The 128,884-nt window shown below is 40.8% G+C and overlaps 1 protein-coding gene and 1 pseudogene across 1 annotated transcript; one reads left to right on the top strand and one right to left on the bottom strand.

The window, feature by feature from the left end:
- Nucleotides 1-48,700: 48,700 nt before the first annotated feature.
- USP12 (ubiquitin specific peptidase 12) lies at nucleotides 48,701-96,074 on the top strand. Its single transcript, XM_011231045.3, has 7 exons — nucleotides 48,701-48,781; nucleotides 68,939-69,168; nucleotides 74,651-74,727; nucleotides 74,845-74,928; nucleotides 87,997-88,194; nucleotides 91,662-91,740; nucleotides 92,873-96,074. The coding sequence occupies exons 2-7, from the start codon at nucleotides 68,956-68,958 to the stop codon at nucleotides 92,972-92,974; spliced, it is 753 nt and encodes a 250-aa protein (XP_011229347.1). The 5' UTR covers nucleotides 48,701-48,781; nucleotides 68,939-68,955; the 3' UTR covers nucleotides 92,975-96,074.
- Nucleotides 96,075-117,083: 21,009 nt separating this feature from the next.
- LOC100468360 lies at nucleotides 117,084-117,758 on the bottom strand (annotated as a pseudogene).
- Between the last annotated feature and the right edge of the window lie 11,126 nt (nucleotides 117,759-128,884).

The following is a 128,884-nucleotide window of genomic DNA, read 5'->3' as shown; positions in this document are numbered from 1 at the left end:
ACCCCGGGCTGTGGGCGCGCGGATCGGCTCGGCGGTCCCCAGCTGGGGTCGGAGGTGGAAGGACGCGGAGGAGCGCCTTTCCATTTTCGTCAGGCGGTGCGTGGAGCGGGGAGGTGGCCCTGGGCGGGGGTGGGGGGTCCGCGGGCAGGAAGGCAGGGTCTCATTCCTGCCGGGAGAGGACGGAAGTCAAGTGCAGATTTCCTCCGCGCGCCTCTGGCGAGGCCGAGGCCCCCACCCGGTGCTTAGGGGAAGGGGGTGTGTGTGAAGGTGGAAACTTTAAATAAGTGCTGTTGAAAATGTTCCCATTTTCTACTCTTCCTGAGCAGCGAGCTCTCCGTTTTCCAACCATGTGTCCAGGTGGCAGTCTCGTCTTTGCGAATCCGCGTTCTTTGCGAAAACAGCTTAAGCTTCCCCGTCGATTGTTTATTTTAATACATCAGACACATCTGTGTGTGGCTGGAAGTATTTCTGTACAGGGACTGACTGTAAGGGGGGTTGTTTGCGTTTCGTTGGAGCATATAAATAGACTTTAAGGGAAAAGTGCTAATGCCTGTTGCAAAGTCCCGAATTAATTAAAGCAAAACGTGGGTGCGTTTAAACCTTGATGTTTTCGTGATTGGCTAGAAGGGCCATAGTTTTCCACACGGTGGGGCAAATTTGTTTCGTTAGCTCTTATGAGCTTAGATCTGGGGATCATAATTGTGAGCCCTCACACACAAAAAAGTTATTCTTTGCAATGTGGGCCTAGTGATTGTTATTAAAGACATCTGAAATCTTCTGCTCCATCTTACTAGCCCTTTTTGTGCACCCGATTGCGTAAGGAGATCCCCAAGCGATCTTCGATTTAAGGGTAGTACATTTTATATGCCTTTCTTTAAGGAGTGGTGAATCAGAAAGCTGCTTTATACTGCACGCTGAGGAACAGTACAAAAAAATGGCTGAAGTCAGGTGGGATTAAAATCTACAGTATTAAATCATGTTGAAGAGTGAATCGCTGAAGAATTCATTCCCCCATATGGATGTTTGTTCTTTCTCACAATTTACGTTTTAGGAAGTCATTGATATTAAAGGGACTATGTTAAATGATTTCCCAGGATCATTTAGATTAGTTATTTTTAGATATGCCAATTATTATCGTATTCTGTTTCAGAAGGAATGTGATAATTCTCTGGAAGTAATAATCTTGCCAGATTGCTGAGCTATACGGATTATCTGGTCATAGTTCATTGTCAAAGTCTCTTGCTTTGGGAGTGATGTGTTACTCTTTACTCACCATTCATTCACTCAAGTATGTAAGGTACATGCTTAGCACTTGCTAAGCGAGAGAGACTGGCTGAGTGCTGGGGGAGCAGTAGTGATCAGGGCAGTCCCTGCTTTCATGGTGTTTATGATCTGGTTGAGGGACACAAACAGTATTCAGGTAAACATATTAATAAATATATAGGCTCTAATTAGATTAGGAAAATGGGGAGAGATTTGCCAAGTCAAACGCTGAGTAAGGGATTCTGATCTGAAGAATGTCAGACTCCAGAGCTCTTGCTAGGGCTTTCACTTAAGTGCATTAATTGATTGCCTGTGGTGTGTGTGTATTGTTGGTGAATATGGAAACATCAGTGTCAAATACGATTGTTCCAAAAGTAGTGTTAGAATTGGGTGTGTCTGTAGTCATATTTGAATAAATTCTGATGCACTCCCAAAATAATGCTGAATATCTCAAAGTAATTTGTAATCGTATTCTTTAAAGAAGACTGCAAGCCATCATAGAATTAGAAAATTGTCAAGGAAAGTAAGGGTGTTTACCTTTATGCCTTTGTAGATGCTATTTTGGTAGGCTTTGAACACTCCCCCTTCACTTCTTGTCTGTTGAGTTCTTCCCTGTCTCTCAAGCTGGTAGCCTTACTTGGATAATCCTACTCCTGTCTATCCCCACCCTCTATCCCTCTCATAATTTCATGGAATTTTTGTAATCTCAATAGCATTTATGATATTTGCTGTGTTGTAAATTTTTTTCTTGTCTCCATATTAGAACTGTGAAGGCCTTAAGGGGAAGGACTGTTGTTTATTTCTGCAGTTTGGTGGATCACTAACTTCTGCAAACCAGAGAACAGCTTCCCAGAGTCCTTCATTTCTCCTACCCGAGTCTGGGGGAAGTGAGTTTGTTTAGCATGGATGAGGTTGGCGAGGGTGTGTGTGGAGTGGTAAAGACTGGGCGCTGGATCTAAAGAGAATGATACTACTACCCAGAGTCAACATCTGTGAAAATATTTATGATGAATTGGAATTTTATTTTAGAAATAGTAAGGTCTACCTGATTTTTTCATTTGTCAACTTAAGGTATCTGGGCAAATTGGCAGTGCGTTAATTGGATTAAGTAACTGTTAAAAACAAATCTCTTCAGATAGGTCTTATTCTAATTTATTTTTTTAAAGATTTTATTTATTTATTTGACAGAGATAGAGACAGCCAACGAGAGAGGGAACACAAGCAGGGGGAGTGGGAGAGGAAGAAGCAGGCTCACAGCAGAGGAGCCTGATGTGGGACTTGATCCCATAACGCCGGGATCACGCCCTGAGCCAAAGGGAGACGCTTAACCGCTGTGCCACCCAGGCGCCCCCAGATAGGTCTTATTCTAGGTCACTATTCTGCTAACATGTGAAAATCAGTTTTTCTTAAGTTACTGTTATAGCCTGACCTAAATGAGTGGTTCTGTTTCGATTGCAGTGAATAAATTTGCAAAGGTATCTCTAGAAATGCCTCTTGTTATTTGTCCATGAAATAATATATTTTCAGTATCATATGGTGTTTGTTTTGCCTCTGAAGTAGCTTCAGATTTCACATAGTAGCTACTTAATATTAAATAGTGTACTTAATAATTATGAAATGTTGGGGAAAGTGGCCAGATACGTATAAGAGGGGCCCAGGTTTGGAAATTGCGGTGGAAGTTGTAGAGCAGTTTTGGGTGGCCTAGGACTAGAAAGTGATAATATGGGTCACGGGCTCTTACACGAAGGCAGGTCCATAATCATTGTTAGCACCAACTGGGACCATTACGTCCCTTCCTGTTTGGGTTGGAGAAGTCATGGATGGGAAGAGATTGTTGAGGAAGGGGATTGGGTACAGGAGAAGTTAAGGGTAGAAGGTGGTAGATCCTGGCTGCTTGCCCACTCCCAGTCACAGCGGTGGCGGGGGGGGGGGGGGGCGTGTTGGTAGAGCCAGTGGAACGTGGTGAGGCCAAGGCCACAAGTCAGCTCTGTGTGGGTCTGACAGGTTTACTTCTTAAAAGCCTGTACTTAACACAGCACCCTACACGTGGTAACCTTTAATCTTCTTATGGAAGGAAAGTCGCAAGTGAAGCTGGCTATTTGTCTTTTCTCATTGTTTTGAGTCTCACTGGGGTCGCTCAGTTAAGAGTTAAGATGTGTGTAAGCTCAATGCGGTTCATCATCACTTCAGAGAGGAAGGGGACGAAGAACCCTCAAAGCCTGTGCCCTGTTGATTGCCCCCGGGGGTGGGGGGATGGCTGTGTGTGCGCGCACACGCTGCTGTCCTCTTCATGCAGTCCGAATATTGTACTACTAATAAAATGCTTTGTTCCTTTTCAGGAAATAGGGTGGATGTAATTCTTTTATTAGTAAAATAATTAATTTTTATTAATATTTTATTAGTAAAATAGTGCTTCTGTGATAAGAACATTCAAAGCAGGTTGCCATTGTTTTACTATATTTTGATGTTTTTACAATACACATTAATTTTAGACAGGAAAATTTCAAAAAGAATTTTTTTAATCATGTAAATGGTTAAATACTGATAATGTTTGAGCATGGTTTGAGGAGGCTTAGTGGAGAGAACATTCAGAATAAGTGTTATGAAAGTTTTATTTAAGCCTGCTAATCTGATTCTAGCTAAAATGCATTTTGGTTATTAAAAATTATGCATTCTCATTATAGAAAATTTGGAAAATATTTTGTAAAAAGCATTCAAAAACTCTTAAGCAAAAGAAAAATAACTACTATACCTCCTAGAGCATATTTTGTCTTTTTAAAAAATCTTAATTGAGCTTATACCCTAGATAAAATTTTCTGTTTCAGTTTTCCCCGTGAATGATTGTCTTGCTAGTTTTTAAATTTGTACAGTTGAGGATAAGCATGGAGAGTTTAATGTTTGAAATGATAATATGGCAAGATTGTTAATGCAGAAAAAGGTACAATGATGGGCTGCTAGGTTGTTGACAGGTTATTTATCAATTATTAGAGGATAAAATTAGTAGAAATGGACTTTTATAAAAGATGATGGGTTTATTCTAATCTTAGGCACTTATTAGTTATCACAAAGGTAAGACCATTGGGATTTGAAACTTTTAATATGCTTAAAAAGTATAGTTTTAAATACTATATTCAAGTGTGGGGATTGTGTCTAAAGACTGGTTTTATCTTATATGTTGTTTTGCTTGCCTTCTGCTTCTAGCTAATCTTTTTATAATAGATCTCAGAGCAGGTTAATTATTTACCCTATCATGATCCATGTGGCCAGCTTTAGCCAGACTTGATCACAACTTGTCTCGTTGTCTTATTTGATTCCAGGCTTTTGACCAGGCCCCCAGAGATGGAAAACCTCCATTTTGTTACTTGCGAGTTTCTTTCTTCCTGCCTTTGAAATAATTTTTATTTTAGTTCTCCTGAAACTTACTGTCTTAGGAAAGATTATTTAAGCACTTGTTTGCTTAGTAGCATTAATTCCTTTCTGGAAACCTTTATTTTTCCAGATTTAGGTAGTCTAATTTAGCTAGTCTAACCTAAAATCTAATTTACATTTTCTTTTAGTAGCTTAATTCTGGAAACTTAATATTTAATATTTTATTATATATCCTGTAGCATGGTATATTAAAAAGAGCAGTGGAACCAGAAGATAAATTCTACTTCACTATTTGACATTTAGATCTTTATATATGGGAAAATCTCTTAGAACTTTGAGCTGATTTTTCTCATCTGTGAAATAAAGGAATTAGATCAGACACTTTAATAACTATTTCTTGTAGTTTGTTTCCTTCCTGATCTAAAACTAAATACTTTGATCCCTTTAGAGTTTATAAATTATTATTGATATCATCAGTCTTTTGGAAGCGCTAATCATATTTTATCTATTAATTTTTTCTTCTTACTTTTTGACCACCTTCACCCCCTGCACCCCCACAACCACCAGTCTGTTCTCTGTATCTGAGTTTGGTGGTTTTTGTTTTTGTTTTTTTAAGATTCCATGTATGAAAGATCAAATGGTATTTGTCTTTCTCTGTCTGATTTACTTCACTTAGCATAATGCCCTCTAGATCCATCCAGGGTGTTGCATATGGCAAGAGTTCATTCTTTTTTCTGGCTGAGTTATATTCCATTGCATGTATATACCATAATTTCTTTTATCCATTCATCCATCGGTAGACACTTAGGTTGCTTCTGTGTCTTGGCTATTGTAAATAATGCTGCAGTGAACACAGGGGTTCAGATATCTCTTCGAGTAAGTGTTTTCATTCTCTTTAGATAAATACCTAGAAGTGGAATTGCAGGATCATGGTAGTTCTATTTTTAATTTTTTTGAGGAACTTCCATACTTTTACTATAGTGGTTGTACCAGTTTACATTCCCATAGTGCATAGAGGTTCCCTTTCCTTCATATCCTCACCAATACTTATTTCTTGTACTTTTGATAATACATTTTAACAGGTATGAGGTGTACCTCATTGTGGTTTTGATTTGCATTTCTTTGAGGATTAATGATGAGCATCTTTTCATATGCCTGTTGGCTATCTGTGTGTCTTTTGAAAAATGTTCAGATCTTGCCCATTTAAAAAAAAATCAGATTTTTTTTTTTTTTTGCTGTTGAGCTGTATGAGTGAGTTCTTTATGTATCTTGGATATTAGTCCCTTACCAGATACATGATTTGCAAATATTTCTCCCAATTAGTAGGTTGCATCCAATCATCTTTTAGATAATGTAAGGAACATAGAATTAGATATAGTTAAATATGAATTATGCCTAGTTTCCCAGTTTTGTTCATGGAAAATTACAGTCTAAAGTAAATACATATTTCTTCCTTTAAAAGCATTTAGAGGTGGTTACTGAGTGATATTGCCATTTAATTCATTAACAGGCTATTCTATGTAACTGTTTACTCATGTTTGGACATTTTTTCTTTCCCAATACCATTAAAACGAATTTTGAATTGGTACCCTTTTTTGAGAGTCTACATTTGTTTCCTTAGGTGTGAGTGTGACCTTGGACAAATTAATTTTCTGTGCCATGGTTTCCTTATCTGTAAAATGGGGATAAAATGATACCTGGTTCATAGTAATCACTCTGTAATGGTAGTGGTGGTTCTTTATTACCCCTCTAAAGTGATTTGCTCCCCTCAGTGTTCAAAGGACTCTCTGGCGCTACTGATTAATGTTAGCTCAAAAAATATCAGTAAGCAAAATTGAAATTTGTTTTATGAAATGCAATTACTGCAGTTCATTTTCATCACAAGAAACAGCTCGTTAATAATATATTCCTCGAAAGCACAGATTTATTTTGAAGTGAATTAGATTATGACATTGTAAACTAAGAATGGAGATGATCTTTCTGTTTTAAATAGTTTGTAGAAAGATTTTATTCCTTTTGTCTGGGAATAAAAATGGTCTAATTTGTGACATTCTCGAACATGTTTGAAAAGTTTAGATAGGTTGGAAATACTACTTTTAGAAGAAAAATCTTGCCTTATTTTTTATACTAGAAAAAAGCACCCCAACTTTTTGTCATTGTTAGAACAAGCTATGTGTATCAAAGTCAGCTTCAGGCTTTATTTCCTTTTATATTTTCCTATTTTTTCTGCCTCTGTCCTTTCCTGGAATAACATCTCTTGTTGGCCTGCCATTCAGTTACCCAGTCTGGTTTCCTATCTTGTCTAAAACCTATTCTCTCCTTATCTCATGGGCTGGAAGAGGATTATTTAAATATCTATAAAGTGCTTTAAGATTTTGTAAGAAAAGGGTAAATGCTAGATACTACGAACAGTTATATATGGGTTGCTGGGTTGAAAACTTGCAACCAGAGACACAGTGTTGTTGAAAATAACCTAAAACTAGAGTTTGATCATTTAAAATCTTATGCTTAGAATTTGTATGAGGAGGTAAGGGACACAGTTTATAGAAATAATTTGTTTTGGAAGAAAAACTGTTAAGTCTTTGCTTTCACAAAAGTACTCAGTCCAGAAGAATTTTGTGATAACGTCAAGTACAAGATATTTAATAGGAAACATAATTGTGTGAGGTGCTGTAACTTTTTGTAGTCCTGTGTGTTCACTGGCTTATGCTTTTCTGTTGCTTCTTTGTAAGACCATTAACTTTTTCTAAAAAACTGTTTAGTGTCTACGGAGTGTATAAGCTTGCCTAGACTCCCCATCTGTAGTAATCCACATGTCGAAGGCTGCATGCCAGTCAAAATTTATTTCCAACTTAAAACAAGAAGTGGATGTTTATTTCAGTGATAGCTGACAGATGTTCTTATTGAAATGCTTCTTAGGTGCAGGAATCATCCATGCATTTCCTACTTGTGAATACTGGTTTAAATCACAGTATCTTTTAGCTGAGTTAAAGTACTGTTGCCTTTAATTTTATTTTGGTGTTTTAGTGACCTAATAAGTCTTCTGCCTGATAGTGAGTAAGTGTTTTTCATGGGAGGTTGGGGAGGATTTTTTATAAGCCAATAGTGACGTGCTTTGTTTTTTTGGTTTTTTGGGGGGTTTTTTTTGGTAGAGAGTGTCTTTTCTTCAGTAAGTATTTTTAGGAAGTATTAATGGAATATTACGTTATATTAGGGTTTATGTGGGTACTGAGAATACAAAGATGGCAGATGATAAACCCTAGTCTTTACAGAGCTTCCCATTTAATGTGTCCCGAATGGGTTCTAGCTGTGCTGAGAATGTAATCCTTGTGGCCTCTGGGTAGCCAGAAGGCATTTGGATTGACCAGACTCCTTGACTAGTCATATCCAGGTGAGAACAGTCTTATCTGTATATTTTTGTGGGCTCTGCAGTAACTACTGTTTATGCATGCTGTGATGAGAAAAACGTTGGGAAAGAGGGTAGACATATAGAACAAAAGAGTGCAAGGAGATGGTTTTTCTGTAAGTAATGATACACACATGAGAAAGAGAAAGTGGTTCTCTCGTTAAGAAAGAAGAGGACTTCAGAGAAAGGCTTCACAGAAGAGATTTGAATTTTGTGAAATGAAGTCATTTATTGTGTAGACAAGAAGGGGTGGGATTCCAGATGTGAACAAAGGTATAGAGTCCTGGGATAATGTGCTACTTTTAGAATCTGTGGCTGGTTTGGCATGGAAGGAGTTCTGGGAGAAGTTAGGCTGGAGAGGAGGAAAGGACAGATGAATACATACCAAGAGAGTTTACCAACCATTGACTCTCATTAAAATATCATTAAAATATGTATTTAGCCTGAGAAAATATAAGTTCAGAGGAAAGTTGTAGGGATAATGAAACAATGGAATTGATCAAAATATGTCAGTAAATTTAGTTATATTGATTGTTAAAAGTTACATGTATTATTATTATTTTTTTTTTTAAAAAGATGACAGTAACAAGATGGGGTAGAATAGAAGGCTATTCAGTGGGTGGTTAAAACCTGACAAAGGTTTGATTCCCCTGAAAAACCCCAGTATTAGAAATTTTAAAGTTATATAGACATGTTAAAAATGAAGGATAGATAAATACACATGCACACAAGAAATGAATTTTCTTGCATCCAAATCAGCAGGAAATTAAACTGTATCACCCAAATTCTGAGGGCAGGAAAAGAGAAAAAGCAAGATGCAAAATTAAAAAAAAAAACAACAACAAAAAACCCAGAAAACCAAAATAAAGTGGAATAAGCCCTATTTCATTAATTACAATAAACCTAAATGGATTAAATTTATCTGTGTTATAGTGAAGGGACTATCAAATTGGATAAAAACCAAAATATCGCTAAATAAGAAACAGTCCTGTTACCGTACCTAAGAAAACCAACTATATAGATTGTTTTTGAGATTTTCAAGATCATTTCAAATTTACTTAGTCCTTTTTTTCTTAGCTTCATACTTTCTCATAACTCTTGTCTTGAAGATCCATTTAGGGTTAGGAAAGCTCAAGTAATATTAACCCCGTTTTCACAGATTGGAGAAATAGGCTTCAGGTCATCCCCACATCCACTAGGGATGAGGTCTGCATTTCTTGACCTCCAAATCCATAATGATATCTACAAGGCAATATGTTGAAACTTTCATGGTTGGGACAAAATTATTTTTCCTTCCTTTTTAAACAAGAGTTTGGAAATTTTCATCCCTAACTTCCAAACTTTCTGTGTGTGTGTGTGTGTGTGTGTGTATGTGTAGCTTTGAGTCCCACTTCATTAATTATTGGTACTTGGATTTCAGCTGTGAAATGGAATAGTCATTCCCATTAGATCGCATGAGAGGATGCATGTGAAATGAGATGATTCATGTAGACCTTCTCTGTGTTATAAATGGAACCTAAAGTCATTATGTGACCATTTTTGATAGGACTCCTTGTCCTCCTGAGGAGAGGATGGAAGGCACATTAAGGTGCCGTAGTCCAGGAATTGTAACAAGGCTCATGAGTTTGATTTCACAAAGCATAGTCATGTCAAAGTTTAAAAATGAACATTTTCAGGATCCCGGTCTTAGGATGCTCAGATGATGGATGAAGCAAAGTTTTAGGTTCTTCTTCTTTTTAAAGATCTTCGTAATGGTTCATAAATTCATGGTTAATAGAGGTTTGGGTTTTGTTTTTTGTTTTTTGGTTTTTTTCTGATGAGCTATCTGTGGGTTTGGCTCTCCTATTAACATACAGTTATTTGCTGAATTATTTGTGCTGTGAGGGAGCAGTTAACTTCTGATGTCAGCAGATGTTCTGTAATTCCCTTCTAGTAACTTTTTTAAAGGTCTAAAATTATGGAGAATAAATTTTGTTAATTTCTACAGTATTGGTCCACCTGGTTTTTTCAGGGATCCTTGACAAGAGAACTTTTGTAATTTTTTCAAATTAGGATCTTTTAAAGAGCCCATCTCAGCACAAATAAAGTAAGCAGTGAAGGGGCAAGGAGAGAATAAAATAAAAGCCTTCTGTTCTTTGGAATGGTAAATATGTTTGTAATATGAGATTCTGTAGACAAAAACATTTATTCTGATTAGTATGTGATTATCTCAGGCATTCTAACTGAAGAAGTTACTGTCTTTTTTCCCAGAATGTTGTTCCACAGTTGTTTTTGTTTTTGTTTTTTTGTTGATGTTGGAAAGATTCCCTAGTGTTTAATTTGCTTCCTGAAGATATTCATGCAGGATGATCATGGTGGTACCGTGGGGGTAGCAACTGGTACTTCTGAAGTTTGCATGAGGAAAATGTGTTTTGAAAGAGTAGGGGAAGAAGGGTGTTCTTGTTTCTGCAAAACAGGATATAATATTTAGAAGCTTTCCATCTTACAGCCTTGAGTGATGAAGCTTTGGTTCATATAGGAATAGGTGAGGAGTAGAAATGGCATGTTTCATCATTCTCTATTTGATGAACTTAGGGTATAATACTGATGATATTATCAGACTGATGGTTGTCAGGGTTATTTCTTTAAAGGTGAACAAATTTGGAAAAATTTTGAAATGCCAGAGGCTCAAAACTAGATAAAATTGATCAAAAACAAAACCAGAAATACTGTGCTTTGATTCTGCTAGGCAAATTTATTATTCCTGTTGTTAATTATTTGCGTGTTTCTTTAAAAGACCGTTCAATCTTTTTTTTTTTTTTTTTTACTAGTTTCTTAGTTTAGTAGTTAGTTTCATTTGTTTTTACCACATTTTTTAAATTTGAGGAGGTTTACATATCCCTCACAGGGAACCCAGTTCAACAAAGACCTGACCATGCCTGGCAAGCAGATGCCTGGACTTTGTCAGCTTTACAAAGAGAAAGTTGAAGGAAGCAATCTTCTGATTATTTTTTTCCTCCTGTGAAAATCAAGACTTAGCCTGTAACCACACTTTTATATTGGCAACATTGTCATCTTGTTTGAAGACGAGCTAGATTGCCCTTTTAAACTAACAAGTAAAATCTGTCACCTCTTTTGTTCTGTCTGTAATTTTATTGTTTCTGTTCCTTAAAGACTACGTGGCTGCCTGTCCTTAGGTCACTGGCTCTCCCGGCCCTCTGCTGTCCTGCTCTGCCAGCCTGCCTGCTTTAATTCTCTCCTGTGTCTCCCTTTCACTTCTGGAGCTAGACCGTTTCAGCCCTGACAGCCTGGCTTTGTTGTGATGTTCTTGCCATTTTCTGTTAGTGATGACTTAGATCATCTTAGCAGACTTTGGAAAGTTGAATGTGACTTCAGTAATTTTCACCTTTCCCAGAGAACTTAGATAATAGATTTCTTGGTGAGAATTTTTAGCATCCATGTTCATCAGGGATATTGGTCTGTAATTCTTTTTGGTGGGATATTTGTCTGGTTTTGGAGTCAAGGTTAATACTGACCTCATAGAATGAGTTTGGAAATTTTCCTTCTGTTTTTATTTTTTGAAACAGCTTCAGAAGAATAGGTATTACTTCTTCTTTAAATGTTTGGTAGAATTCCTCTGGGAAGCACTCTGGTCCTGGACTCTGTTGGGAGATTTTTGATGACTGCTTCAATTTCTTTGCTGATTATGAGCCTGTTCAGGTTTTCTATTTCTTCCTGTTTCAGTTTTGGTAGTTTATTTGTTTCTAGGAATGCATCCATTTCTTCCAGATTGCCTAATTTGTTGACATATAGTTCATAATATGTTCTTATAATTGTTTGTATTTCTTTGGTGTTGGTTGTGATCTTTCCTCTTTCATTTTTGATTTTATATATTTGGGTCCTTTCTCTTTTCTTTTTGATAAGTCTGGCTAGGGGTTTATCCATCTTATTAATTCCTTCAAAGAACCAGCTTCTAGTTTTGTTGGTCTGTTTTACTGTTCTTTTGATTTCTGCTTCATTGATTTCTGCTCTAATCTTTATTATTTCTCTTCTGCTGGACTTAGGCTTTAGTCGCTGTTCTTTCTCTATATCTTTTAGGTATAAGGTTAGGTTGTGTATTTGAGATTTTCTTGTTCCTTGAGAAAGGCTTGTATTGCTGTATACTAGGTGTAGATTTCTGTTCATTCTTTTTTTTTTTTTAATATTTTATTTATTTATTTGACAGAGAGAGAGAGCGACAGCCAGCGAGAGAGGGAACACAAGCAGGGGGAGTGGGAGAGGAAGCAGGCTCTCAGCAGAGGAGCCTGATATGGGGCTCGATCCCAGAACACCGGGATCACGCGCTGAGCTGAAGGCAGATGCTTAACAATTGAGCCACCTAGGCGCCCCAAGGTGTAGATTGCTAACATTTATTGAGTGGACTACTTTCTGGTGATGTTGTTAAGTAACCTCACAAATTGAGATCTTATCAATAAAGGTGAAAAAAGGGTTTGGACTTAGGCAAATTTATAGATGATAAATCTAGAATGAATTATTCAAGAAATGATATTTGGGTATGTTTTTGGTTGACATCAAAGTTAATAAGGCTCTCTTTAAATGTTACTTGGTACTGTAATAGGAAGAAGGCTGGCCTGAATAGGCGTGGCCCAGTTGAGAAGTGAAATTTAGTGATGGAACATTTGTAAAACCTCCAGGATTATATGCGTGGTAGACATGGAGTGGTTGGTAAATGTTGCCTTATTTTCCTTCTGTCATTTTTACAAACAAAGTATATTTAATATTGACTCTGAAATATGACGATGAGGTCACTTTTAGAAATGGAGTGGTAAATATGCTTTTTTAGATTAATAACTAATGAATTCTTTTGAGCTATCAAAATTAGAAATTCAAAAGTGAAATAAGTCTCTTAGGTTTAACTGTATATGTTGTTAAAAAATATGACATCTGATTACCTTGGAAACAATAGTTTCTTTTAATTTTACATTTCTAAAAAGTTAAAAAAAAAACCCATTTACTATTAAGTTTGAAGCTGTGTGAAGTAAAAAAAAAATTCATATTCTGCGAAGAGGAGAGGCAGCCTTTCCAGAGAGTTAACTGCTTGTGAGAGTCTGTGTGTTTGTGTAGATGTTACCCATGCACATACAAACGTTATGTTGTGTGTGTCACCTCCCCACCCCCAACAAAATCTGCAGATTGATTTGCAGCTTGCTCTTTTTACTTCATATATAATGGCTATTTTTCTTTGTCATTTGGTTGCTTCCTTCTAGGGCAAAACTGCTCATTTTAGTCTCCATTATTTCCAGTGTCTATTATATTAGACATTATACAGTCCTGTTGCACATTTTCATTTTCTTACACCCCAATTTTATCAGTTTCTTAGAGCTGCCCAAACAAATCGCCAAAATCTGTGTGGCTTAAAATCACAAAAGTGTATTGTCTCACAGTTCTGGAGGCCAGAAGTCCAACAGAGTTGGTTCCTTTGGAGGGCTGTGAAGAAAGTCCTCTCTGCCTTTCTTGAAGCTTGCAGTGTTTGCTGACAGTCTTTGGAATGTAGACGGATCCTGCCTTCATTTTTTTCAAGATTTTATTTATGTATTTGAAAGGGAGAGAGAGAGAGCACAAGCAGAGGCAGAGGGAGAAGCAGGCTTCCCGCTGAGCAGGGAGCCGGATGCGGATGTGGGGCTCCATCCCAGGACCCTGAGATCACGATCTGAGCTGAAGACAGATGCTTAACTGACTGAGCCATCCAGGCACCACCACCCCCCCTCCCCCGCCCGCCTTCATCTTTACTTGGCGTTTTCCCTCGTATTTCTGTCTCTTCCATCGCTGTCCCTCTGCACGTCTGTCTGTGTCCAAGTTTCCCCTTTTCGTAAAAAGACACCGCATTGGATTAGGCCCAGTCTAATGACCTGTAGCTTGATGACCTCTGTTAAGACCCTCTCTCCAAGTAAGATCATATTCTGAGGTCCTGGGGGCTAGGACTTCAGATGCCTTTATTGTGGGGTCACATTCATCCCACAACAGTGGTGGTGGAGCAGTCAGGCCCATTTTTGCAGTCAGAATCTGTGAATGGTCATGAAGTCAGCCTCTGTCCTAGACACTTGGGATGCAAAGCTCTTCACCTCTTTACCAGTCTTTTTTCTCAAAAGACTTGCAGCCTAGTTGGGAAGACCAGACTCACACATGGCAAGGTAAGCAGTGACACAGACTTCAGGCTTGTTGTTTAAATGGAAGACAGGCTGGCATTTGGAGCAGACAAAGCCTGGAGCAGCTGGAGGCTTTGGGAGTGGTGGAGAGGGGAGTTTGCTGCCATTCGGAAGGTAATAGGATGGACAACGAGGTTGGGGAAAGGGCTTTGGAGAGGAGGCGAGAATTATGAATGAATGAAAACAGCTAACAAACAAGAGTTTAGTGATTAAAATGACATAAGTAGTTGAATGCTTCAGTAATTTTGTCTTCAGATTTGTTAAACAGATTCAGTTGTATTGGTTTAGGCAAAAACCTGTGAAGGTTGTCTGGTAGTTTAAAAAAAAGCCGTGTGTGTGTGTGGTTAACAATCACACGTGTAGCCTACGGGACTCCTTTTTGCTACAGTGAGTTAATGAGAAGTACTTTTGATGCAGTGGGTAAAGGAAAGTGGGAGACATCATAAATAGGACACTCACGCCTTTCCTCTCCAGAGTAGTGGCAGAGAAAGAAGTCTGAAAACCTTTGGTCCTTTTCAGCTATGACACTCCTCCTGTTTTTGTTTTTGTTTTTTTAGCTTATTATATGTAAAACTTAACAAGCAAAAAAGGGATCAGAGGAAGTGGTTTCATAGAAAATTAATCTTAAAAAGTCAACAAAACCTGGTTACTATGGGTCAGTGGTTAGTAAAAATAACTTATGCAGAATATATTTTCATGGCAGATACTTGCTGCGAAGAAGCTTCACCAAGACCATTTTCATTTTAGACCACTTTATTATTTATTTTTTCTGAACAGCAACTGTAAAATCTGTGAAATGGGCCAATAGATAGTAGTATTCTGTTTCACAAATGAGAAAATGGACAAATAGCTTACTTCAGACTATGGGTATGATCAGTGATTTGGGATTAGGAATCTGCCTAATCCAGTGCTTTTGCCACTGGGCCGTACTGCTAGTAATGTGAATGTGGAGTTCCCCCGTCCCCTAGTACAACCACAGCATCATTTACTGCCTGCCCCCCCCCAATCTCCGAATTTCTTAATACCCTCAATCCAGTTATTGTTGAAATTGCCTCATTATCTCAGATGGTTTTACATAGCTGGGTCTGTACATTGCATTTGTACATTCTGTCTCTAAAGTATGGATCTCTCACCCCTTTTATAAATAACGGTTTTATCTATTGAAGAAATTTGGCGGTCCCATAGCTTTTCTCATGTTCTGCATTTTGCGGATTATATCCTTTTAGTGGTGTGTAGAATATCCCTCCATCCTGTGTATTTCTGTAAACGGGTAGATCTGGAGGCCTAATCCAGAATCCTTGTTTTTTGTTGTTGGTTTGGTTGGGTTTTTTTTTTTTTCCCAGCAGGGGTGGAATGAGTAAGTAGGTGGGTGGTGGTGAGAGGAATATATCATAATTAGTGTGTGCTTGTGTTTCCGTCACACGGGGAGGGACACACGTCTTCTCTTTTTGTGCCTGTGAAGTTGACGGGTTCAGGTGTTGTCAGCATGATTCCTCTTACGCAGCTCCCAGCAGCTTTTCACGTAATGATTTTTGCAACTGTTGTTAATAATTGCCTAAGATCCAGCATTTCATTAGAAGTTAAGAATAGAGTTTTAAATAGCTTTATCAGTTTTTTTATTTGAAGGAAATATTATAGAAAACATTTAGAGAGAATGTAGATCTATTGTTCATATCATGTTTAAAGCTACATAGATGGAGGGGGTGCCTGGGTGGCTCAGTCGTTAAGCGTCTGCCTTCAGCTCGGCACGATCTCAGGGTCCTGGGATCGAGACCCACATCAGGCTCCTCTGCTGGGAGCCTGCTTCTTCCTCTCCCACTCCCCCTGCTTGTGTTCCCTCTTTAAAAAAAAAAAAGCTACATAGATGTAAATTTCTTACAAATGCAGAATTTTTTTCATAATTGTACTCCCAAAGTAATAGGTTAAGTTTTATTTTTTTTTTATTTATTTATTTTTTTTTTAAAAGATTTTATTTATTTATTCGACAGAGATAGAGACAGCCAGGGAGAGAGGGAACACAAGCAGGGGGAGTGGGAGAGGAAGAAGCAGGCTCATAGCGGAGGAGCCTGACATGGGGCTCGATCCCAGAACGCCGGGATCACGCCCTGAGCCGAAGGCAGACGCTTAACCGCTGTGCCACCCAGGCGCCCCAATAGGTTAAGTTTTAAAATAAAGTTTAACTTTTTTCATACCTAAACATAATTTTGTGATATTACAAGTGGGTAAATACCTGGGATCCTAATAAAATTCTTGCATTTGAACTATTATAAGACTTGGCTCTTGTACACTAATGCTAGACAAAGTGGTTTTTCTTTTATTTTCCCCTTTTTAATATGTTCTGTTTTCAACTCGTGTACTTGTTATAATAACTCTTGTTATTAAAGCAACTTCAAATTTTTAAGCATATGATTGAGAATGCTAGATGAACTAACCAGGTGCAGTTACTTTTAGGCTATTAGAGTGCATTGATTTCTGTTGTAATGTTTGAAATGGACTAGAAATTTGTGTGTATGTAACATTACCACCAATTTAGTGGCTGAAAACAACATAAACTTATCCTGTCGTTCTGGAGGCCAGAAGTTTGAAATGGGTCTCACTGGGCTAAAATCAAGGTGTCCGTGGAGCTCTGGTCTCTTCTGGAGGCTCTAGGGGTGAGACTCTTTCCTTTCCTTTTCCTGCTTGTGGAGGCCAGTCTCGTTTCTGGGCTGGTGGCTCCTCCGTTTTACAAAGCTAGAGACAGTTGGTCAGTCTTTCTCATGTCACATGATCCTGACCCTGACTCTCCTGCCAACCTCTTGCACTAACAAGGACCCTTGTGATTGCATTGGGCCTATTTGCGAAATGCATGATAACCTCCCGTCTTAAGGTCAGTTGATTAGCAACCTTAACCACCTCCCCCCCCCCCCCCCCCCCCCCGCATCATGTAACCTAGCATATTCTCAGGTTCTGAGGATTAGTGATGTGGACATTTGTGGGGTGGGGGGGTGGTGCTATTATTTTGCTGTGACCATAGTGTGTGTACATTTTTAACCTTAAAAAGTAAAGCCAGCATTATATTAAATTAGAAAATTTGTTCCTGATATGCTTGTAATGAAGTTTGTGCTCTGGTGAAGTATTAGAAAGGAGTGGAGTGGATTAGTAAACGTAGGCCTTTTGCACTGAGTGGGTGTTCAAAGGTCATTGGCTGTTGTAACTGTAGGAGTAGAAATGTGAATTTTTACTTCAAGAACTGTTGGCACATCACCGATCTTAGCAGGAGAAATGTAAAGATGCAACAATGCATTTAAAGTGTGCCATTCAGTGGGTTTTGTACATTGTCAGAGTTGTACAGCTCCGACCAGCATCAGTTTGCAACATTCCTGTCACCTCTACTATAAAGCGAGTGTTGTGTCTTCCCAGAATTCATGTGTTGAAAATGATGGATATTTAGGAGGACACTTGCTGTCATGAGCACTGGGTGTTGTATTTAAGTGATGAATCACTGAATTCTAGTCCTGAAGCCAATATTACACTCTATGTTAACTAACTAGAATTTAAATAAAAAATTGGGGGGAAAATAAAAGAAAATGATGGAGGTGATATATTAGAAGGTGGGGCTTTGAGAGGTGATTAATTCATGAGGGTGGAGCCCTCGCAAATGGGATTACTGTCCTTAGAAAAGAGACCCCAGAGTCTGCTGCCTTTCTGCCATGTGAGGATTCAACAAGAAGTTAGTAGTGTGCCATTTGGAAGAGGGCTCTCACCAGAACTCAGCTGGGCTGGTGTAATCCAGGATGTCCAGCCTCAGAACCATGAGAAGTAAATGTGTGTTGTTTAAGCCACCCAGACTGTCGTGATTTGTTACAGCAGCTGGAGCAGGGGAAGGCATGTACCTTAAAATAGCTACATTAATCTACTTGAATCCAGTTACCAAGGATTTATAAATTTTTTCCCTGACTCTTGTCTTTTTTTCCTCCTGTATTCCCCCTTTACTGCTTTCTTTTGCATAGAGTGAATGTTTTCTAATGTAGCATTTTATTTTCATTATTGATTTTTTTTACTGTGTGTGTGTGTATATATATATAATATATATATATATATTTCGTGGTTGCTCTAGAGTTTACCATATGCATTTTAAATGATCAGAATCAATTTCAGATTTATTCTGGCTTAATTCCAGTAAAATAGAGGGATTACTCCTTTGTGGGCCTATTTTCTTTCCCCCCCCTTTTGTGACATTATTTTTGTACATACTACATCTGTTAATGTTATAAACTCATCAATACATGGTTAAAATTAGTATTTTACCATTTTGATTTCCTAAGCCCATTGCCCATTATAGCTTTGCTGTACCTACCCACCTCTTTTGTGTGTTATTCATATGTATATTACATGTGTATTACATATATATATATTATAATTCCAGCAATACTTTATATACATATTATCTTATGTAATTGCTTTTTAAATCAGTTAAGAGAGGAAAGGAGGAAAACAATGTGCTTATAATGGTCTTTGTAGTGAAACAGTTACCATTACAGGTCTTTGTTTGTTTTATTCATGTGGGCTTGTATTCCTGAGGTCACTTGCTTTCAGCCTGGACAGCCTCCTAAATTTAGTATTTCTTGTAAGTGTGGCTGCTAGCAAAAAAATTGTCAAGTTTTCTTTTTCTCTTTTCCTTTCTTTTCTCTGAGAAAGTCTTTACTTTACAGTTAGTTTGAAAGCTTTGCCAGACATGGTATTCTTGGATGATAGTTGTTTTCTTTGAGCACTGTGAGTAGGTTTACCCCACTGCCTTCTCCTTGCCATTGTTCCTGCTGAGAAGTCAGCTGTTAATCCTATTGATGGTCCGTTGTAAGTGAGGACTCCTTTCTTGCTGCTTTCAAGATTTTCTCCTTGTCTTTGACTTTCAGTGCCTGTTTGTGGGTCTCTTTGTGTTCATGACCTATATATTCTTAAATTCTAGTTTATGTTAAATGTTTCTGCCTTTCAGTTGGAAGTATTGCTTTTTTTATTTTGACATTACAGTTATACTGTATCAACTTTTTAACTCAGAATGATGAGATTCAGAATTGTTTTGTCTTAGCTGAGAATATATTATAGTTAAATATCACAAACATTCTCACAGAAGGCATTTATAAGAAAATTTGCTGCAAACTAAAATGAAATGATAATATGAATTCTTTTCACTGTATTCTGCAAATAAATTTGTTTCATGCTAGCTCTTTAAAAAGGCAGTGGATGCGAGGGTGTCTCACTGTATGGAATTTATAAGATGGGGTATTAGTTTCATAGGGCTTTGTAACAGTGCCACAGACAGCGCTTAGAACAAGGAAAATGTATTGTCTTACAGCTTTGGAGGCCAGAGATTGGATAAGGGTGTCAACAGGGTTATGCCGCCTCTGAAGGTGCTAGAAAAGCTTCTGTTACTGGTCTCTCTCCTAGCTTCTGACAGCTTCAGATGTTTCTTAGTTTATAGATGGCTCTCTTCTCTGTGTCTCTTCAAATTGTTTTCCCTCTGCATGTGTCTATGTCTACATTTCTCCTTTTTGAAAGGACACCAGTCATTGGATTAGGGCTTACCTTAATGACCTCATTTTAACTTGATTACTTCTGCAAAGACCCTATTTCTAAATTAGGTCATAGCCTTAGCTACTGGGAGGTCAGACTTTAATATTAGACTTTTTGGGGAATAGAGTTCCACCCATAACAGATGGGTTAAAGGGGTGTTGCCATCTGAAGTCCTTTCAGAAACAACGTAGGGACTTAAGGAACAGTACTTTTTTAAGGGGAATAGCAATTGCTTAATTTAGGTATCTTTTAAACTAGTTTAAGTATCTCTAACTTCACTTACAAGCCAGCATTGGAGCTCTACAGTAGTGGAACATATACCTGATTTTGCATTAATTTCATAATGGCTGACATCTTCTGGAAGTGGTTAACCAACTGCTTGATTCCCGCCCCCCCCCCACCTTTGTAACTGCTCATTCCCCTACTTTCCACCCCTTGAGTCTTTCACAGCTATGCAATATTTTTGTTAATTACATGGATACTTAATAAGAAATTTTATTGTTTTACTATATGTTTATGATGAACAGGACTGTGTAAAAAAGAAACTAAAAGACCTATAACCCATTAATTACTAGTAATTGATAATGTGTTTTTGTATGTTCTCCTGGTCTTTTCCATGAATAGCAAATATGCTTTTTGAAACAAATTTGTATGATTACATAGCCTTTTAACTGCGCTGTGGGTAATTGGATTAATTATTAATGATAGTGCTCTCAAATTAGACATTTTTAATTTATTGCTCCTATCATCTCTTCTGTTATCTCTTGGAGCCCAAGATAGACTTATATTTATTGTTCCTCATCTTCTCTACTGACAACAGAAATTTGGCTTTTATAGAATTTTGGAGTTAAAAGGGACCTTAGGACAACTAGCCCTTTGTGGCAGCAGGTACTGCAGGGGAACTAAATCTGGGATCATGATATTCACAGTGATGAGCAGATTATAAATGAGCTCCTTCAACCTAGTACTTTAGATTGAAGCTATGTGGGAGCTAGTTTACATTATTATTAATTTGCCCTTCCTTCTGAAAAGCTACCAAACCGGAATAACAAACACTGGGAAAAAATGGTTGTGCAAGAAGTCTTCAGCTAACAGATTGGTTTCCAAAGATTCGTTTTTGAAGTCAGTCGATTGGAGCTTATTTTTCATTTTCTCAGAAATCGTGTGTCAATTCAGTTCCTTAGCTCCTTAGCCAAATGGACAGGGTGTGTTTTTAGCACCGAGTAGTACCATAGTTCACAACCTAGTGGCATAGAGTTCATTCATAGGGGCCGCTTTTGCCACATGGAGGAAAGTATGGTTCAGAATTTCATGTCTTTTGCTGCCTGTCGTTCTTCAAGAAGGAAACTCATGGGAAGATACCTTACACTTTTATAGTTACCTGAAGGGAACCTGACTACTGGGAAGGAAGGGAAGTGGGTGTAATGAGTGGGATCTCTGCGTTTGACAACAGCCTTGTGTTCAGGTTTCCCCTCTCCCATTTGTTAGTTATAGCCATGGGCACATGACCTTAAACTCTTGAGTTCATCTAGAAAATGGGCCCAAAATAATACATTTAACCATTTGTTACCTTACTTCAAGCTTGACATTATTCTAAGACCCCTGCACATATCAACTCACTTAATCCCCACAACTCTGAGGTTGGTACTGTTGCTGTCTTTTATGGATAAGAAATCTGAGGCACAGAATAGCTTAAGGAGTTTCCCCAGTGTCATACAGTAATTAAGCTGGTAGAGCTGGATATCCTGTCCCTGAAGTCTGGATCCAGAGTCTTTATTTGTAATGATCATACTCAACTGCTTGTCCCAAAACACTGCTTTCAGGGTTATTGGGAGGAGTAAATAAGATCATGTATGTCAGGTGGCCAATTCAGTAAGTGTTAGTTCCCTTCAACTCTTTCGGTGTGTGCTAGGAACCCTGCATTTTCCTAGCGGTCTCTGCTTATAATCACAAATTATGAAGTCCCTGTATTAGCAAAAGCAAGTTTTAATAATGTAGTACCTTTCTTGACTTGCTCCACGTTACCTTCTTATTGCAGGTGAAAATCCCCAGTCACAGTTGCGGGCAGTTTCAGGGTCAGTGGAAAGGGGAAGGGAAAACACTGGGGAAAGTCTGATCAGCACAGTGGCAGTGTGGCTTGATGTCAGGGCTAATCAGTGACTGGGAACTCTTGAGACAACAGAGCACCTCTCCCCCCAGGGGATCAAGAGCCTTTTCTTTGTAGTCTTGAATTAAACTTATCTCTTCCTTATATAGACTCCAATGAAAAAACCTTTAGATTAAAAATTATAGACCTTTTTGATGAAGGGACCGAATTCTAAGGAATGATTAAGTAGGCAGACCCTGATGGATCATCTAAAAATAATGACATATTTCTACCTGACAATTCCCATTTTCTCACCCGAGGAAAGTATTGGCAATTTTCCAATGTTGTCTAATATTTAGAACATATTCTAGTCGCCCCAGTTGTTTTAAAAATGTCTTTTGTGGTTTTTGTGGTCTTTGTGGGTTTTTTTGAACAACAGTCCAGTCAAGGTTCATGCTCTGCCTTTATCTCTGTAGTCTTTTTAAATCTAGAACAGTCCCATAAGTTCTTTTTTTTCTCAATGACACTGACTTTTCCAACAGACAGGACAGATTGTCTCATTTAATGACTCTGTCTGAATTTGTCTGAACATTTCTTTGTGGTATCTCTTAATTTGTTCTTCTATCTCTTGTATTTCTCGTGAAGTAGAAATTAGGTCACAAGTCTTGATGAGACCGAGGTTAAGCGTTCTTTGACAAGGATACTTCATGAGTAATGTTATGTACCTCGTATTGCAGCATGCAACGTGGAACATGATGGTAATTGTATCTGTTAATGACGCTGAATCTGATACTTTGATTAAAGTAGAAACCATCAGATCTCTTCATTGTAAGTGAAATAGTTCACTTTGCAGTTTCCAAGTAATCTGAGGTATTTGGGACTTTGCTGATATTCTATTCCCCTGTGCACCCACTGATGATTAGGGCAGTTTCAAACATTTCTTTGTGTTTTGCAAAATGGTATTTTTCTGTCATTCCTTCCGTGCTTGTTAGCAAGAATTCCTTTAGGAAGAATTTTCTTTCGTTATCTATAGTTGAAGTATACCTCTTCCTATGAAGGCAGAATAAATGTTTAAGTCTTCAATGATCAGTTTTTAGAATAAGGAATCAGTATGTCATTCCCTACCAGTGCTACGATTGAGTTTTCCCGTTTCTGTTCTTATACTCTTTTGAGTATTATGATGGATTTTTGAATGTTTTAAAATCAGTTACAGTTGGTTTAATATTTAGTTATTCTATTTGGTACTTAAATTATTCTGGATTTTGCCAGTGAGAGCCCCTGACTGGCTGCTGCCATGACTTGATATATAGAAGAGTTGCAAGAGTAGTATTTGGAATTCCCAAATAGCCTTTACTCAAATAATTCACTGATTGGCATATATACACACGTGATTTTATCTGGAGCATTTAAGGATAAATGGGAGAATTGTGTCACTTTACTCTTAAGTTCTTCAGCATGCGTTTCCCAAGAACAAGGATATTCTCTTTCCTAAACACAGTATAATTTAGAAAATCAATACTGTTAACTAATCTGTAGTGCATTTTTAAATTTAGCCAGTTGTCCCAGTAACATTCAGTATGAATTAAAGATTATCCTAGTGTATTTACTTAGCTTTTTTTTTTTTTAAGTGTCCTTTAATAACTGTTCCTCAGCCTTTTTTTTTTTTTTTCTTTGTTGACCTTGACACTTTCGAGGAGTATCAGCCGCATAGTTTGTGTACTGTTCCTTATTCTGGGTTTGGCTGGCTGATCATTCTTTATTGTTAGATTCAGTTTATGCATTTTTAACGGGAATACCACAGAAGTGATGCGTCTTATTCAGGAGGCATATGATACTGATTTCTTCGAATATTGGCGATGGTAGCTTTGATCATTTGGTTGTGGTTTGCCCTTCATCATCAAGTTACTGTATTTACTTTGTAATTAATTTGGGATGAGACACTTTTGATAGTAAGCAACTATACTGCTCCCTGTCACCTTTCACTGGCTAGTTTTAGGGCTGCCCTTTTTTCTATAGGTATGAGTTGGTATTCTGCTGCCACAAAGAGGCTCCCTCCCTTCGACGTATTTATTCATGTGTTTATTTACAACGGTCTGGACTTTTATTTTGTTCAAAACATTATGATCTACTGTTATTAATATTGTTGCTTAAATTGCCCCGGATCTGGCCAGTGGACATTAAGCTGGCTCCTCTTTCCCTTTGTCATATTTTTATCATTCTTTGAAAGCTTATTCATTTCCTGGCATAAAGTATTCAAGGTTTATCTCATACATTCCTTTCTCTAGCCCTGAAAACAGCCTTTTTTCTAAGTATCTTGGTTCCTTTTAGTGGAGAATGGTATTTAGAAACCAAGATAGGATTCTAGGTGTGCTTACTGCTATGGCATGTCATGGTTTTGAGGTTCTTTTCTTTTAGTGGACCTATAGCAAGGAAAATTTTTTCAAATGAGTTCACATTGATATTTTCAAATCAAATTTAACATTAGAGTGCTTTTTTTCCTTTGAAATTTGATTTCTACAATTTTAATTGGAAGGCTTTAGAGAAATTCTTGCATGGTGTTTCTGAAGTTCATTAGTAATCTAGTTTTAGTGTGTTGTTTTGGCTGTATAGACACTGTCAGCAGATGGAAATAATTGTGAAACCTGATCTCATAGAGCAAATGAATGTTTTTGCAATTAAAAAAATTTTAAATTTCACGTTATGAACTTTTAAAATGAAACCTTAAATTATATCTAGATATTGTTTTATTTACACATGAAAAATAAGTAGCATTAATCAAATTTCCAGTCTTTTAAGGATTCAAAGTGCTAACTTCAGTTTTGTTATCCATAAAATTAGGATAATATCTAAAAGGGTTGTTTGAAGGGTGTTATGTATATAAAGTACTTAGGATAGTCTTTGGCCTTTCATAGATACTTAATGGTACCTATTATTATTATTATTATTATTGTGATGTTTTTGTCCTGAATATTGCCTATAGGGACATAGTAAGCACTAAAAATTACTCTAAAACTACTCATTTGATTAATATTCCTTGTTGATGTAGATCTAAGATTTTGCATTCTAAAACTTTCAGAAGTTAGCCATCTGATGTCTTCTTGGAAAAGTGTTCATGTCTTCTGCCCATTTCTTAACTGGATAATATGTTTTTTGGGTGTTGAGTTTGATAAGTTCTTTATAAGTTTTGGATACTAACCCTGTATTATGTATGTCATTTGCAAATATCTTCTCCCATTCTGTAGGCTGCCTTTTAGTTCTGTTGATTATTTTCTTTGGTGTGCAGAAGCTTTTTCTCTTGATGAAGTCCCAATAGTTCATTTTCGCTTTTGTTTCCCTTGTCTGTGGTGATGTGTCTGGTTAAGAAGTTGCTATGGCTGAGGTCAGAGAGGTTGCTGCCTGTGTTCTCCTCTAGGATTTTGGTGGTTTCTGTCTCACATTAAGGTCTTTCATCCATTTTGAATTTATTTTTGTGTATGGTATTAGAAAGTAGTCCAGTTTCATTTTTCTGCATGTGGCTGTCCAGTTTTCCCAACACCACTTGTTGAAGAAACTGTCTTTATTCTTTTGGATGCTTTTTCCTGTTTTGTTGAAGATTAATTGACCTAGATGAGAGACTTTAAATGGGCTTCGTAAATAGCTTTTTACCTAAGTTGTATATTGTAATTTTTAATGTCAGTACACTAGTGGTATATTTTACATGTAGGAAGTAAACTTTAATATGTGTTTTACTTTATTAAAGGTTAATTATAATTAGTAGAACCTCTTTGAGGGACAAGGAAGTTAGAATGTCTTTTCAGTATCACTTGTTTATTAATAGTCTGAACAACAACAAAAGTGGAACCTCGGTTTGCTTTTCTGTAGGGATTAATCAACTTTGTATCCCCTGTATATAATATGTACCTAGTCCACATAAGTCATATAAGAAAATGTTTTTAAAATAAATATATGAGTCAGAATAGGCTGTGACTTATGTATGACTTCACCTGCATTTATTTATATTCTACCTATATAAAATCATTTAATCTGGGACTTGCATGTGTGAAATTGCTGAAGGAAAGCTCTGTCTTTTTAAAGAAATTTTAAGTATTACTAATTTATATAAGCGTGACTTTTAGAAACCATTTTATTCAAATATGTAGCACAAGCTACCATAGTTACAGGAATATAGGGTATATCAGCATTATAGAAACTAATCATACTCCATTCAAATGTAAAGTAAGGCTCTCTTAGTGTGTCTGCATCTTAAGTATTATATTTTGATCTGTATGCTAAGCTGCTTTGCCGAAGAAATCATCAATCAGGGAAAAGTCCAGCAACGTATTACTGTAATGATTAGAAATATGAAGTATATACAGTAAGAACAAACTGAAAAGATTAAGATAAACTTGCCTGGAATGATAATGGGTAATATGTAGAATGCGATTATAAGACTGAGTGACCATTTATGTCCAAACTAGGGCACTTAGGGAGTGCAAAGATGTGCTCTTAATTATGCTATGACAACTGACACACACTGTCTCAGGCAAACTGGGACATCTGATCATCCTGTTACAGGGTTAACATGGATTTCTCAGTCACGTCCTAGAGTTCTAGAATTTCTATTTCCGTAAACTCAAAAGAAGTGATAGTAGCACGACTAAAGGGGCAAACATTACATTAAACATGGCAAATGTGAGGTCTTCAAACTGAAAATATGAGGGAAAAGTTTATAGATAAATGGATGCTTGTATTATTTTTCTGCCCTATGTAACAAATTATAAATTTAGCAGCTTAAGCCAACACATGTTTATTATATATTATTATGTAATAGCTTCTGTGGGTAAGCTGTGCCCTCTGGAAGACTGCATTGAGTGGGTTGGCCAGAACTTAGTTCTCATCTGGAGTCTCATCTGGCAATGGGTCTGTTTTCCAGGCTCACTGCAGAATTTGTTGTAAGGCTAAGTGAGGGCCCTGGCTTTTTGCTGGCCACCTTCAGTGCTGAGAGACTGCCTGCAGTTTGTCGCCATGTGGGTGTCTGTGCCATGTGGCCCTCTCCGCAAGCCCTCTTGACAGCTTGGCAGCTTGGTGCTTCAAAGCCAGTGACTGAGTCAAAGAGCAAGTCTGGGAGCAATACGGGGTCTTCTGTAATGTAATCCAGTCATAGGAGTGATGTTCCCTCACCTTTGTCATACTCGGTTAGAGGCAAGTCACAGGTCCTGCCTACATTCCAGGGAACAATTTCTGTCCACCACAGTGAGGCATTCTCAATAGCTTATCAGTGAGGAGTTTCGGTCTGGCAGGTCTAATTCACTTTGTGTGGTAAATATCTTATTTGTGATTGTTTTATGTGATGTGAGTGGCTGTCTCTTTCTGAACTAATGTAGTTGTTACCTCTCTAACTTGTTGGGCAGTTAATCATGTGTTGCATTTTGTTTTAACCAAAACTAATCTTTATTATAGAAAAATATATATTAAGGGAGATAAAACAGTATTGTGTGCTGCCATATTCCTATCAACTAGCTACAACAAAAAGCATCTCTTGGCCAACCTTGTGTCTTTGTTCCTACCTACCTTAAACCTTCCCAGATCATTTTGAGACAAAGTCCAGGTATCATTTTATTATTTAAATGTTGTATGGTTTAACTTTAAAAAAAAAGATTTTATTTATTGGGGGGTAGGGGGAGAGGGAGCAGCAGACTCCTTCATGAGCAGGGAGCCTGACGCGGGGCTCCATCCCAGAACCTCTGGGATCATGACCTGAGCTGAAGGCAGACACTTAACGAACTGAGCCACCCAGGTGCCCCTAATTTTTTTTTTTTTTTTTTTTAGATTTTATTTATTTTAGAGAGTGGGCATGTGAGGAGGGGGAGGGACAGATGAAGAGAGAGAGGGAGAGAATCTCAGGCAGACTCCATGCTGAGCGTGGAGACTGACATGGGGCTCAATCCCATGACCCTGAGATCATGACCTGAGCTGAAACCGAGAGTCGGATACTTAACCAAGAGGCACCCAGGCGCCCCGTGGTTTAACTTTTTATATGTTTGATTTAGGTTCTCCTCTTGTATATTGTATGTTCCCTGAGGTTCTGGACCATATATATTCCATATATTGCTTTGTTCTAGTAGTGCCTTATATACACTTAGACGTCATAAAGTTCTGTATTCTCTAGTTTGTGTTTGGTCTACAAACCAACCTAGAATAAGTTATTTTTCTATTTTATTCTCTCCATTGAATTTCACTTTATTAAACTACCTAAAGGGTCTTTATTAAGGTTTATTTTGTTCTAGTTATTTGTAAGACTTGGACTTTGGTTATTATAGTCACCCCAACTCTGCCGTCCTCAGCAGTGTGACGGAAAATTGGGTTCTGCTTAAAGTAATCTTTTTATCTGAGCAGGAATCATCTCAGAGTCCTGCAAACAGTGGGGCCTGGGAACTGGACCCCTCTTCCTGACTGCTTTCTCACAGGTAGCCTGTGCTGGGGAAACAGTCATAGCTCAGGGACAGCGGAAGCCTCCAGTGGATAGGTTGGTGGTGAAGGGGACTGTTGGTTCCTGAAGTCTAGACAGAACGAGCCCTATGAAAACAGAGTTTATATGTTTCAGCGTGGGCTGTTCTTATCCAATGTGGCAAGTGAAGAAAAGCAAGTTTTCCTTCTCATTCCGCTCTTTCACCAGCTTGCTTCTGGCAGTAAATGTTTCTATATGGTTATATGCCTATATATAAAATAGCAGATATCATAATATAATATTTAACACTTAAATGTTTGAGTAGAATATAAATGTTTAGAGTTTCAGATGGTATAGGAAAGGGTTACTTACATTTAATTTATTAATTTTGTTACATATAGAGATTTGAGATAAAATGTAAATTATTAATGTTTTCATTTTATGATATGTTTTTACTCATATTTAGATTGCTCATAGGTATCTTTGTTTTTGTTTTTGCGCACAGGTATCTTTAACATTAGTGTCGGGTTTGTCTCTAGTTGTATTTGTGACCTAGAGCATAGTTTGTCAGAGCATGTCATTTTTACTTTCATTTAGGTGTATCCCTGTGTACAGCACTTCTAAATTCATTTTTGATGGCGTCAGTGGGTACTGCAGCTTGGGATAATAGCATTTCTATTTTTATAAAATTGACAATTGATTTTGTGTGTTTGCTAATGTCCCCACATAATATATCACTGATTGCTGACCTTTTCTCTCCTTTATGAAAGTGATTTTGCAAGTCTTATTTATTACAACATCCATTTTGTACAATGATGAGATCATATCTCTAGGCATAATTAATAAATGTGTTTAAGCTCTTTACTTCTCTAAAGGAATCTAGAACTCTTATTTAGCGAAGTTTTTCAGGTCCACAAGACTTCCTTGGATAACCCTTTGTTGTTCAAAAGGAAGTAATTGCGAGAGGTGGTTTTTTGTTTTTTGGTAATATGACAGACTTGAGGGGCCCTGGATAAAGGTAACTCCTTCCATTCTGAGAGATTTGGAAGCAAGTACCCTGTATGTTTGGGCATGTGGATACATGTGTTCTCACCTTGGATTCATTGACCTCTTATTCCCTAGCTCCCCCTATTGAATAGGGGACACCTATTCTCCCCTTCTGTGTCAGTTTTCAGAATAGAACAGAAGGCAAGCCTAGATGGCAAACCAAATGTGGGAGAAATTTTAGAAGTGGAATTGCTTTTGATCAAAGCACTTTGCTGTGTGTTGCCTCTCTCTGAATTCTATCTTGTGGATCTTTAGTGACCCTGTAAAGAGAGTTTCTTGAGTCCTTTTCATTTACAATGTGGAGACACATATCATAAAGTATGTCTAATAAAAATCATTTTTATATATCAGAATAAAATGTGAAAATTTTTCTGAAATTGATAATTGATCTATAAATTTCTTTTACGTTTCTGTATGTAATATTTAGGAAGACATTGGAGATTTTTGCTTGGAATGAATGAAACAGCTTTAATATGGGCTGAGAGTTTCTGATGAGATTGATTTAGCATCAGAGATACTCCTTCTATTATAATGTTTATTAGCAAAGCTTTTCATGTGATTTACACATTATTTATATTCCGGAGAGAGTTGACTACTTTGTAGTAATATACTTGTTAAACTAAAAACTCTTATTTTTAAAGAAATCTGGAGATTTCTTAAAAAAATCAGAGACTGGAGAGAGCAGAGAGGGCCTATGGCAGTTTGGTTTTACCGCAGGAGTGGGGGTGGAGGGGCGGTCCCACCCTCAGAGCACCACCCCGTTTGTTAGCTTGCCTGCCTGCTGCTAGAACTTGGAGCGCTGCTCTCTGGGCAAGTGCACGGGAAGCCCGTGCCAGGTACTTCTGCTAATCATCTTTCATTCACAAATCTGAACAACTAACCAAGGATTTCCAGACACTTGACGAAAACTGAGAACTTGAAGGAGAACAAGAAACTTGAAAGATTCTCCTTTGTGTGGCAGTAGTGTAATGAGTAGGGCCACATTTCTATTCCTTTTCTTTTTTCCTCTCCTTTTCTTCTTTCCTTCCTTCCTTCTCTCCCTTCTTCTACCCTTTTTTTTTTTTTAATTTTGCTTTCCTGTACTGCTTTTTGTTGGAGTGATGGCATTTTCTTTATTTTTTGCTGGTTATCTATAAAATTTTTAGCATATGTAACTAAAATTTTCTTATGTCTTAAGTCGTTCAATACCTCTATCTTCCCCTCTCTACTTTACAAGGCAGGCTCCTTAGCATGCATTAGCTACTTTTTGAGTAATCTCTCCTTCTGTTATTGTTTTTTTAATAAATCATGGCAGATTTAGTTATAATTATAGAAATGAATGTTTTAAGTGTTACAGTCCCTGAGTACATAAAGAATTAATTGGGAGGTGGAAGAAATGAGAGCTAGAAGGAAAGGTACACATGCCAATTTCCTTTTCCTTCATGGCAGAAATTTCTTAAGTATTATATGAAATTGGTAAATCTAGCTAGAGATTTAAATGTAGAATTACTAGAAGTCCTAGAGCAATATTGTATCCAATAATACACAATAAAAATCAAGAGGTGACCTGGGGAAGTGGAGTTTGGAGGTGGTGGTAGTAGTAGTAGCGGTGGTGGTGTGTGTGTGCGCGTGTTCCAGTTTCTCATCTTGTGTAGCAGATTTAAAAGCTTTTCACTGAGGCATGCATTAAAGTGATGATAATCACTATAAAAACTAAAAACCAGCTTTGACAGTGGTTGTCCCTGGGGAAAGGAATAAAGGGAGGGAGTGGTAAATAATACTTCCGTGTTTTTATCTTATGCCCCCTTTACGGTTTGCATTGCTTTCAGATTGTGAACATGCAGTATTTATTAAAGTTTTGTACAAGGCTCACAGAAGGGATTTGATACTTATTCTAGTATTTTTAACAACTGTCCAAAGGGAGCTAACTCCAGATTTTTGAGTAGATTGGAAGATTGGCACACTTGCCTTCCACCTACACAGTAACTATTGAAACAGAGTGCATTTAAAGAAAGTACTGTCCTCTACTGGAATTTTCCATCGTGTTGCTCAGTTTGGTAAAACGACCACTTAGAAAAACTTCAATGACTAATGCTTTCGTCATACGTTTACATAGTGCTTTAATGCTATAGAGAAGTTTCACATTCATTATTTGGTTTCCACAACAACTCTGTGAGGTAGGCAGAGTGGATGTTTTCCTGTATTATAAGGCGAGAAACTGAGACTGACAAAGGGACTTGTTGAGGCCATAGAGCTTGTAAAGTGGTGACGGAACCTGCTCTCAAGCTCTTCGGATTCACCGCTCGTCCCACTGCTGTAAGAGTTCTGCTCTTGCGCGGCCTCTCGTGTCCCGTGGTGTCTGAAGTGTTCTCTCACCAGCTCATATCTTTGTTCTTCATAACATGACTCAAACTCCAGTTCCAACGTTAATGGCCTTGATTTCTTCCTGCATTCTGACATTTGTATTCTAGTTGTGTTTCAAGTATATAAATCAGTGTTAATTGTAAAAGATGAGTTTTACTGCAGTTTTTGAGAAGCGCCACACATAAACGTTGGGTATTGTTCAACCTCTTGTATTTCAGCAGCGGGACAACCCTTATTCCTTACCCTGCTGAGCTGATCTTTTCTCAGGAGACCTAGATGCCTTCCAGATTTTTCTCATATCCTTGTTTGGCACTGATGTGGTTTATTGAATCAAAGCAGTGGCATTTAAATGTTGTTTACTTCAAGAATTAACATCGTTTTGGGCCTGCAATACTGAAGAAGCAACACCTGGCCTTACCTGAACCCTACAGTTGTGTTTGTCACCCAAGAAATTTTGATTTCTACTAGTGACTTGCTCTCCAGGAAAACAATAGCGGGGAAATAAGTGTATTTAGCTCTTGTCTTGGGAATCCAGTGTAATACAATTGTCCTTTGATCATGGGTTTTATAAAAATTGTGGTAAAATACATATAATATAAAATTTGTCATCTTAACTGATTTTAAGGGTACATTTCAGTGACATTAGTTACATTCACCATATTGTGTAATCATCACCACGATCTCATTCCAAAACTTTTTCATTACCTCAGAGACTAAGCCATTTGGTGGTAACTCCCCCTTCCTCCCTCTCTCCAAACCTGTACTCTGCTTTGTGTCTTCTATGAATTTACCTACTGTAGGTACGTCATGTAAGTGGAAGCATACAATATTTGTCCTTTTGTGTTTGGCTTCATTCACTTAGCGTACTGTTTTCAAGGTTCATTCATTTGTTGCATGAATCAGTACTTCATATTTTTAAATGGCTTAATAATAATCCATCATATTTCATTGTATCATTCCATATCTTGTTTATCCATTCGTGTCTTGATGGGTGTTTGGAGTTGTTTCCACTTTCTGGCTATTACGAATAATGCTGCTGTGAACATTGACATGTGTATGTTTAACTTCCTGGTTTCAGATCTTTTGGATATATACCTAGGACCAAAATTATTGAGCCATATGGTTATCCCATATTTAACTTGTTGAGGAACCACCAAATCTCCCTACATCCTCGTCATGACTTGTTATTTTATTTTTTATTTTTATTGTCTTGATTCTAGCCATCCTGATGGGTGTTGAAGTGGTACCTTGTGATTGTGATTTGCATTTGCCTAAAGAGTAATGATATTAACCATCTTTTCATGTACTTATCTCTTTTTGTTTTTTTAAGAGAGGGGAGGGGGTGGGACAAAAGGAGAGAGAGAGAATCTTTTTTTTTTTTTTTTTAAAGATTTATTATTTTAGAGGAAGAGAGAGCAGGGGGCAGGAGCCGAGGGGGGGAGAGAGAATCATAAGCAGGTTCTAAACCCAGTGCGATGGGGGCTTGATCTCACGACCCTGAGATTATGACCTGAGCCAAAATCAAGAGTTGGATGCCTAACCAACTGAGACACCCAGGCGCCACTCCTAGTTGTCTTTTTCTTCTTGAGTTATAGAAGTTCTTTATATGTTCTGGATTTTAATCCCACTTGGTCATGGTCAGGAAGGTTTTTAATGTGTTGCTGAATTTGGTTTGCTAGTATTTTGTTGAGTATTTTTGCATCTCCATTCATAAGAAGTATTGGTCTGTAGTTTTCTTGTGGTGTTGTAGTCTGGCTTCAGTGTCAGGGTAATGCTGTCCTCATAAAATGAATTATGAAGTGTTCCCTCCCCTTCAGTTTTTCGGAAGAGTTTGAGAAAGATTTATGTTAATTCTTCTTTAAATGTTTGGTAGAATCAACCAGTGGAGACATCTGGTGCTGGACTTTTCTTTATTGAGAAGTTTAAGTTACTGACTCAATCTCCTTACTTGTTTTAAGTCTTCAGATTTTCGATTTTTTTCTTGAGTCAGTTGGCAGTTTGTATTTTTAGGAATTTGTCCATTTCATCTGGATTTTCCAATTTGTTGGCATACATTTGTTCATAATATCCTCTTAGAATCTCTTTATTTCTGTCATGTTGGTAGTAATACTCTCTTTTCTGATTTTATTAATTTGAATCTTTTCTCTTTTTCTTTGTTAGTCTACTAAAGGTTTGTCAAATGTGTTGATCTTTCCAAAGAATCAACTTTTGGTTTTGTTCATTTTCTCTATTCTTCTAAGTTCTGTTTCATTTATCTACACGTGAGTGTTTATTATTTCCTTCATTTTACTAGCTTTGGTTTAGATTGCTCTTCTTTTTCTACTTTCTTAAGCTGAACAGTGAGATCTTTCTTCATGTTAATTTAGGCTTATCCGCCTGTAAATTTCCCTCTGAATATTGCTTTCGTTGTAACCCATTTGTTACACATGTATTGTGTTTTTGTTTTCATTCATTTTAAGGTATTTTCTAATTCCCTTTGGTTTCTACTTTACCTGTTCGTTGTTTAAGAGTATGTTGTTTAATTTCCACATACTTGTGAGTTTTTCAGTTTTCCTTGTTTTATCATTTTCTAGTCTTATTACACTGTGGTCAGAAACAATACTTTGTATGGTTTCAGTCTGTTAAAATTCATTAAGGCTTGTTTTATGGTCTAGTATGATATATTCTGGAGACTCTTCCAACTGCACTTGAGAAGAATGTATATTCTTTTGTTGGGTGGAGTGTTCCATTTAAGTCTGTTAGGTTTCTTTGGTGTTGTTTAAGCCAGTGTTGTTTAAGTCCTGTTTCCTTCTTGAGCTTCTGTCTGGTTGTTTTATCCATTATCGAAAGAGGGTTTTGAGTTATCCAACTATTGTACAACTGCCCGCTTTCCCTTCAATTTTGTCAGATTTTAAAATTTCTTTTTTTTTTTATTGAGGTATGATTGGCCTATAACATACAGGTGTACAACATAATGATTTGATATTCATTGTGAAGCGGTCAACACAATAAGTGTAGTTACTATCCTTCTTGATAAAGAATTACAAAAAATTTTTTGTGTGTGGTAAGAATTTCAAGATCTGTTCTCAGCAACTTTCAAATATGCAGAGCAATATTCTTGACTATAGTCATCATGAGGTACAGTACATCCCCATGACTTGTTTATTTTATAATTGGAAGTTTGTACCTTTCGAGCCTCTTCACCCATTTTACCCATTGTTGCCCATTGTTGTTTAAGGCTGTTATTTCCTTACTGATTTTTTTTGGTCTGGGTCATATATCCATTGATGTAAGTGGGATATTAAAGTCCTTCACTATTGTATTGCTGTCAGTTTCTTCCTTTAGGTCTGTTAATATTTGCTTTATATATTTAGGTACTCCTATGTTGGGTCCATAAATATTTAATATTTACAAATGTTATATGTTCTCATCGGATTGACTTCTTTATTATTATGTAACATCTGTCTTTGTCTTTTGTTATGTTCTTTGTGTTAAAGTCTGTTTTGTCTGATACCCCACCCGTCTTTTGGTTTTCATTCGTATGGTATATACATCCCTTCACTTTCATTGTATGTATCTTATATCCGAAGTGAGTTTCTTTAGGCAGTATATACATAGGTCCTGTGTGTGTGTGTTTGATTCTTCAGTCACTCTGTCTTTTGACTGGGGAATTTAGGCCATTTATATTTAAAGTAATTACTGGTAGGTATGTACTTATTGCCATTTTGTAAATTGTTTTTTTGGGTGTTTTGTACTTCCTCTCTTCCTTTCTACTTTTCTTGTTCTTTTCCCTGTTTTGATGACCTTCTGTAGTGTTATACTTAGATTACTTTACCATTATCTTTTGTACATCTACGATAGGTTTTTACTTTACTCTTACATGAGGCATTCTAAAACTGCATTTTTACTCCTCCCCTATGTTTTATAGTTTTAATGTCACATTTTACATCTTTTTTGTGTATCATTTAATTATTGAAGTTTTATTTTTTACTACTTTTGTCTTTCAGTCTTACACTAGCTTTATAAGTGATTCCACTACTGTTACTCTGCATTTACCTTTACCAGTAAGAGTTTTACTTTCCTGTTTTCTTGTTGCTAATTAGTGCCTTTCCATTCCCCCATTCCCCCCACCCCCCATCTTGAAGAAGTCCCTTTAACAGCTCTTGTAAAGTTCATTGAGGAGTCGTGATAAATTTCTTTAGCTGTTGCTTGTTTGGAAAACTCTTATGTCTCCTTGAGTTCTGAATGATAACCTTCCTGGATAGAGTTCTTGGAAGTTTTTTCGTTTCAGCACTTTGAATATATCATTCCACTCCCTCAGGCCTGCAAATAAATCTCCTTCACATGGTGTAGGTATTTTTCAATCTGCTGCTTTTGCCTTGGGTCAGGGAGTGAATGAGTCTGCCCACAAGCCCTGTAAGAGCAGAATCTTTGTTTCCTACAGCCCTACGTTTTTTCCTGGATGTAAGCCCCATTGGTTTTCCAAACCAGATGTTTTGAGGGTTTGTCTCTCTGGTGCAGGTCCCAGGGATTCAAGTGCTTGAAGGAAATCTCCATATTTGTGAGATCCCTCTCAGCAACTTCTGATTGTGGATCATTGCACCAGGGGTGGGGTTTTTGGAAAGATAATGTCTCTGCCTCTCTATCCCTTGTTGATGTGGCTTTTTTTGTCTTTTGTTGTGGAGGATATGTTCAGCTAATTTTCAGCCTCCCCTCAGCCAGTTGTTGCATATGTAGCTGTAGCATTATTTTGTCCATGGAAGGAGGTGAGTTCAGGATTCTCCTACAAGACCATCTTCAACTGTCTTAATTTTATCAGTTGTTGATTGGTGCATGTTATGTTTGTAATTGTTATATTGTCTTGATGGATTAAACCTTTTTATTAATATATAATGTTCTTTGTCTCTTATCTTCACCTCCTCCCCCTCCCCCCAGCTTTACGGAGATGTTGACGTATGACATGGAAGTTTAAGGTGGTGATATGATACATGTGTGTATTGCAAGATGATTTACCACCTTAAGATTAGTTAACACCTCCATCTCCTCACATAATTGCTGTTTGTGTTTGTGTGTGTGTGTGTGGTGATAACGTTTAAGATGTACTTTCTTAGATCTTTCAAGTATATAATAACAGTATTTTTACAAGTTTTTGGGGGGCGTATTTCACACACAATGTTACATTGGTTTCAGGTGTATATATAACTTTTTTTGACTTAAAAAAATCTATCTTGTCTGATAATAATAGTGTCCTTCCCTCCAGCCCTCTTTTAGTTGCTGTTTGCTTAGAATATCTTTTTACATTCTTTTACTTTTGATCTCTTGGTGTCTGTTTATCTAAAATGAGTCTGTTGTAGACATCCTATAGTTAGATCATGTTTTTTATCTGTTCTGCCAGTCTCTACCAGTTAGATGAAGCCATTTACATTGAAAAGTAATTACTAGTAAGGAAGGATTTCTGCATTTAGGTATTTGTTTTCTGTGTGGTTTGTTTTGTTCTATTTTTTGTTGTTCTTTAATCCCTGTAGCAGTGCCTTTTTGGTATTTTGTTGATTTCTTTTAATGTACCATTTTGATTCCCTTATTTTCTGTATGTTTTTAAATTTTTTCTTAGTTTTCTTGAGTGTTAGAATTAGCATCTTAAATTTATAACAACCTAGTTTGAATACCAGTTCAGTTTCAGTAGTATATGAACATTCTGTGCCTGGACATCCCTGTCCCTCCACCTTTATATCGTTGTCACAGACTACATCTGTACGTTGTGCACGTATTAACACAGATCTATATTTATTGTTTAATGTGTTTGTCTTTTAAATCCTATTTGAAGAAAAGGGGAGTTAAAAGCAAAAGTACAGTAATACTGGCTATTGTATTTACCTGTGTTCTTTATTTCTTTACATGGCTTTGAGTGCTTTCCTAGCTTTTTTTTTTTTTTATCTTGGTCTGAAGGACTCCTTTTAGTATTTTCTTGGAGGTCAGGTCTACTAGTAATGAATCCCCTTTAGACCTGTCTTGGAATGTCCTAATTGTTCATTCCTGAAAGACAGTCTGCAGTTACAGAATTGTTCAACACTTTTTCAACACTTTAAAACCTGTCATCCCTCTGCCTTCTGGCATCTGTGATTTCTGAAAAAGAAGCTCTTAATCTTACTGTGGATCCCTTGTATGTGATGAGTTGTTTCTGTCTTGCTGATTTCAAGATTTTTCTGTCTTTGTCCTTTGGCAGTTTGACTGTAATGTGTGGATCTCTTTGAGGTTTTCCTGCTTGGAATTTGTTGAATTCCTTGGATATGTAGATTCTGGTCTTTCATCAAATTTGGGAAGTTTGGGGCTATTATATCTTCAGATTGTTGTTTTTTTTTTTTAAAGATTTTATTTATTTATTCAACAGAGATAGAGACAGCCAGCAAGAGAGGGAACACAAGCAGGGGGAGTGGGAGAGGAAGAAGCAGGCTCATAGCGGAAGAGCCTGATGTGGGGGCTCGATCCCATAACACCGGGATCATGCCCTGAGCCGAAGGCAGACGCTTAACCGCTGTGCCACCCAGGCGCCCCCAGATTGTTTTTACTGCTTGCTTCTCCCCCCACCATCTCCCCCCTTCTTTGGGGGATTTTTCTGATGTATATGTTGGCATGTTTGATGGTGTCCCATAGGTCCCTCAGTTTATTTTTCTGCATTCTTTTTTCATTGTGCTCTTCAGCCTGGATAATTTTAATTTCCTTATTTTCAAGTTTGCTGATTATTTCTCCTGCCTGCTCAGATCTGCCATTGGTACCCCTCTAGTGAATTTCTTCGCCAGTGATTCTACTTAGTAATTCCAGATGTTCTATTCAGTTTCTTTTTTATTACAATCTCTATTGGCATTCCCTGTTTATTCATACAGCATTCTTTTGATATCCTTTATTAGTTCTTTGGACATATTTAAGACTGTTGATTTAACACCTTAGTAATTCTGACATCTAGCATTCCTCAAGGATAGTTTTTGTCAAATTCTTTTTCTCCTTCCAAAGTGCTGTGGTTTCCTGTTTCTTTGTATGTTTTGTAACTTTTTGTTGCAGACTGGACCATTTGAATATTAGTGTGGTGACCCAGGAATCGCATTCTCCCCTTTTCCAGTGATCGCTGTTGAGGGTTGCAGTCATCTGTTTGTGTGGCGACTTTTCCGAAATAACTTTGCAAACTGTATTCTTTGTTGTGTGTGGTTACTGCAGTTTCTTCTGCATTATCTGTGGTGGGCTTGTGACCTGACAGTGATTTACTTAAATGTTTAGGTCTCCCCTCCCACCACCCAAAAAATCCGGAAAGGGAAGTTCATGCAGCCCAGGAGGGTGGAAACAAATGCAGGCGTCTGTGTTGTGTCCCTAGGCTTCCTCCAGAACGACAAGATATGCAACCCTAATGTTAGAAGGGCAAGGTTCCTATTGCCCACCCTGGCACCAGCCAGAGCTTGAGGCACATGGGCCCTGTGCCTCCTTGCACTGGGGGGTGGAGGGACGGGGGCTGGTAGCTGGTTCGTGTACTCTGCTCTCTGACCTGAGTTGAGCAGCCTCTGTCTTCATCAGCCACTCCCCTGGTTGGTGTAAGTGTTCTGAAGTAGTTGGTTCTGATGGGTTTTCCAGCCTAATGGTTTTGTGGAGGCACTGACCCCTGGAGCTTCAATTTTCTGTGACGTCACTCCACCCATGGTTATGTTTCGGACATGCAGTGGTGGCAGCTGCAGTCATTTCCTTTCTGTGTTTGACAGAACTATTTGAGTTTGATGATATTTTTACTTTTTATTAGGGTGAGCAGGAGTACTGTTAGCCTTTGGAATCTGGAGTATGAACTCTGTTGAAGTAACCAAGTAACTCAGGAAATAATTTTGATTTCACTTCAGCTTGATAATACCTTGTATCCATATAATGATTTTCTTCACAGGAATGTAAGAGACTTTACAGATAGGTCATTATACTAAACCTAGGAGTTGGGAAAAATAGAAGTGTTCATGTTTTTATAAGTGGAAAAGCATTGGACATATGTTTTCTGATTGAGCATTATCATACAGTTATCCAAGTCAGGTGTCTGAAGTTGGCCTTGTACCAGTCCAGGGCTCCTTATTTTTTATAGAGCAAAATATTCTGTTCTATTATTTGGTAAAATAGAATATAAAAACTCTAAAGAATATGGTAGAAAGAGCTTAAAACAGTCAGATTTCTTATTATTTGTTCACCAGAGTAGGTGAATCTCTGCAGAGAGGCCATAAAAACTAAATCTTAACCTTTTTTATTGTAGGTAAGGTGCCAGGAAGGGAGTTCAGATGTGGTTAAGTTTTAACGTGTAATGGTCCATGAGAGTGTTTATAAATTTCTCAGAAACGTTTTTTGGTGTTGATATGAATAGGATTTGTCAAATTGACTGTACTCACTCAAATTAAGTATGCCATTATGCTAAGTTTGGTCATATTTGAGAATTTTCTCTTTGATGTTACTGTTAAGCTGAATGTGAAGGCTTGGCAGAGTAATTCTTGCTAAGCCCAGTATCACCACCATTACGTTCTCACAACGTTTTCAGTAACTCTTTGTCTTGTGAATATTTACAGATTAAACTCATGGGTTTTTGTTGTTGTTGGCACCAAGTCAGTGTTCTTACTTTCTCATTCCTTGACTGATTTAAAAGATTTAAAAGTGAATCTGAATCTTATTTTATTCTCTACATATAAATATTCTCTACAAATAACACATTTAGCTGTGAATTACATAACTAAACTTTTCACTGAAGATATTAGATCAAATAATACAAAGATTATAGCTTTTAACATGTCTAATAGGAAAATTGAGGTTCTAATGGATATGTGAACTTCTGGAGGGTTAAAATTGTATGTCTAATGTTTCTGGTTAGGTCATTTGTCATTGAATTATAATGATTCAGATATGTAACTTGCTTAGCTTCTGTTTCTTACGTGGTATGTTTGTATGTATGTTAGTGTTAGATGAAAAGGATTATGTAAGTGTAGTTCTGAGTAAATTTAAATATGCAATCATTTGGCCAGTGATGACTCACAGAATTAAAGTTTCCTTAGTTGCTTAGATGGGGAACATTACCTCTGTAACTTACATGTTGCATATATGCTCCCGTGATGGCAGCTGAAGAAGGGAATAAGCTGCTTTCATTTCTTCTGAAAAGAATTATATTCTTGAGAAATTTGAAAACTTGCCAGAAGTCTTCCCTGCTGGGTTGAAGATATTTGGGGTGGTATGGAGGATGGAGGGAAGTTGGGAGGTACACATGAACGTGTATGCATGCACTATTGGAAAAAAAGCTTATATGGCTTCTCCTTCTCCATGGAACTTATGTAGATGGCTTTCAGAAGACCTGTGATAGTAACAGAGGCCAGAGCCCTTCAGGAGTGTGATTGATTTCCAGAGGTTGATAATTGTTTGTATAGTTCAGAGATAGGAAGGCGTTTTGAGTTCTCCATTCATGTTGGAGACTGTACCTCCCTCCCTGTGTGTACCATTTATACCATAGGCTGTCTTACCAGGGGTGGCTTTGCTTTGTGCCGATCTCAGATTCTCAGACAGCACTTGCAGCCCTCTGTCATATGCTTTGAGGGTGCTGCGCCACTCATAGGTCTGGCTCAATCTTAAAAATTCCTTGTACTTTCTGTGGAGCACATTTGCACTTTGACAGCAGAGTTAAAACCAGAGGAGGCCACTGTAGAGGTCCTAGACCAAGATTCTTAGAATGACGGCACACCAGTGTGGAGCCTCCAAATACTTTCTCAGTTACTTTGACAATTTCAGTCTCTAGGGGGGTTTTTTTGAAAGTGGGAGTAAGAAGTGGTAAAGAAACTATTGTTTAGTGCCTACTGTGTCAGGACATTGTTCTGCATCTTCTATACAGTGTTTAGAAACAGGCCATAATAAGTAAGGGTATCGTCTGCCCTGTTTTGCAAATTTGGAAATTGGAGCACAAAGATGTGAAATATCTTGCTGTAAGTTCACACCATGATTGTGATTCTATGTTGCTGCTAACTGTCTTAGAATGATAGCATTTTAGATTTGCAAGAGATGCCGTCTGTCTGGTTTCTAAGCCTTGCTGATGAGAAGAGCAAGGCAGAGTGTTCTGGAAGGTGACGCTGTGGGTAACTCCTGTTAGGCCAGGAATGCAGGCCTCCTGATGACAGGCCATTAGTCAGTCCGCTGCACAGCCAGCGGTCAGAATGGTTAAGTGCCTCCTCATGTTCTCTGGGCTCTCATTTTACCAGCATGTAAAGCTATAATGGAAACACCTCTGAGGAAAAATTCAAGGCTTGGCTCTTTTAGTCACATCTGAAGCCTTTCCCAAATTCTCCAGCTCTCGGAGTCATTCCCGTCCTGATATCCTGTAGTACATACTGTATACTTGCACAGTTTGACATTTATTTTCCCCTCTATAACTTTAAATTTATTTGTCATATTTGCTACCTATGTATGTCATCATGAAAAACCAATTTTTATTCACTGTATACTCCCCAATTGGATTATGACTTTGCAGTTTTTTCTTATCCTTTTAAATCTTCGGTAGCCCTGTATGTATCAAAACTTTTTAAATTTAAACTCAATGAAAGTAGGTTTTACAGTAGACCTAATATACACATACTTAATTACTGGAACAGAAGTTTCACAAACCATTGTTTACTCATAAGGAGATAAACCATGATCTCTTGTGTTTTACTGAAAACGCAAATAGTAGATCCACCACGTTGATCTCACCGTCTACTAAATGGGTATTACAGTTGGACAGCCATGCTCTACACCTTTTCGCCCAGGGCTGAGGAGAAAGTAGATATTCAGATACTTGGTGAATTTCACCTTTCATGAAGGACTACTAATTTGAGATGATTTTTGTGATGCCTGAAACTTAGGGTGTGGAAATGGGTTTTGGTTTTTTTTTTAATACAAATTTTTGTTGTCTCTGATACAGTTTCAGGGACACAGTATCTTCCAGGAGAGCAGGTGTGGGCTTTCAGCTTTCTTTTCTCTTCCATTCTCTCGTTTAAGATACTTGCTTCTTGTATCTTCTCTATTTTGGATTCATCCTTTCAGTGCTCAGATTCACTTAGTCTCTCTTGTGTTCATAGCCTCACAAGGGCTCTTCTTGTGCCTCCAGAACTTTTCTTAGTTTTGCCAAGGTCAGTTGATTGTCTCCTTTTCGGGAAGGCTTTCCTGCCTGTTTTGGCAGTTCTCCTTTGGGTACTGACCTGGTGTGACCCTTCGGTGTTACACTTGGAATGATAAACACTGGATTCTAAGATATGATTTGAAACATGAGAGTGGGAAAAATGTACTTGATCATATTTGTTTTAAACAAAAAGTTGTCTGGGAACTAATAGTTCACTGCAACTGTCTAGTATAAAAAAAGGAAGTATTCTTGATAGGTATATTTTCTAGGAAGTAGATATTCATCTTTTTACAATTTACCATTTTTTATTTCTTGCTCAAATGTATTGTGTTGTCTTGTGTCTTTCTCATAATGGCAGAATAGAGGGCGGTCAGAGAGGTGTGGTTTCCATGGTTGACCATGTAAAAATTATTTAATCAGAAACAGCCTTTCCCTGGGTTATTTTCTTTTTTCCTGTTTGCAGATGGTATCTTCAAAATGATAGATCAAAGATATCCTTCTAGTTTCAACTTAATTCTTCTTCACTTGGATGGTTATTTTTTGGCATGAAAAAGCATTGCTCAGCTTTCTAAGAATTCACAGTAGGCAGGCTTAAGGAGGCACTTACTCTATGACCTGCAAATTCTGGGATTGGATGTCTGTTTCTGAGGATGTGATAATATATCCTAACTTTTATTCAGAACTTAATATTTGACCTTTAATAGACTATCCAACCTTTTTTCCTTGATGTCTTAATGAGATCAGAAGAACCAGTAGATTCACACATTGCTAGACACGTGGGGATGGGAGGTACTGTAGATTTTGAGGTCTTACAGATGAGATAACCAAGCTCCAGAGAGAGAAGCATTTTGCCTCAAGTTGTTACAGCTAGTTAGTGGGAAGGCCAGGACCAGACCCAAGTCTGTCTTTGCTAAGAGCCATAATAGTGGTCTTGCCACAGCAGCTCCACAACTGACCCATTCTTCCATGAAATATTTTCCATAAAACAACATTTCCTTTTTTTAATAAAATGTTAGTTTGAATTACCAGGGTGGCTCAATCAGTTAGGCATCCAATTCTTGATCTCAACTCAGGTCGTGAGTTCAAGCCCCATGTTGGGCTCCACTTAAAAAAAAAAGAAAAACTATTACTCAGTATTAACCCTGTTTCTTAGGCACAGCCATTAAGTTTTTTGTTTTTTCTGATTTAATTAATTTATACTATTAAGACTTTGTCTTTTTTGGGGGGTAGAACAGGGATTTCCTGTATAGCCCTGCCCCTACATGTGCATAGCCTCCCTCATTATCAACATCCCCCGCCAGAGTGGTATGTTGGTCATAACTGGTGAACTGTACAGAAGCATCATAATCACCTAAAGTCCATAGTTTATGTTACTGTTTACTTTTGGTTTACATTCTGAACAAGTGTATAATGTATTCATCGTTATAGTGTGATACAGAATATTGTCACTGCCCTAAAAATCCTCTGTGCCCTGCTTATTCATCCCTCCTTCTCCCCAACTTCCAATTTTTTTACTCCATAGTTGCCATTTTGAGTTTTTAGTTTCAGTTATTATAATTTTTATATTTAGAAGTCTGATTCAGTTCTTTTAAAAAATCTGCTTAGGCTTTAGAGCTCATCTCTGTTCTTATAATCAAGCAATTGTTATTTCTTGGCACATATTAAGCATTTGTTTTGTATCCTGTCTGAAATAGTTCTGATATTTAATATCCAGTTCTGCTGTCTGTGCTTCTGCTGGCTTTTATTCATAGTGCTTTATTTTCCTGTTGTTTTGTGTATGTGTATGAGTTTTGATTGTGAACTCAAATCTCTTGGAGTTTTATCTGTGGGAATTTTTTGTGGGGTGGATTAACTTCATCTTCCAGGGCGAACTTGTAACTCTGTTAGTTGTCGGGTGAAGAGGGCACCACCAACTCAGGGTCTCTTTCAATTACATTATCTGCTTGAGTGGTTTTGTTTAGGATCATACAGCTTGTGTGGATTTGGATTACAGTCTTTCATGAGGGTCAGCTTGGGGTTATGCATTTTTGGAAGCTCTCCTCCACCCTCAGTGCCAAGGACATGTCACACGTGTTTCGTTTCTGCCTCCTCTTGTGGTGCAGGATTATTTCTTGCTCCCCTGACGTGAAGATCCAGCCCTTTTGGAATCTTAGTGTCATGCCCAGGTCTTCTGTTGGCCTTCCTGTTGTCCTAAGTTTTAGGTTTCCCTGCACTCCGTTTCATTCAGCTGTCAGAAGAGAGTGTAAAGGTCACTAGTGTTGACAAATGCCCTCAGTATAAGATCTCACTTTGGCATTGGCATATCTCCCAGGGTGTTTTTTGTTTTCTGCAGATTCTTCATTTTCTTACCAGCTCAGTACATTATTATTTTTTAATATTAAAATTCATCCACCTTTTTGTTTTCATCAGGAGGGTCATGAATACCTCATTGCTGCTTTATAATGAACTCTGTCCTAATAGGTACTGAGTCTAAAGTAATCTTCTGTGTGAGTTGCAAAAATGGAGACAGAACAATCAGAAAAGAATGTCTTCTTCCTTCTTTGTGCATCGTGTACTTATACAAACCAGAAGAATCCTGGTACCTATGAAAGCTTTGGAGCAGAAGTTCTTACTTGAGCATGCCACCATTTCTTTCCTTTATCCTGGTAAAGAATCACTGATTTAATAAGCCGCTGTTCATTGTGGTGGGATCATATTTCTTAAGTGTAGGGATGGAGAATTGTTCAGAGCCATTACTATCGGATATTATTGACTTGTTCTAGATTCAATTTAAACCTTGGAGTGCTTGGTTGACCATTATTTGACGTGATAGGGTTTGTCAACCTTCAACAAAATCTTCAAGGGATGACATTGAGAACTCTTCTGAAGATACTAAAAATTATACAGCAAACTTTTGGCTTGGTGGCTGTTTTTCCCCGGCTGTATCTAATGCTAGTGTTGAAAACCAGTCAGTCATCAGATGCTTAATTACTTAGCCTCCTCCTTGCCTTTGTGGTTAGCACTCAGCTAGAGGTAGAGATGTACTCTGATTATTTCTGCAGAGAAAATCTTGGATTCATGCCATAAGAATATCCTCCTGCCCATTCACAGAATCTGCGTTATATGGAATCATTATCATGGTAAGGTATATGTTACTATGCTGCACTTTAATTTAAAACTGTCATAAAGTAAATTCCATTCTCTCTTTGAACTTTGCATTTGGATCTGCTCCCCCTACTCCCATCTGTCGCTGTAATCTCCTTGTTGAATGGTGTTGTTTGGCATATATTGGTTGGCTTGGACTTCCATGGAACTTAGTGTTGATACAGTAAATGTCCTCAGAAATGTTGATAAAAGTGATTGGTAATGTTAGAATGTTGAGTTAGAAGAGACTTTGGAAATTACCTGGTCTTAATTTTCTAAACATACATAGCTGTGAAAACCTTAATTTGGGTAAAGGATTACTTGAAAACCCAACAGATAAACTTGGAGCTGGGGTTTTTGAAAATCAGTGAGGAGATCAACCCTTTTATTTCGAGAATGAAGCTTCTTAAATCCAGAAAGGTTAAATGACTATGGTTTATGCCTGTTACCATTTTATCACACTTAACATCCTCTTCCCAGCCCTCTGATTGGATTGGGGTTTTGTTTTATTGTCAGCCTTTTGGAAAGTACAGTGACTGTACTTCTAGGCTGCTTGGTGGAATTGGCCAGAGTGAGGAGATGCATTTTTTTTAATGATAGCTCTCTCATTTTTGCTTCTGACTTGTTTTCTTCTCTTAGTTCTTAGCTGTTGTATGGAGCAGATATATATTAACATTACTGGCTAATGAGATTAGCTCCCCCCCCCGCCTTGAATTTGAAAGGAAGGAGAAGAAGGGAACCAACATTTATGGGCCACCTGCTTATGTAACAGGCACTGCCGGATGCTTTTACAGGGTTTTAAAATCCTTTCGCTTGTAGCTATCCTGTGAAGTAGTTGGTGACATTTTCCTTTTGTAGTTAAGGAAACTGAGGCGCAGAGAAGTTAATAATTTGATCCATAGTCAGACTTACCTTGAGGATGCAGGACAGCTGGAGGATTCTCTAAACAGTGCATGAAAGTCTGTGATGTGTGGGGGGTAAGTGGGTCCTCTGGCGTGGTTAGAACACACTGTTTGTGGTGTGTGATTGGCATTACACTGGCGAGAGAATGTTCACATGTTACTCTGTTCATCCTCAGGGCCAGAAATGTTTTCCTGAGTTCTGTGTACTGGCATTTTACTGTTTTACATAAAAAAATGTCATAAGGTTGTATTTTGGATAATAGAGCCTTTCTTCTTCTTTCTCCCTCTCCTCTGCCTTGTCCCCCCATCTCCTCTTCCGTTTTGTGGGGAAGGGGTTATGCTTATTTAATTATTTGAATAAACTGGTATCAGTTTGAATTCTTACACTATTTATTGATACTTTTCCACGTATGTGAGGAAATTTTATGACATGATAACTTGAGCTGGCAGGGATGGGGAACGGGGCTTGCAATATTCCCACCAAGACAGATTTGTTCAGTAGCTCTTGAAGCTGATGTAATAATTGAATTTGATGTTGTTACAGAGCAGTGGATGGACAAATTAGAAATAAATGGTATCTGTAAACTAGCGATTGTATCAAGGTTTTGTAGAAAGCCTAAAAAAAAAAAAAGGCAATATCATGTTTATATAAAAGTGCTGGATCGCTGGAGGATATTAAAGGAAATGTCTTGTTTTGGTAGAATTTGACCACCAGTCCACCAGGTCCCTTTAATCAGCACTTACAATCAGGAAGTTGAGGATGTGTTGTCTAACAAAGGTCGGGCATCCAAGTCCAGGAGGGGAGCTCAGTCAGGAAACAACAGGGCTGGGCTTCTGAGCACGGAGGTGGTGTTCACGTCATGTCAGTGCCTTGGAGGAGGCATCGTGTGCGTGTTATCTTGTGTGCAACTTTGCGAAGTGGTGCTCAGGTATTTTGTGAGAAATACCATGTCAGTTTTATGTATGTGGTGGTACGTTTTCTTGGGAATTTTCAAGTAACCGTATCTAGAGTTATGTTTTCAGAGTTGCTGTCATTTGCCTTTTCAGCTGTGTTTGGAGTCCATTTAGGGGCATACGCCAGTACGCAGGGGCACCCCGCCCCCACCTCTGCCCCCCCCATCTCTCCTTTTTTTCCAGGGACCTCAGTGCACAGAGTTGAGTCCATCATATTCCTGAGACCATGACACTCGATTGTTGTCTGGGCAAGGCCCTTCTTTTGTTGTGTTTCATTTTCTTTTTTTCTTTTTTTATCCTTTACCCCCAATTCCATGTCCCTGTCCTCTTTCAGCACCCACTCAAGTATGTTATAATGTATGTTCGTCAGCCCATTTGCCATGTGCTATTTTTTATATATGTGTTAATCTCATTTTTTTCTTTAACGTTATGTTCTTGAGAAATAGTCGTGCTCTTGTCTGTAAGTCTACTTACGTTATTCTGACTCTGCTTCGTGGTATGATGGTTGTCAGCTGTGCAGTCATCAGTGCTGCTTCACACTCTGTGTGGGGACTTTTCAGGTATTTACCTCCAAAGAACTGTTAGGTCATCAAATAGCTGCATACTTGGTTTCAGCTCTCCTGTTAATGTCCATGAGACAGCAGGGGCTTTAATCCATTACCTAGAAAAAAACTAACACATTATAAATATAATTTCTTGATCCAAGCTTTGGTTTCCTGAGGAAGTTCTTGCAGAACTTGTGTAGTTTTCAGTCACATTATTAAAATCCTTTACTCTTCACTATCATCCTTTATTTTCTTTCAGTAATTTTAATGCGTCAAAGGGAACACAGTTTTTTTAAAGGATTTCTTTGTAATGCCTATGTAACTGTGAAAACTTTATGAAAATACTGAAAATACTGAGATTTCTGTTTTTTTCTTTTATAGGGCGCCAATGCCTCGGCATTAGAGAAAGAAATTGGTCCAGAACAGTTTCCAGTCAATGAGCACTATTTTGGATTAGTCAATGTAAGTATCTATTGATAACTTAGCCTTTACCAGTATCGTTGGAAATAATTTTAAAGATGATGAATGCATTTCATAATTTATTCAAGGAAAATTGCTTATTTGCATCAGTAGGCTTCAGGCCAAGAAACTTGATTTGAAATTCTCTTTTTAATGGAAGGGAAACAAAGTTGCCCAGGGTCTTAAGAGTTTTAAAAACAGTTTCTTGGGGCGCCTGGGTGGCACAGCGGTTAAGCGTCTGCCTTCGGCTCAGGGCGTGATCCCGGCATTATGGGATCGAGCCCCACATCAGGCTCCTCCGCTATGAGCCTGCTTCTTCCTCTCCCACTCCCCCTGCTTGTGTTCCCTCTCTCGCTGGCTGTCTCTATCTCTATCAAATAAATAAATAAAAATCTTTAAAAAAAAATAAAAACAGTTTCTTACCTGTCAGCCTAATTTTTCCTATTTTGTGCCAGAATTTTTCATAACTCAAATTTTGTATGGCCTACACCAAATGATCTCTTGATTCTTTGAGGATCCTTTAAATGTCAGTATGTAAGTGGCCCAAATGTACAGGTATAATAAACTTTTCGAAGTGCCTCCATGTGTCTGTAGAGTATTTGTTGGCTTACTTCTGGCAGTGTTCCACTAGTATAGGTAGACATGTGCAGAATACAGGAAAAAGGTACATTCCGCAGTCCTTGTGGAGGTAATTCTAGGAGTTATACATCATTAAAACTTTGGAAGAACTTTCTTTAGAATTTTTAACTCTCTTCTGAATCATCAGCACACACCACAGATCTGTTGTAGGGTACTGTTGGGTAGCTCCATGGTGAGTGTTTTAAACCATGTAGAGAGAGGTGATGATGCAGGTGACAAAGTAAGTTCCATTGAACACCACCTGTGTATCGTTGAACACTAGTATGTATTTGTGCCGAATGAGGTGGATTTCCTTTGTGGGTGATTAAAGTGATGTGGGTGTTTCCTCTTGTTCTGGGAGTCCCCTCGTGAGTGTGAAGCTTGTAACAGAATCTGCAGTGCCCCCTCCCGAGAGGAGGCCGCTCATCGCTCTGCTGGCTGTTTTTCCTGGAATTGACCCCTACATTCTAAATAAAGTGTCTGTGCTGCTGTTAAGAACAGTCCATTGACTTCCTGCTATGGTAGGTAAGAAACTTCACCCTCTTCTACCACCATCCCTGCCCATTCTCCGGTATGGAATTAACCATTGCTTTATTTTTCCATGTCGTGAATTTTCATTTATTCTTCCCAAAGTTTTCAGCAGCGCTAGCAAAGCTGAGAAGACTTCCTCTGTACCAGTTTGCACCGCGTCATCCCCAAGGCATTGACATCCCTCTGGAGCCCTGTCATCCCGCCGTGCAGCCTCTGTGGCCTTCTTTGCCCTTCACCGTAGACCTCCCTTCGCTTCTCTCCTTCCCTAGATTCCCTCTTCTGATTGGTTTTTCCCTGCTCTGTGGAACACGTTCTGTAGTAGCTTCTTCAGGGAGTGTGCATACGAGGTAAACTTTGATATCCTGTGTATTTAAAAATGTTTTGGCTATTGTCAAAGCTAGATATAGATCCTAAGTTAAAACCTTCCTTTAGAACATGTAAGGGATTACTCTCTGGTTTTCTAGCTTCTGTTGACATCAACAGGGCTGATGCCATTCTGATTCTTCATGTCTTCTGTGTGTGGCTTTTTCCCTTTTAAAAAATGTTTTGGCAGGCTTTCAGAATGTGGATGGATATCCACAGTGTTGTGAAATTTCATGATGCATCTTTGTGTCCCCCCCGTTTCTGCATTGGCTGTTTATCAACCCATTTAGACATTTTTTGTTTTCCTCAGTTCTAGAACATTTCTGATACTAGTATTTGGATAATTTCCTTCCTATCAGTGTAATCTTTGTTCTTTTTTCATATACTCTTAGTTGCATATTGAAATGCAGACTGATTCTTTGTTTTTCCTGGTTTTTCTTCATTTTTTGATCATCCGATATTGTCTACATTTTGGGCTATTACTTGCCCTTTTTTGTCCAGTTCATTGCACTTCTTATTTCATAGAGTGTTACCTTAATTTTTTGACCTTGTTTTATGGAGGCAATATTCTCTGTTATTTTTCTCAGGATATTATTTGTAATTTTGGTTGTTGAGGTTTTCTTATGCTTACTGGATTGTTTTGAAACCATCCCTCCTCTCCACCACCATTTTAAACTCTGTCTTTCCTAGTGGAAGGTTTCCTCAAATTTCATTAATATATAAAATGAAATTCTGAAAAGCTGATTGGAACTTGGTGTATTATGGGTGGAGCTTGTCTGCTATGGGTTTCCCTGTAGGGTGACCCATTGGCAAGCAGGCTTTAGAAATAGCTGCACCCCACACCCCCCCCCCACCGTGGCTAGAGCATTTCCTCTGGGGCTATTACTTGGTATTGAGGGACTTTCAGTTTCTGTTGAGGGGTGGCTTAGTTCAGGGTTTTGTTGAGCCCTCTGTTCGGTGCCTCACTGCTGTCCTGTGCTGGCCTTAAGGGCTCTTGAACCAGACTCTCCTGTGCAGCTTCTGTGGAGAATAAACCTGCGGTTGAAAGGAAGGTCAAGAATCTAGGGGTCTAAATGGTCCTTTTAAAAGACTTCTAACCAGACCTGTGTTTTTAGGTGAACCCTTAACCCCCCCCCTTTTTTTTTTGGCCTTTTGAGTTTTTGCTTAATTTATTCCTTTACTGTCATTTTATTGGGGTTTTGTTGGGGGAGGATAGGTGGGGAGTTGACTGTTTAATTTCCCTTGTTAATACGATCTGGCCTCCACTTCTAATATCTGAAATGCTTGTGCTTACGTACAGAGTTGTCTGTGATCAGAAACCTGGGGTGCATTCTGGCAATGGCGGAACCCCAGCTGCTTCATTCTCGTGAACTGCTGCCCTGCAGCTCCCACCCTTACTCGGTTCACGCTCTAAAAGCTAATGTGTGTCTTGAACTGTAGGAAAGTTGTGCTCATTGATAGTGTCGCAGAAGAACCCATTTACTTCAGCACAGGAGTATTTTATATATTGAAGGCTGTTTTATCTTTAATCTTCTCCAGTTTAAATATTTGTCTCTCCATTTCGTGTCTAACTTTTTTTGTAGATAGCCTCAGAACAACTAAAACAACATCCTCAAGAAAATCTTACTATAAAATGAGTTCTAAAAGTCTTTTTTTTTTTGTTATGTTGGTTTTACTCTGCTGTATCACTTGGAGAATACCAATGTATTCTTCTCTGAAGAATCTCCGAATTAACTAAGCTACCCTCTCCTCCCCCTCCCCCAAAGCTCCACCCTTCATTTATAAATAGTGTGATTAACTCCATAAATTTTTTAAAAAGGAGGAAGGGGGAGGGAAACAAAGAGAAAGAGTGATGACATTTTAAGAGCTGAAAAACAGGACCTATAGAAAAAAGTTAACGGTATAGAACACAGTTGCAGGGTAGCCTGAAAGTTTAAATCACAGAAAGAGTTAATTACTGAACTAGTTCTGCTGTATCTACTCTGACCACCAATTAATTTTTCAATATAATTCAGGTGTTCATCAATCTTTCATAGTTGGAGCCCTGGCTACCTTAGAGATCCCAGTTCTTCCTCATAATAACTAGGCACAGAGATCAGAAACTACATTTCTACCCATCAAATGAGTCTCTGGAAGGGATAAAAGACAAAGCTTCCTCTAAAGGTCTCTTACTAACTTCATTCCCTCCTGTTCTCCTGGGTTTTACTGAATCTCGGTTAGTCAGCTTCGGGCAGAAGCACAAATACCACTCTTTTAATTTGGATGGATCCACGGGGAATAATAAAAATAAAACCTTCTTAGAAATCCTTTTTTTTTTTTTTAATGGGCAGAAGAAAAATAACCACAGTTTGATTAACTAGCAGAAAATTCAACATAGGGGTTACTTTCAACATTCTTAATATAACCCATTTTCCATTACTTTCAGTTGCAGTTATCTTTTTCTTGGAAGAATATTTTCACAAATGATAGCTTTTATGCCAGTTCACTCATAATAATTCTGCTGTCTATCAGTGTACTTTGCATAATACATAGAGTGGGGATTTCCTGTTGGTTTAACTCTTGTAACTGCTCCAATATTTTTGATGTTATTGGAAATCAGAGAGGAGAAATACTAGTGTGGTGTGGGGGTTCAGAAACTGTCTTGAGTAGGCAAGGGAGCCTTTTGGAAGCTTTCTTTTGTACCAGAATATCCTACTTAAATGTCACCTGTTTATAGGATTAGCTAAATTCTTTGAAAATGACTTGTTTTAATCTGATGAACAAGATTGCCTTTTTCCTCTTATATATTATAGCCAGTGAGTACTTATTTTCATAAAGTTGATAGAAAAGGAATGATTTCAGTTAATAGTATCTCTTTCCTACTTTTTGTGCAGTCTGCATTTTTATTTAAATAGCCTTTTTTCATTGTTTTATTATATGGTTCTGTATTAATTTTCTAATACAGCAGGAGCCAATAGACATGTGGCCTCAATAAATCTGTTTGTGAGTCTACAGTGGAATGTGCTTTTCCGTAAAATCTTTGTTACAAAATAACAATTGTGTTCCTAGACCATCTTACAAAAGGCTTTTAAACCAAAATTGGTAGTAGTCATTGGTTGGAATTCCGGATCCAGGGAACAGGAGCCATTATGAAGGAGAGAGAGACCAATAAAAATGAAACTTTGTTTCCTTTTGTGGGTTATTAAGTTGATTAGGCAAATGTCTCTTGGTTCTGTTTTTGTTTGAATCGATTCATTCTCATTTAGTTTCTCTCTGCCTGATGGCCATAGGCTCCTTGAGGGTTGTATTATCAGAGATCCCAGAGAATGTTCATATGAGACCTGATGAAACAGTTCTGCCCCAAGTACTCTGCTGAGGTTGGATCAAGTGTCCAGCCCTGCTGCAGGGTCTGTAAAAGGGTTTGTGATTGACGTCCCTTCAGAATTTATGTAGAGAAGTCACTTTCTGTAAGGAAGGGTGGGACAGTGAGTAAGGATGTGGGGTGAGGAATGGGTGTCCCCTAGCATATGGAAGAACACTTTCAGATTAGGTCCAGTTGACTGTAGTGAGAATGGTGCATAGAGGAATGGGGGTATAGTGTTAAAAAACAGGGCCACCTAAACAAACTGTGGTAGGGGAAGAGGGTCTTCCCTTAGAAGGGGATGTTCATAGGACAGGCATCATTATCACCAGCCTCCAGCATGGGAGACAGTGAAGCATTTAACATTTAACATTTTTTGAAGGCAATACTGTTGACATAATGGTGATAAACACCAGTAGTCTCCAGTTTGTATATGTAAGATGAACGATTGGGCTGTGGGAAGAAATAAAGAATTGCTAATGTTTATTTTTATCTAAAAATGAGAGAGAAGCCTTACTAATTCTTGTTTTTAAAGATTTATTTATTCATTTTATAGAGAGAGCCAAGTACAAGCCAGGGAGTGTGTGGGAGGGACAGAGGGAGAGGGAGACAATCTCAAGCAGACTTCTTGCCGAGTGTGGAGCTCGCTGAGTGTGGAGCCCACTGAGTGTGGAGTCCAATGCAGAGCTCAAGCCCAGGACCCTGAGATCATGACCTGAGCCAAAATCAAAGAGTCAGATACTCAACTGACTGAGCCATCCAGGTGCCCCAGCATTACTAATTCTTTTTTTTTTTTTAAAGATTTTATTTATTCATTTGACAGAGATAGAGACAGCCAGCGAGAGAGGGAACACAAGCAGGGGGAGTGGGAGAGGAAGAAGCAGGCTCATAGCGGAGGATCCCATAACGCCGGGATCACACCCTGAGCTGCAGGCAGACGCTTAACCGCTGTGCCACCCAGGCGCCCCCCAGCATTACTAATTCTTAATAAATGGATGATACTGGTATCCGTACTCTATCCATGTGTGAAGTTGTCCTGTGACACTTCAAGTTCCATAGTGCCAAAGAGTTGACAGTATACCCATCTATTATCCACATATGTGGTTACAAACTGTTATCATTTTAATGTAGCTTTAGAGATTATATGATTTAATTTCAGTTAATCTGATTTTTTGAAATGGACAAATAACTTAAAAAGATGGTTTCAGAATAACAATGCAGTGATGAAGCCCTGGGAACTGTTGTTAATGCTTCATGTGGATTATTAATTTAATTCTTTACAAGATTTTAGAAGGTGGGCACTGTATTATAAACCCCATTTACAGACGAGGAAGCAGATGAACAGAGTGGTTTAGTAGTTTCCCAAGGTCAGATAGCAGAACCAGACTCGAACCTAGACAGTTTGGTTTCAGAACCTATGTGCTTAGTTACTGTGCTGCTCTCAAGGCAGATAATTACTCAAATGAATTCAAACATATTTGGTAGATAGGATTGAGAATTTAATTTAGAAAGTAAAGTGAGGCCATAAAAGAAACTTTCCCCCTTGGACCTATCTGTGTATCTATCTTTGATTGCCATTAAAACCTCATATCCAAATAACTGAACATAAACTCAGACTGTTAATCGGAGTATTAAAATCTGTAACCCACAGTGTACCAAAAGGCATACTCAGTTTTATTCCTCTCACTTAAATATCAATAATTTTTAGTGAAAACAAAATTAACGTAAGTAAGATAAAAATTTTACGTGTTTACTTTGTCTTAATCACATTTGTTATACAGTTAGCTATTGAACAACACTGGTTTGAGCTGTCTGGGTCCATCTATACGCAGATTATTATTTTTTTTGGTATAAATACAGTATAGTATTGTAAATGTATTTTCTTTTATGACTTTCTTAATAGCATTTTCTTCTCTCTAGTTTGCTTTGTTTTAAGAACATAGTATATAATACATATAACATACAAAATATGTGTTAGTTGATTTTTATAGGTAAGGCTTCCGGTAAACAGTAGTCTACTATTAGTGAAGTTTTTGGGAAGTGGAAAGTTATACGCAGATTTTTGACTGTGTGAGGGGTCAGCACCCCTAACTCCCACATTGTTGAAAGGCCAACTATATGTAGTGTGTATTTTTATGTATATAAATTTTACATTTTATAAAAGTATATTTTAATGTGTGTGATGTAGCACATAATTTTTATATGTATTTATTAGGGATGTGTGTTCAAATGATCTTAGTGATGGGGATATGATAAATATTTGTGGAAGGGGCATTTATTTTAAAACTAGGAGAAAAAGGCATTAGAGAAAGCGAGCATAGGTCATTGTGTTCAATAAGGAACTGAAAAATCAATGCTCAGACCTTGGACGGCGGTGGCTTTTTAAAATTTGTTTCCCCTGATTTTAAACCTGGTTATACCTTTCATCTTCAGAACAAGCTGAGAAGACACAGGGTAGGTTTCAACCCTAAAGCAATGTCTCTTTTAGAAATTGAGCATTTGGAAACAAAAGTGGGGGGGGGGATCATCCCAGACAATCTTTTGCATGAAATACACACGAGAAAACATAATATTTTTAAGTTTTAGGAACTTGAAAGTTACTATCAGGGAAGCTGAAGGAAAAGTTTCAGAGTTATGAATAAGATCAAAAGTTATTGCTTATTCTGGAGAAATTTGCAGTAGTTTCAAGCTTTAATTTTTCTTTAATGGGATTGATGAAGATAAGTGCAGGACCATAAGAGAAGACCTCAGAGAATTGATCATAATGATACCTATTGCTTTATGTTCAGAAGATGAGTGAGAGTCTGCATTCCAGCATTCCGTACAAAATAGTAGACTCCTTCGGTTTCCTTAGCTTATTCCATTTGCTTCTTTTTATAAGTTGGTCAACCTTTATTATAAATCTTCCTAATATACTGTGAGGGGCTATGTTTTGTTTTTACCTACTCTGTGGAAGTCATTAGAATTCCTATTGCTTATTCTTTCTAAAATTTTTTTATTTTTACTTAATTTTTATTTATTTATTTTCCCTGTTGCTTATTCTTCAGTAAAAATGTCCAAATAATGGAGATTGAATCTTCTCTTCAATTGGCAGAGCCATAGTTTCTTGTTCATTAGCATCATTAGACTGATACAAATACTAGTATTTTTAAGACTAATTAATATGGAACAATTGGGAAATTAATGTTAGTAATATTGTAGATTCCACTGCAGGTGTACTTAGCCCCTGGATAGGCTTTATTAAATAAGTATATCCATAGTTATATTTATCAGTAGTATCAATGCATCATCTGCTTATCATCTACTTCTTCTAGCATTTCCCTGGAAAGCCTTTAAAGCATCTGTTTTTATGAAACCACTTCTTGGCTCTGGCCACCGATATGAATGTAAAAATCATGTATCCTCACTGGGCCTCAGGTTCTGTTTTTTTGTGGTAATGTTTAACTCATTTCTCTGTTCCTTGAATGTCTTGTAAATTGGTAGGTAGGTCTAGACACTTGATTAAAATTTGGTAGTTTTGTTTTTTAAGACAAGAATACTTCGCAAGAGTTGCTACATATTTCTGCAAGAGACCTAAAAGTTTGGCTGTTCGTTTTTAATGACGCTGGAATGCACTGGGGGTTCCCATCATTTTTAAAGTTCCCCATCAGCCTTTAATGCTTTTGGTATCCATGATAATTATTTCCTAATCCATTATTTACAGTCATTTCTTCTGAATTTATTAGCTGGATTTTTTCTATAAGCTAGAACTTCCTTCATCAGCTATTTAGTTCCCCATGAAATACCATTCTTATAAGAAAGACAGGGGGCACCTAGGTGGCTCAGTTGATTAAGCATTCAGCTCTTGATTTTGGCTCAGGTCATGATCTCAGGATCGTGGGATCAAGCCCCTCATCTGGCTCCACACTGGGCATGGAGCCTGCTTGTGATTCTCTCTCTCCCTCTACCCCCCACCCCACGTTCACGCTGTCTCTTAAAAAAAAGAGACAAGATAAAACTTTCATGTTTTCTTTTTATATATTAGTTTACAACTTCCATGGAGACTAATGAAAGGTTTTTTAAAAATGTCATTATTCATAAATTTTTATGTAGTTGATTTGCTTTTTATCATTTGCTGTATTTCTTTTTGATGAAAGTTGGCTCTTGAGTCTACCTAAAAAGATATTCCAGGCTGATCTACATTTGTGTATTTCCTGTCCCAGACCTAGTGTAGCCATATCTACAAGGCATCATAGTTCCTTTTTGTGGGAAAAAGGTTTTTAGAGACTACAATTTGTATGTCAGGGAAACTTGCTGCTGCTAGGCCTTTTAGTGGATAGAGGTTGAAGAAACACACACACACACACACACACACACATGCACGCACACACTTATAAAAAGACATGAGTTTATACTGATACTTCAGATTCCAATTTAAGTTTATAGGGCTTTTACTCTTGTCTTTATTATTGTATCTTTTTTCCTTTGCATTAACAGTTTTGGTTCCTAAAGATATTACTGTAATTCTTTGTTTGCTTTGTCCTACAGAAATCCATAGTAGTGTCAAAATAACAGTGTTAATAGATCAGTTCTAACAGTGTGATTACTGAATGTATTTAAGATTCTTTCTTTTTATTCTTAGACCATTTCAGTAGGCATGTGTAGTAAAAATACTGTGTTTTAAAGTTGCTCGAACTAATTTTTTGTGTAGTTCTCCCACGGACTGGATAAACATTTAGGTTTCACTGATCTCTGTTTCTTTTCAGCTTTAGAAATTTCTTTTTTTCCTCTGAGATCTTTTCGGTTTAATTTAGTTTTTTTTAAAAAAAATGGTGCAAAGCTAATGTTTTTAAAAATGTACTTTGATTCCTCTCCACTCTTCCCTCTTTCTCTACAAATAACTATTTTCATTAGTTTTTAATATATCCTTCCTGGTTTTTAAATATAAGCTAACATGTACGTGTCAGTGGATGTGTGTTTGACATTGCCCTTTTTAAAAAAATTTATTTATTTATTTATTTTTAGAGAGAGAGTGTTTGTGTGCAATTTGGGGGGGGCAGAGGGAGAGGGAGAGAGAATCTCCAACAGACTTTGCACTGAACACAGAGTCTGAATTGGGGCTTGATCCCGCAACCCGAGATGATGATGAGATCAGCACCTGAGCAGAAACCAAGTCTGGCGCTTAACCATCAGAGCCACCCAAGCACCTTGACATTGCCCATTCTTAAAACAGTCTTCGCTGCCTAGGCTTTTTAGGTTAGTGAGTGTGTGACCTCACTGCATGGTGGTGCTGTGAGAATTGTCCTCTTTCCTTTTTTTTACACTTTCAATGTCTCCCCAAGTCCTCATTGCTTAACTTTTGGGGTTTTTGTCAGTGGCTTTGGGAGCCAATGTCTATTAATGGGAAGGGAAAAGAAAGACAATAAATGTTGATCAAACCATGTGTCATTTTCTCATAAGGTAGGGTTATTTTTCCCTATTACTAAAGAGGAGGAAGTTGAAGTTCAGTTAGCTGTAGTTACACACACGAGATCCCATGAGCGGTAAGAAGTCAGTTCATAGTTGAGGATTGAGTGCACCTACAGTCTATAACGTATCAAGAATGATGTGCGGGCAGCTCAGCATTTCAGCGGTGGGTGTGCTGGCATATTGAAAAGTTTTTTCTTTTTTTAAAAAGATTTTTATTTATTTATTTATTTATGAAGGAGGAAGGGGGGATGGAGGGAGGGAGGGAGGGAGGAAGGAAGGAAGGAAGGAAGGACAGAAGGTAGAGTAGGAGCAGAGGGAGAAGCAAGACTCCCCGCTAGGCAGGGAGCCTGATGTGGGGCTTGATCCTAGGTCCCCAGGATCATGAGCTGAGCCGAAGGCAGACGCTTAATGGACTGAACCACCCAGGTGCCCCTTGTTTTTATTTTTTGAGTGGCACTTAAGAATCTGATAGAAAACCTCGCTTTTGTATTTTTTTAAAGAATTTTTGAGAGTTATATTTTAAAATGTATAATGTATAAAATGCTTAATATCCAAAATGTAACAAAGGGAATTGAAAAAAAATCATAGAGAATTCTAAACCTTTAACTACTCTCACTTTAACCTATATAGTTTTTTATTTTTATTTTATTTATTTATTTATTATTTTTTAAAGATTTTATTTATTTATTTGACAGAGATAGAGACAGCCAGCGAGAGAGGGAACACAAGCAGGGGGAGTGGGAGAGGAAGAAGCAGGCTCATAGCAGAGGAGCCTGATGTGGGGCTCGATCCCATAACGCTGGGATCACGCCCTGAGCCGAAGGCAGACGCTTAACCGCTGTGCCACCCAGGCGCCCCCTTATATAGTTTTTTAAATCAGTTTTCATGAAGGCCAAGTTTATTCCATATATTTTCCTTCAATTTTAACCTGAAACCAATGCCTAGAGCATCCGTTTAATGTTAAAATGGCAGATTTGCAGTCAGAATAATTATTTCTGCTCTAAGATACCTTTTAATTTATGAGGATCATAAATTCCCTCTCTTCTCTCTGTTCTCTTAACTATACGTGGAAATTCTTTCTCTTGAAAATGTGTTGCCCCAAATTTAACAAGATTTTTTTTTTTCTATTCTAGTTTGGGAATACCTGCTACTGTAATTCAGTTCTTCAAGCACTTTATTTTTGTCGTCCATTTCGGGAAAAAGTTCTAGCATACAAGAGCCAACCTAGGAAGAAGGAGAACCTTCTTACCTGCCTAGCAGACCTCTTCCATAGCATAGCCACTCAGAAGAAGAAGGTTGGGGTGATTCCTCCTAAGAAGTTCATAACAAGATTACGGAAGGAAAATGGTAATTCTTCTACTTCTGAATGTATTCTTACATAGCAGGAAGGGGCACCTTCTAAGCCTTAAAGCGTGTTAGCCATTGAAACACCAAAGCTGATGTTCTCGTCTGTAAGGAAGTGCTAGTTTAGTGAGGAGGTAGTCACACAGTAATTAATATGAGCTGTGATTAATGTTAGAAGTATTTCTACAAAGACCAAATTCTGTATGCCAAGAAATGAGAAATGTTGTTTTTTTGGTTTTGTTTTGTTTTTTGCCTGCTTGGCTTTTCTATCAAGAATGAAGTTGGGTTCCCCCCCCCATTATTTATTGTTTTTATAGTGCTTTCATGTATGTTAACCCATTTGACCCTTACACTACCGTGATTTAAAGAGCATGTTATTTCTCCCATCTTAGCCATGCAAAGAACAGAGGCTAAAAAGCTTTCCAGGAGTCATACTCCAGGGAAAGAGCCCGAGTAATAAAACTTTTTGGCTTTAGGTAGGTGGTTTTAACTCCACTCACCCCCCTTTTTAAATAGTTACTGATTAAGCCCCACTTCTCTTTTCTCTCTTACATGTTTTTTGTTTAATGCTCACAACAAGCCCAGAAGTCAGAGTTATTACTTCACTTTACATGAGATAGTGGACACTCAGAGAAGTTAAAATGGCTTGTCAGGGCCCCACACATCTTCCTGACATCTAAATCCTGTATTCTGTCTAGTGTGGTGTATTACCTCAAAAAATTCAAGCGGGATTTAAATAACATGTAGAATTCTGGGGTTGGTTTGATTTAGGCGTTTTAATCATTATAGAAATAAAATTGAGTGGAATTTTTAGTTTAATTTATTACCAAAAGATACAGAAATAAGATTTGAGAAGTCTTTAAGATTGGTTATTAAACACACCATTGAATAATCCTGCCCATAACTGAGTTCACACTGTTCATTATCCCATGAATTGAGATAAGCTTGGGTCATATCTAGTTTCCTGAAACGTTAAGAAGACACTGAGATAACATGGCGACAGGCTATTATTCTTGAATCTGATTCACGTGTTAAAGATTTTTTTTTTTTTTTAAAAAGATTTTATTTATTTATTTGACAGAGATAGAGACAGCCAGAGAGAGAGGGAACACAAGCAGGGGGAGTGGGAGAGGAAGAAGCAGGCTCCCAGCGGAGGAGCCTGATGTGGGGCTCGATCCCATAACGCCGGGATCACGCCCTGAGACGAAGGCAGACGCTTAACCGCTGTGCCACCCAGGCGCCCCCACGTGTTAAAGATTTTATTCATTTCCTCCACATACAGATACAAAGCAATTGATCATTCACAAAAATACATCTTTTTGTGTTTTCCCTATGAAAGCCAAACATCTTTCTTAAATTATAAATCTGTGTAGTATTTTCTATTTTTAAGAACACCAAATACAGCTCTGTTAGAATGTGGCTGAGTGATTCAAGTCCTCTCAGTCTTTTTGTCTGTATTGGTATGAAACTTCAGGGATTTTGTCCTGGTAGAAAATTCATATACATGGTAGTTGAACGTACCATCGTTTCTCAGTGATTTTGTTAGTATTTTAGAAATGTTCAGCATCAGAAACATGAAACACAGGGGGCGCCTGGGTAGCGCAGTCGTTAAGTGTCTGCCTTTGGCTCAGGGCGTGATCCCGGCCTTCTGGGATCGAGTCCCACATCGGGCTCCTCCGCTGGGAGCCTGCTTCTTCCTCTCCCACTCCCCCTGCTGTGTTCCCTCTCTTGCTGGCTGTCTCTCTGTCACATAAATAAATAAAATCTTTAAAAAAAAAGAAAGAAAGAAACATGAAACACAGAATACACATTTTCTTTTTCAGTTAATAGTGCATTTTTCTTGACCTTTTTTTTTTTAAGATTTATTTATTTGGGGGGGAGGGGCAGAGGAAGAGGGAGGGAATCTCAAGTAGACTCCCTGCTGAGTGTAGAGCTAGGCGCAGGGCTCCGATGCAGGGCCTGGTCTCAAGACCCTGAGATCATGACCTGAGCCAAAATTGAGAGTCGGACACTTAACCAGCTGAGCCACCCAGGCGCTCCTTGAACTTAGTCTTTAATATTGTTTGTGCTCTTGTTTGGGTTGCTGTAACAAAAGTACCATAGACTGGGTGGCTTAAACGAGAGACGGGTATTTGTCGCAGTTCTGGAGGCTGAGAAATTCAAGAGTAACGTGCGGGCAGCTTCAGTGTCTGATGCGGGCTGTCTTCCTGGTTTGTAGGTGGCTGCCTTCGTGCTGCGTCCCCACATGGTGAAGAGAGAAGCATGCTCTCTCATGTCTCTTCTTAAAAGGGCACTAATCCCCGTCTTCAAGACCTAAAGGTCCTCCCAAGGCCCCATTTCCAAAGAGCATCACATTGGGGGTTAGGGTTTCAACATGTGAATTTTGGCGGAGGTACACGCGTGTGGTCCTCAGCGTGATCTTTAAGTGTGCAGTGACTTTCTAAATTTAGATGAGGTCATGCTGAACACAGAGCTCAAGTTACTGTGTTTTGAAAGTTGTGTATGTGTGGCTTTGTATTTTTGCTTGTCAAAGTTGGGATGTTTTTACAGTGTTTATTATTTTTTAGTAATTCAGTATTTTTCTGAAAATTTTTTATATGTTTAGGCAGAGTAAATTGATGTATAATAGACTTCTTAAATATTTTGTTCAATGAAACTGATTCCAGGATGAGTATTCCAGACTTATCTTCTCTTAGTTTTGTTTCATTTTTCTGTGCCTCAGAAACAATGTTTAATGGCAAAGCATGTTTATTATTTGATGTTGCTGGCATTTTGTATCTTTTGAAATATAGTTTTGCCTTTTGATTTCTTTTCCTGATAAGTTTGTAGAGGAGAGCACACAAATTAAAGAGGATTTAGTGGGTTAGCCATTGCTTAACTCTCCTTCTGAGATTATGTTTGCTGTTTTTGTTTAGTTTTGTTTTGTTTTTTGTTTTAATCTCTGGAACGAATGAATGTTGCCCATTTCAGAATTTCCACTAACTTTCACTGTTGGACTGTTGTTCTTAAATCAGTTTTCTTCCGTGGTATGCTGTAAATAAACTTCATGTTTTGTATTTTCAGTAGATATTAGCTCCATATTGTGTTAACTGCTGATACTTTATATAACTAATCATTTTGATATTACTTGGGAAGAATCTGTTTTAATTTCAGTAATAGATTTTTGTTTTCAAAATTTTAATTCATGTTACCTAGTCATAGCATATGAGAACTGTAGTGTAGTACTTTTACAGTGTGATAACACTTGCTCCATAAATGTGTTATTCATGATGATGGGAAACTAGTTGAACGTTTGAATTGATTAACTTTTATATATTTAGCGTCTGCTGAGTGCCAGAAACCAGTGGAGAAGACGAATAATCATGTAATATAATGTATTATCACCATGAAAAAAAAAATAAAGCATGGAAAGGTAGTTAATCAGTTATGTTAGTTCAGAGAGTTGAAGTGAGAAGCCATTGGAAGGTCCGAGGTAAAGTCGTCCCAAGCTGTTAGAATAGAAATTGCAGTTGCCCTGAGTGCTTGAAGGATGACAAGGAAATTAATGTGGCTAGAGTGGAGTAAGATGAAGATGGAGAAAAAAGGCAAGGGCCTAGTGCTTGGATTTTATTTTGAAAGCCATGGCAAGCCGTTGGAGGGTGCTGAGCAGGGGGTGAGCTGTTCTGATCTGCATTAGGAAGAGATCCCTCTGGCTGCTGGTGGTATGGTGGTGGGATCGAGTGGGCGTGGGCCGCGTGAGTGCATGCAGGTAGACAGCCAGGAGGCCGTCACACTACTATAGGTAAGTAATGAAGCCCTCTGTCTCACACTGCTAACTTCCTATAGAAGAATTAAAACATGGACCGATGGTCTAATTCTGGGCTAGCTGGCAGTGGCTCAGCTTGGGACCATTTCAGGTGGGTTTGACAGTCCCATCAGTGGACTTGTAGCTGTGAGCGTTCAGAGCGTTCTGACTCACTGAATCTTAGCAGCACACATAGTTCGCACTGTTGTTTGGGGCCAGGTTTATTCTCCTGTCATCGTAGCTGTTTCAGCCCCTGTCGTTCATTTGGTTCGCTCATTCATTCATTCGTTCGTTCGTTCATTCATAAAATGTCAAGCTCATCTAAATATGTGGCAGGCACTGTTCCGGGTGCTGGGGAGTACAGCAGTGAATGAGATAGAAAGGATCCTTATTCTCAAGAAACCTGTGTGTACATAGCCATGCTTCAGCTGATGTAGAGAGATACTAATATAAATATAGAAGTATATGTATTTAAGGATTGGTCTTAAGTGAGGAAATAATTACAAATAACACCCACTAAGTAGATTTGAGTGAATAATTTCCCATACTCATTTATTCCTTTTTCCTCCTGAAGAGCATAAAAGATTATTTTGTGTAATGAAAGCTAGCTATTTCTGAATTACGAAGAACACATAACGTTTTTATGCATGGATTTAGTTTTCATTTTTTTTTGCATTAATGTTGCAGCTGTATTGGTACTTTAATAATTCATACCTTTCATATACATTTATTTAATAATGAAATTGTCTGTCTCTCCCACTAGACTGTCAGTTCCATGATGGAGGGAACCCATTTGTTTTTGCTCACCATTGTATTCCCAGCACATAATCCAGTTCCTGGCACATAGTAGGTGCTTACTAAATATTTGATGAGTGAGTGAATTTGTCTAATTTGCCAAAGCAACTTTGAAGTCCACCTTTCCCATCATGCCACTTAGCAGAGAAGAAAGCAAACCATAAGGAAACCAAGATTTTAGAAATTATGTAGTACAGTTTAGGGGGATTGTCTGCGGCCATTTAGTTGATGTTGTTTTGATGTTTATGTGGTCCTGTTTGAAGTTTTTAAATCGGTATTGGCTACTTTTAGGCACAGCGAGAGTCTGGCACATTCAGCATTCTGTGTTTATAGAAAATGGATTATAAGTTATTTTAAATATTTCAACAAAATGCTTGAAGAGTATTTTCTGGTTTACTTTACATCTCATTTCCAGAGCATTCAAGTCAGTTGAGGTACGTCTGTGAATGTGATGTCATTGTTCTGTGTTAAAGGAACATCCAAAAAAAGATGTTTCAAGTTTTTAAAAAATCAAAAACATTTGCACATTTTTGCTTTACAAATTATTTTGAAAGCCATGCATAGATGCTAAAATCTTAAACAGGATTTTCTTTTTTCTTAACCAGAAAAAATTTTATTTAGATCTTTTAATTTTGTAGTTTATTTTAAAGATTTATGGGAAAAATGTATTCTTTAAAACTTTGGTTATAAAGAACTTGATTTGGTGGAAAAGAGACTATGTTGAACTGTGGCATTGAGCTAGCAGATAGAGATCCACTGCAGTGAATTGTTCATATCTCACTTTAACTAGGCCCTTAGAGTGTTGATAAAATATTTTTACTGGTCCTCTCCCACTATCCTTCCTTTTAGATTCCTCCCTGATTTTCCCAATTTGTTTGTACTTTCCTTGAGCCCCCTAATCAACTCTAGCATATTTCCTTTTAGTTCTTAGCAGACCTGGGTGGTTCTAGATTTGTGACCTGGGGGTGGCTAAGTGAGAGGTGAAAAGGAGACTTTTAAGGGTATCCTATGCACTTCTGGAAGCTGCCTGGACACTCAGAATGTCAGGGTTGGTGAGGGAGTCAGGATGGACAAAGAAACCATGAATCAGGCCGTCAGTGGGTGAGGGGAAGTTGACAGATGACCACAGAAAGAAGGGGGTTCAAGGTAGTATGGCCAGATCTTAATAGCTTTTTGACGGAGGGCGAGTTTTTCACATGCAGAGGAAAGTGTAATGATTGAGAAGTGGCTGCAGAGAACTTAGAAATGCCAAAGATTGAAGAGATGTGGAGTTTAGAACAGAAACTTGTTTCTGGAGCGAACAGCAGAAAGGGTTGAGAAAGAAGGAAATCCCAAGGATGAGGAAGGAAATAAGGAACAATAAACGGCTGAGTGTAGTAGAGGATGGGAGAGTGGGGTTGGGAGGTAGACTAGTATTTTCAGGGATGAAGGCTCATTGCATTGAGAGGCAAGGTGAAAGGTAATTGACTTCAGTTATCCCAGCGTTGGCCTAGACCGTCCAGTGGTGGAACCATCTAAGAGTTCTGAGCATGACTTGGTCTGGTCTCAGGGAGATGGAGTAGACAGCCAGGAGGTTTTGCAGTGAGCTGTGTCACAGTGTTGGGAGTAACATATGGACTTCTGCTGGGAATAGGGGATGGGGAATGGTGTCACCGTGCTTGGATCTATCCTTTGCCCTCATGGGCAAAAACCACTGGACACACAGAATACCAAATTATAATCAGTTAGATGTTAAGTCCACGTGGGCTATGCAGTATCTGTTAGGACTCGGGCTTTTATTATTCTAAAAAATAACATAAGGGGTTTGTTTAAGGCTAATCAGATCCCTTAGGACAAGCTTACAGCAGAGAAATGAAGTGCGGCTCTAACTGCATTAATATTATTGTGTTTGATTTGAAGTCCAAGAAAGAGGTTAAATAAATTTCCTGTGACATACATGTAATTAAAGGTAGAACCGTCCTAGGAATCCAGACAATCTTGTTCTAGCAGCTGCACCTTAAATCTGAGGCTTTTTAAAGGTCTTATTGACACCAAGATTAAAATCAGTCTTTACTTTCTTTGAGTATACCTCCCAGATCCACATTTTCACTTGTTCCCATTCTGTTTGTACAGTAGCTTTGCAAAGGAAGATGGTGTTCCATTTTATAGACTAGAAAATCAAGGCCTTTTTGATTACCAGGAGGTTGAATGTTCACTCATGTTTCTTAGCCTTCTGAATTTTGTTTCTATAAATTGTTGATTTCCATACTTTGTATTTCCTTTTGTATAAGCTCTTTTATGTGTTGCAGATGTTAATAGTTTTTGTTTTATGGAATCTTTTTAACTTTTTCAATGATTTCTAATGCACAGAACTTAATTTTATGCAGTCATAACTAGCTCTTCTAAAAATGTGAGTTTTTGTTCTTTTTATCTTAGACTTTCCCTAAGTTTTGTTCCTAATTTGTCTTCTTTTATTTAAAAAATGTTAGCTGTAATCTTTCTAAAATTTATTAAATGCGTGTCAAGGATCTAAAGGTAAAATTTTGCTGACCAGGTCGTCTGCTCCGTCTGTGTTTGATGGCTAAGCCACAGGTGCCGTTGTGTGCCTGGGTCTCCCAGGCATGCTGCTTTGTATGCAACTCGTGGCGTCGGACTGCCTGGCTTGTATCCTGGGCCTGACACTTCCCGGCAGCACGACTTTCCCTCTCTGATCCCATTCCCTCATTTGGAAGATGACAATAACAGTGTCACTGAGTTGTTAAAAAGATCAAATGTAATACTGCCTGTGAAGTCCTTACCTTTCCGTTTCAGGTTCTGTGATGTCAAGCGTGGGGGTATAAAGCACTTCATGTTAGTGACTGTTTTTCCATGATATTTATTCATTTGTATAGTTACAGGGAACATTTCATAGAGTTGTAAAAACTCACATTTTAGAGATTATCTGGATTGAATAGATAATTTGTGATACCCTTGTTTCCTATACCTGACTGCAGATCAGAGTCGCCTGGAGGAACTTTGAAAAGTCCCAGGTTCCAGGCCTCACCTCTGACTGAATCCCTAGGATGCGTGGCCCAGTCATCGTCATTTCCACAACCTTTCTGTGTAGCTCTTACCCAATTGGCTTCGCATTGGCAAAGCATGTTTTAAAACATGCTGTGTCAAATAAATAAAGAATAAAACTTGCCGTGTCATAATCTTTGTGGAATAATAAGATGAGCTAATAAGAAGCAGTTGTTTCTTTTCTTTTTTTTTTTTTTAAGATTTTACTTATTTATTTGACGGAAGCAGTGAGAGAGGAAACAAGCAAGGGGGAGTGGGAGAGGGAGAAGCAGGCTTCTCGCTGAGCAGGAGCCCAACACAGGGCTCGATCCCAGAACGCTGGGATCATGACCTGAGCCAAAGGCAGATGCTTAATGACTGAGCCACCCAGGTGCCCCAAGAAGCAGTTGTTTCTGATCTCTTCCATATATTATATAAATGTATGAGGGTAGGTTTTGCCCTTTTCTCATGGATCACCTAGTATTGTTGATTTAAAAAGAAGATTCTCGTTCATCTTAATTGTATTTTCTCCAAGTTTAGTCATATTTTTATGTGAAGGATAATCTGTTTCTTGTACATGACTGACAATACCAAACATTTGTGCTTAGTTCTGATAGAATATTGGATATTTGTTTTAAATTTAGTTTTAATCAAGTTTTTATTTTTTTAAAAATTTTTTAAAGGTTTTATTTATTTATTTGACAGAGATAGAGACAGCCAGCGAGAGAGGGAACACAAGCAGGGGGAGTGGGAGAGGAAGAAGCAGGCTCATAGCAGAGGAGTCTGATGTGGGGCTCGATCCCATAACGCAGGGATCACGCCCTGAGTCGAAGGCAGACGCTTAACCGCTGTGCCACCCAGGCGCCCCTAATCAAGTTTTTAATTCTGAAGTAATTCTCTAATATATTTTTATTTTTAGAACTTTTTGACAACTACATGCAGCAAGATGCCCATGAATTCTTAAATTACCTACTAAATACAATTGCTGATATTTTACAAGAAGAGAGAAAGCAGGAAAAACAAAATGGCCGTTTACCTAATGGTAATATTGACAGTGAGAACAACAACAGCACACCAGACCCAACATGGGTTCATGAGATTTTTCAGGGAACATTGACAAATGAAACCAGATGTCTTACTTGTGAAACTGTAAGTATGTCATAAAATTTTGTATAGAGCAGAGTGAATTCATTTTTATCAAAAGTTCTTTGAGGATGAATGTGAGAGATGAACATGAAGGTTGTAATTTCTTAGGTATAGTATAAGTGAATTATCGAAGATGTACTTGTCAGTTGAAAGAACTCTCTACTTTTTCGTAATGCCGCTTATTAACTGAATACCTGAGGTGACAGAAGTTGACCCTTGAACATCAGGGGTTTGAACTGTATGAGTCCACTTATTTGTGGATTTTTTAAAAATATATATAGTACTGTAAATGTATTTTCTTTATGATTTTCTTGATGACATTTTCTTTTCTCTAGCTAACTTTATTGTAATACATACTATGATACGTATACGTATACAAAATGTGTGTTAATCGAGTTTCGTGTTATCAGTGAGGCTTCTGGTCAACAGAAGGCTATTAGTAGTTAGCTTTTAGGAGAGTCAGAAGTTACACACAGATTTTCAACTGTGGGGACGGAGGTAGGAGGTTTTGGCGCCCCTGACCCCTGCATTGCTCCAGGGTCAACTGTACTTGATTTTATTTCAGTGTAAGAAGCCGTAGAGCCATGTTCTGGAAATCATATGTCTGTGTCTTAGTTAAGCTCATAAGAAACTTACAAGTCAGGGAGGTACATTAATTTGTTTTCCCTTTCCTTACAATTATGTTTATTGTTTATTGTTGGAATTAAAAACCAGAGCATACTGTGGACACTCAAGTGGGGGGAAGTACCCACTTGCTGGATACTTTGTGAAGATGAGCAGTAGGGAGGAAGCGTGAAAATGGATTTTTTGTGGGATCAGATAGCCCCGTCCCTTTGTTGTATTCATTTCTCAACAACCGTGTTACTTCATTTCTCATTTGAGGAATGAAAGATCAGGCATCCCCTATTCAGTTTTGCCGGTGGAGCCAACAGGGCCCTTTCCCGCATGTCTTCCCCTTCAGCACAGGATCCGGTTTATAGCGTTTAGTAGTTTGCATTGCATGTAGCTGTCATGTTTTCTTTAGCCTCCTTTAATCTGGAACATTTCCATAGGTTTTTTTAGTCTTTTATGACATTTACATTTTTAAAGAATATGTCCTTTTTAAAAAATCTAGCATTTCTCCTCTGGAGTCTGTCTCATGTTTCCTTCTACTGAGAGGCAGGTATGCACTCTTGGCCGGAGTGATTCAGTTAATGTTGTGTCTTTCTCAGGGTCTCACGTCTGGGCACACAATATCCATCTGCCTCTCGTTGGTGAAATTAATTTTGATCTTACATTCACTTTCTTCAGTTGATAATGACTGGTTTTTATGCCCTGGCAACTAGTAGGCAGTCTGGGGGGCAACACAAATATCTTATTCATCAAGATCTCCCCCGAGATTTAGCATCCGTTGAGGATTTTTGCCTAATCCAGTCTTTACTATCATGGTTCTACGACTAGTTTTTAATAGCACAGAAGAGTAGCATCGTCCATTGGAAAAGAGAATCCACAAGCAAGGAAAGTAAGACAAATGTTTTATGGATGTTTGGAAGAATAGCATAGTTATTTGTTTGACTACATCAGATAAACATACACTTGTGGAGGCTAATAAGAAACTGTATTTTTTTTTAATTAATGGACTTCAGAAAAATTGAGTGGAAAGTACTGAAAGTTCCCAAATATCTCTCTCCTTTCCTCCACTTTCCCCTGTGATTAACTTCTTACATTAATGAGGTGCATTTGTTGCAGTTGATGGACCAGTAATGATACATTATTCACTAAAATCTGTAGTTCATATTTGAGTTCAGTCTTGGTGTTGTCTGTTCTGTGGTTCCATTTGTTTTGACAAATGTATAATGACACATGTCTATCATTACAGTATCATACAGAGTAGTTTCACTCTGTTTCACAAATTCATCCCTCCTTCCTCCCCAAATCCCTGACAGCCACTGATGATTTTACTGGCTGCATAGTTTTGACTTTTCCAGAATGTCATATATAGGAATCATAGAGTGTGCGGCCTTTTCAGATTGTTTTCTTTCACTTAGCAATATGTATTTAAGGTGCCTCCATGTCTTTTTGTAGCTTTGTAGCTCATTTCTTTTTATCACGTAATTATATTTCATTATGTGGATATACCGCAGTTTATCCATTCACTTATTGAAGGACACTGTTGAAGGACAACTTGCCTTCAAGTTTTGATGATTACTGCTTTGTCTTCTCTGGGCCTTTTGCCTCTCCATAGAAACTGTAGAATCATAAAATTTAGAAACTAGTTCATTACCCACAATATAATGTGCTGTGATTTCGAAGGGGACTGTTAAATCTATAGATCAAGTTGGAAAGAACTGACATCTTGACAGTCTTGAGTCTTACTGTCCATTTACATGGACGATACATTTATTTACATCTACTTTGATTTAGAAAGAAATCATCTTGTAGTTTTCCTCATGTCGATCTTGTACATACTTTGTTATGTTTATATAGGTAAGTGTGGTTTTTGTTTGTTGTTGGTGCTAATGCAAATATTATGGTTTCTCTCTCTCTCTCTCTCTGCTCTTAAAGCAAATGGTGACTCTTTTGGTTCAACCATGAATAAAAAAGTAGGGTCTTTAAAAAGTAGAACCATAATCCATACCGATGAGTAATCTATTGACTGTTGATTATGCATTGATCTTTTTAACTATATATATCATTTTCCAAATGATAGTTGTCAGTAGTGTAGTTTTAGTTAATGAAGGACGCAGTAGTAATAAATAAATAAAATTATCTTGTGGAAATACATTTTTATTGGTGATGCTCTCTCACATCAAGTGAAAGAGGTATGATTGAGTGAGACATTAACATTCTGTGAAGATGTTTTTGGGTTGGAATAAGGATTATTGCTTATTGCTGCAGCCATTAGTTAATTGTAGTAAGAGTTTGGGCAATGTTTGATGGCAGGAATTGGTCTCAATACTCATATTTGTTCAATCTAACCAACTCCAGTTATTTTAACAGAAGTTTAGTAGATACCTCTTATAAAGAAAAATTTTATTGTTGCTGAGTTCTAAGCTTTAGGAAATAAAGATATTGTCCAATTACTAGAACAGTATTTCATTGGGAATAGTAGGTATAATCAGAGAATTTGGCAGTTGCTTGATGTTTGGTAGGGTAGAATTTGGTCCGTGTTAGAAGATACGTATAATTCATCCTCTTCAATAAAACAGAAAATGGTTAAATTTGCTTAGCATGTCGAGAAATGCAGTAATACGTGAAGCTGGAAAAGTAGATTGGGGAGGTTTTTGGGGGATTGTGGTGTAAGGCTTTTGAAGTTTATATTATAGACTAAGGATGATGGGGAATGAGGATTAGATGGAGAAAGTGATATCACCCATCCTTGTTTGCTCAAATATTTGTTAATTTATTTGTAATGGATGGATAGTGATCCTTCCACCCATTCTTCGCTGGTTCTCCTATGGTCTGCAATATGTATTTGCAGATAGTCTCCTCAGAATTAAGGGTATGAATTGAGAATATTTCCTTAAAATCTCAGTCATCATCTTCCTGTTTCAGTAAATGATCATTAATACCGCGCCTTTATCAAATTCAGCTAGAGGGATGAAATTGAGAGTTTCTCAGAGTGAATATATATCATTTCTTCATTTAGTTTTGCACAAATATTTGAGTACTGACTATGCCAGGTAGAAGATGGGGAGGTTGGCAGAAGATGAGTAAGACCTTAATTCTGATCTCAAGATGCCCATAGGTGAGCGTGCAGACTGGTCAGCCAATAGGTAATTTCAGTACAGTATGTTATAGTTCACGTAAGCACCAGAGTCCTTGGGAGTTGGAGAATAGTAGAGCTGACCTATCAGGTGGGAGTGGGAAGGAATTATGCAGGTTCAGAGTGGGCATCTTGGAGGAGACAGGGTTTGTATGGCAGGTTTTAATAATGCAGTTGTTAATATCCCGGTTGGTAGGAGGTTGGATTTCTGTAACAGCACCCTCTTCTTGAGTTCTGTTCTTCGGTGCTTTCTTCTGGTCCCATTCCTTTTCTACTGTTTATTCTTCAAAGGTGGGCATCCTCCAGGGTTTCATTCTGGGCTGCTTCCCACTCTGCCTTGGGAGGATCATGTTCCATTTCGTTAGCGCCTGTGCTGTTGACTCCCCACCCACATCTCCAGCCGACAGTTCTTTACTGAGTCTCCCACGTCCTGGGTGTGACCTGACATTAGAACATGGGAGTCCAACAACAACCAGACGTGTTTACAAACACTTTTAAAAGTTAAATACTGCCCCACTTGGTGGTTTCCCGGTACCAACCAATTGTCAACCCAAACATAGTAACTCAGATATATCCAGATGATCCAGAACAATCCTTATGTCAAATTTTTTATCTTGTAATAAGGATGAAAATCTAAAATGAACACCCCTGAGGCAGTGCCTGAGAACCACAAGCCTCATTTTGAGACTCTTTACTCTTATATTTCTCTTTAGCCTACACATAAGGCTCTGCTCAGTCTGGCTTTAGCCTTTCTCTACCATACTGTCCCTCGCCACCCTACTCTCCTTCCTCCCAAACTGGGCTGATTCTTTTTCCTGCCCCCCTTTTCCTCTCCCTGTGTTGTCTTTCTTATTCTCTCTTTTTCACTGAATCTTTTGAGACCCACATCACTTATCTCATGGTGTCAGTAGACCTCGTGTGCATAATACTCTTAGCTACACCAGTTTGCATAAGTACATAATACATAAGTACAATACATAATAAGTACTTGTGACATAATCTGTCACAAGTTAATGATACTGAGCTTATAAAACTGATGCACAATTTAAGCAGGAAAGCATTTACTATGCGGGTGTATAGCCCTTGTGGGTGAGAGGCACAGCCTGAGATCTCTTGTTGAGCGCTCACCTTAAGCAGTCATTGAAGGGAAGAGCTAGGAAAATTGATGTCTGAAGTTCTGTCCTAATCCAATTGAAATGAATAAATAATAACTTGAATTTTTTTTATCAGATGATTTGCCCATAATTCAAGCAGAACTTTATGTTAGATTTTTTTCTTGAAGAAGGATTAAATAAGGTCATCAACGAAGATTGCAATTTGGCATTTTAGGCTAAATTATTTCTTTGAAATCTAAAACAACACAGATGTGATGCCCTTTGCCAAGCATCCGTATTCAGTCTTAGCCTGTGTGTTTTTAAGAATTAGTACATATGGGCAGTTTGTTTCATGCTTTATAATAATACCAAGGTTTTGGAAAGTAAAAGGATTTCACATCCTGGCCTTTACCAGAGCGGAATCAGTTACAGGTGCACTTTGCTGTTTGACCTGCACATGTGTTGAGAGTCATTTACTCAGTGTCCTTTCAGATAGTCCAGATCCAGCAGATTCCTTTTGAAGTCGGGAGAAAAAGAATTCTTCATGTACTTATTACTAATAATAGATTGAATGCATTTAGTTTTGTCATTTCAGAACAGTGATTTACTATTTAAAGAAATAAAAGGTAATTCCCTATTTTTACAGATAAGCAGCAAAGACGAAGATTTTTTAGACCTTTCTGTTGACGTGGAACAAAACACATCGATCACTCACTGCTTAAGGTAACTGGAGAGTTACTTGTTTTGAAATTTAATGAATATCTTTGGTTTAGAGTATTTTTAAATGAATACACAGTTTTCTGGTGTAGACAAAATAAATTTATTTTGAATTTTACACAGGGGTTTCAGCAACACAGAAACTCTGTGCAGTGAGTACAAATATTACTGTGAAGAATGTCGCAGCAAACAGGAAGCACACAAACGGTAACTTAGCGTTTTTAAAATTTGTTCGTGGTTCTCTGGCAGTGGGTGTTATAGATGGGCCTTTCTAGATGAAAGTGGTGTCTGAAAATTTACACTGAGTAAAAATTCCTAGTTTTATCATTAAGTAATTAAGACTCACGAAGTTATTACTAGATAAACAATATTCAACTCTGCAACGTCTGGTGATTTTCTACACTTGGTAGAAGTTGCTTAAGAGTCATAAACCAGTACAGTTAAAATACTTGACTTTGAAGCTTGCCTGCTGCTATAAACGTTTTCTTGGTGAGGAGAGAGAAGGGGGAAAATCCTTTCCTCGCCCCTCCCCTAGCTTCTGCTGTTCCTACACAGGATCTTGTATCTTCTCTTACTTGGTATTTGGTGTCAAGGAATGGAATCGTCATCATCATTCTTGTTATTTTACTTTTTGTTTTGAAACAATCTCATGCTCAAAGAAAAGTTGTATGAACGGTTCTAAGAATGCTTTTTTACCCCAAACCACTTGAAAGTAAGGTCCTGATACGATGTCCCATGATCCTGGACACGTGAGTGGCTGTTACCTACCAACAAGGAAGTTTTCCTGTTGCCATATTCACCCACGTGGACCAAGTAACACTGACACATTAACTGTCCTCGTGGAAATCATTTCATTAGCACGGATGTCCCAGTACTGTCCTTTATAGAACAAAAGGATCCTGTCCAGAAACACATTACATTTATATTCCATGTCTCTTTAGTCTTTTTACATTTGGAATAGTCCTTTCTTGACTTTAAAAATCTTGACACTTTTGAAAATTATAGATTACTTTACAGACCGTATGTCTTTGGGTTCGTCTCATGTGTTCTTTTGATAAGGTTCAGGTTACGCATTCTGGTGGAAGTCTCACAGAAGTGATGCTCTGTTCTTCTCATTGTATCCTCTTATCCACGATTCTGGTTTGTCTCACGTGTGGGGGTCCCTCAAACCGTTCCCGAGACTCACTGGAAGGACTTACAGGACTCAGCGTATATAGTGAGGCCCACAGCCAAGACTCAGTACAGGGAAGGATGGCAAAGCATCTCAGCAGAGTGGAAAGCCAGGGGAGCTTCCAAGAGTTCAGTGCCGTGGAGTCACACAAGACACACTGAACTCCTTCGGCGCTGAATATGATGTGGGGGTAGCGTTGTCCTCCTGGAGGCTCATTACAGACTCAGTGTCCATGGTTTTAAACTGGGGGCTGGGCACATAGGCACCCTCTGTCTAGCATGGACCACAATTCTAGACTCAGAAGGAAAGTAGGTGTTGAGCATAAACCATATTGTTTGTTCAGACAATTTAGGCATGTCGATTATCAATATCAATTAGGATATGGTGGGAACACTCCTCAAATCCAAGTTCTCCTTTGTTAACCCAGGACCATCCTTGCCATCCTTTCTAGAAAGGATAGTCTGAGGCCTGCGAGGTTAACCCTTTTCTGCACATCCCATTACTAGTGCTGTTATCTTTGAGCACTTGATTAAGGTGATGTCTCCCAGAGTTCTTCACTGTGTTAAGCTATGCTTTTGCCCATTTATATAATTCATAAGTATTTTGTGTGGAGGTATTTTGAGATTGTAAATATACCCATTCCTCATCAGACTTCTAATTTTTTTCATTTTCTAAATCTCAGCATGGGCTCAAGGATTTTTTTTTTTTTATTCAGTGGGTTATGATCCATTACCATTCTTACTTATTTTCATGTGGAAGTTATCCCCGGTTTGGCCAGTGGGAGTCCCTTCAAGCTGGTGCCCGTGTCTTTTTGATATGTCCCATCATTCTTGAGTGCTTCTTTACTTTGCGGTGTAACAAAATATTCCAGGCCTATTTTGTACTTTCCTTGCCCTACTCTGGTACCAGCCTTTTTTTTTTTTTTTTTTAAGGGTTTATTTATTTGACAGGGAGAGGCAGTGAGAGAGGGAACACAAGCAGGGGGAGTGGGAGAGGGAGAAGCAGGCTTCCCGCTGAGCAAGGAATCTGATGTGGGGCTCCATACCAGAACGCTGGGATCATGACCTGAGCCGAAGGCAGACGCTTAAAGACTGAGCCACCCCCGGCACCCCTGATACCAGCCATTTATCCCAGAAGGCCTGGTTTCTTTTAGGAGAAGAACGATGTTTAGAAAGCAGGACTCTGGTATAGGTGTGCTCACTGATACTGGGATGTCTCTTTTCCTGAGTCCCCTCAGTGAACAGAGCTGGGTGGTGTGTGTGTATACATATGTATACATATGCCTACATCTATACCTGTTTATCTTATCTGTTGAGCTATTGATATTGAAAAACCATGGAGTCACAATTACATCTGCATTTGCAGCCGACACCATAGGGTTCATTCTAGTTTTCTCCTTTTTAATATTTGTAATTTCCTTCTCTGACAGTAAAAATTGGTTCCCATTATCCTTATATATTTAGTTATTTGGTTAGTGACCCTGTCTGTAACCGATCTTATCCCCTCAACCCCTTGCATACACACAACTCTCTGTCAAACAGACATGCTCTTTGCTCTGCTTGGGCTTCTTTCCTCTGCCTGCCCAGATATCTACCCTGTATGGCCCTGCCTCATGGTTACAGTGAAACGTCCATGAAAGAAAGAAGAAGAACTTAGATTTTTAAATGATTGTATTTTTGTTTTTATTTTGGACACAGATATATCTATAAGGAAGGGAGATGTTTTAGGTAATGGACACAAGTCATCAAAACAGGTTACTCATTGTTCGCTTCTATTAGTGAAGATGATTGGAGTACCTCACCTAAGTTTGTGTCGTGGGGGTTGATGTACTAGATTGATCCTGAAAATGTTGGGGAAGGTGCCTAAGACTGTTGGTTAAGGAAGATTGAGTCAAGAACTAAATATAGTTAAGAGGAGAGCAACTCACAAACTTCTTTGGCTACATAGAGGTAGATGAGTCTGTGGGCATAAGCTGATCTTCAGACAGAATGACAGATAGCCATCCATGAGTAATTAGAATTGTCTACAAACTCCAGCTGTTTGTTTGAAGGCATCCGTGTGATTTTAATATATTATTTAATATTAGATCTTTTATTAAAATGTGTGGGGAATATATACACTCTGTCAAGAAATTAGAAAATAAGCTAAGTATAAATCAGTTAAGAATCATCATTTATAAAAGCACTGTTAACATTTTTGTGTATATCCTAGATTTTAAAGTGTGTATGTGTGTACACATGTAATTCTTGAAATGGAATTGAATTTTATGTACAGTTTTATAACTTTTTTCACTTAATAAAACTTACAAACATGTCAATGAAAGTATACTTTTACATCATTCTTAAGAGGTGCTGCATAGTTTTTTTATATGCGGATACCATAATTTACCAATCCTCTAAATCTGATAGTTTAGACTGTTCCCTTTTTCACTGCTATAATGCTTTGATGGAGATATTTTGTATGTATACCTCTACCCACGCACACATTTTCACACAGGTTTTAGGGTATTTCTGTAGGATAAATTGTGTGTAAGTTTATGGAAATATAGCAATATAGAAATTATCTATTTTTTACTTGGATCTAGTGTCAGCGCTTCTGATAACTTCCATTGTGATATTGGGCAAGTCATTTAATCTTTTTGGGTCACACTTGCATTAGTTCACATCTAAAATCCTTACCAGCTGTAAAAGTCTGTAGTTTCTAGTCTCAGAATAACAGAATAAGATTGTGTTGGATATACAGATCATTGTTCTTATTAAACAAAAATCCGTTTGACTTTAAAAGGTTTCAGTCTGGGGGTGCCTGGGTGGCTCAGTCGGTTAAGTGTCTGAATCTTGATTTCAGCTCAGGTCATGATCTCAGGGTTGCAAGACCAAGCCTCACGTGGAGCCTGCTTGGGATTCCTCTCTCCCTCTCCCCCTATCCCCACCTCCTGCTAGCACACGTTCTTTCTTTCTAAATGAATGAATGGTTTCAGTCTGTTTGAAGGACAAAAACCTCATGATCATCTCAATGGATAAAGAAAAAGCATTTGACAACATTCAACACCTGTCCATGATAAAAACACTCAACAAACTAGGGATGGAAGGAACATACCTCAACATAGTGAAGGCCATCTGTGGCATGCCCACAGCTAACATTATACCCAGTGGTGGAAAAACTGAAGAGCTTTTCCTCTAGGATCAGGAACAAGACAAGGATGCCTAGTCTTGCCACTTTTATTGTACATAGTATTGGAAGTCCTAGACAGAGCAGTTAGGCAAGAAGAAGAAATAAAAGGTATCCAGATGGGAAAGAAAGAAATCAAATCATCTCTGTTCACAGATAATATAATCTTATATACAGAAAACCCTAAAGATTAAACAACAACAACAAAAAGCCTTGTTATAACTAGTAAGTTCAGCAGAGGTGCAGGTACAAAATCTGCACATGGAAGTCCATTGCATTTCTGTATACGAACTGTGAACAACCTGAAAAGAAAATTAACAGAACAATCCCATTTATAGTAGAATCAAAAATGAATAAAATATTTAGAAATCAATTTAACCTTTAGGGGGCTAAAGACTTGTACGCCGAAAACTATAAAATATTGCTGAAAGAAATTAAGATACGGACAAATAAATGGAAAGATATCCTGTGTTTGTGGATTGGAGGACTTAATATTCTTAACATCGTCATACTACCCAAAAGCAGTCTGCCAATTCAGTTTAATCCCTACCAAAATTTAATTGCATTTTTTGATAAAATAGGGAAAAAACATCTGAAATTCATATGGGCTATCTTAAAGGACTCTTAAAGCCAAAACAATCTCAAAAAACCAAACCTGGAGACCTCATACTTTCCAACTTCAAAACATATTACAGAGCTACAGTATTCAAAACAGTGTGGTGGTGGGGATAAAGACGGACGTGTAGACCACCGGAACAGAATAGAGAGCCCAGAAATAAACCCTCGTTTATGTGGTCAGATGATCTACAAGTATGCAAGGGCTACAAAATAGGAAAGTCTGGTCTCTTCAACAAATGTTTTGGGAACACTGGATATCCATATGCAAAAGAATGAAGTTATACCCTTATACCATATACAAAACTTAACTGAAAATGGATTAAGGGCCTAAACATAAGACCTGAACTGTAAAACTCCTAGGAAAAAAATAGGGGAAAATCTTCATGACATTGAATTCAGCAATCATTTCTTAATTATGATACCAAAAGCACAAGCAACAAAGGCAATAATAGATGGGACTGTATCAAACTTGAAAATTTATGTGTAATGAAACAGTAAACGGAGTGAAAAGACATGAATGCGAGAAAATATTTGAAAACCAATATGTGATAAGAGGTTAATATCCAAAATATCGAAAGAACTCCTACAGCTCAACAACGTAAACCAATCACCCAATTTAAAAATGGGCAAAGAAGTTGAATAAACATTTCTCCAAAGAAGATGAACAAATGACCAACAAGCATATGAAAAAGATACTTAACATCACTAATCAGGGAACTGCAAATCAGAACTACAGGGAGCTATCACCTCACACTCGTTAGGATGGCCACATCAGAAAAAGAGAAAATAAGTGTTGGTAAGGATGTGGAGAAATTGGAACCTTGTACGCTGTTGGTGGGACTGTAATTTGGTGTAGCTGCTTTGGAAAACAGTATGGAGGTTCCTCAAAACATTAAAAACAGAATTACCATATGACCCAGCATTTGTGCTTCTAGATACATATCCAAAAGAATTGAAAACAGGATATCAAAGAGATTATATGCACTCCTTTGTTTATTGCTGCATGTTCACATTAACCAAGAGGTGGAAGCAACTTAAATGTCCATCAACAGATGCGTGGATAAAGAAAATGTGGGATGAACATATAGTGGGATATTATTCAGCCCTAAAGGACAACATGGATGAATCTTGAGCATATTATGCTAAGTGGAATAAGCTAATCACAAAAGGCAAATCTGTATGACTCCAGTTATATGAGGAATCTTAAGTAGTCACATTCTTAGTAACAAAGTAAAATGTTGGTTGCCAATGTTTGGGGGGAGGGGAAAAGGGGAGTTGTTCAGTGGGTATAGGGTTTCAGTTTGCAAGATGAGAAAGTTCTAGAGATCTGTTGCACAACAGTGTGTTAATCGGGAACGCTACTATACTACACATCTAGAAAGGGTTAAGATGGCAAAGTTGATGTAACATGTTTTTAAACCACAATAGAAAAATGCATGTGGTTTGGTCTTCATTCAGAGTATATCTGTGTTTGTATGTTTGTATAAAGAGGAGGTCTTCTTCAAAACCAAAGGTTTCAATCTTGGAACACCAAAGAATGATTTCTGGGAATGTTACCATAAAGTAAGTACTCCATGATCGAATGAATTTGCTGTATAATAAAAATTCCTCTTCATTATTTATTCATGCTTCATATTATAGACTCTGAGAAGACCCACAGAATAGAAGAAATTTATCTTTTTATCTAGCTTTATACAGAATTTATCTGCTCATAGACTCCTTTTTATATGGCACGCCTGTTGAACTATACATAGCACGGCCCAGGAAAAATACTGGCTTGGTAAATGTAGGTGAAACAACCGTTAAGCTGTTTCGCAATGGGAGGATAAAGCATATGGGGAAAGGCAAAGTGATGTCGCCAGGGAACTGGAATGAGAGGGTTCAATGGCTTTGTTTCCGGTGGTGTTTTCCTGTCCTCTGGGCATTGGGGTGGGAGTGGTGCTGGAGATTTTCAAAGAGCACCCCTCTGTCACTCCTCTGTGCCTTAGAGCGGGCTCTGATGATGAGCAGCTGGACTGGGAGCTGAGCCAGCCAGACTGGTTCTCTGCTACACATCCTTCCTCTCTTCACTCCCCGTACACTCCTTTTATGCCGGATGCACCGTAGCCCACTTTCAGGCCCAGTGCCATCTGTGCGAGGCGTTGCGGAAGCCTCTCGCAGTGCCCAGGGCAGCCGGCGTCAAGCTGTCATGGCCACTTGTCTTTCTCTGTCTACCCTGATCTAGTCATTGAGGTTCTTCCTATTCCTGAGGGCAAGTTCTTCCCTTTTGCTCCGTTTTCATAACCAGATCCATATCTTCTTGCATATGCAGGCCCTAGTCACGGTCATGTCACGTCAGCAGCCTTGTAGTCGGCATCCCCAACCACCCCTGGCACGCACCCTGCCTCGGTCCGTTGAGACTGCAGAAACAAAGTACCATAGACTGGGGGGAGTGTAAACGGCTGCCGTGGTCTTCTTAGAGTTCTGGAGGCTAGCAGTCCAAGGTCAGGGCGCCTTCTCACTCTGCCCTCGCATGGTGGAAGGGTGCTAGCAAGCTCGCCAGGGTCTCTTTTATAAGGATACCAGTTCCAATCCTGAGGGCTCTAGCCTCATGACCTAAGCACCTCCCAAAGGCCCCGCCTCCTGGTACCATCACGTGGGGCCTTAGGTTTTGAACATAGGACTTTGGGGGGACAGAAGCATTCAGACTGTAGCACCCCTCCTGCCTTCCCCATTAGAATCCTCCTGAATCTGACCTGTGTTTCTGGTTTCCTGGGCCCTTGTGTCTTTTGACAGGTTGCTGTCTGGCTGCACAGCTGGTAGCATCTCCGGATAGCACCCAGTACTCTTCCCCCTCTGGTCAGGGCAGTCCACACCCGCCTCCCCTGTCCGCTGGCCGGCCTTTCTTGGGAACACGCTCTGGCCAGCAGGCTCTGTTGTGTCTGACTTTCCTCTCAGGGCTGGCAACTCAGTCGTCTGGTGTCTTCCTCACATCTAGTCATAGCTGCTGTTCCCCTCTCACCCTTCGGCCCAACCTGCCCCAGGTAGGCCTAGCGGACATGACAGTATATGAGAATGTGGAATTGTATGTGTGTACAACTGTGAAACTCTTCTGTGTGGTCGAGACTTCGCTGTCGGGGCTCCTGGGGGGCTCCGTTTCGCGGCTGCCTTCGGCTCAGGTCATGATCCCAGCTTCCTGGGATTGAGTCCTGCATTCACATCGGTCACCTTGCTCAGCGGGAGCCTGCTTCTCTCTCTGCCTCTGCTGCTCCCCCTGCTTGTGCTCTCTTTTTCTCTCTGTCAAATAAATTTTTAAAATCTTAAAAAAAAAAAAAAAAAAGACTGCTCTGCCAAAATAATTTTAATAAGTTCTTACGTGCCTGTGCTGGGATGTTAAATTTATCTGTGGCAGAGTTTGCATGTTAGTGCCCTTTGGCCCACATTCAACATATAGACCTCTTTGCTGGGCTCACACAGTTTATGCAAATGGGAAATTTTACTTTAAAATGGTTTGTGGGTTTTCTTGAGGGGGGAGGGTTAAAAAAAAATCAGACAGCATTGGAATCTGGAACCTGTGTTCCTGGGGCCATCTGTCACCTGCAGTGGAGTAGCTGGTATTATGGTCTGGGAATGGCACCAGACAGTGCCGGTTCTCCACCACCCCCACTCCTGTAGGGCTCTTCTTTGGGGGCTCCCCTGCGTCTGCTGCTGAAGGAAGCTCCTGAGAGTTTCTTTCCCCCGTGACCTTTGAGCAGCATATGGAGAAGAGTGCGAAAGCCCAGTTACCTTGCTGGGGTGCAGAGTATTCTGCAGTGAAATTCAGAGCTCAGGAGTTTCTTGGCGGGACCAGGCTGAAGCTGCCCTCTGTGAGACTTTTCCAGAGACTGAACCTTTAGCTGGCCTCTTCCTGTTCCTTCTTGGCTCCCTGGGTCAGGGTCTAAGACCCTAGGTAATAAGACCCCAAGCAGGAAGGATGTGCTCCTCATCGCTGTGGTCCTGCCGCCTCTTACACTGGCTGCTGCAGGTTTGAGTTCGTAACCTGGTATGTAACGCAGACAATGCGTTTTTGCTAAGGAAATAATATCTGTAGTCTGCTCATTCCTGGTTTCCTGGTAAAATATTTTGATTAGGTTGGAAGAGGACATGCTTGTTTTTAAAAATCACATCGTTGATAAGCGTAAGTTTTCTGCCGAGATCTAAAATTTCTGGAAAATTTAAGTAGGGGCGAGGTTGCTTTTCTTCAGGAGGAGAAATATGCTATGCTATACTAATATTTTAAGATCCCGCTTGCATATTTATTATTATTATTTTGCTAGTTTAGGAATATAAAGGAATCTTTCCATTTTTACAGTTATTGGTCTTTATTTAGAAAGAACCTAAGGAAAAAACATCATCATTTCATTTAGTAGAACCATTATATCATCACCAAGTGAGGTTTATATGTTGCTGGATTCGGTTCACCAATGTTGCCTTGATTTTCACATCTTTGAAATATCATGATTGGTATTAATAGTCTGTACTTTTCTTATACCTTTGTCAGGTTTTGGTGTTGAGTTCGTGCTGGTCTTAAAAATGAGTTGGTGATCATTCCCTCTGTATAAAGGCGTTTGTGTAGGATGGGTACAGGCGTACCTCGCTTTATTGCATTTCACAGATACTACTGTTTTTACAACTTGAAGGTTTATGGCATCCCTGAGGCAAGCAAGTCTATTAATGCCCTTTTTCCAAGTCAGCATTTGCTGACTTCATGTCTCTATGTCATATTTTGGTAATTCCCACGGTATTTCAGACTTTTCATTATTATTACATTTGTTTCGATGATCTGTGATCTTCGATATCACTTGTAATTGTTTGGGGGTACCACAGACTGTGCCCATATAAGATGATGAACTTACCAGATGTATGTGTGTGTTCTGACTGCTCGATCCCCTGGCCTTTTCCCCACCTCTTATCCTCTCCTCTGGCCTCTCTGTTCCCTGAGACACAACGAAATTGCAGTTAGGCCAGTTAGTAACTCTACAGTGGCCTCTAAGTGCTCAAGTGAAAGGAAGAGTCACATATCTCTCACTTTGAATCAAAAGCTGAAAATGGTTAAGCTTAGCGAGGAAGGCATATTGAAAGCTGAGACAGACTGAGCGCTAGGCTTTTGCGCCAAACATCAGCCAAGTTGTGAGTGCAAAGGAAACATCCTTGAAGGACATTAAAGGTGCTACTCCAGTGAGCACATGAATCATAAGAAGGAGAAACAATTTTATTGCTGATACTGAGAAATTCCGAGAGGAATTTGATCTCCTCTGGTGAGGAGATCAAACCAGCCCCAGCATCCCCTTAACCTGAAGCGTAACCCAGAGCAAGGCCCTAACTCTGTCATCCTGTGAGGGCTGCGAGAGGTGAGGAAGCGGCAGAAGGAAAGTCTGAAGCTGGCAGAGGTTGGTCCACGAGGTGTAAGGAGAGAAGTCAGCTCTGTAACATGAGGTTCAGGGTGAGGCAGCAAGTGCTGGTGGAGAAGCTGCAGCAAGTTCCCCAGAAGGTCCAGCTACCAGAGTAACGACGGGCTACACGCAACAACAGGTTTTCAGTGTGGACAAGACAGCCTTCTACTGGAAGAAGATGCCACTGAGGACACTCACAGCTGGAGAGGAGAAGTTAGTGCCTGGCTTCAGAGCTTTAAAGGACAAGCTGACTCTCTTGTTAGGAGCTAATGCAGCTGGTGACTTCAGTCGAAGCCAGTGCTCACTGACCATTCCGAAAATCCTAGGGCCCTTCAGAAGGACGCTAAACTCACTCTGCCTGTGCTCTATAAATGGAACCGCAAAGCCTGGATGACAGCACATCTGTTTACAACATGGTTTACTGAATACTGTTAAGACCTGGTCAGAAAAAAAAAAATTTTTTTTTCAAATATTGCTGCTCATTCATTGACAATGCACCTGGTCACCCAAGAGCTCTGACGTACAACGAGATGAACGTTTTCATGCCTGTTGACACAGCATCCGTTCCACGGCCCACGGTCAAGGAGTGATTTTGACTTTCCAGTTTTATTCTTTAAGAAATACATTTCATAAGGCTCTAGCTTTCATAGAAAGTGATTCCTCTGATGAATCTAGACAAAGTCAGTTGAATCCCTCCTGGAATGGGATGCTATTAAGAACAATGGAAAGAGGTCAAAATATCAACATTCGTTTGGAGTTTGGAAAAAGTCGGTTCCCACCCTCCCGGAGGACTTGGAGGGGCTCAGGGGTTAGTGGAGGCGGTCATTGCAGTGATGGTGGAAACAGCAAGAGAACTGGAGTTAGAAGTGGGTTCTGAAGATGGGACCTCAGTGCAGCGATCTCATGATCAGACTTGAATGGATGCGGAGCTGCTTCTCATGGATGAGCAAAGAAAGTGGTTTCTTGAGATGAAATCCACTCCTGGTAGAAATGCCGTGAAGGTCGTTGCAATGACCACAAAGGATTTAGACTCTTACATCAACTTAGCTGATAAAGCAGCAGCAGGGTTTGAAAAGACTGACTCTAATTTTGAAAGTTCTGTGGATGAGATGCTCTCGAACAGCATCGCATGATACAAAGAAATCCTTCATGAAAAGAAGAGCCAGTCAGTGTGGCAAACTTCATTGTTGTCTTTTAAGAAATAGCCACAGCCACCCCAACCTCCAGCAGCTGCCAACCACCCTGATGAGTCAGCAGCCATCAGCAGTGAGCCAAGACCCTCGTCCCCAGCAAAAAGATGATGTGACTTGTTGAAGTTTTAGATGATGCTTTGCCTTTTTTAGCAATGAAGTATTTTTTAATTAAGGTATCTGTTCTGTTTTTCTAGACATAATGCTGTTGTGCATTTAATAGATACAGTGTAGTGTAAATCTAAGTTTTGTATGCATTGGGAAACCAAAAGTATCATTTCACTGGCTTTTTGTGATATTTGCTTCACTATGGTGGTCTGGAGCTGAACCCACAGTATCTCTGTGATATGCCTGTGTCTTGGATTTTCCCAATTTTTCATGATATAAAATAACTCTAGAAGTGACTTTTTTTCAGAAGCCTTGTATTTGAGATGATATATTTCAGTTCTAGGTGTGGGATTACTGAGGCAAAGGCCATAAAGACTCTTACACTGCTAGATTTCTTTCCAGGAATGATTATCTGTTTATGTTTATTCTTGCTAATGTTTTTCAAAGGCCAGGATAGAATAGTAAATGTTTCTGGAATAATAAGCTGCCCACCACATTTAAGATTTGTAGGGTGCAGATTTAGTATAATGCTACAAAATGATTTTTGTTTTCACTTCATTAGAGGCAATGGCTTAGTAAGTTTCATTTTTTAATTATGAAAAGCATTTTGCTTCATTGAACATTTAGCATTCGCTTCTGCTACATTTGTCAAGTATCTGTCATGTGCCAGGCATGTTGCTTGATAGAGAAATAAAATGGAAAAAAAAAAAAAAGGTTTCTACCTGCCAAGATTTCAGATCCTAGAAGAGGAGAAAGACCCATAACCATCTAAATATTTTATGGCGTCATAAACCGTACACACAGTGAATCTGCGAAGTGCCGATGGCAGATTGAAGGGAGGAGGTGTTGATGCCAGGAGTTATAACATTTGAGCTGAGCCTTCATTCAGAAGCATAAACTGTCGTTAGATGAAGTAGGAGTGCAGAGGTCGTGTCAGGGAGAAATGGCATTTAAGGGCATAATACAGATTATTTAGAATGTGGAAGATGGACAGTGGTTTTACAGTTAAAGACTTATCTCCTAAATTTGCAGGTTATTTAACTCCCTTTCTAGGATGCATATAGTCATCATTCTTCATATGGAGTTATTTCTTATCTCTGGCAAACACCTTTCACGGAATGGTCTTTAATGCTTTTCCCATTGTGTCCCGTTCTCCATCCATTATTGAATTATATAGACTAGTAGAACCAGTGGCTTTCAGTGTCCACTCACATCCAAAGGCGTTAGCACCTTATGTAAGGAACTGGTTTTCCTCCACCCATCATTGGCATCATATGCAGTTAGCCTTATCCTTAGGGACCTGTATTTCAGAATAAGGATTTCTGAACAAAGGACTGATGCCGGTCCACCTATTTTGAAGGCGTATGGAGTAGAAAGTCAGATTGTGTCATTTGATGATGATGGGTGGGGTGGGATAGTCTTAAGATGTTCAGAATGTTGCTTTGCCATTAAAAAAATAATTGGTAGGAATATGCAAAAGTGGGCAGTGCTGGGCTATTAAAACCGACCATGAACTATTTGTTAGTGGAATCATAAAGTTTGATAGTTCTTTGAAGGACATGGTATGAATGCCTTTCATGAAATTTTGTTTCCATGTTTATTTGAATAGGATGAAAGTTAAAAAACTGCCCATGATTCTAGCTCTACACCTGAAGAGGTTTAAATACATGGATCAACTTCATCGATACACAAAACTGTCTTATCGGGTAGTTTTTCCTTTAGAACTTCGTCTGTTTAACACATCTGGTGATGCAACCAATCCTGACAGAATGTACGACCTTGTTGCCGTGGTGGTTCACTGTGGAAGGTAATTGCAGCCGTGGGCCGAGTGGGCGAGGGTCTCTGTCCGTGGGGCGGGCGTTCAGGACGGTCTCAAGGGCTTCTGCTGTAGCCCTTTCACTGTAGACCTTCTAGGGGCTTCAGCATCAGGATAACTTGATTCCAAAATGGGATGTTTCAGGTACAATGCATTTATCATTTTCTCCTTAAACTTTTATATATTGAAATACTGTTGCCCAGATTTGATTTTTATTTTTCTTCTGTCAATATTACTTTCAAGGAACTTTAAGACCTCTTAGTTTTTCTCTTTATTTCTTTTTTCTTTCCTTTTCTTTTTTTGCAGTAAAAAATGATGCCTAAATAGATTTTGTAAAATAAATTATTTCTGAGATGAATTGCATATGTTCATCATGTTAATGGTAATGAAAAAATTTTAAATGGCTTTGGAAATAATCTTTAAAGACAAATTTTCTGATTTTATTGATCAGTATGTTTATTTCCTGATAGTCAACTTAGTGTGCCATCTCATTCTATATATGTGCATTTATAAAAATAGCTCAGAAAAGTCTCAAAGCTACAGGAGCATCACACGGTCAAAATTTATATTTGGAACATGCAGTCTTCATTGATTGTTTAGAATTTCCTGTATAATTTAAAAACAGACACTCATTGTTTCCCCGCTGGCTTGGGGAAGCTTGTGCTAACAGCATGTTTCAGCCAATGAAAAAAGTCCTTGGCCTTCTCACCTTGAGCTGTCCCTCCCACCTTTCTGTTCAGAAAATGTACGGACAGCCCAGGTGGTAACCTTGCTGCAACTCCACCGTCCCCGTCAGCCTCCCTCCCTGTCCTCCGTCCTCAGCAGTAATCTTTCTTTTCCGCGTTTGGACCATCCTGTTTCTAAAGGAAGGCTGGAGACATCTGAACAGAGGAAAACCTTACCAGACAACTTAACCTTGGTGGAGTGATTCAAACCAGAGGTTTTGGAGTCAGAGAAACCTGGTTTTCGGTTCTCTTCCTGCCATTTATGGCTGGTGTGACTTTATACAGTACTCCCTGAATGTCCACTTTCTCTTGTGTAAAATGCAAGTCATATTAACAACCCCGCTGTGGTCTTAGGGTTAAAGGGGGAATGCAAATCACTTAGCTGTTCTTCTGTTTTCTTAACAATAACAACATCGTAATATTATCTTTTCTAACTTAACTGTTCCTTAGCCTCTTCAAATTTGGGGACGGTTACTAGTTTCACTTTCTTAGATTATGCTAGAGTTCTTGGAATTGCTCTGCTCACAAGACCGTGAACTCTGAGATTCCTGACCACAGCTGGGCCGGGCCCCCTCCCTGACTCCTTATTCCTCTTCTCTCACTGTGACTCTCCCTGCCTTCTTCCCCTCCCGGCCTCTTTCAACCTCTCTGGCAGCCATCCTGGGTGCTCTTCCCTCCAGCCCAGCCCCATCTGGTGCCACGCCTTTGTGTTCACATAACTGCTGGATGCGTCCTGCCAGCCATAACTTACCGCATGGTGCTACATTATATTTCTCAGATTGGAGGTCCGTTTCTGTTATGAGAACAGGCACGTCTTAAAACAGGAAATGATTTGTCCATTAACAGAAGATTAAAAACATTTTCAAATCTTATTTTTTATTTATCAGATTTATTCGTGGTTATGTTTCATGCGAGAGTAGGAAGGGCATACTTTGCCTGCGTCCTTCCGCTGTAGACGATGCTCATTGTTAGCAAGCCTGTGCCGCTCCAGCTCACGCGTTCTCACTCCTGAATGTCTGCTGTGTAGCAGGTTTCTAGCAGGTGCTTGCGGAATTACTACTCGTGTGATCCTTTCAGCCCATCTCAGGCTCCACTGTAACCTGCCTTCCCGGATTCCTCAGCCCTCTCCTTCCCACCTCCTCTCTCTCACTGGAGGGGGTCTGGGGGTTGCAGTACCCCTGCAGCTCTCCTTTTATATGCTGCGGGGCCCTGTATTGTGTTTGTGCAGGGTTCTCTCCCATACTCACAGTGTCTTCAGGCCGGAAGTTGTTGGTGCCTTTCTCATCCCCACAGCAGCCAACACAGTTATTTGCACGGGTGAGGCATTAATACATACTGAGCTGAGCACATCTTAGGTTGAGAATGCAAATCCCTAGCCCACGGCTTTCTTAGGTATGAGTTTATTAGCCTCGGCCCTTCCTCATCTTACTGGTTTCTGTAATTAACTTTTGTCTTTTGTTCTTCAAACTACCTCTTTGCCAGAGGAAAAAAGTTGCTTACCCTTTTCAAGCCTCACACCTACCAGCCCACCTGTTCCTTCCCTCTCAGGCTCTGTTCCTCAGCCTTTCTGGGATTTTTCTTTATGTTCACCACCTTAAAAATTAAAAAAAAAAATTCTTTCTCACTATAAAACACAAGACTCTTTAGATGAACCCTATAGAAATGGGGAAAATATTTTTTTTTAGTTTTTATTTTTAAATTTATTTTAGCATTAAAACCCTTTTAAAAAAAAAGTTCTGAGGTATTTCTTCTGTGGAGAAAGAGCGGTACTCTTGTTTATGTCATTTTGTCACCTGAGGTACTCGTCTCACCTAATAGGATCAGGGAGCCGAGACAAGGACACACAGGAGGCTGCTTATTCTATTATCTGATCTTGCTGGTCACCATAAACAGCAATTTGTGTTGAAAATTATCTCAAATTCTATAATAATTACAATGGAATTATAACTTAATAAAGAATTATGTAGAAGCTTTTATAATGAGTCATACTTAAACTGGGATAGATTAAAATCTTTGCCATGTCCTTTATAAAGCAAAGGATTTTTTTTTAAAGAAATAATCCCACTTGCATTTTATGCATTTTTAGATTTCTTTATTCCAGATTTGTTTAAAATGAGATGCAGGGGCAGTTCTAAGAATTATAATGATGCTAAGATCTAGGTGCTTTAAAATAGCACTAATAATACTAATAAAATGTCATTTGTTTTTAAAGAGGTTTACGAAGGTCAAGCTTGATTTCAGAACTATAGATGTGGTATCTTTGCTTTTTTAGGCATCACATGGTATCTTTCCTCAAGAGAAAAATTATGGCCAAGGGAATAAGACTTGAAAAAATTCTATATGTGTTGTTCTGTAGTTTAACCTGGGGTGCTATGACCTTCTACCGTTCTCCCCAAATGCTAAAAAATATATTTAATTTTTTATAGAAGCAAATTTGAAATTATTTTTAAAATTATAATTTAAAAATTATTACAAAGACAACAAATAATTTTAATAGCATAGCTTTATATAAATAGAATGCTGGTTATATCTCTCAAAGTAGAGTACTAGTTATTTGATTATAAAGTTGAATGCCAGTTCACATCAGTGTAGCTTGATATTTTGGGAAAGAATAGATAATAGTATTTTTATCAGTTTCAGTTACTCTCCTTTATAGAACATGAAGGTGAGGGCATAGAAGAGTGATCTTAATAAACATTGTATAAAATTAACTTCTCTTTCTCTTTGTTGTAGTGGTCCTAATCGAGGACATTACATTGCGATAGTTAAGAGTCACGATTTTTGGTTGTTGTTTGATGACGACATTGTAGAAGTAAGTAGTTCCCGAATTTCATATTTTTCTTCGAAGTTATGTGTGTGGTTTACTCTTCTCTTTTTCTCCCAGCGTCTCAGTCATACGACAGGTGACGAATATTGGATAGATGTCGAGGTCTTCAGATTGTAGTCGGATTCCTACTTCTTACTCCCCAACAGCCAATCCTGATGCTTGAATGGTCAGGTGACCTTCAAAATGCTTAGAATAAAACAAAGAAAAGCTTTCAACAAGAGAGTCAGTTTAAAAAAATCTTTTGTTGTCTACAAAAAAAGTTATTGAGCTATAATGTACATACAGAAAGCATACAGATCTTAAGCAGCACTTGAATTTTTTCCATGTGAGTGTGCACACACACGTATGGACGTGCACATACACACACTCTGTAGCCACTCTTCAGATCAAGGTAGAGAACGTTTTTAACAACCTTTGATAAGCCCCCTTGTCCTCATCCTGGTCAGTCTTCACAGCTTTCCTTCCCTCTCCTCACCATCCCCTGAACCCACTATTTGCCTCTGTTTGAATGTAAATGGACTCGTCCAGTATGACTTATTTTCTATCAAGCAGTTCATTCTAGTTGCCTATAGTAGTGGTTCTTTTTTATTGCTGTGTAATGTCCCATTGTAAGAATATAACAAGTTAGGAATTTGCCTTTTGTCCCTTACCGACTATTATTGATAAAACTGCCTTGATCACCACCCTTGTCTAATGCTGGACATACGCACCCATTTTTCGTGGGTGTATGTTAGGTAGGACCATACGAAATTGCCATTTTCATAGGTCACAAATGGTTGGGAATTGGTGGTTTCATATAGTTCAGGTAATTCTGTTCTCTAGGAATAGAATCGCTGGACCAAAGGGTAGTTGTATGTTCAGCCTTAGAAGATAATGCTAAACATTTCCCCAGAGTCTCTGTCCCATTCTACCTTCCTGCCAGCTATGTACAAGAGCCCTGTTTGCTTCACATTTTCACCAGTACTTGGCATGATCAGTCTTTTTCATTTAAGCCATTCTCATTGTGCAGAGCTGTTTTATAAACAAGAAAATGAAAGGCATGATTCTAAGAAATGTGGAAGACTTTACTGGACTGAAGAGCTCATTTCTGTACTAATATTTCCATTTTGCCTCACAGAAAATAGATGCACAAGCTATTGAAGAATTCTACGGGTTGACATCAGATATCTCAAAGAACTCTGAGTCTGGTTACATCCTTTTCTATCAGTCTCGGGACTGAGAGGGACCGTGATGAAGAGATTCTTTCTGCCTCATTTCTTCTCTGGTTATTTTGGAAAGGATCAAGCACTGATTTTTCAAGACGAGAAATGCAGGAAGCTCAGGGGGCGGTAGCACACTTTGCACACAGTAAAGCAAAGACTATGGATGAACACGCTCTTCCTATCATGGTAGTTGATTTATTTGCTCAGGTATCATGCTGTCCGTGCAGTTCCACACAGCCAGGAAGTGAAATCAGAGATAGCAGCTCCTCTTGTAAAACAGCCTTCCAGTAATTGACATGCATTTCTCTTTATTAATTGCACCAATACTGATTTGAACTCCTTGGGGGTGCAGTAGAAAGACTAGGAGTCCGTGCTAGGTGGTATTGATCATTTAAGGGGATCATACTGAACACACTGCGTAAATTTGCCCGTGTTGAAGGTACACAGAAGGAGTATATTCGGTGGTCTTCTCAAGCGTAAACCAGAACTACATTTGGGCCCAACACTTGCAGTTGCCTTCCTGATGTAAAAAACTAACAGATCACTGGAGTCTAGTGTCAGGAAGGCAAATATGTTCTGCTTCTCTGAAGAAGCTTATAATAATATACAGTATATGTATATGTAGGGAACAATTGGTCAAAAGTGGCTTTTTGTTTCCCCAAGGGGAAAGACTGGCTTTGTAATTATAATTTTTTCTTATTTATTTTACTTAAAACTGGTAGAGTCTAAGTATTGTGTGAAGTGCCCATGATTCTGTCCGTAAATTTGAGCATATTTTTATTAGTTTTTGTCAGTTTAAGTAGTCCTTTTGTTTGTTTCTATTTTTAAGATGAATTTTAAACTCTATTTTAAATCATAGGATACCTTAAGAAAAATTTGCAACGAGAGGAGGTAAATATTCTTTTTCAGGAGGAACTGATATCTCTGGCTAAATATTTGTCCTTTTGTTATAGTTTATAAATCAGTTATTCAGCTTTAATTTCAATACCATAAAAAAAAACTATCAAAAATTCCCTGTCACAGTTGGAACAAAAAAGGAAGTTGTGGCTCCATGGTGGTGCCCCAATCTTGAGAATTCTTAAGTACTCTAACCTTTCAAGCTGAGGCCATGTTTGGAAAATTGGTGTCATAGCAATTATGTTCTTTTCAAATGTCGTTCTTTACCGTGGAGAGAAGTAATCTGTCAGAACCCCAGCAGCCCGCGTGGCTCACTATGAACCCGACGAGGAGGAAGTGTTCGTGACGCAGGCCAGGAACACTCCAAGCAAGTGCTTTTCTCCCTCCGTCCCTCCCTTCATCTTTACAAATCTACTGGAAGAGTGTTCAGAAAGTACACTTTGCATTTGTTAAGACTTCCTTCTGTTGGGAGTTTTAAGAAGTAATATATGTAATGTAAAATGTATGTGAACCATTGAGGTCGACACTTTTCCACGCATCAGTAAGTTGTCTGACGGTGGCCAAATGTAGCGTGCAAGAAATAATTGAATATATATTCAGAATAATAGCGATCAGGCCTTGGATGTTCTTTAAGTCCTTTTAGGCAGTAATTTTTTTTTAATTGCTGTAATTTTCTAAACTTCTTTTACTAATACTGTTGAATATGAAAAAAAATTAAATTTTTTGTCTGCTGCTATTTATTAACATTTATTATCTGTATCTTTTAGCTCAGGAAATGACTTCACCTATTCGTTCCATGAACTGATCTTTAACAGGGTCACTTGGCTAATTGGGCTGTTTAAACAGATGTGCTGGGAGAAAATGATGATGTATTTTGACAACTCACTTTTTAAGATTATAGTTGCTAAAGCCTTACGCTGGCTGGAGTGGGTTTATACAAATTACGTAGCCTGCCCAGTGACAACATTGCACAGAGAATCATGACCGAGAATGTGGGGAAGGTCACAGACGTGGAAGAGGATACATTTTTTTATTTTGAGGGCTTACACCAAATTGTCTTGGAATTCGAGGCTGTGTTTCTGCAGCTTTCAGTGCAGAGAAAGATGTAAAGTGAGGCTGAGTCAGTTTTTACTTGAGTCAGGCCACAGCATGGATAAGAGAGATAGATGAAGTCATTTGCATAGAGGTACAGCATTGGAATACTACGCTGTGTTTGTTTCTACATTTTGCATTTAAAAAATACAGTAAAAGCAAGGTTGAATTTCATATTAAAGCAAGTTCTAGCATTTTTATTGAGTTCCTTGGTAGTCACACACTGTTCACATCTACACCGTGTTTAATAGTATGATTTGTCAGGGGAGGGACTGTGGGGTGATGGTTCTCAATTTCCTTTTTACTCTTAGTACAGCTGCATCTACATAAAATGTTTTGAAGCTTATCAGAAACTCAGTATACTTTAAAAACATAGGGTTAGGGTTGGGGGGAAAAATGCAGGTATTGAGTAAGAGAAGTGACCCATATAGAAAGCATTGTGAGGTTGTGTGTTGGTTGACTGTGATTGAAATGAGGGGGTGGGGTTAGGTTGTAAATGGTGGCTGATTGCTCTCTAACCATGTACATGTTTGTTGGGATGGCTGTCCCATATTTTTTGTATATTGGGGTAAAAATTTCTATAAATTATCGTAACTGAAAGTAAATATTCTAAATTAAGTCTCACTGCCAAGTCATATGGCTTCTGTCTTGGAAACTTTACCTTTAGAAGATTGCTTTAAGACAGGGGCTGTGAGACCAGGAAAAGGGAAAAAAGGAAATGTGTAATATATGGGTCTTGTTGCCTCTAACCATCAGTATCGGGTTTTTTCTTTTCCGTGATGGCAGTAGAAAGACCTCACTTTCATAACATACTACTCTTGATACTTTCTTTAAGGATACTTTTCATTAAAGATTCTCTCATGAGGTATTTAACTGGGAGCCGGGAGGCTAAGGCGCTCAGGTCCTGGCTCTTCAGTGAATTTAACTGTGTGACCTTGGGTCACTTAACCTCTCTGTGCTTCAGTCTCCCTATCTTGTAAAATGGGAGTAATACCTACCTCACAGGGTTGTTGTGGGGATTAATTAGATATAATGTCTATAAAGCATCTAAGGTTCTTGAAGAAGGCGCTATATAAATACAAAATAATATCTATTAAAGTTGGTTTATTTGTGCTTGTGGGTTTTTAAGTGTGTGTTTTCTTTTTTGCCTAAAATGTCTTTGCAAATTAGAAGAAGAGTTGACTCATGAACAACATGGTTTGGGCTGCGTGGGTCCACTTGTAAGTGGATTTTTTCCGATAAAGATAGTACTATGAACGCAGTTTCTCTTAGGATTTCTCTTCATATTTGCTTTTCTCTAGCTTTGTTGTAAGAACACAGTATATAAAACATACAAAATGTGTGTTAATGGCCTGTTTTTGTTGTTGGTAAGGCTTCAGGACAACAGGCTAGTAATAGTTAAGTTTTGGGGGAGTCAGAAGTTAGACGAAGCTTTCTTGACTGCTCAGACATGGTGCCCCTAACCCCTGGGTTGTTCAAGTTCAACTGGATACACGGGGAACTGCCTTACTGCTTTTGCTGTGAACTTACTACTTCTGTTACCCAAAGAGATTTTCCCAGAACAGCATCCGTGTGTGTAATATGGCACATGCAATGACGAGCCTACATGTAATCCTCACGTACCTTGCATCTGTCTTTACATAGTAGCGTTTACAAATCCCAAGTTTAAAAATGTAACTTTAGCGTCATAGAATCTTAGAGAGGCAAATACGGTAAAAGGCGGTATTTTCAGCGCTCCTCGTCCCTGCAGGGCAGTGATTGCTCCTGCAGAGTCTGTAACTTGGGAGTGTTCCCACCTGTGCCTGAGCATTAAACCCTGCTCGCCTGCTGAGTGACTTTGTCAGTAGTTATCAATACTGCCTTTGTATGTAGTCCGCCTTCCTCACTCTGGGGAGACCGTCCTGGAAACACCCTTGTTTATTCATCTCTCTGAAGGAGTGTTCTTACGATACACACAGTAACAGGGGAACCAGACCGTCACTGGGGACCTAAGATGACATTCTCTCTTAAACATCTGTATCACACACTTCGTATTGAAATCTTAATAAATAAAATTCCCTGTACTCGAGAGCTTTTGGAGAACTGTTGCAAAGCCAACACTGCTCCTCCCGTTTTTCAAGTTCCCTTGTTACCCAGTACCTGTTTCTGTTCTGACGCTTTTTTTTTTTACCTTTGTTCATTTATGTTTTCTACAATAACATACTACCTTTTTTTATTTCCAGAGCTGCTAAAACAACAACCCATCGTTTGTTGGTTGATGGCATGATAGGCCCTATACTCAGCGTTTTACTTTTTCCTTTTTAATGCTGATCTTGACGATGACCTCAATGAATGAATTCATGATATCCTCATTTTACAAACCAAAGTCGCTCAGCTGGAACGTAGCAGATACAGGTTTCAAGTTGGTAGAACTTATTGCCCAGCCAGTGTTTTATTGTGGAAAATACACACGACATACAATTTGCCATTTTAACCATTTTTAAGCGTGCAACGGAGTGACATTAAGCACATTCGCAATGTTGTGCAACTCACCATTGATTTCTAGGATTTTTCATCTTCCCAAACAGAAACTCTGTACTCATTAAATAAAACTCCCCATCCCCCCCCACCAGCCCCTAGTAATTCCTTTTCTTCTTTTTGTCTTTACGACTTTGACTGCTCTCGGTAACTCATATGAGTGGAATCTTACAGTATTTATACTCTTCGGTCTGGCTCATTGGGCTTACATAACATTTTCAAGCTTCATTCATGTTGAGGCACGTGTCAGCATCTCCTTCCTTGTTAGGACTTGGTGGTATTCCATTGCATGTGTATTCCACATTTTTATCATTCATGGACATTGGGGTGGTTTCTGCTTTTGAGCTATTGTAACGCCACTATGAACATGAATGTACAAATACCTGAGTCCCTGACTTCAGTTCTTTTAGGTATATACAAGAGATGGCTGGATTGTGTGGTAATTCTTTTTAAATTTTTTTTTTAAGATTTTTTTTTTTTTTTGAGAGGGAGGAAGAGAGAGACTGAGAGAACGAGTGGGAGGAGGGGCAAGGGAGAAGCAGACTCCCTGTGGAGCAGGGAGCCTGATGCAGGACTCAATCCCAGGACCCTGGGATCATGACCTGAGCCGAAGGTAGACGCTTAACCGACTGACCCCCCAGGAGGTCCGTTTTAACTTTTTAAGGAACTGTTTTCCATGCTGTTTTCTATGCCCCTTTACCTTCCCCACCAGTGGTGCACCCGCACTGCAGTTTCTGTATATCCCTGCCAGTGCTTGATACCCTCTCTGGAGGGTTTTGGTAGTGGCCATCCCAGCCGGTGTGAGGGGATCTCACTGTGGTTTCTGATTTGCATTTCCCTGATGATGACTGATGTTGAGCATTTTTCATGGGCTCCCTGGCCATTTGTATAACTTCTTTGGAGAAATGTCTGTTTAAGCTCTTTGTCTATTTTTAAAATTGGGCTGTGTATTTTTTTAAAATTGGATTATTTATAGGGGTTCTTTATAAGGGCTGCATAGTAATCCCTTTTCAGAGCTATTTTCTCCGTTTCTTCTCACTCTTACTGGTCGTATCCTTTGATGCACAGATTTAATTTTGATGTAGTCCAGTTGATCAATTTTTTTCTTCTGTTGCCCGTGCTTTTGGTGTCCTAAGAAATCACTACCAAATCCATTGTCAGGAAACTTCCCCTCTATGTTTTCTAGTAAAAGTTGAAGGGTTTTAGCTCTTACATTTAGGTCTTTGATCTATTTTTAGTTAATTTTAAAATATGGTGTTAGGTGAGGGTCCCACTTCATTGTCTTGCACGTGGATATCCAGTTTTCCCAGCACTACTTGTTGAAAAGACTTTTCTTTCCCCATTGAATGATCTTGGCATTTTTATCAAAAACCCATTGGCCATATATGTGAGGGTTTATTTCTGGGCTCTGTTTTATTCCACTGGTCAATGTGTCTGTTCTTGTGCCCCTACAACACTTTTTATTACTGTAGTAAGTTTTGAAATCAGGAAGTATGAGGCCCCTAACTTTTTTCAAGGTTGTTTTGGCTGTTTGGGGTCCCATGAAATTTCATACAAATTTTAGGATTTTTTAAAAAAAATTATGCAAAAGTTGCTGTTGAGATTTTGAGAGGGATTGCATTGAATCTGTCTTCCACAAACACAAGATGTCTTCTGTTTATTTGTGCTGCCTTTAATTTCTTTCAGCAATATTTTATTTATAGTTTCAATGTAACAATCTTTCATCTGCTTGGATAAGTTTATTCCTAAGTATTTTATGGTTTTGATGGTATTGTAAATGGATTGTCCTCTTAATTTTCTTTTTCGGATTGTTCATTGTTAGTGTAAAGAAATGCACCTGATTTTTGTATATTGATTTTACATCTTGCAACTTTGCTGAATTTGTTTATTCTGACAGTTTTGGGGGAATCTTTAGGGTTTTCTACATCTAAGATCACGCATTTGCAGATAGATAATTTTACTTCCATCTTTTTCAAATTTGCATGCCTTTTATTTCTTATTGTCGCCTTATTGCTCTGTCTAGAACTTTCAATACTGCAGTGAATAAAAGTGGTGAAATCAGGCATCCTTACCTTGTTCCTGATCTTTGAGAAAAAGCTTTCAACCTTGCACCTCTGACTGTGATGTTAGCCGTGCGTTTTTCATGTATGGCCTTCATGTTGAGGAAGTTTCTCTTTTATCTCTAGTTTGAGTGTTTGTATCAAGAAAGGGTATTGAATTTTGTCAAATGGCTTTTTCTGTATCATTGAGATGATCCTGTAGGGGGTTTTTGCTTTGTTTTGTTAATGCATTACAGTGATTTTCGTATGTTGAACAATCCTTGCATTTTGGGAATAAATCCCATGTGGTCTTGGTATATACAATCCCCGTAATATGCTGCTGAATTCGCTTTGTCAGTACTTTGAATGTGATTTTTGCATGAATATTTTAAGGGACACTGGTCTGTAGTTTTTTAAATTATCTTCGGCTTGGGTATCAGGGTAATGCTGGCTTCATAGAATGAGTTAGGAAGTATTCCCTCCTTTCCCACTTCTTGGAAGAGTTGGAGAATATCCAAAGATTTTTACAAATAACCAATACTTACGTGCTCACTGTAGGTCATTATGAAGAAAGGGGAAGGTGTAGTCTTTGCCCTTGAGAAATCTACCACCTAGGAAGGAGTCAAAGGAAACAGCTTGCTGGAAAAGTCAGCTGTATGCTTCAACAGAGACACAGCTATTCAGAATAGGTGGAGAAGATGGAGTAGAAAGGTATCATTGACAACCACAGAGATGCAGTCAGATTGCTAAGCCCACAGATCTGGAAGTCAAAAACAGTCAAAGGGATTGGAGATACTAAATATAATAAGAATTTAAGAATGTTAAAGTACTCTTCGGTAACAGAATTTCTAAGCCTGCTCCAAATACTTATTTCCCACCCTCGTTCCCTAAGGAGAGGCTCTAACTTAACTCAGGAATTCACCCAGGCAGCTACTATGGATCTGATTCCTGAGGAAACCAGCTTACGCTATCCCGCATCATATGTTGCTTATTATAATTCACCTTAATAATTGATTCCTTTCTTGAATTTCCTCACCTGTTGTCAATGATTTGCCCCATAATTAAACCCTGACATTAAGATTTAATTAAAACTTCCTACCTCCTAATTGTTTTAAAATAAGCAAAATTCTGTTTCAAGTTCAAGAAAAGTAGTCCCACTATACTGATTCCCAAGTCTGGGCGATGAGCAGAATCACTGGGGAGTTGTACAGATGTTCAGGTGCCTGAGACCCACCCCCAGTGATTTTGATTCTCTGGGGAGGAGAAATCTAGTTCTGTAAAGTTCACAGATGCTTCTAATCATCCGGGTTCGGGACTCCCTGGGGTAGAACTCCTCTCAAGGTCTATATCATTTTTCTGTAAGGTCATTGCCAGTCTGGAGTTGACCTGGAACATTATCAAAAAACCAAATTACTTAAGGAATGGTCATGGGAAATTGAAAGGGAGCGGGAGGGACAGTTGTCTTTACAGCATTTGAAAGGTTGCCATCTGGAGGATGTTTTGCTGTTGTGGTTCAACCGGGACGCAGAGGTGGAAAGGGCAGAGGCCATGTTATGTACAAGGAAAAGCCTTCTGGTTGTTCAGCAGTGAGAGCAACCGACAAGCTAAGAAATGAAGGGTCAAGCTTTTAGTGCCATTGACTGTTTGTAGGTGGGGCTCTTAGCTGGCTAGGAGACTGTGCCAGAGAGCCTTCTGCTTCCCAGAAGAGGCAGGAAGATGGAGGACGAGCAGCTAGCCAGATTTTGTATTCCAGGGCTCATACTTAGTTCTGTATCCACATGTAGTTGGACGTAGAGTGCTGTCATTTACTGTGGGGAGAACTTAGGTTGCCAGTCATCGTCAGGATGGAAAGCACCCTGTCACCAGTCGCTAACTTGAAAGGAGGGAGGTGGGTTGAATAAAACACATCAGTCTCAAGGTTTCAAACGTGGCTGTAGGGGAATTCATTTTGCCTTCAGTTGGAGCTGGCAGGACGGCCATGGGTGAATCTACCCTCAGAAATACAGTGCTTCCCACCATCTCTCCAAACACTTTCTTTTGAAGATCCTTCAGGTCCTTTGGATTTAGGGACCTCTGAATTGTGGCTGACGTTAACAGAAGACCTATTCAACTGACTGAGATGTGACCTGCTCACCTTCCATGAGGGACACCCTGCTTGCCCCAAAATCCGGGAATTCACATGTTAGGTCATTTATAAATAAAATTACGGAAGAATAAAGTACAATCTTGACTTTACTGTACTCAGCCATGTCATTACAAAGTCTTTCTCCAACCCTTGCAAGGCCCAGAGATAAGAGAGTAGAAGCATGTCATCTGTGCACAGTTTGGGACAGACCCAAAGATTGGTTGTCTTGTTTTTAACTGAAACTTCTGTTTGCTGGGAGACTTTCCCTTCACGTAGAAACCATTTTCCAAACGGTGTTTATTTTCGGCTGCAGAAATGAACATTTTCTTGGCTGGACTTTGGCTGGTTTTGTTTAACCTGCCAGAGTTCTTGCACGGATTTTAAGGAAAAAAACAGGGATGTTAGAATGATGAGGAAGGTAAACTTGCAAAATTGCGTGTCAGTGGGTTAGATTATTAGATGTAATAATGGAAGCTTCAGGAAACATAACCACAGGGAAGCTTCCTTTTTCCCCAGTGTTACATATATTTATCATTCTAAAAATCTTATCAGTTGCATTCTGTTCAACAGATGTATTTTTAAATTCCTGTCATGAACACAGTAGGGGCAGTGTCGTATCTGATTTCTGTACATCATATATGCTCTATATACTGCTATTGATTAGAACTGATGTGGAATTGCATTAACTCACTGAATGGCAAGGTTCCAAACTGGAATCAGGTGTATGAGGCTCTGCCAAAGCGGGCAGGGGTGGCAAGATTTGTCCTCCCAGAAGATACTCCTGGCTGTGGTGTGGAGAAGGGCATGGAAGGAGCCAGAGTGGGTGTGATGAGGCCTCGGGGACAGGACCTGGCATTGAGTTAGCTGGCTGGGGACAAGGGAAGAGGCATGGCAGGGAGGACTGCTAGCTCGCACAACTGGGAGGAGAGAAGCCCTCTGCTGGGAGCCCACGGAAACGCCCAGGCTTGGGGGTCAGCTCACGGTACCCCGTGCTATGGAGGCACCACCATTTGGTGATAAGCATTTGCTCTTCTGGGACCGGGACCGACGTTGCCGGGCGGTGTGGGCGGGCCCGGCCGTGGACGCGTGTGCGGGGCGAGACAGTCACGTGCTCGGGCCCTACCCCCCGGGCTGTACCCCACGCGCCGCACGTGCAGCGCTGTGACGTCAGCAGTTAGGATTCGGTAAAAAGCTGAAATTGCCCTTCTGAGGTAACTACTCTGTTTTGATGAACTCGCTGCATCTCTCACAGAGTCTGCAGTGATTTTGAAGCATTTGAGAACTGAGGACAGACCGATAGAATTTGCAGCCTCACATTGAAGAATGTTGGGTGCCCTTTGAAAGCTTTTCCTGGCGATAATTGTATCATTGGATCTGGCATAAAAATAACTTCCTTTCTTTTATGGAAAGTTGATACATTTTAGGGCCCCTGGAGACGCCTGAGGATAAGAAAAAAATAAAATGCAGTTGACGGGCAACTTGAAAACTTCTGGAAGGAAGTTCTGCACAATGAAGGCACTGCTGGGAGACAGATGAAAGCCGGGTCTAGAGAGATCTGAAGACACTCCCCGCAGCTGGCCGCTGCCCTCGGTGGGATCAGAGGGTGCCGTGCCGTTCGGTCCCACCTGCTGTGTCTCTCCCGGAGAACCTTCTCGAGTGTCTCGGGCAGAGGTCTCTTGGTGTCTTTCCCAGCACCAGGCCGGGTCTGAACTGTTGATCACTCGGTGACCATCATGTTTACCGCCCGCCTTGCGTGTCACGTCCTCACACGCACTGCAACAGACTGCAAACGAGCTGACCCTTCCAGACTCAGGCCCTGAGCCAGCCTTCCTTGTTCATAAAATGGCAGAAGTAACAGTATCTCATAGGACGGTTGTGAAGCGGACTCGAGATACACTTGGCAACGATTGTGCTAAGAGTGTTGTCTAGATGCTTAGGCTGAAACCCCACACTAATTTCTCAGGTCCTTCATGACTTCGGGGAGGGAGGCATTATGGGAAAAGCATCGTATCCATTGTTGCAAGGGAATAAAGATGACAAAAACACGATTACTGTTCTCATGGAGCTTACAGTGTAGAACATGAGTTCATTTAAAAAAAACAAGACGAAACGTAAGTGGAATGTTCGGAAGGAGTTTAGAGGCCACGTGGTGTGGTTGAGAGCGTAGGTTCTAGAGGCGGACCGCCTTCACAGCCCTGTGCCACCACTCCCCGTGTTCGCTTGAACAGACTCCTGTGCTTCAGGCGTCGTTTATAAAATAGGGAAATTTTGTGGGTGGCTACTGAGCTCATAGTGTGACAAGGATTCAGGGAGTGAGGATTACTTTGGAGGTGCTCAATAAATGGTAGCAATGATGTATTTATTCAGTACATATTTCCATGTCTACTATGCGCCAGTTGCTGAGAACACAACGTTGAAGGAGACTTTGTATATTCAGGTCAGCGAAGGAAACAGACAAATCAATAATTAATTGCAATGATACAGAGTGTTGAGAGCCATAATGGGAACATAAATAAGATAATGTGGGAACAGAGGAAGAGCATCTAAATCAGATTGCTGGGCAGGGAAGGCCTCCCAGAGGAAATGCTACTTGAACGGAGCTTTCAAGAAGTAAGGTTATTCGGATCCAGGAAAAGGGGGGGAGCCATCAGGTTTCAAGAAACAGGATGTGGGAGGGCACCTGGCACGGAAGGGCATTGCATATTTGGGCAGTGTGGGTTTCATGTGGCGAAAGCAGAGTGCATTTGGCAATATGGAGCAAGAAAGAGTTCTAAATCCAAAAGGCCTGATTTATTAAGCTAATAAGTTTGGATTTTATGAAAATGGACTAAAATTCGGAAGGATTTCAAGTAAATGACTAATTTCTCAGAATGACTTTTTGGAAAGATCATCCCTCCAGACGTCAACTGGGATGTCAATCCCTCCAGATTGGAAGGGGAAGAACAATGAGAAGCTTGTAGGAATCCAATCAAGAAGGCAGGAGTGCCTGGTCAAGGTGACATCAGGAATGGAGGTGGGGGCGGGGCTGGGACACAAGATACTGAGGTAAAATCTAAAGGACCTGATTGAGGAATTAGCTGTAGAAGCTGGCGGGGGGAAGGTTCCACTTGGCCTCTGAAGTTGGTGTTCTCCAGGGTTCTCTTCTAGGCCATTTGCTCCCTTCTCCTCACACTTTTGGACAGCCTCATTCTCTCCCACAGCGTCAGTCATCACCCGACGCCAGTCACTACCAGAGCCTTATCTCTGGCCCACGCATCCAGTCATGTCTCCTGGGCAGCTGCACCAAGATGTTACAGACACACCTCAAACTCAACTCATAGACAGGCAGCTGGGATCCAAGAGAGCAAGGCGGAAGTCCGCGGCATTTTAATGATCTCTCCTCAGAAGTCACATAGCATCACTTTGGCCTGACAGCATTGGTTGAGTCGCCCCACAGCTTCACCCAGATGGAAGGGAAGCAGACATGAATCCCATCACGTGGTGGGAGGGATGTCATCGTCACACCCCAGGAAGGGCAGGTGGGATGGGAGATAGTGTGGCCATCTTTGGGAAGTCCGGCCTGCCACAGTCAATCTCCCGTTTCTTCTCTGTTTGACTTTGCTGAGGAGAGCTGTCATCTAGAGAGCATGTTTATTGAGTAAAAGCATTTTGGTTATGCCCCTCACTAGATGTTCAAGGTGAAGAGGAAAGAGCGAAAGAGCAGAAAGGAGTTCTGGGCCTGGAGATGCCAATAGGGAAAGGCGTTGGGAGCAGGTCACATCATGTAAGGGGGGTTCACCGCCGGGGGGATTAGACTTCCCACAGATGCGTCTCTGGGTCTGGTGCTGCTGTGAGCGCACAACATAGAAGCAGGAAGAGGGCGTGTTGTCTTGCACATAGCGAGCGGCACACACAGGCACGCCCCTTCTGCAGTCTGTGTAGACAGAACACTGACAGATGGGGCCCCTTTGCCCTAGGACAGTCCACCATGAACTCCTGCATGTGGGCCAGCAGGCTAAGGATGCACCAGAAAGTGAACAAAGAAACTTTGGTTTGGAGGCAATATCTGTCATCTTTTGGCGTCGAAGTATTAAATAAAATCAGCCAACACATTAGTTGCCGAAGTTACAAATCCATCTCTTTTCAAAGACCTAGTGCTCCAATAAGTAGAATTTCTTCAGCTCTAGGTATACGAGAGAGAAACCAAGCACAGGTGGGTAGGCATTTAAAAATAAAACAGAAGATTGAAAACAGGTTTACTAATAAGGGTTCCATTATGCTTAAGAGAAAAACATGTCGGCCTCCTTGAAAAAGGGTGTTACTCAGACGCTCTGGACAGATACTTAAACTGAGGAAGGGGTCATTCATTCATTACTTCATTCAAGAAATATGTGTTAAGCAGGTAATGTGTCCTCAGCACTATTCGGAGCAATAAAGAGGTGAATGAGACTGGCTGCCTTCAAGGAATTTATGCTCTAATGGGGGCAAACAAGACAGAGCATTAGATACTGCGGGGTGTGGGAAGGGAATGAACGGGGCTGTGTGTTACAGTGACTGAACTGAGGAGGCCTGCCATAGATGGGGTGACAGGCAAGGCCTCTCTGAGGGGCTGAACTTGAAGGGTGAGAAAGAGTCAGCTGTGCCAAGTGCTGGGTGGAGAGCATCCCCGCCACAGGGGTGGCCAGCAAACACACAAGCCCTGAAATGGGAGCAAGTTTGCACTGCAGAGCGAGGTCGTGTGGCTGATTCGTTGGGAATCCTAAACACGAATGGCTTTACTGCTGTGTTCAGACAGCGAGGTTTTTTGCTGAGCGTGAAAGTTTGAATAGTCACTAGGTGGGGATTTTAAAAACGACTTAAAAATTATTACATCCGTTTTCTGTGCACATTGTAGAATCTTTGATGGATAGAATGAAGAGGAAATCAAACAGCTAGCTAGTTTTTTCAGTGCCGTTCCCTGAGTAAAATGTCTTTTCCCCACCGAGTTGATAAAACGCCGTCTCTGTGGCATACTGAAATCCCACACGAGCCCATGGCTCCTCGGGACCCTCTCTTCAGTTCCAGCAATCTGCCTGTCTAGTCCTGATCCCAGGGCCCTGCTGTTTGAATTGCCCAGCTCCTTTGTCTCAGCTGCACCTTCTTGAAAACTAGCATAGACAACGATCTAGCAGTGCTTAGTGTTTGAGTCTTTAATAGGTTGTCACAGAACACGACTAACGTCCCACGGAATGCGTGTGTTCCCTGGATCTCAGTTTGAGAAATACTAAGCTTGTACTGCCTTGCTTCGGAAAGGACTAGCAGGCCTGGAGTTGACTCTGGAAGAAGACAGATTCGCACAACATTTATACGTATCAGGCATTGTACAGCATGCTTTCGGGGAAAGCATCTCTAATCCTTACCTCCGCCCTTTGGAGTAGCTATGACGCCCTCTGTTTTACCGGGAAGGGTCCGCGAGGTCAAGGGGTTGTGTTCTCATGGATGTCTAATAGATACCAAGCAGTGTGCCAAGTGCTCTGGGTGGAAACATACTTCTGCCCACATCCTGCTGCACTCAAATCGGACTGCTTGACGTACCCCCACATACTAAAAATAACAGCCGATCTTTGTGGAGCACTCCTATGTGCGAGAATCGGGCCTCGCCCGCCGCGTGCATTATCTCATCCTGCCCTCCCACCGTGGGATGGTTTTCTCCTGTGGGAACTCCAGCTTGCTCATAAGTGGCATGGGAGATAGTGTAGCAAGCTTGAAGGGAGGCAGAGTGCTTCTCATTTTGCAGGTGAGGCGATGAGGATGGGAAAGTTAACGTACTCACTGGCAGAGCCACTCACCTAACAAAGTGGCGAGGCTGAGATCTGGACCCAGGAGAAGCAGGTTTGGAGTCCATCCACGGCCCCGTGGACTGTCCCCCAAGTCCTGAGCTTTTCGGCTTTGGGTCCTTAGAGCATGTCACTGCCCCTGCCTCCGTTTCTCTTTCAAGGCCTATCTGGAACCCCAGCCGCTTCCTGAGGCCTCACTGATTGCTCAGCGGCAAGTTATTGCTTTCTTTCATCTCCCCTGACCTGCTGTGTTTGGCTGCCGGCTAGCCTGGCTACTGGATTTCAGCCTCCCCGAGGGCTGGGGCCCCATCTGGCTCATCCTTGGCCGCATGTGGCACAGTGCCGCTCAGACAGACGGATATGTATTGAATGTTTTGAGCTGATGCTCTCAAGGGGCTAAACCCAAGACCTTGTATAGGGAGGATAGCTGGGCAAAAGTCGGAGCCCATCATCCCGGACGGACGATGACTCCTCTCTTGTGATACTCCTAGTAAGTGGTGCAGAGAAGAGTATGAGGCCCAAAGGCAGACAGAACTGATTTGGAAATTGCTTCTACCATGTATTAGCTTTGTGCTCCCCACAGCTCAGTTTCCTCACTTGGGAATCCTTGTGAGATTTATACAACGCAATCATGCAATAAATATAAAAAGTCCTGGGGACATGCCATCTCCGTCCCCAGCTCCCCCATTTACTCAACAAATATTTATGGACCTCCCATGAAGCTTGAGGCACTATGCTGACCATTGTATTTATCAGTTGTTTCTATGGAATAGTATTTCAAGGTTCAGGCTGGGAGTACCCCAAGAATGGATAATATCCCCAACACTGTGCTCCTTGTTGACCCTGAGCATAGAAGCCTCATTGTCCAGTTTATTAGGGGATGTTCCCTTCATAAGCAATGTGTGATTTTATCAAAGTTCTACATGAGCTGGTGTTTGGGTAACTCAGCTCGGCTCTTCGGTTTCCTCACAGTTGCTATAAGACCCCGAGCCGGTGCATCCAAGCCTGGGATGACTCCAAACAGGGCTGTCAATCTGGGGGTGTGGAGAGTGAAGGGAGGCCTCTCCCCACAAGTTCTTCTAGGGCAATGCTGTGGGTTCTTTATCCCTCAGGAGTTACTTTGGCAATTAGAAGGGCTCTCCGTTTCGATATTTTATGCACCTAATTCCATTGTCCTGTGCACGAGGTGGTCAGATCCAGGCCTCGCAATAAGTCTCCAAAATCAGGGCCAGAGTGAGTTTAATGGGGATGGTTACTGTTTTCTCAAGGATTAAAATAAGCAAAGAGGATGGGTTATTACATAATCAATAACATTGGCCCCTTGATTAAAAACACAAATGTAATTTATCTCAAAATTATCCTCTAGTTTGTTGTTCTCCAAAATTAGATTACAATAACAAATGGGTTGAGCCTCTAGAACAGACAGTTATCCTCATGCCAACAGCCTCTGGAGGAACAGTCTTCCCTGCCCAGATTTTCCATGGATGGACTTTGGGAGAAAAAAGCACTTCGAAGCCGAACATTCGAACCACAATTCTTATAGTCATTAAAGGCTGAGAGACAACCTGGCCTAATGGGGAAAGCTTGGACTTCGGAATCAGATAAACCTGAATGGAGATACTGGCTGCTTTACTGACCCAGCTGTGCGAGTTTTGCTCAACTCCGCCTTTCAGAGTCTGTCTTCTTAGCTAAAAAATAAAACAAAACACTTAAAAATGGGAATAACAGGGGCGCCTGGATGACTCAGTCGTTAAGCATCTGCCTTCAGCTCAGGGCGTGATCCCAGGGTCCTGGGATCGAGGCCCGCATCAGGCTTCCTGCTCCTCTGGGAGCCTGCTTCTTCCTCTCCCACTCCCCCTGCTTGTGTTCCCTCTCTCGCTGGCTGTCTCTCTGTCAAATAAATAAATAAAATCTTTTAAAAAAATTGGAATAACAATATCTACCTTACAGGATTGTTTTTAGGTTTCAGATACTGTAGATGAAAGTACATGGCATAGTACTTGGCACATAGTAGGCCCCCGGTCTATGGTAACTAGTAAGACTACAGGTGCTTAGTAGAACACAGATCAAAAGACTAACTTGGTTCCAGAACCCGAGGGCTCTGTCTTCATCTTAGAAAGAGAGATACACTTCGCCAGGGTTTCTCAACCCTGGCAGCTCAGAATCTCCTAGAGAGCTTCTAAGAACGGCCATTGTCCTGGTCTTGCCTCCAAAGAGTCTGCTTTTAATTGATCTGAGCTGAGGCGGGTGTCAGGATACACTGCCTTGCCAGGTCAGAGAACCCTGTCCCGTGTGCTCATCAGCGGGGGCTGGCCGACCACACGCCGGGAAGCCTTGCAGAGATGTCTATCGAGGTCTGGCCTTCAGCCTCACGAGTTCAGAAACCCTCCTGTTAGACCTTCAAAGTGATCGGTCTCAGACAGACACATGCTGAAAAGGAAGTGGAGAGACTCTTAATTTATAATTAAAAATATACCTGCCAAACAGACCAAGTACGTGCATTGGCCTGAACAGCGTATTCTCCCTTTAAGCAAACTCCAAAGGAAGCCAAATGATGGAGAAAGACTCAGCAGAGGAAGTGGTTACACAGTTTAAATGTTGCCTGGCATCGGGTTTGATGGCACAGCAAGGGCATGTGCCCTTCAGGCAGGCTGGAGGCACTATCTCCCCACCCCCTAGCCCCTGGCTCCTTCTCACCCATGAAGGGGGTTTACGAGGCATGTCCAGAGTTTGCCGCTGGGACGACACTTTCTGTGCACTTCAGGGTCTCCCCTGCATGCCACCGTTCTCAGGCCATTCCGAAGTGGGCCCCGTAACGGGACTCAGAGCAGTAGAACGAGCTTGCATCTGCATCTAACAAACTGACTTGCTAATGCACCAGAGAGAGCAGGGTGTGAACCTCAGCTATGGTCTGATGAAAGCGAGGGTCATAAACATGCGTGGGAGTGCCCCAGAGGAAAGGATTTTGGCTTTGACCTTCATCCTTCTCATTCCACAGGAGGATTTGAAAGCTGTAGCTAAAACGCCTGCAGGATCATAAACATCTGACGCTTTTAGAGCCCGTTACTGATCCCACAGTTGCCTCGCCAGTAGGGAGAGGGTCTCGGTGAATGATGGGATGGTGAGTGTGGTTGGGACGAGGTCCATAGCCAAGGCCAACATCCCCATCAACATAGGGGTGACAAATGGTCAGAGCAACAGGGTGGTTGAGATGTCTGGGTTTGGTATAAAATGTTACCAGGTGAAGAAAGCAAAGTCCATTTGCCTTTAATGAGTCTTTCCAAATAATTTCACTTAGTTCTCAAAGAAATAACCCTTTCTTTTCATACTCATCATATTGGTTTACGTAATATTAAGTTGGTTGACATGGTAGGTAATTAAATCACTTAAATATTACAACATATACTGTAGGCATAAACTGGTTTAGGAACGGACGCCACTCAACTCAAAGGGGGGCGGGTGAGCTGGAGGCCGCCACGTTCACCGGGCCTGGCGAGCCGACTTAGAGGAGGGTGGAAAATAAAACCTGTTCTGCAGTAGAAAAATCCTGGCACCAGCACGTGGCCACTGTGATGGAAACCAGTGTGGACCCCACCCAAGAGAATGGGCAAAGCAAAATTAGGTCAGCTCAATGCAACAAGGATCCAAACAGAACCCAGGCAAGAAATTTCCTTCTGCCCCTCCTGGCTAAGGAAATACCCAACATGCGAAGGAACTGGTCTTAGTTTACAGCCGTGATGAAAATTGGGTTTTGATAAACGTGATTATCCCGTGTCATCAGTTAATAAAGTGGACATAGTTCTCATTCTGTGGTAAGAATGACTGAACAGTGATTCTCAATCCTGAATAAATTACTCCCTTTAGGTATTTTAGAAGACTTCTGAACCCAGAGTGACCCTAACATTTGACTCTTGCTTTCTTCACCCAGTAACATTTGCTTAAAGTTTGGGGAGATTGGGGGAAAAGAAGAAGAATATGGAAGAATTCTGTACCAGAAGTCCTTTTCAAGACTCTAAGATATATATTTAAAAAATATTGACGGGGTGCCTGGGTGGCTTAGTAAGTTAAGCGTCTCCCTTTGGCTCAGATCATGATCCTGGAGTCCCAGGATCGAGTGCCACATCGGGCTCCCTGCTCAGTGGGGAGCCTGCTTCTCCCTCTCCCTCTGCCCCTCCCCAGCTCATGCTCTCTCTCTCTTTTGCTCACTCTCTCTCTCAGATAAATAAATAAAATCTTTTTAAAAAACATTGACAAATGATATATATTTTAAGTTAAAATGTTTTAAGTATATATTTTTATCCTTGATTCATCATTTAACATATATTTACCGAGTGCCTACTGTGTGTCAGAATTCTAGGATCTGGGAATGCAGAACGGAATAAGACCAGCAAAGTCCCTGCCCTCAGATGAGCATTCTGGTGAAGGAGACGGTGGTGAATGGCGTCTAATACGCTGTATGTAATGTGCACCGCCATGCACATGTATGAACTCAGGGTAAGCAGACTCATGATGGGGTGGACAGGCAGTCACAGGACAGGCCTTGCCAATGAAGAAACAGTGGAGATGTGACTCTGTGGGCAGCGGGGAGCCATGTGGAGATCTAGGGGAGACTCTCGGGAGCAGAGGGGCCAATGAGGGTGAGGCCCCAAGTTGGACCTGAACTGGTATTTAAGGAACAGCAAGAAGGCCAATCTGCCTGGAGGATCAGGTTGGAAGGCAAGAGCCAAAGGGTAAGGTGAGCCCTACGGTCATCCAGGGCATGGGGACCCTGGGAGAGACTTTGGATCTGACCCTGAAAATGAGAAGCCGCCACCAGGGGCTTCCGAGAAGGGGACTGGCCAGGTCTGACTGCTATGTTTAAAAGGTCCCCCTGCTGCTGTATGAAGAGACTTGATGATGAGGGGCAAGAGTGGAAGCTAAAGCCACAAATGGGGCAGACCAGGAAGAGTCAGCAATGTGGGAGGGGACCAGTGGAGCAGTGCTCCCAGAAAGCAAAGCTAGGGAAGCGTCCAAGGCTCAGAGGGACTGGAAGGCGCTCTGGAGGCCTGGCAAGGCCGGTGGGGAGAAGCCGGAAGCTGGAAGCCTCACAGGAGCACAGGAAGTCGCTACGCCGAGGAGTCTGAGCCCTTTCGAGTGGCTTGAAGGGAAAGGGCAGGAGAGACAAGGGCTGGAGAGGGAGGACCTGGGTCTGGGAGAGGTGCAGGTAACAGGCTGGGGGAAGGAACCAGGAGGTGGCTCCGCAGGCCTCCCAGAGTCCTCTGCACCGAATGTGGGGCTTCCTGTGAAGGAGCAGAGGGATAGCTTTGTGTATGGCTAGGAGGTGACCAGGCAGAGCTTGACTTACTCCACCATGAGGAGCATTTTGCCTGACTTAGGAGCTATTTCCTTATTGCCTTCTGCTCTTCCGGTTTTCTTCTCCCTCCAGTGGGGAGGGCCGAGTCAGGAAGCCCACAGAAGCCTGCTTTTTGTTTGTCTTTGCAGCAGACTTGACTGGGGTGGGTAGGGGGGGTCTGGGGGCCTGTGGCGGGGCCTACAGAGTATCGGGGAGATGGCCTGGTGCCCCAGAGGGCTGATCTTGCCCATTTTTGGCAGTCATTGTTGGGGAATGCTACTGGGCAGGGTTCCCATGTTAGAGGGAAAATAAGCTCAAGGCTTACATTTCTCAGGCTTTAGGTGGACTCTCTGTGGTTTTAAAGCTTTTGAAAAATGTCTGTTTATGGGAATCTATTTTATATATAGGTGTCAGCAATCTGACTGGAGAGAAAGAGGTTCCTGGCAGCCTCAGGACCTGGCTGGAACCCCAGTGTGAACTGGAAATGTCCAGGCATCAGGTCACTTTTGAGGATCGGATCTTTCTGGCTGGGGAATGGAAGGAGCCTGGTTCAGAGATTTAACCCTAAAGGTCTGGCCTTAATTTTTCGCCATTTTTGCCTCCACCCCTAGGTACTGACTGGCCTTTGGGAACAGATGAGGCAAAGGGTTGAAGATCTTCAGGCTTGCAGTTCTGCCCCAACACAGCCCTTCCTCCTTTTGATGTGCCCAACACAGGGAGGTGAAGGCAAACCTGTGCTTCTGATGACAAGAAAGCATAATATGGACCTTCATAAGCTAGTGTTGGCCCTGTGGAGTATGGCTCTTTCCTGGGCTGGAGGCAGGACAAGGGCCTAGAATCAAAACAGGTCACATGGCCATTCCCTCCAAGCCCACACCTGAATCCTTCCAATAGGCATCCTTAGAGGCATCCGGGGAAAGGCCTGCACACTGGGGAGGAGCCAGAGCCAGAAGCCCTCCCAACTGGACCTGTAGCCTGCTGCCCTGCTACCCGTGCCCTAGTAGGGGGAGGACTCAGGTGGGAGGAGGCTGAAGGTGGGAGGAAGAACGGGTGAGTGAAGAGAGCAGAGAAAAAGAAAGGCAGAGCTTCCCTGGCCAGGACAGCTCCCAGGGGGCGCCTTAAGTTTTTGAAACATTGCTTTTATTGGTGAATACGACCACCATACATATACAAGTATATATGTATACACGTATACATGTATGGTTTAATAAAGAATTCTAAAGGGAACACCTGGGGAATCATTGCTTAGTCAAGAAGCAGAACAGAGCCTGTACCCCAGACACCTCCGGGCAACCCCTACCACCCCACCCAGGGTGACCATCGTCCTACCTTGTGGTAACATCTCTTTACTTTCCTTTATAGTGTGATCACTTACACATGTATCTGAAACACTGAACTCCAGCTTTGATTGTTTTTCAATGGTATGGGAATAGAATCGTACTCTATATGCCCTTTTGTCTTGCCTCTGTCCCTCAACATTGTTCCTTGAGACTCATCCGTACTGTTATGTTAGTTTCCTGATTTTCACTGAGGTTTATGATTCTCTTGTACGAATATGCCATGATTACTTATCCATTTGACTGTAGATGGGAAATTGGCTGTTGTGCAGGGCTGTTGGCAACGCACAGCGCCGTGATGGATAGCTTTGTGAGTCACGGTGCACATGTGCCCAGGTTTCTCTGCAGTGTGCACGTAAAATTAGAAGTTCTGGGTTCGCATATCCATAATCTTAAAGATAATGCCAAACTGTTTTCCAGAGAGATGAACTGGGTTGTCCAAGTCTATATCCTCGCTGGTTCTTCTCTGTTTTTTAATCCCTGAGAGGAGCATGTCGCAATCTCCCACTGTGTTTGTGGGCTTGTCTGTGTATCGTGTGAGCTTTGTTGCGGTTCTTTTGATTTATGGATTTGAAGCTATGTTATTTATTTTTTTTTAAAGATTTTATTTATTTATTTATTTGGCAGAGAGACAGCGAAAGAGGGAACACAAGCAGGGGTAACTGGAGAGGGAGAAGCAGACACCCCGCTGAGCAGGGAGCCCGATGCGGGGCTCGATCCCAGGACCCTGGGATTATGACCTGAACCGAAGGCAGGTGCTTAACCAACTGAGCCACCCAGGCGCCCCTGAAGTGGTGTTATTAGATACACAAAATTGTTTTATCTTCTTGGTGAATTGATCATCTTCAGAACAGTTTGGAGGTTCAAGAACATTTATAAAAGCATTATGCATTGCCAACGACACTGAACCACAGCCCCAACTGGGAAATTGTCCAAATGTTATTTTATCACTAGGAAATGACCCTAATTACCTCTGCTAATGCTTTATGCATTAAAGTCTATTTTGTACTTCTAACCTTGTTGCTTCCAGGATCTTGGGAGGAAGACAGCCCAAGACAAAGTGAAGTTGTTACAAGTAAACCAAAGATGGCTGGAGAGAGAAAAATAAGGCTGCTCCCCAGTGAACCACCCACCCTTCCTGAGCTCAGGAAGTTGAAGGATCCTCAGTTTACTGCCTTGAGGGGACTGGAATGAGGCCGAGGAGGAGGAGCAGAGCCTTAAGGACAGTCACTTCCCATCAGAACACCTGCTAGACTGGCGATCAGAGCGTGGGAAACTCAGCTGTGTGCATACATGGCCTCTCTACGCGCTCACCCCACAGCTCTGGGGTTTGTGGCCAGTGGGAGAGAGAATGCTCTCAGGTGTGTGCAAGTATATACTTCCTGCAGCTCAGGATAGAACTCCAGATATTTGTGAATCTGTCATTCTCTTCTTCCTGTACGTACTTATCCAGTCAACAAATACTTATTTTTAAGGGTAAAGTAAGTTTTTATTATAGTCTTAGAGTAAAGGGGAGACCCTTAACTTGCAAGACAATATTTGGGCTGTACGTACAACATACTTTTTATTTCCATGGAAGGGACTCAAACACAGACTGAGACTCGGAGTTCACACTAGAAGTCAGTGAATGCCAGGAACGCAGTAGGAAAAAGACAAAGAAATATGGCCTAAACACACAGAACCCTTCACTGGGATCTGCTGACTGAAGCCAGGACCAGGGCTGGATCACAGGATGGGAACGGGTTCCAAGACAGGTGGAACGGGAATGGGGTGAGGGCGGGGAAGGGTCTGCACTGGGGGGGTGTGGGGGACTGGGGTTGGGTTGAGTGCCCAGTAAATTGCTCTTGGCATTTACATACAAAATCAGTTGGCTCTATTTCTTAGAAATGGTCAGGGAAAGAGAGGAAGATTTGATTATTGCTTTGTGAATGTGTCGCTTTGCAATGCCGACATCATCAGAAATAGGGACGGGGGCGCCTGGGTGGCACAGCGGTTAAGCGTCTGCCTTCAGCTCAGGGCGTGATCCCGGCGTTGTGGGATCGAACCCCGCATCAGGCTCCTCTGCTGTGAGCCTGCTTCTTCCTCTCCCACTCCCCCTGCTTGTGTTCCCTCTCTCGCTGGCTGTCTCTATCTCTGTCAAATAAATAAATAAATAAAATCTTTAAAAAAAAAAAAAAGAAATAGGGACGATTCACTCAGATTCAAATTTCAGTAGCAGGAAACCATATCAAAGCATCATCACTGGCCCCTGATACAAAACCTCTCCCCAACCTGATCGTCCCTCCTGGTCCTGGCCCCTACCCCCGCTTGGCGGCTACCCCTTCACTGCTGCCCGCTGTCCCCCACACGTACAGGAGTGTTGCACCCCCCCCCACACACACACACACAAGGCTGGCTGAGAGAAGCAGGCATGAAACCGGCTAAAGGCTCTGTGCTGTAGATCGTCTCCATTTGTTTTTATACCACAGACTTCTTCAAGGATCTGGTCTTTCAATAGGAATGATAAATAGCTTTATAGAAAAAAAAATCCTCATAAAGAAGGGGGATTTATTCTGATTACTCGCAACCAGTCACCTTCTTAAGCAGAGCAGTGCACAGACTCACCAAGGCTCTGAAATGGAGGTGAGGAGGCCTGGGAGGAAGGGCCTGGGACGGGCAGGAGTCCTCGGGCCTGTGCCTGCCCGGCTCGGCTGGAGGAGCTGGGGGCCGGTCAGGACACTGTGTGCTCGGAGAGCCAGCCAGCCGTCTGTCCTCCACAGAAAAAGCTGCCAAGTTGGGCTGTTTGGGTTTAAAAATTCCTGGTGCGGACAGGGAATCCTTGTAGGGAAACATCAAAAAAAATTGTGGAAATGGGGAAGGAGAATGAGAGCTGTTGGGTGAGAGCTTCCATGTAAAGATAAAATTTGAGAAAAAGAGAGGAAAAAAAGTCTCTTAAATGGTTGTGAGGGTTCTAGGGAGGAACTGAAAGGTGGCTGGGACGTGGAGGCGACGGTCAGATGGTGGCCTCCACCCCGAGCTCCTCCCTGCTCTGTGGCTCCGGGGGGCCTCCCTCCGAGCGAGAGTCCAAGCCTCTGGCGAAGACAGAGCTGGGGCTGCCCTTGGCGTCGGAGTAGAGGCTGTTGTCTGCGGAGGGGCGGTTGGTTGAATTGGGCACTGACCTCGCCTTCTCTGGTGCGTGGACTTGCTGCTCCCGAGGGGTACTCTGCCGTTTGAGGTCATCAGGGTCTCACTGGTGTGTGTGGGTTTTCCTTCGCGTACCCTGGATGTGCTCTGCGGCTTTGTCCAGACCTTGGGCCCGGGATGCCTTCTCTCCGCGGGGTGATGGGACCGAGTGCGCAAACTGTGAAAGCTGTCTTCATGTGCTCCCTATGTTTTCATTCGGGTGCATTAGGAAGAGCCTGTTTGTCAGCTGCAGACTGAAACCTCAGTTGCTCTTCGCTGCTCTCCACCTCGATGTCATGTCATCCTTATCGCTCATTTCCTAGGGCTCCCTCCCTGGGAGGGGTGGGTGTCGCCTCACTGACAACAAGCCTGGTCCCCCCACACACTCACTCGCTCTCACACACACACACACACACACACACACACACACACACACACAAACATGGGCAAGAACCACCTCCTCACTCCAGTCAACAAATACTTATGAAGTGCCTACTGTGTGCAGACACTGGGCCCATTCAGGCTCTTCTCTTTGAGTTTCCTGGTCCCCGCTCAATGGACACTGGACAAAATCTCCCATCCTTGAAAGGCCTGCGCTGCTCTCTGAGGTCCTGGGGTGACCAGAAAGGCTTTGACCAGTTAGCAGAGGAGAGCAAGAGACTAAGCCTTCCCATTCCCGTGGGCACCTCTCTCTGCTCAAAAGCTGGAAACCTCTGATATGGACATTTCTTGCTCCAGGGCAGTTCTCTGCTCCTAAGAACCGAGAAGGCTGGTGACCAGGAGATGCCATCCGCAACCGGCTGGGGATCTCCAGCTCGAGGGTGATGTGAGGTGAGGTGTGTGCTGCCAAATGTCCCTTATTCTTTCTTGAAACTCAAAGTGACAAGATCTTCATTAGGCTTCAGTCTGGGGGAAAACTCAAGAATAAACTGACTGACAATGCCACGGGGGTCTAGAAGCCCAGAGGTGCCCCAGCCATCACCAGACCGTCTTGGGGAAACTGAGAGGCATGGTCCCTCTCTCTAGAATGGAGTTTCTCAGACACGATCTGCAATGCAGAAATTTAGCTCCCCCTCAGCCTTATCAGAATGTGACTCAGAACTCTTGCTAACCAAGAGGAATCTTTCCTAGACAGGCCTGCTCCTTTTTTCCAGAACACATGACAAGAGAGCATCCCCAGATGCTGCTGGGTTGGGCCACTTTTGAAAGCCACCCTGAAGAAACCACTCTGACCTCAAAGGCAGAGAAGGACACGGAAAAGATGCAGGCAGGGCTCTTGTGAGGAAACTGCCTCAATGCTGGAATCTTAGCGAATCTTTGAAGATATGCTGGCCAGCGGGAGGAAGTTCTTGTAGTCAGTGAGGTCAGAATATAGGCCTCCGCTCCACACTGACACTTTCTAGAAGGTCAAAAATGGGTTTGGGCTTTGTAGATGTTGGGCTGAGATATGGTTTAGGGGAAGTTCCAGGCTCTGAGATTCCACTTCCTAGGCTCCTGTCTTTTGTTTCCATGTTGTGATGTGGTTATTGACCATAATTTTTGGAAGAGGATATTTGAAAATGAGATGGCATTTATGACAGTGGAGTGACTCAGCCCTCATTGTCTGTACCTCAGTTCTGGATGACTCGAGATAGGATGACATTCGGGATGTGAGTGGGACTCGAAGGGGCCCAGCCTGTTGCTATGAAGTGGGCTGGAACCTAAACCCTTCAACTGAGAGGCAGGCTCCCAGGTAGACTGGAGGCGGGGATGGGCTCTAGAATCTGGACTTCCCCACGGGGCTGGAATGGAGCCGACCTAGCGTGGGTCAGCTCCCACCTGTGTGCAGGTGTCAGGCAGACCACATGGGTATGTGCCCTTCACAAGTGAAAACCTTCCGGATCTGCTCGGCTGTACACCTAAGCAGTAAGGGTCTCTCTCTCCTCTAAGTTCTGCACACGTGAGATGCCGCACGCTACTCCTAGTGGAGGAGGGTAGCTCCGTGGTAGAGCTGGTGGCTCCGGACAAGGCTGGGCGCTGCCTGATCCTCTAGGCTGAGGGGATGGCACCAGGGAAAGATTCGACCTGCCTTTTTTGTCTCTAAAAACTAAAAAGGAAAACCTGGGGAGACCAAGAGAATAGGCTTGATACTTGAATCTTACAACTAAAGATAGCTATCCTAATAACAGTGTTCATGGTAGTAATTACTAAGCACAGAAGCAAACATTTACTGAACATGCTTAAAAGCAGGGTGTTACTGAATCCTCGCGGTAACCCTCTGAGGTTGGTATCATGATTCTGTATTTCAGATGGAAAACAGGCAGAGAGAGGCTGTGTCACTGGCCTGATATCGGACAGCTGGAAGTGGCACTGGGTAGACCATGGCCTCCATGACACACAGCACACGATGACCATGGATCAGATGGGAGTGTCCTCGGGCTCCCACCACCAAAGCCCATGACTTCCCCTCTGCTTCTCCCTGTCCTTCCCCTTTCTGACTAGTGAGAAAGGAAGAGACAGCTCTGCCTGGGCACGGCTTACCCGTCTGAGGAACTGTCCTCCCGGCCCTGTCTTCAGCCTTTCCCTCCCTTATGGGTCCTTCCCCTCACAAGGAAATGTACGCAAGTCTCTCAGGAAAAAGAACCAGAAACTAAACCCTCTTCCTGAAGCCCATTCCCCTCTACCTCCTCTTCTTTCTCCTCCCACCACTAAGCTTCTAGAAGAATTTGTCTGGGTTCTCTGTGTCTACTTCATTTCCTTTTACTCTGCCACCTGCTATAACCTGCATTCTGCCCCATCCCCATCCCCTCTCCACCAATAACCTTACACCCAACCCAGTGTCCATCTCTGTCCCTACTGTACTTGCCTTCTTGAAGATTCCATCCCTGTTGACCACTCCTTCCTTATTGAAGGGCTCCCTCCCTGTGACTCCACCCCCTTCTCTTAATTTCTTCCTTTTCCTTTAGCTTCCCCTTTGCTGGCTTTACAAGCTCTACCCTTTCTGCCCATTTGTGATGGTTAATTTTAGTTGTCAACTTGACTGGGCTATGGGATGCCCAGGCATTAGGTTAAGCATTATTCTGGGTGTTACTGTGAGGGAGTTTCAGGATGAGATTAACACGTGAACCAGTGGATTGAATAAAGTTGGTTGCCCTCCCCAATGTGGTGGTCCTCATCCAATTCATCGAAGGCCTAAATAGACAAAAAGGCTGAGAATGGGAGAATTTGGTCTCTCTGCCTATCTTTGAGCTGGGTCATTGGTCTTCTGCTTTTGGACTCAGACTCAGACTGGAAATTGCACTGTCAGTGCCCCTGGGTCTCCAGCTTGCCCACTGTAGATCTTGGTACTTCTCAGCCTCCATAATCATGAATCTATCTCTATCTCTAGCTACATCTCTATCTACCGATCCTACAATAATATGTATAATCTCCTATTGGTTCTGTCTCTCTGGAGCACTCTGACCAAAGGGCTGGAGCTCCTGAGCACTCTTCACTCCTTGTAACAATAGAATTTGTCTCACATTATCGTAGCCTGAGGAGCTCCTTAAGGACACTGATTGTGTCTTACTTATCTACCTAATCCATAATAAGTGCTCAGAAATGTTTGTTGAATGAATGAACAAACTATAAACTTGGATGCACATAGAACTAAGAACAGTTTGTATAACCACAGGTGAGGCCCATTTAATGCCCACATGATCCTCATGGTGGTGGTGGGGACCGCCATCTAGGGTAAGTAATCATCATACATCTGAAATCTAATCTAGAGCCTAAAATCCCCCAAATGCACTATTTCAGTCAGGCCTTCTGTGCTTTGGTCTCCATGGCCAGGCATTCTTGTTGGTTCAGTAAACAATCTTTGGGAAAGAAAAGAGTAAACATATATTATCTTTCTGACCCTACAGACACAATTTCAAAATCTTACCTTCACCCAAGGCCCTAGATTCCTTTTCACTGTGCACTCTGTCACTTTTTCTCTCCACCTGTCCCCTTGCTGTCACTCCATCATGTTTGCAGGGCGGAGTTCTTGGAGAAGAGAATAAGCCTGCATGCCTCTTTTCTACAGTTAGAAATTATTTGGCAGGTCAACAGTCAGCCCTAGGCCTTATTCTGTGTCTTGAATTTATAAACGAAGTACCTACACTCCTCAGGCTGACATAAAACCACGAGAACCTGTTTCGGCTTTTGTTTGCGATGAGCCGGGACCAGGGTGCAGGGACCCATACAAACAGGGCGGTGTAAATGTGAGAAGGCACGTCCAGGCCTGAGGGCTGTGGGTGGTGACAGCAGCAGGAGAGTGTTTTGACAGAAACCTATAAAACAGAAAAGGGCAGAAAAACAGGTTGTGAGGGTTCACAGGCCAATTAAGTGGAACACGCCATTGCGTTCCTTCTGTGTTTTTCCCAGCGACACAGAACGAGTTTCTCTCCTGTAGGTCATGTACCTCACATGGGACCGACGGTGTGGTGTGAAGTGACAGGAGGTGCCAGCGCTTGCTTCCAGGGTGGGCAGCCTGTGGTATAATCTTGGATGGGGCTGCAGCAACTCCTTCTTTGAAGTGCCTCCAATATCCACTGGCTTCCTATGTATAGTGTGTGAAGATCTGCTCCTTTCCCCCAACATGTTTATGACACATCACATAGACCACTGCCTCCAGCTAAATGTTCATATTGAAAACAGCTGGTGAATATTGGTGTTAATCAGACTGACATAACTCCCTGAAGCTCGTAAAAAGCTGAAATCCTTCCTTAAGTTTGAAAGGAACCCTAGGGATAAAAGCAAAAATGCCCACAGTCCAGTGGTACCAAAGGACTCCGCCTTTGCTGGGTGGGATTGTTCCTGAGTTCTTACCTGTGTGGCTGAGCGTGTCCGGCCCGTCTTTGTTGGGGATAACTCCAAGGAAGCATTGAAATCAGTCACTTGGAAGTTGGAAGTTGATGAATTCTTGGGGCGTCCACCACCTGTACCCAAAGTACAGAAGCAGAGCCTGAGGACCTTTGTGGCTCGCGGTAATACTAAAGCTACCTCTCAGTGACCGCCTCTTCAGGGTCAGGCCCTTAGCACATTAGGCTTATTCCTAATCAAGCCAGATCTTCTCATGGCTAAGACAATCTGAGCCTGGAGAATTCTACCCCTAGCTAGTGAACAGCAGAACTGAGGGTTAGACCCTAGAGCTTCTCACCCATGGTGATGTCCCCATTATTTCCACTCAGCATATTTTCCATGACTCCTTTGGTCTTTTTTATTCTGTTTTTCTTTTTTCTGCTTTCCAGAGAAACTATTGAGAAGAGCCTTTTGCTTGCCTAAGGGGACACTTTCCTGGCAGTCCTGGAAAGCCCAAACACCTGTCAAATGCCTTTGTACTTAGAGATCCCCATTAGGCACCTCTGATCCCTACCTGTCTGCTTCTGTGCCAGGCATCGTGCCTGAGGCTGTGGGGTGCTGGTCAGCAGCGCCTGGGTCTTGTTCATCTTTGCATTCCAGGGCTGAGCCCCAACTGGAACACGGTCCGTGCTTGGTAGGGGCTCCTTCCTCACGTCCCACATGTCCTGCCGGCCCTTCCTCCCACATCCCAGTGTCCTGACTGCCCCTCCAGCCTGACCTTCTCTAGCACCCTGCACTCTGTGGTTGCTGGAGCAGATCACGACAAACCGGGGCCCTTAAAACCACACAAATTTCTTCTCCCACAGTTCTGGAGGCTAGGGGTCTGAAATCAAGGTGTTGATGGTGGGGCCATGCTCCCTCTGAAGGCTCTAGAGGAGAATCTGGTTTTTGCCTCTTCCAGATCCTGGAAACTCTAGGTGTTCCTGGCTTGGGGCCACGTATCTCCAAACTCTGCCGCCCTGGTCACATGGCCTCCCCTCTTCTCTCTGTGAACTCTCCCTCGGCCTTTCTCTTATAAGGACACATGCTGACATTTAGGGTCCACCGGCTACTCCAGAGTAATCTCCTCACCTCAGAGACCTTAACGTAACCACTTCTGCAAAGACTTCCTTCCAGCTAGATCACATTTACAGTATCCAGGGATCAGGACTTGCTGTCTTTGGGGGCCACTACTCAGCGGACCACAGCCCTTCAAGAATGGGCAGGGATCCGAGGTGCAAGTGGGGGCAATGAGGTGGACGGCAGCAGGGACCCTACCACTGTCGGAGGAAGGCCAGAGATTTGTAGTGGCACCAAACTCATGCCCGGGGAACATTTTCTGATAGTTTAAGCAGCCTGTGTGTGTATGTGTGTGTGTGTGAGAGAGAGAGAGAGAGAGACAGAGACAGAGAACATGGCACAGAGAGCACACCATGTCTTTGGCTGGGTAGGTTTGCAAGGACGACAGGGAGCCCGGCGGTTGGCTTTACTGGTTCAAGTCTGGGCTGCCCAGGAATGCCCAGGAAGGAAGGATCACTGAGAAAAGCACAGAAAGACGGGCTACCTGGGTGCTGTCAAAGAGCAAGTGTGGTGCCTGTTGCTGGAATGAGTGTTTAAAGTTTCAGAAAATTGTCAACGAAACGGAGTGCAAAGTTTGGGATGATACCTGGGTATGTTGAGAGAAGCCAGTGGCTGAGATGCAGGGGAGAAGGGGAGGGAGCCAGCTCCAGGACCAGCCTGCCGAATGTGCCAGCCTGAGCTAGATGAGACCTGCCAAGTCACAGTGGGACTTACAAGGGAGGAACAACGGGCTCAGGGGCCATGGCCTTCCATGAACACAGGATTGGTGGGCAGGCAGCCGTGGCACCCATGAACTGTACGGTGGCAGGGTTTCATTGTTCTAAGCAAGGGTAGAGGAAAGGAGTTTAGAAATGCTCTTTTAAAGCAAGAGCGGAGACAGGGATTGGAAGCTGGAAGAACATATATAAGTAAAGGCCAGGAAGGAAATGAAGCTTTGAGACTGAGGATGTCGGGGTCTTTACCATGACGGGAGAGTTCCAGGGGCACGGTAAATGTGCAGGCCTGAGAGGAGCAAGAGCTGGGGGAGCTTGGGTCGGTGACCTGAAGCCTAGGCACAATGGGGAGGCTCGAGGGAGATCTAGGGGGCCTGGTGGGGCTGATCTGGCTCAAGGCTGCAAACAGAACTCTAGTCTCTTCAAGGCAGAGCTGTGCCGAGGCCCCAGGTGGTGTGGGGAGTTAACTAGTAGTGTCTGTTACACATTAGTTGACTGTCCTATGTTTGAGAGAAGTAGCTAAGGTTGGCACGAGCCGCTGAAAGGCATTTTCAGAAAAAGGAAGGAGAAATGGCCTACGCAGAGTCGGGGCCCGACGACTGGTTTGGTTGCATATGGTAGTAGTCTACTTGCCATCGCGAAGGCCTCTGCTTGAGAAGCCTGTCGGCGCTGGGGAGCTGCTGCAAGCTCCTGCATCAACGGGAGGGGAAATGCAAGCTAAAGTGCTGCGCAGGGCCCTTCAGGGTCTGCCCACAGGGGACGGAGCAGCCCGGCCGGAAGTCCACCCTTGTGGCTGGACGACCGGCTCTGCAGCGGAGAGGTGAGGCTCCAGGCAACTCCGGGACGGAGCTGCAAACAAGGGAAGACTTTGTACTAAGACCTTGTAGTAAGGGGTGGTCCTGGGTTAGGCAGGAAGTGACTTTTGACTCGCATCATTTAAGATCTGTGTTGCCACAGAAATAAATACAAAGCAGGAAGACAGTGACTTCGTTAAGCGCAAGTCTTTGACTAGTACCGCTAATTTGTTTTGGCTGAGAGTTGCTTTAAGTCTTCTCCATCGTTGGCTTTTTCATATTTTGCAATGTTCTCTCTCCTCAGTTATACCGGGGTGGGGGGTCGATGGAGCAGTTTGGGCTTCTCCGCAACATGTTTCGTCACATGTAACTTCTGCTCTGAAGTTAATGAATTTCAGGCAAATTTTTCAGCACCTGCATGTAATGAATACTTGGATGACATTTTTATAGGCGCCAAAAATACTTTCAATTATAATGTTAGCAAATGATAAAATAAAAGCACGCCAGTCATCAAAATCACTCACAGGATTTGCAGGGATCGAGAACGGCCGGGTCAGGGGATACCAAACCCAAACCCAGTCTCCAGCTCAGATGGTGCCACTGTTGTGAGATTGTATGTCATAAAAATATATATATATTTGATCTTTGTCCCTGTTCCTGGCATAGAGGTCCTAACGTAATACAATAAATTAATATTTGGTTTTCCTCCCAGTTTCTTGGCACAGTTTCTAGAGCCCTCCGAATTTCCCAAATGATAGGAGTGCAAGGAGCTTCTTTTGTTATTCATAACCAAACCCCTTTGCAACCACACCTGAGTTTCTGTTACTGCGGTGACTCCAGGAGGATGGGGGCTGGTTGCCAAAGGAACCAACGGGGTGATTAAAGGGCTGGAACTTTCAGCCCCACCCCTGGACCTCTGGGGAGGGGGAGACAGGCTGGAGACTGAGTTCAATCAGCAGTGGCCACCAATGTGATCTGTGTAAGGAAGGCTTCACGAAAACCAACTGCACGGGCTGGGAGCGTCCAGGTGGGTGAACTCGGGGAGGTGCCGGGAGGGTGGTGCACCTGGGGAGGGTGTGGAAGCCCCACGTCCCCTTCCACACACCTTGCCCTGTGCACCTCTTCCATCTGGCTGCTCCTGAGCTGAATCCTTTATAATAAATTAGGAATAGCTAGTCAACTGTTTACCTGGGTTCTGTGAGCTGACCTAGCAAATTATTGAACCTGAGGGGGTCGGAGGAGGGAGTTGTGGGAACCTTTGATCTGTAGCCAAGTTGGACAGAAGTCGTGGAAATCTGGGGACCCACTACTGGTGGCTGAGGCTGGGAGGCAGTCTTGTGGGACTGGGCCCTCAGCCTGTGGGGTCTATGCTAACTGGGCATTCGTGTCAGAATTGAATTAGATTGTAGGACACCCAGTCAGTGTCCCCTAAGAATTGGAAAATTGCTTGGAATAGAAAAACACACACTTTTGGTGTCAGCGTGTTCGGAGTACAGATACAGAGGTTTTCTTTTTAACCAAGGTTGACAGCAGAAACACGGCTGATCATTTCCCTGTTCTACCAGCTTTGAAATCCAGTGACTCTTGGTGAATTCATACAATTTGGAAACATTTCAAATTTTGCAAACAAAGTCAGTCTTTATTAATATTTTACATGGTACCATTTCAGCTTTGCATAATCTTTTTTTAAAAAAGATTTTATTTATTTATTTGAGAGAGAGAGCGAACACAAGCAGGGGGAGCTGCAAAGGGAGCAGGAGAAGCAAGCTCCCCGCTGAGCAGGGAGCACAATGCAGGACTCAGTCCCAGGACTCTGGGATCATGACCTGAGCCAAAGACAGAAGCTTAATCAATGGAGCCACCCGGGTGCCCCAACTTTGCATAATCTTAATTAGCATGAGATCTAGTCAATCACTCAACAAATCTTTTTGGAGTATCTTCTGTGAACCAGACTCTCTTCTAGGTGTTAGAGATTCAGCAGTAAGCAAAATAAAGCCCCCCCTCCCGAGGACTTCTTAGTTTAATGGGGAGATTGATAATAGACAAATAATAGATACATGATACAATGTCAGGTAAGGGTAAGTTTCTGAACAAAAATAAAGCAAAAACACGTGAAGGTGGTCAAAAGCTACAAACTTTTAGTTACAAAATACATAAGTCCTGGGGGTGTACTGTTCAGCCTGGTGACTATAGTTAATAAAAGACTGTATATTTGAAAGTTGCTAAGAGAGTAGATCCTAAAATTTCTCATCACAAGAAAAACAATTTGTAAATTACATGTGATGACGGATGTTAACTGGACTTACTGTGCTTATCATTTTGCAATATATACAGGTATTAAATCATTGTGTCGTACACCTGGAACTAATTCAATGTTATATGTCGGTTATATCTCAATAAGAGAAATCTCCAAAAAAAATAAATAAATAAAGCAGAAGAAGGGATAAGGAAAGATGGAGGAAGAGGTGCCATCCAGACAAGATGCTGGAAGGAGTTCTGTGGATACAGGGAGGGGACACTGTAGGCAAAGGGAACAGCCAGGAGCAGAAGGGTCCTTGTGACTATTTAGCTCATAAAGGACTTAGTCTGGCAGTGACATAGAAGGTAGGTTAAAACCACTAGTTATGGAATCAGACTTGAGTTCAAAACCCAGCTCTACCACCTGTTAACCATGTGTCTTTGGGCAAGTCAATTAATCTTTCTATGTTTGCTCATCTGTTGAATTGGGATAATAGTACACTTGGCTTGTAGGGTTGTGGTAAGAATAAAATGTGATAATGAACATAAACCTTTATCTCTGACCCTAATACATAGGATGTGCTCCAAACACGATGGCTGCCACTATTATTATAATTACCAGGAATAATAAGGCCTTTGAAAGCAACATTTGTGTAGTTACTACTGTCCACACGTGGAACTTGGGCAGAGCGCACGGACTGTCTCTGTGGGGACAGTGACATGTAAACACATCTGTGGATATTCAAGCCCATTAACTCTCCGGATAAGCGCTGGTGAGGGCTGAGGGCAAGGGAGTTCAGCTCAGAACAACGTGAGAGGGAGAATGAGTGTGAACAGGACCCTCTTTTAGAGCACCTGCTCCTTGTTCCGTACCTGCAGATCCCTCGCCAGCCAGGTCTCTGGCTGCCATACTAGACCCCCGGTGAGCACTGCTGCTTTGGGAAGGCGGAGCACATGGCCCGTGTGTGTAGCCGGGCGTCCCACGCAGCAGCTCTGGGAAGAAGACTTGATTCACTGTCCCACGTGCGGTTTGCAGAGCCGACTCGGGCTTTCCTCTTAGCTTCTAGATGCCCAAATCTTTGGCCCAGCAGCCCGAGGTGACCAAAGTCAGAGATAAGCATTGGGAGGAGTACCCTCAAGTGCAAAGTAGAGAATGGGGTTTGGCAAAAGGAAGCTCTTGTGTTTTTTAAATCTAAAATTGAAGAACCCATCCTTCTCTTACACCTGTCAGTGGTGTGTCAAGTGCATTCTAATCACCAGTTACCTTCCTAGCTCTCCCAGAAGGATGGGAGCTCCTTGAGGGCCGAGGCGGTTTTCTCGTGTCCCCAGAACCTAGTACCTAATAGATGCTCAATAATGAATGAATGAATGAATGACTCAGATGTCAAGGGAAGAAAATAATAAGTAAGCTTAATATAACCATGTGTTCATATGTAAATGTGTGTGAATATAATGCAATTTTATTTTCTTGAACCAAGACTTAATGTTATATCATAAAATTTTTCCCCGCTATAAAAACTTTCAGAGTACCTTTTTTAAAACCATTGCACAATATTGAAACGTGTGGCTGGGCCACGTTGGACTCTTAGCCATCCTTCACTTGTGAGCGGCTCCCGTCTGCCCCCATCTGAGACTTTCCCCCTGCCAGGCTTTCCCCGGTTCTTCCTGGGCCATCCTGGTTCTCTCGGCTGTTACCATCCCGAAGTTTTGTGGTGACTGACAAGACACACCCCTGTGACCTGGCAAGAGGCAGGTGGTCTGTGAATTCTGGGAATCAAGAGGCAGAGTTGCACAGATGGTGAAGGAAGGCCCACCCTCGTTCCCCCACGGCAGGCCCTCTCGGGAAGCCTTGCTGTGCAGGTGGCCTATGCCAGGGGGTCATTCTCACTCAATTCTCACTTAGCCCCCTTTGCCTGAGGTACAGGAATCCCCCCCCCCCCCCCCCCCCCCCCGGCCCCCCCCCC

The sequence above is a fragment of the Ailuropoda melanoleuca genome, chromosome 7 (genome assembly GCF_002007445.2).
Source record: "Ailuropoda melanoleuca isolate Jingjing chromosome 7, ASM200744v2, whole genome shotgun sequence".
In the NCBI taxonomy this organism is placed as follows: domain Eukaryota; kingdom Metazoa; phylum Chordata; class Mammalia; order Carnivora; family Ursidae; genus Ailuropoda; species Ailuropoda melanoleuca.
The sequence above is the reverse complement of the archived record's forward strand: the minus strand, read 5'-3'. Positions and strand labels throughout refer to the sequence as shown.

Excerpts from the sequence above, each read along its gene's own strand:
- USP12 (XM_011231045.3), top strand. The coding sequence starts at position 68,956 with ATGCAGCAAGATGCCCATGAATTCTTAAATTACCTACTAAATACAATT. Across the intron at positions 74,929-87,996 it reads AAACAGGAAGCACACAAACG|GATGAAAGTTAAAAAACTGC; the intron begins GTAACTTAGCGT and ends TTATTTGAATAG. Across the intron at positions 88,195-91,661 it reads GTGGTGGTTCACTGTGGAAG|TGGTCCTAATCGAGGACATT; the intron begins GTAATTGCAGCC and ends TCTTTGTTGTAG.